Source organism: Oryza brachyantha, chromosome 2 (genome assembly GCF_000231095.2).
Source record: "Oryza brachyantha chromosome 2, ObraRS2, whole genome shotgun sequence".
Classification (NCBI taxonomy): domain Eukaryota; kingdom Viridiplantae; phylum Streptophyta; class Magnoliopsida; order Poales; family Poaceae; genus Oryza; species Oryza brachyantha.
The window spans coordinates 15,868,363-15,996,275 of NC_023164.2; the positions used below are offsets into that span (position 1 = coordinate 15,868,363).

The 127,913-nt window shown below is 40.5% G+C and overlaps 16 protein-coding genes, 1 long non-coding RNA gene, 1 other non-coding gene and 3 pseudogenes across 23 annotated transcripts; 10 read left to right on the forward strand and 11 right to left on the reverse strand.

Annotated features, from left to right (window-relative positions):
* Window positions 1-1,332: 1,332 nt before the first annotated feature.
* On the reverse strand, window positions 1,333-10,060 carry LOC102718800 (chloride channel protein CLC-c-like). 2 transcript variants are annotated; one of them, XM_015833980.2, is made up of 8 exons: window positions 9,914-10,060; window positions 6,288-6,612; window positions 5,557-5,757; window positions 4,908-5,085; window positions 4,029-4,291; window positions 3,392-3,661; window positions 2,150-3,281; window positions 1,333-1,776 (listed from the first exon to the last, which is right to left on the reverse strand). In XM_015833980.2, exons 2-8 carry the CDS (start codon window positions 6,542-6,544, stop codon window positions 1,663-1,665), a joined length of 2,415 nt encoding a protein of 804 aa, XP_015689466.1. In that variant the 5' UTR covers window positions 6,545-6,612; window positions 9,914-10,060; the 3' UTR covers window positions 1,333-1,662. The 2 variants fall into 2 exon arrangements, with proteins under 2 accessions (XP_015689466.1, XP_006647383.1); XM_006647320.3 differs by having other exon boundaries at window positions 6,288-6,642.
* A 2,897-nt stretch (window positions 10,061-12,957) lies between these two features.
* Window positions 12,958-14,757, reverse strand: LOC102700779 (APO protein 3, mitochondrial). The gene has a single exon (XM_040520996.1). The coding sequence runs from the start codon at window positions 14,629-14,631 to the stop codon at window positions 13,240-13,242; it is 1,392 nt and encodes a 463-aa protein (XP_040376930.1). The 5' UTR covers window positions 14,632-14,757; the 3' UTR covers window positions 12,958-13,239.
* A 297-nt stretch (window positions 14,758-15,054) lies between these two features.
* Window positions 15,055-15,136, reverse strand: TRNAS-AGA. Its single transcript has one exon. It is a non-coding gene; the product is annotated as a tRNA-Ser (tRNA).
* Window positions 15,137-15,164: 28 nt separating this feature from the next.
* LOC102719078 (molybdopterin synthase sulfur carrier subunit) lies at window positions 15,165-16,160 on the forward strand. Its single transcript, XM_015833655.2, has 2 exons — window positions 15,165-15,299; window positions 15,409-16,160. Exons 1-2 carry the CDS (start codon window positions 15,281-15,283, stop codon window positions 15,705-15,707), a joined length of 318 nt encoding a protein of 105 aa, XP_015689141.1. The 5' UTR covers window positions 15,165-15,280; the 3' UTR covers window positions 15,708-16,160.
* A 377-nt stretch (window positions 16,161-16,537) lies between these two features.
* Window positions 16,538-20,839, forward strand: LOC102719356 (annotated as a pseudogene).
* A 422-nt stretch (window positions 20,840-21,261) lies between these two features.
* LOC102701060 lies at window positions 21,262-23,846 on the reverse strand. Its single transcript, XM_015833983.2, has 2 exons — window positions 22,726-23,846; window positions 21,262-21,462 (listed from the first exon to the last, which is right to left on the reverse strand). Exons 1-2 carry the CDS (start codon window positions 23,803-23,805, stop codon window positions 21,337-21,339), a joined length of 1,206 nt encoding a protein of 401 aa, XP_015689469.1. The 5' UTR covers window positions 23,806-23,846; the 3' UTR covers window positions 21,262-21,336.
* Window positions 23,847-25,630: 1,784 nt separating this feature from the next.
* LOC102719646 (protein WVD2-like 7) lies at window positions 25,631-30,553 on the reverse strand. 3 transcript variants are annotated; one of them, XM_015833519.2, is made up of 10 exons: window positions 30,406-30,553; window positions 29,455-29,650; window positions 28,459-29,205; window positions 27,451-27,978; window positions 27,096-27,154; window positions 26,921-27,004; window positions 26,758-26,836; window positions 26,560-26,661; window positions 26,175-26,260; window positions 25,631-25,966 (listed from the first exon to the last, which is right to left on the reverse strand). In XM_015833519.2, exons 2-10 carry the CDS (start codon window positions 29,530-29,532, stop codon window positions 25,942-25,944), a joined length of 1,788 nt encoding a protein of 595 aa, XP_015689005.1. In that variant the 5' UTR covers window positions 29,533-29,650; window positions 30,406-30,553; the 3' UTR covers window positions 25,631-25,941. The 3 variants fall into 3 exon arrangements, with proteins under 3 accessions (XP_015689005.1, XP_015689006.1, XP_006647385.1); XM_015833520.2 differs by lacking the exon at window positions 30,406-30,553 and adding an exon at window positions 30,072-30,196 and having other exon boundaries at window positions 26,560-26,643; XM_006647322.3 differs by lacking the exon at window positions 30,406-30,553 and adding an exon at window positions 30,072-30,196.
* Window positions 30,554-32,669: 2,116 nt separating this feature from the next.
* LOC121053514 (ethylene-responsive transcription factor ERF024-like) lies at window positions 32,670-33,182 on the reverse strand. The gene has a single exon (XM_040520619.1). It carries the CDS (start codon window positions 33,180-33,182, stop codon window positions 32,670-32,672), a length of 513 nt encoding a protein of 170 aa, XP_040376553.1.
* Window positions 33,183-42,646: 9,464 nt separating this feature from the next.
* On the forward strand, window positions 42,647-45,959 carry LOC102701335 (probable serine/threonine-protein kinase At1g54610). The gene is made up of 6 exons (XM_015833996.2): window positions 42,647-44,002; window positions 44,096-44,323; window positions 44,439-44,539; window positions 44,630-44,735; window positions 44,847-45,263; window positions 45,351-45,959. The coding sequence occupies exons 1-6, from the start codon at window positions 42,905-42,907 to the stop codon at window positions 45,528-45,530; spliced, it is 2,130 nt and encodes a 709-aa protein (XP_015689482.2). The 5' UTR covers window positions 42,647-42,904; the 3' UTR covers window positions 45,531-45,959.
* Window positions 45,946-48,556, reverse strand: LOC102719927 (putative 12-oxophytodienoate reductase 8). Of its 2 annotated transcripts, XM_015833995.2 has the most exons (5): window positions 48,429-48,556; window positions 47,816-48,087; window positions 47,413-47,421; window positions 47,145-47,318; window positions 45,946-46,936 (listed from the first exon to the last, which is right to left on the reverse strand). In XM_015833995.2, exons 1-5 carry the CDS (start codon window positions 48,485-48,487, stop codon window positions 46,344-46,346), a joined length of 1,107 nt encoding a protein of 368 aa, XP_015689481.1. In that variant the 5' UTR covers window positions 48,488-48,556; the 3' UTR covers window positions 45,946-46,343. The 2 variants fall into 2 exon arrangements, with proteins under 2 accessions (XP_015689481.1, XP_006647386.2); XM_006647323.3 differs by lacking the exon at window positions 47,413-47,421.
* A 680-nt stretch (window positions 48,557-49,236) lies between these two features.
* On the forward strand, window positions 49,237-52,700 carry LOC102701614 (annotated as a pseudogene).
* Window positions 52,701-53,848: 1,148 nt separating this feature from the next.
* Window positions 53,849-55,264, reverse strand: LOC102720207 (COX assembly mitochondrial protein 2 homolog). Its single transcript, XM_006647324.3, has 4 exons — window positions 55,138-55,264; window positions 54,551-54,621; window positions 54,329-54,433; window positions 53,849-54,213 (listed from the first exon to the last, which is right to left on the reverse strand). The coding sequence occupies exons 2-4, from the start codon at window positions 54,593-54,595 to the stop codon at window positions 54,115-54,117; spliced, it is 249 nt and encodes an 82-aa protein (XP_006647387.1). The 5' UTR covers window positions 54,596-54,621; window positions 55,138-55,264; the 3' UTR covers window positions 53,849-54,114.
* Window positions 55,265-62,606: 7,342 nt separating this feature from the next.
* LOC102701893 (monooxygenase 1-like) lies at window positions 62,607-69,892 on the forward strand. Its single transcript, XM_040520620.1, has 5 exons — window positions 62,607-62,637; window positions 62,723-62,903; window positions 63,005-63,055; window positions 63,557-63,722; window positions 68,914-69,892. The coding sequence occupies exons 1-5, from the start codon at window positions 62,607-62,609 to the stop codon at window positions 69,712-69,714; spliced, it is 1,230 nt and encodes a 409-aa protein (XP_040376554.1). The 3' UTR covers window positions 69,715-69,892.
* On the forward strand, window positions 63,986-64,899 carry LOC121053616. The gene is made up of 3 exons (XR_005811167.1): window positions 63,986-64,077; window positions 64,371-64,646; window positions 64,798-64,899. It is a non-coding gene; the product is annotated as an uncharacterized LOC121053616 (long non-coding RNA).
* A 4,078-nt stretch (window positions 69,893-73,970) lies between the features above and the next one.
* Window positions 73,971-75,110, reverse strand: LOC102702167 (E3 ubiquitin-protein ligase EL5-like). The gene has a single exon (XM_040521362.1). The coding sequence runs from the start codon at window positions 75,108-75,110 to the stop codon at window positions 74,175-74,177; it is 936 nt and encodes a 311-aa protein (XP_040377296.1). The 3' UTR covers window positions 73,971-74,174.
* Window positions 75,111-80,024: 4,914 nt separating this feature from the next.
* LOC107303389 lies at window positions 80,025-82,719 on the forward strand (annotated as a pseudogene).
* Window positions 82,720-84,010: 1,291 nt separating this feature from the next.
* On the forward strand, window positions 84,011-88,249 carry LOC102702729 (DNA repair protein XRCC3 homolog). Its single transcript, XM_015833644.2, has 2 exons — window positions 84,011-84,894; window positions 88,161-88,249. Exons 1-2 carry the CDS (start codon window positions 84,032-84,034, stop codon window positions 88,168-88,170), a joined length of 873 nt encoding a protein of 290 aa, XP_015689130.2. The 5' UTR covers window positions 84,011-84,031; the 3' UTR covers window positions 88,171-88,249.
* On the forward strand, window positions 88,188-88,601 carry LOC121053515 (zinc finger protein 2-like). Its single transcript, XM_040520621.1, has one exon. The coding sequence runs from the start codon at window positions 88,188-88,190 to the stop codon at window positions 88,599-88,601; it is 414 nt and encodes a 137-aa protein (XP_040376555.1).
* A 10,084-nt stretch (window positions 88,602-98,685) lies between these two features.
* On the forward strand, window positions 98,686-103,994 carry LOC102720488 (calmodulin-binding protein 60 D-like). 2 transcript variants are annotated; one of them, XM_040520695.1, is made up of 9 exons: window positions 98,686-98,868; window positions 98,963-99,165; window positions 100,209-100,284; window positions 100,389-100,447; window positions 100,581-101,074; window positions 101,162-101,322; window positions 101,405-101,608; window positions 102,233-102,464; window positions 103,121-103,994. In XM_040520695.1, exons 2-9 carry the CDS (start codon window positions 99,035-99,037, stop codon window positions 103,729-103,731), a joined length of 1,968 nt encoding a protein of 655 aa, XP_040376629.1. In that variant the 5' UTR covers window positions 98,686-98,868; window positions 98,963-99,034; the 3' UTR covers window positions 103,732-103,994. The 2 variants fall into 2 exon arrangements, with proteins under 2 accessions (XP_040376629.1, XP_040376630.1); XM_040520696.1 differs by having other exon boundaries at window positions 103,124-103,994.
* Window positions 103,995-104,550: 556 nt separating this feature from the next.
* LOC102720951 (ankyrin repeat protein SKIP35-like) lies at window positions 104,551-108,757 on the reverse strand. The gene is made up of 4 exons (XM_006647327.3): window positions 108,502-108,757; window positions 107,406-107,894; window positions 106,883-107,318; window positions 104,551-105,758 (listed from the first exon to the last, which is right to left on the reverse strand). The coding sequence occupies exons 2-4, from the start codon at window positions 107,816-107,818 to the stop codon at window positions 104,967-104,969; spliced, it is 1,641 nt and encodes a 546-aa protein (XP_006647390.1). The 5' UTR covers window positions 107,819-107,894; window positions 108,502-108,757; the 3' UTR covers window positions 104,551-104,966.
* Window positions 108,758-113,474: 4,717 nt separating this feature from the next.
* On the reverse strand, window positions 113,475-120,056 carry LOC102703011 (MLO-like protein 1). The gene is made up of 14 exons (XM_006648688.2): window positions 119,907-120,056; window positions 119,751-119,808; window positions 119,388-119,605; window positions 116,680-116,796; window positions 116,553-116,604; window positions 116,374-116,465; window positions 115,896-115,970; window positions 115,710-115,798; window positions 115,553-115,602; window positions 115,315-115,355; window positions 114,884-115,093; window positions 114,445-114,512; window positions 114,150-114,210; window positions 113,475-113,874 (listed from the first exon to the last, which is right to left on the reverse strand). Exons 1-14 carry the CDS (start codon window positions 120,054-120,056, stop codon window positions 113,665-113,667), a joined length of 1,491 nt encoding a protein of 496 aa, XP_006648751.1. The 3' UTR covers window positions 113,475-113,664.
* Window positions 120,057-127,913: the final 7,857 nt, after the last annotated feature.

The following is a 127,913-nucleotide window of genomic DNA, read 5'->3' on the forward strand; positions in this document are numbered from 1 at the left end:
GCAAAGGCTGCGTTTTTTGCGCTAAGGCCACCTCCAATGATATCTATAAGGTATCTATAAGATATACTATACAATTTTTTAATAAAAAAAAGATAAAGCTATCTCTTCATCAAGAGATAGTCTCTTGCACATATTTTAATATCAAGTGAGAATGAATTGTAGGGTCATTGAAGAAGTTGTCTTTTAGAATGTTTAGAGATAGTATGCTATCTCTATTATTGGAGGTGGCATAAAAACCGTGTAGATTATTCATCGTCTGTTGCACGCATGCTTTTCAGACTAATAAACAGTAAGCTTCAGTGTAAAAGTTGATAATTTTTTATTTCTAGAGTAGATTTTTAACTTTATATTGGTTAATTCTATTGTTTATGCTATAAAATGACTATCTAAAAATTAAATATTTTTTTCATCTATCGTCTTTATGTAACAAAACAACCCAACCAAAGTAGTATATGCAGTAAAAGCATTTTTGCAGACATGGAAAAAAATGAGTTAGCTAGCTAGCCTGTGCAGCAAAGTGTTTTGTCTGGAAGTTTTTTTTTTCTTTTTGGGAGCAGTGAGAAACTGCATAAGCAAAGACCACATGCTGGAATCTTCAGGGACAGAATCATTGCATTGTGAATATCACTGCTGGTTGTTGGAGGGCAGGTACCACTGTCTCTGTAGAACCATTTGTTTGCATACGTGGGCAGCATCTTGGGGACATCCTAGCTGTAAACAAAGAGTTTGGAGGCTTCATTTTTGCCTCCGTGTCCGTGTATTTCTAGTAGTACATGAGTATTATTGCATAGCTACAGTTTCGTATTATAAGATTATTCTGTCGTATCTAATTTTATATGATACTCATATAAAACATATTAACCGATCTATTAATAAATCAAGATTGAACCAAAACATCTTATAATATGAAACAAATGCAACGTTTGCTTTTTAACGGACATCACACATCAATAGAACGTTAATATATGTTTCTTTTTTTTTTAGCAAAAGTATGTTAGTATGTCCTTGCCAGATGGCACCTGGAACCCTGACGAAAGGCTGGAAAGTACTCTTGGCAAATCATAGCAATACAGAACAACATGCTTATGATGAGAATGTCCATAGGACACAGGAGAAAGGCACCTACCTAATTAGTGTGGAGGATGTTTTACTTACATTCCCACCTGCCTAGGTTAACAAAACTGGAGTATATTAGGTGTAATTTTCTTAAAGGTAGAAAAACATAATGCTAAGACAAATTGATACCTACATTTTTTAAAAGGAGAAAAAATATTTATGAGTTAACAAAAGGATGGAACTTAGGTAAGACTGTCAGCTACATAAAATTTTGGTTTGATTTCACTAAAAATATGAGTTAAACATATAAACTGTCAAATATGCTTCAGTACAAGTTTACAGAAATAATAATAATAATACATGCTTTCCAAAATTTGGTGTTCTGAATGTTTGCTCTACATTTACAGAGCGTTTCCAGTCAGACTCAAAACATGCAACTGAACCAAATACGCTGTAAGAGATGATATGCTACAAAAATCCACCCAATTGATGTACAGATAATGAGCTCTCTGCCAACACATTCCAGGCAAGATTTTGTAAATTACATACCATGAACACTTCCTATACTCTTTTTACATGAATGAGCGGTGGCGAAACGCTTCGCAATCAGCCTCCCATCGACGTTGAGTGGAACTTGTGAGGATTGAGATTTGGGAACAGCCCATGGATATGCTCCTCCACAAAATCATGCCTTGTCAGAATTCCGACAATGGGAGGCCTCTGCAGTCAACAGGAAAGGAAAAGATATTGCATTATTCTCATACAAGTAATGATTTTTTCAAGAGTAAACTGGAATTATATAAGGTCCCTTAACAAGGCATTTTATGCGTGCATTGGAGAACAGTATATATGAGAGTGATTGTTTGATCTTGGCATGTATTGGAGGATAATGACATAGAGCATGACTTTAAATGCCATCTAAATACAAAATTTCACAGTGCAAGATCACGGTTATGGGTATGTAAATCTAAGAACAGAAATAAGCTACGCAAGATCAAGAACTCTAATCAATTGTAACTATTTCTAAATCTTTACTGTTAGTTCTCATGTATGTGCATTCCATGCGTGACTTAATGAGTGTGAGTGTGCTTACATCTGGTGTCTTTGGCACAACCAAAAGGTGCCTCAATCCGAGTGCACGGAATAGGATTGCAGCTTTTGCAAGTGACATTGTCTCAACCACCGTATAAGGTGAAGTGTTTGTAACTGGATGGAGATCAACATACATTTCCATCTCCTCATCAGTGAAGTCCAGGTCCTGAATTGTCAAACCTTTCCCTGACCCAGGCTTGGCAAAGTCAAAGGCACCGAATCTTTGAAGGACAAAGCTACCACTAGTTTTCACCTGGTCTTTCATGAACATCTTGCTTTTCAACAGAACCAACAGATGAGACCTGGTCACAAGTCCCACCAATTCAGGTGCTTCTGTTAGAGGTGGTTCATCAACCACTGGAAATCCATTGTGGCCTGTGATCTTCAGTGCATGAACAATGTTTGCAACCTTCTCAACACCTGAAAATGTAATTAGTGGGCCAGACACAACATCACCAGCAACCAAGTGTCTCATGTATGGTTCAGCATGAGCCTCCATGTATGGCAAGCCTTTCATTACCACTATCTGATCATAAACACCTTTATTAAAAATATCCGCTATAGTCTTTGATATGAGAAGGACAAGCATTACCAGAGGGAGCATGGGCAGGTCATTGGTGAGCTCTAGAAGGATAACACATACTGACACAGTCATCCTCATTGTTCCACCAAGAAAGGATGCTGAACCAAGAAGAGCAAAAAGACCAGGATCAAGGTTGGATATGGGTCCAAGAAGTGTCCCCACAATGCGACCATATGTTGCTCCAGCAAGAATAACAGGGATAAAGAGACCAGATGGGACGGCAATGCCGTAAGTCACAATCCCAAGGCAGTACACAGCAGTGAAAAAGATGAAGAGGGTAGACATGTGGAACTCAGACTCAGTTCCATTACTGAATAGATTGCGGATGGCATCATCATTTGTGTTGAAAAAGAGTGATGCAAGATCATTGTAATGCCCTGGTGGACACTGAAAGTTCTTAAAGTTGCCAGATCGACCAATGGTGGGGCATTGCTCAGCAGCATCCACAGGGCATGGAGTGCATGCAGCAAGCCAAGGGAGACCATAGGAGCACATTGATGTGATGATTGATATTGCTATAGTGAGAAGGATCTTGAATGGAGCACCTCTCCTGCAGGAATATGAACAATGCAGATGATGTCACATCTTAATAAACAACACAAGCAGAAAAGACTATACAAAAAGGTTTATACCAATTTACAACTCTTACTTAGCACTTACTCATTTATGATACTGTAAACACGGAGAAGCTTGTCCAAGAGAAAATTAAAAAGGCCTCCAAAGATGCCACCAATTATCCCAAGGATAATTATTGCTATTAGATCTGGAGTGCTATAGGTTGCAACAGTTGAACTGAGATCAAACATAATTAATCCACCTTTCCCAAAGAGACCACATTTTCCACTACGACAGAATTCAATCAGTGATCTCAACACGACAGCAACAACAGCTGTTGTAAAGAACGCCCTCCACAAAAGAGCACTTCGCCACCTATTAAACAAGTTATGGAAAACTAACCATTTATTTCCATGTCAGAATAGAAAGTTTCAACGAAATGCAAATTAATTGTTGATACATATGGAGCTATCAATACTTTTAGAGTTTAAATATATCGATTCAACCATTATGTTGGCATGTCTAAGTACCGATTCTTGTCAAAAATCGAAACACACTTAACATCAATATTACACACAAAAGAGGCACACTGAATCTGATTGCTACAGATTACTATTGTTGCAATTTTGTAAAAAACCAATAATCATTTCTTTCCAGAAAAAGGAATGACAAATAAGCCAAACAGAGAATGCTTGATCCAAAAGAAAAAAAAAAGGATAAATTCCAAGGAAAGAACTGCTACCATGATGCTGCTTCCTCAAGTGCAAATAGCACACCACCAACAGGAGCACGAAAGGCAGCCGCCACTCCGGCAGCAGATCCACATGTAATTAGATCTCGCCTATCCCTATCATTCTTAAAATATCTTAGCCAATTACATGTAAGACGGTACTTGCGGGACCCTCCCTGACCAAGCAGGTTGGCAATACATGCCCCAGTATGTACCATAGGACCTTCTTTTCCAAGTACAAATCCAGCTGAAACTCCAAGTATTGAACCAAATATCTACAAAATAGTAGACAATAAGAACAAGAGATTATACAACAATCTTTAACCCACAATCGTACTCCTAGAATGTGCAGTAAATTATCATTGCAGAAGAAACCAAGGTGAACAGGTTCATAATACTTCCAGCGATAAAATCCACTATGAGTTTTCCAAACAGAAATTCAACCTAATAGTTTTCATAAAGGCATTCAATGGAAACTACTAGGTTTCTATCAGTACAAAAAAATTAAGGAAAAAACAGCCATACCACTTTCTAATCTTTGTTGCAGTTACTAGTAAAAATAGTACAAATCAGTAAACCAGAAAAGTGAAATTTGTGTTTTAGTAGTAAAATACCATTGGATATTTCAATTACATCTAGTCTCCTCTTTTCATCATCTTTAGTGCAAGTTTACTATCCACAATCCCACCAGACACACCAGAAAAGTGGAAGGTAGAATCAGTTGGTGTTATGGAGAAAATTCTTGGTAATATGATATGGAAAATAGATAGTGATCCACGATCCTATTCCACAAACTAATTCAGAAAAAGGCACATAGTGTAAACAACTAAATACTAATCTAAAAGTTGGAAAGTAAAACACTTGACTGTGGATCTGATTCTAAGACCTTACCTTCACAAAGAGTGTACTGGGAGCCAAAATTGAGTGTGCATCAACTCCATTAAGATATGCTTTAACTTCAGGAATACCAGACCCAGCAGCAGCAGGAGCAATGTAAGCGCATATTGCTGCCGCCGAAGCTGCTAAGATTAAATTACAACCTCCATAAACAAAAAACGCGGTCAAATACCTGCACTGGAAGAAAGCCACTATTGATTACTTCAAATAATACCACAGTTGTAAGCTAATGAATATCTCTTATCTCTATTGGTTACTTCAATTATTGAAAAGGTTGATGCAATTGACTGAAATCAATAAAAAGCTTCCATTATCTAAAAAAATTGATTAGTTCAATCATTCAACACGTGCAATACATTAAATCACTGCTAGCAATCATATGCTTCACAGTATCACATATCACAAGCATTTCTACTATATTGACTCACTAGCTGCAGCTTGCACCAAAGACCCTGGTATTTTTGTAAGTGATAGCAGGATCACTGCCTATTGCAACAAACAAACTTAAAAATATGCTTTCCATATCTTGGCAATACTACCGAGCATAACTACAAACAATGTGTAAGAGTGTAATGAGTGACACATTGTACAGCTGACACAAGTTATAAATTAGTTATCCCATCAAATACAAAAGGAACCTCACCTTTCCTTTAGCATAAGATTACCCGTGAGCAACAATTTGAATCCAGCAATGTTTTCAACTGCAAGATTGTTCAAGAAACCAACAAGTCCGGTCAACAGGCCTATAAGAAGCACCAGGGTCCACTTCAGAATAACGTACTGAAATATCTGTGTCTTCTTTCTTGATCTCCAATCTTGCTTGAAAAGGTCATTTTCAACAACTCTGAAACATAAAAATATATGAAGGATGCAACAGATTGAACTAAACTGTCCAACAAAAATGCATGATACTTGCATTCATCAGGGAATACAGGCTCAAGACCTCTTTGGATCAAATTCTAGTTGCTATCCACCTAAATTAAATCTATACCATTTTGCTCCTAGATGTCCTAGATTTTTCCTTGCATTTATGTGCATAATTACATCTACACATGTCCTTTATTTATGCAATCAACCATCAGTAAAGATCTCCAAAAGGCCATCTAATCAACTTGCGTATGAATAAAATGATTATTTAAGTTTCTTTTAGATAATGATATTTCAGGTTCTTGGTTCACTGCTAGTAGTAAATTTCAATATCAAACAATGTCTAGATCAATATGGTAATTTTAGCTTCCTTTGCCAATTTCAATATATCAAACTACCGAAAAAAAAATCACCCATAATATAAACCCCAAAAAAAATTCTTTTTTTTTTTGCAGGAGAAGAAGAGAGGGTTGGAGCGGAGAGCGGGAGGGCGCGAAGAAGGCGTACTCGTAGTCGAGGCTCTCGATGGGGCAGACATTGGCGCCGACGATGGCGATCTGGGAGGTGGTGTTCATGGTGCGCTTCCGCAGCAGCGGCTCGCGCGCGCTCCCGCCGCCGCCGCCGTTGTTGCTGTAGCGGAGCAGCGCCTCCGACGACGAGACGTTCTGCCGCCACGGGCCCCCTCCGCCGTCCGTGCTCTCGATGTCGTAGTTGTGGCTCCCCTCCCGCTCCGGCGGACGGCGCGGCGAGTGGTGGCCGTCCATTCCGCCGCCGGCGTCTCGGTCAGAGCCCTTCCGCCCTCGCTTGCTTTGCTTTGCTTCGCTTCTCTTCTCTGCAATGTACAGGTAGAAAGAATCCAAGACTGAGTCAAAAAAAAGTTATTGACTGTGTTATTTCAGAAGAAATGATAATAATTGATCGGGTTAACTATATTTTTTTAATAAGTGTATTTCTTTTATGCTGTCTGTGTATCCAACCGGAAATATGCCATCATTTTTTAAATTGATAACATAGCCCGTTACAAATTAGCCTTCTAAATAACCAATCTAAGCTCCTCCGAAAATTACGACACGACTCACGTTACTGCAACTACTAGCTACGTGTCCTTTCATAATTAGGTTAATTATCCTATTTAATCTTTCACCAATAATGTTTTATGTTTAGCATGTGGATCTATATATTTTCTCGTCTGAATCAATAACAATCCATCACAACAAAAAAAAAAAACAATTGTTCAAGTAAACATTAGGCCAGATGTAGAGCATAGATCTGGCAATGGAAGTACAAGCATCTCATTCCGGTGGGCCCACTCCACTCGTTCTATGGGTCCCAGCAGCCACGTAGCATTTGATTATTAGGGAGCTGATTGGCACAGCCACTTGAATTATCATCCATTAGCTAGTGGGATTATCAATCATTAGCTCCGCTCAATCATTGTTGTGAATTGCTAACATCTGCCTATCCGAACCTTTTTCATGTGTTTGCTCCCTTTGTATTTTATTAATTCTTCTAAAATCATGTCTGAAAGGAAATATCCATTATGATTTATGACCGAATTGTCAGTGAATATGTGTACATTGTCAAATGCTCCTGGTAAAGAAAATGACCTGCATGTTTTGCTGAATTTTTTTTGACATTTAAAATGTGTTTAAACAATATCAGGATCATGTACAAGCATTTAACTAGTGTCCCAGGACATGTAGGCACCAAACCTCCAATGAGTTTATACGTGCTTATTACTCATAAGCATGACATTTTGTCAGAAATGATGTGTATCTTTTGCAATATTCTGAATCTTTAAAACAAAATTTTCTCCGAAACCGTATTCGAAATATGAATCGGTTGTTGATGTGGAAATACTGAAAGCTTACCCCCATTTTAAAGTAAGATATATACTTCTGTGTTTATTTTTAGGTCATTGTTTTGAACGATTCAAAAAACATACTCCATCCGTCCATAAATATTTAACGCCGCTAATTTTTTATATACTTTTGATCATTCGTCTTATTTAAATTTTTTTGTCAAATATGTATATATATATATATATATATATATGCATAGAAGTATATTTAACAATAAATAAAATGATATAAAAATAATTAATAATTATGTAATTTTTTTAATAAGACGAATAGTCGAACATATATAAAAAAGTCAATGGCGTGAGACATTTAGGAACGGACGTAGTACTTATCTACTTGATACCAATTCCACATCTAAACATTAGATCATCTCTTGATCTAATTAACTGCTCCCAATTAACAACAAAATTTCAATGCTGGCTAACAGAATGCATGGTGGGGGACCAATTAGAATCTTGTTCATCATATAAAATTGGGGTAGACATGTCAAGTGCCCAGAGGGTCATCATGGGGAGATAACGTGTACGCCCAATCATCCATGAAATAATACAATAATACAAACATCCAAACCAGAAATATGAATATGACTCGATCAAATTTGTTTGGTCGTTCTACCAATGTCTGTCACATTAGGATATCATGGAATCCCAAGCTGGTTTAGAGATTTTAAAAAAAGGATATCAGGACAATAATAGAGTTGCAATGAAACAAGGGGCTCGTTCGCAGGAGAGAATGGCAAGCAGTCTAATCAGTTCATGCAAACCAAGAAAAACCATTAGTATATGATTAATTAAGTTTTAGGTATTTAAAAAATAGATTAATAAGATTTTTAAAACAACTTTCGTATAAACTATTTTAGCAAAAAAATATACCGTTTAGTACTTCGGAAAGCGTGCGTGCGGAAAAAGAGATGAAAATTATACTCAACGGTGTCTCAAGAACGAGCCCAAGGTTGATTTAGGATGTGGACAAATTAAGGACTGAGCTAGTTGGCCCAGGGTAAGTTGATTAATTTGAAACAATTAAGATGATTGGATTGTCAAGGTTTCTTGGGTTATTTTGGTCGTTTACCAACCATATAAAATGTGTATTAATATATGTTCGAAATGGATTTTGAAGTGTCAATTCTATGTGTGCGGACCATTCTTATCTTCAGCATATATTTCATTTTCACACTAAAAATGAAATGGTAAGGGAGGATGTATGATAGATATCATTGTCAGTTCACCGTATAGGTTGATGGGTATCATGGCATCATGTGTGGTTTCAATTAAGGGGCTGTCTATTCTATACACAGTCTGATGCCAAATAATGATTTGCATATCTGAAAAAACATAACCATAAGACATGAATAATTTTTATGGTTAGGTGCAGTTCATAGAACGATAAAAAGGACATGTTTGAGCAAGGACGCTCTTCGAAAAGGTTTTATTTAGTCATTGCAATTAACATGACCATCTTTTCATATATGCTTATGGTAAAGTGTAAAATTTCTACATTAAATTTAGAGTTAATTTTATGATATTCTAATCGTAGTTTATTTTTTAACATTCTTTTAGATCGATAAGAACACATATAAAAAAATATTTATAAATTATTTTTCGTTTGCTAACGTGTCATTTGACGATCACCCCTAACCATCTCGGCAGATTTATATAACCCTCGGAATATAAGGTACTGTTACCTAACTATCAATCAGTCTTGGCAAGAATTGTTTGTTATGCTTAGAAATGATTTTATTCCCTTCTTCCAGTAGACGAAGGAAGTGGGCCACACGGCAAGATGGTCACAGCCAATGGCGCGCGAACACGTCGGATCGATCCCGCATGGCTTTTCCTATTCCACCATCCATAGCCATGATCCAGCCGCCCAAATGGAGATGAACGGTGGAAGTCAACATACCAAGGTGGAGTTGACCAACAGAACTATACAATTACCTAATATGCTGATAATCTAAAGCATAGCTGACTAAGCTCATGAGCATAAGCACCATGAGAGGAGAACAAAAGATCAGAGACAAACTGCGATTAAAACACTTCAAAAAATTCGCCTTCAAAAGCATCAATTTTGCAGCCACACAAACTCTGCAGAAGAACACATGTGGCTGCAATGGCGATCGATCAAGAACTGGTGGTATGATTTCGTTCAAGAGTGAAAAGACAGTAGATGATAGATGAGAGACATGGCTAGCTAGCTTTCAAATCTGCTTCTGAATGCAATTAAGTCTACATATGGAATTGCAGGGACCATGGAAGAGAATTGAGTGATTACCTAGAAAATCTGAGCCGTGATCGAGCTCATTATCAGGCCTCTAATGAACTTGCCGAGATTCAGATCAGGAAGAGCTGATCCTTCCCCTTCTGCTGTCTCTCTGAAACTCTTATCTCTCCCTCTCAACTCTGAAAATTTTGTTAGCCTTTTTCCGGTCTCTCTGTCTGGGTGCTAGCCACTGCTTATATATATACCTGCACTTCTAAGTGACAGGTGAGGGAGAAAAAAAAAGAGGCATGTACTTAAGTTGCGCAGGTGAGAGAAGTTTTCGAAGAAAATACCACTACCTCATGTTATTGACTTTTGAATAGACGTTTAATCATTCGACTCATTAAAAAAATATATGTATATATTTTATAGAGACTTCGCCCTTGTTTTTGGATTTTTTTTATGTATGACTTATATTTTGTATGTTTATATTAAACTTTTAGATTTCACAAACAGTCAAATGTTAACTCTAAATATCAATGCCATATCTCATATATGTCTTTCAATGCACTACTAAATGGGAGAGCCGGATGGAAAAGTAACTCAATAAGACAAGCCGGGCATGAGTGAGTGAGAAGAACTGTAGATACAACTTAGCTTCACTCCATCGATTTGGACTTGCCATACTCTTCGCCCATCCAGTATTCTATTAGCACAAGCAGTTGCGTGGTCGATTGATTTCTTGGATGGATTCATCTTACCCCACTGGATTTAGTTGTGTACTTTTTTTTTTCGATTACAAGGAAAAAATGTGTGTGGTTTCATATGATGTGTTCAGTTTGTAAAATAGTTTTATAATTTGAAGTATTAAATGTGGTCTAATTACAAAATAAATTTTAGATTCCGCCTGAAAACCACAAGACGAATCTTTTGAGTCTAATTAATCCATCATTAGCACCTGTTGGTTACTATAGCACTTATGACTAATCACGTCCTAATTAGGCTCAAAAGATTCGTCTCACGATTTCTCTCATAATTGTGCAATTAGTTTTTATTTTTATCTATATTTAATGTTTCATTTAAGTGTCCAACGATTCGATATGATGTTTTTGAGAAAAAATTTTGGAATTATGAGTGTGTATGTGATATGGTGGCTCTAGGGTTCTAGTTCTACAGAAAAATTAATGTAGAGCATATTCGGTTCAGTGAAATTTCACGGAAAATTCAAAGGAGCTAATTTATTTTCTACAAAAAAGATCCTATACAATTCATGTGTTCCAAAAAAAACCCATAATATTTTGTCGTGATACATGTTCAGTGCGAGTCATACGGGCATATGGCTCCAATGATTCAAGTGGACAACCCTGATAGTGCCAAGGCTATATATAGTATTTCTTGTCTATTAATCAACTGGTTAGGCATTAATTCTTCAAATCAAGATGCTAACTATGCATGTGATCCTTATTCTTTAATATAAATAAAATAAATAAATAAAAATGGTACTGGTGGTTGCTACCTACGGCGCTCGCGCGCACTGTTACGAATCACGCGACCTGGGGTGGTTGTTGGAAACCAAGAATGATGAGTCGAGCTAATTAGACAGCGATGTGGGTAACACGCGCACAAACTAACACCCAATTAAGCTGGTCAAGTGGCTAAGGCATGTGCTATTTACTATATATATATATTATATATATAATCCACCAGAGCAAAGTCCTATATTAATTTTCATAGGAAAATGTACACATTGTCCTATACTAATTTTCATATGAAAACAGTTGTTTTCCATGATTAATTAGGTTTTTCTTCGTGCGGTGTGCATCTGGTGTGTTAGGATAAAATGCCCAATCCAATGACCATAATCCTTGAACTTTCTTTTGAGTTACCTCCGTATTAGATGTAAGAATTTCTAAATTGTTAAGCAAATATTGAAATTAAAAGAAAAAATATACATTACCTCTTGAAATGAGGAATAAATATAGTAGGAAAGTTGGTGGGGGATAAAATAAGAAGAATTTTGAATAAAAGTAATTAATGGGAAAAATTTATAAATAGTATTAAAAATAGTTATATTTTGGTGAGAGATTCAAATCTTAGAAGTGTTTATATTTTGAAACAGGAGGTGTAAGAGAAATAATATATATTAAAAATTATATTATTGAAAAGCTTGTGTATTACCAATTTGACATGTAGATGAGTTGAATTGCATGCATCCGTTGGTTCTTGTAAGGTGAGTTTTTAAATTGAAAAGGCTTTAAATATCAAGTTTTATCAAATGATTCTCATAAACTATATCTCAACAGCTAAGGTTAGTATTGCATCAACTTGTTTTGAAATATGAAGCTGTCTGTGCTCCCCGCTTCAATGTGCAACACGTTGCATTTTGACTGATCCATGGCCAACAAAAAGGCGTCGGCGAGATCCAAATGAAAACTGGTTGATACATAATCACCCCATTTTTCCTTTTTTTTTGCTTGTGTTTATAAGCTAAAATTTAAATCGTTAATTTTAAATTTAAAGCTGATTTCTTGGTTTTTCACCGAAATTTATTTCCTAGCTTTGGCTTTTAGATTGCTAAGAATACACATATAAAATTTTTAGTTATAAATTATTTTTCGTTTGTAAATATGCCGGTGGTTTTTTTTCCAAACTCTTGCACTGCTGGCTCAAGACTTCAATTAAGACGAGCATCATTTTAGTTCTGCTTGCTTCTGCCATTCAAACTTATTTCATGCTATTGATATGTAGGTTCTCTATTGGTTGCTGAGTGTAAGAGGCGTTTGTTGTTATATTTTGAAGTTCCTCAAATGTATTCACATCCCTGATTTTACATGGATCACCAACATTTTGAAGGATTTGGAAGGTTTATCTGGATATTGGAAAACAGAAGGCTACAAAATGGGAATAGTGCTCTCAGACAAATATGCATCACTGCAAGCTTAATTTAGATTCATTTTTTATGATTTTTTTATTGTAGCTTATCTTTCAGTCTCGCTGAGAATGGAAATGGGCTTAATTTTAGATTCAATTTTTATGATTTTTCTATTGTAGTTTATCTTTCAGTCTTTGACTTTCGAATTGCTGAGAATGGAAATGTAAAAGTTTTACCTGATTGCTTTGTTTATTTTTACTTATTTTTAAGCCAGTCTCCAATATTGTAAAATATCTTATTGCCCCTTTTAGCAGCTCCAACCAGAGTAAAAGACCTTTGAAAGATAATTTGCGTGCTCCAGCAACTTAAAAAAAACATTATTGGCCCCTTCCAAAATATTCCATAATTTGAAAGAATGCATCTTTTTTCTGCCGTTGCAGTGAAGATCTCCTCAGGTTGCAGCAAAAGTTGCAGCCCGGTCAGGTGCTCCCAAGCGGGAGCTGGGCACCCGGCACGGCGTCGTCCTCTAGGCGACGAGGTCGTGCTCGTCGCGCGCCGGCGGCACGACGTCGAGCCGCATCATGCTCCTGTACTCCGCCGGCACGGCCGCGCCGGCGCGCACGCACAGCTCCACCACGGCGGGCGCCTTGCCGTAGTACCTCTTCAGCTCGTTGGCGAGCGGGTCGCCGTTGCCGTCGCCGTCGTGGCCGGCGGGGGCGTGCCAGACGTAGTTGGGCCGGACCAGGTCGTCGACGGTGGCCTCCTGCCACGCGTGCTGGCCGTCCCGCTGCTGGTGCTTGCTGCCCTTGCACATCCGCACCTTGTGCCCCTTGGGCCCGACCTGCACCTCCGGGCAGTAGCCGCACGTCACCACGCCGTACTTGCGCATCAGCCTCGCCGCGCCGCCGCGCATGTCCAGCCACGCCTGCAACGTCCGGCCCGCCAGCTCGCCCACCGTCGTCGCCTCCTCCTCTTCCTCCGTCTGGGTAGCTTCATCGCCGGCGGGGGGAGCACTCGTTGCCGCTGCTTGAGACGGCAGCGAGGACGAACACGACGGCGACGACGGTGCAGGGGAGTCGGCGGCGTCTTCTTCGTCGTCCGGCTCAAAGTCGACGATTCTCCCTTCGATGGAGTATACCGGCCGTGTCCGCCGCTTGGTCGGGTAGCGGTCGATGTCGACGCCGGCCTGGATGCAGAGCTCGAGGATCGCCGGGAGCCTCGGGACGTCGTACTTCTCCTTGTGCGACACCCTGGGCTTGCCGACGCGGTCGAACAGGTGGTAGCAGTAGGGGAAGCCGACGACGTCCCGCACCGTCCCCGGCCGCCACACGTGCAGCGCGTTCCTCGCGGCGCTGCCGGCTCCATCGCACGTCCGGATCTCGTGCCCGGCGCCGCCGACGTGCACCTCCGGGCAGAACCTGCACCGCCTCACGGGGACGGCCGCGTCGCCGCCCTCGACGAGCCTTGTGAGCCCGCGGAGGAGGCTCTCCCACGCGCCGTGCACCTGGTGCGCGACGCCGACGAAGTGCGGGACGAGGAGGCCGTTCTCCGGCGGCTGCTCCAGCACGCGGCACGGGTTCTCCCGCCGCGCCCGCCGCTCCTCCTTGGCCCGCCGGATGAGGACCTTCATCGGCGTCACGTACGGCTTCCGCTCCCACTTCCTCCCAGGCCGCGGCACGTCGGCGTACGGGAACTCCTCCCCTTCCTTCTCCTGGCCGCCGCCGCGGCCGCCGTGCAGCAGTCTCGACCATGATCCCATCAGGGGCAGCGGCTTCTCCATCGCCGCTGCTCCCGCGGACACGACTCGACAAGGCAGAAGTCCCGACGGCGGCATTTCGTCGATCACCTTATGTGCGACCCTCCGTGACAAGGGGAAGAGAGCCGAGAGACCACAGAGGGCAGGCGATCTTGGATCCATAAGCGGCGGCGAGGTGTAGCGGTTCAACGGCAGACTCAGTCGCCGGCGTTTGTTGCAGACGATCTGCGGATAGCCGGTGGCTGTGGCGGCGCTCTAGCTCATTGTCTCCCCGTCGCGGAAGGGAGTAGTATTTTCCGACAGGGTTTGCTATTTCAGTCAGCAACTTCCTTTTGGTATGGGCCAAGTTTATCAGCAGGTATGGGCCGAAATTGCCATCGCAACATGGGCCAAAATTGCCATCGCCATATGGGCCAAATTTATGGGGGTCCAAACTTACGATAAACTATTTTCTCATAATGAAAAATAAAAAATAAAATATATGGCTATTTACAAAATTGTAATTTTTATAATTTTTTAAATAATGCAAATGGTCAAACATTACCGCATTCACATCTGATGTGAAAACAATAAAATAAAATGAAACGTGGTCGGCAGGATTCGAACCTGCGCGGGCAAAGCCCACATGATTTCTAGTCATGCCCGATAACCACTCCGGCACGACCACCCCTTCGTTTTTCTGTTTTCTCACCTAATTATAAATAAGTACTCAGTTTAGTGAGATTTGGTTCCACCCACTTCACAAACGAAACCGGTGATCCGCTCGGCGGAGAACGGAGCAGACCGCCATCAGCTCTTCCTTCCTCCGGCGATGGCGCAGGATCCCAAAGGCACGCCCGCGGCGACGGAGAGCTTGCTACCCTACCCTACCCTCGCTTGCTTCACCGCTTGATTTCCTGACCCTCCTTCCCTTTTCTTTTCCCCCCTCGCTTTGTTCAGAGGCTTCTGCTTCCGCCGAGAACCCCACGGCGGCGGCGGCGGCGGCGGAGAAGGTCGCGGTGAAGGTGCTCTTCTTCGCCCGCGCGCGGGACCTGGCGGGCGTGGCGGAGGGCTCGCTGGAGGTGCCGGCGGGGAGCACCGCGGGGGATTGCCTCGCCCGGCTGCTGGCCGACTTCCCCAAGCTGGAGGAGATCCGCCGCTCCATGGTGCTCGCGCTCAACGAGGAGTACGCGGCCGAGGACGCCTCCGTCGGCGACGGCGACGAGCTCGCCGTCATCCCGCCCATCAGCGGCGGCTGAATCTTTTCCCCCAGTCGAGGAAGAAAGGCCAACATTAGAGAACGGTTCTTTCTTGCTTTCCTCTTTTTCTTCCCTGTTTCCTGATACAATTCCTGATACAATACGCAAGATGAATAAATAAACAACGCTTGTTTGTTTCCGTGGTGACAAATTTGATGGCATAATTGCTGTTCAATCATGTTGATGAATCACATTAATATTTAAGTGGATTGGGGTGTGTTAACTAACTAGCAGTGATAAAGATAAGTGAGATGAAATCACTTTCATGGAACAAAAACGATTCGAACTTCAGTAAATGAGGCCGCGATAAATCGTGCGACTTGTGGACGAGCCTACAGGTACGTGGTAAAAAATGGACCCCATTAAGCATCTGAAAGAACAGATTATGTGAATTGTTGAAAGATCAAATCAATATGCATGTTTAATTTAGTGGAGGAATAAATTCTTTTTGCTAGTTATTTGTTGCCAATGCCTCAGCAGTGCTAGTTTCTTATTAACCACATAAGAGCAATGGAGGGGACGAATCTCGTTAAATTCGCTATATGAGTTGTGTGTGTTGTTGTGCAGACCCTATTTTTTTAGCTGATAGATCAGTTCGTAGTAATTTCGTCCTCCATCTTTTCACTTATGCTTATGCTTATAAGCCAAAATTTAAATTTTAAAACTTAAATTTGGAGTTGATTTGGGGGTTTTTTCTATCATTTACTTATAAACGCTAAGAACACGTATATAAATTTTTATCCATAAATAATTTTTTAATCACAAAAAGATGAGGGTGTTTATCTTTTACGTGATTTTCACTTCTGGATAGTACGCACTGAGAACAACTATAAAGACAAAATACCCATCCGCGTTTGGTGTGATCTGTTGACAATGGAGAGTTGATGACTTGACTTTGACAATTCTTCCACTGTGCACCATCCTAGAATTTCCTGTCTTCCTCGTTTGCTTCTTATTTACTCAAACCTAACCTCTGGTTTCCTCATCTGCATCTTTCTTGAGCATGCCATGTTTAGTTCTGCTTTTGGTGCGATGGACTCTGTCATCAGCAAGCTCACCGGCTTGCTGACCTTTGAATACAAGTTGCCCAACAAAGTGAAAGAGGACATTATTTCCATGAAATCCGAGCTAGAAAGCATGCGTGCTTTCCTAAAGAAGATGTCTGAAGTTGAGGATGAACTTGATGAGCAGGTGAAGTGCTGGAGGATGGAGGTCCGGGAACTGTCCTATGACATAGAAGACTACATCAACAAGTTTGTGGTCCGCCTCAAAGATGAGCCCAGATGTGAGCTGCATGGCATCACAAGCTTCATAGATCAAGTAGGGAAAGTGATTGCATCAATCAGGAACCGCCACCAAATTGCCAAGGAGATACAAGGCATAAGAGCCTGTGTTGGGGAGGCTAGCAGGAGGCATAAGAGATACAAGGTCGATGATACTCTCTGCAAACCTACCAAGGTGACCTTTGATCCTTGCTTGCCTGCTTTGTACAAAGATGCATCTGATCTTGTAGGCATTGACGGGCCAAAAGATGAGCTCATAAGGTGGCTAACAGAGGGTGTGAGTGGCCCAGAACAGCAATTGAAGGTGGTTCCCATTGTTGGATCTGGTGGATTGGGCAAGACAACTTTGCTAACCAGGTGTACCACAATCTTGAGGGGATATTTCAGAGTAAAGCTTTTGTTACTGTTTCTCAAAAGCCTGACATAATGAAGATTTTAAGAGAGATGCTTTCTGGAATTGGGTACAATGGTCTGGAAGTTGCATGGGATGAGGGTAAACTCATTCATGAAGTCCGAAAACACCTTAGGTTTGTCAGGTATGTATGTCAATTCTAGTTTTATTCAAAACTCAAGTTAACAAAATAGTTAAAGCCCTCAAAATGACGTTGGCCTGTAATATATGGTTGCAAAGATAGCATATGCCAAAAAAGGCTCAAAACTGGATACTGAACTTTCAATCTTAGTTTGTTCCTTCATACAATATAATTCATCTTACCGTCATAATTGGGTGTGTCAGACTGGATACTGAACTTTCACTCGGAGGTTCAAAATCTTGATAATAACTTAAAAATGATTAGTTTTTCGTTATCTTATCTCAGATCTCTTATGTGGCTTAAATAAAATTTAGTTTGACCCTTCAAATAGTTTGGATGTGTTGTTGTTCTTGGTTGTTACTGTCTAACACTCTTATTGATTCTGCCGCTTAGATATTTTTTATAACCTTTGTTACTATATTGCCTCTGCAATGGCAAAAATTTCAACCTTGACAATGTCTTGTATGGCAGGTACTTTGTTGTTCTTGATGATATATGGAGTATTTCTGCGTGGGAAATATTGAGGTGTGCTTTACCTGAAAATAATCGTGGTAGCAGGATAGTAATTACCACACGCATTATTGACATAGCCAAAGCATGTTGTGCACCACATCATTGTGATATCTATCATCTTAAACCTCTTGATAATGCCACCTCTAGAAGGTTATTTTTTAAAAGGATAGGTGGTTCTGAGGATAGTTTGCCAAGTCATGTAAAAGGGGTAGCTGAGAAGATTTTGAAAAAATGCGGTGGCATGCCATTAGCAATAATTAGTGTAGCTTCTTTGTTGGCTACTAAAGAACAGACAAAGGAACAGTGGGAAAATGTAAAGATCTCTCTGGAATCTGGACTAGACAAGCACACTGGTTTTGAAGGAATGAACTGGATATTATCACTTAGTTACAGGCATCTCCCGCAACACCTAAAGACTTGCATGCTGTACTTGTGTATGTTTCCAGAAGACTACATTATTTCAAAGGATATGTTGGTGCAGCAATGGATAGCTGAAGGATTTGTTTGTCCTGAACATGGAAGGAGCTTAGAAGAAGTAGGGTATAATTACTTTAGCGAGCTCATTAACAGAAGCATGACCCAGCCAGTAGATATTGAGTACAATGGTGAAGTAATGTCTTGTCGAGTCCATGACATGATCCGTAGTCTCATAATATCGAAGTCAAATCAAGAAAATTTTGTTAACATATTTACCACATCAAAGGTTGCATCTGTCATGACTTCAGGGAAGATTCGTCGGTTGTCTGTTCAGTACATTGATGAAGAATGTGTAATGATGCCAATGCTGCCAACTCTATCACATGCCCGCTCATTTAGTATTTTCGGGCATTGTAATAAAATGCCTTCTCTCACAGAGTTCAAAGTTTTGCGTGTGTTGGAAATGGACGATTGCTGGAAATTGGAGAACTATCATCTTAGGGATATAGGGAGGCTGTCTCAGTTGAAATACTTGGGACTTAGAAGAACACCTATCAGTGAACTCCCTGAACAGATTGGGGAACTAAAATATTTGGAGACATTAGACTTGAGGTTAAGCCATTTAACAGAATTACCGGCAACTATTGTTCGACTTCAACGGTTGGTACACCTGTTCTTTGATTCTAACATCAAATTGCCAGATGGAATTGGAGAGATGCAATCTTTGCAACAACTGTCATCTTTTGATGTTTGTCGGAGTTCAATTGCCTCGCTTCAAGAGCTTGGTAGTCTATCCAATCTAAGGGTACTAGTGATGGCTTGGAGATCCTTTGGTATGATTGGTAATGTCAGAAGCTACAACGACAATCTGATTTCATCTCTTGGCAGGTTGGGAACATGCAGCCTCCAGTCTGTATACATTCAAGGTTACAACAGTTCTCTGCAAGATTTCTCTTTGGATTCATGGTGCCCTACTCCATCTCTGCTGCAAAAGTTTGTTGCCAGCAAGTGTCTCAGTGTGATTCCAAACTGGGTAGGCTCACTTATTAACCTTTCTTACGTGCACGTCGATGTTCTTCGAGCGGTAAAAAGAGATCTTGATATCCTTGGTGAGCTACCCAACCTGCTCTTCCTGAGGCTAGGCTCAGGAACAGCTCCCCAAGAAAATCTCATCATCCACAGCCAGTGTTTCAGATGCCTAAAAGAGTTTAGGTTCATGTGTTTGCTCTCAGAGGGACTGGAATTTCAAGCGAGAGCTATGCCAAGACTGGAAAGGCTCTGCTTTCAGTTTGTAGCATGGGAAATAGCTTCTGCAACTGGCTGTTTTGATTTTGGTATCCAGCACCTGTTGTCCCTCAAGGAAGCAGTGCTCAAGATCGACTGTTTTGCTGCTTGGGCTGGAGAAGGAGATGCTGCAGAGGCTGCGATAAGGAATTCAGCAAGAGCGCTACCGAATAATCCCTCGCTGAACATCGAGAGATTTAGTGCCAGTGATGGTGACATGGAGGAGGATCTCGGTTTTGTTGTTCTTGGGCGACGGATGCAGCAAAGGATGGCACCCCAAGCAGAGACATAATCGGAATGGCATATGTATGAGAGGAAAGGTAAGATTTTTAGCCTTAATTTGAAGTATTAAGATGAAGGGCAATTATTCATTTGCAGTTTTTTCGCAAATATCTCTCCTGTTGATCTTGTTCATCTTTGTTTAGGATTTTATGAACCTACGACTACGATACCTATCAGTGTTAACTTTGTACTCCCCACTCTGGTCAAATATATTTGACATTTAAGAGAAGAATCGGTTAAACCTTTAAAATTCCAACAATCAATTTACAAAATCCAGTAGTACTTTTCAAGGCACATGGACGTAAATCATTTCTTCTCTTTTAAATCAAGTATTTGAGAAATTATTAATGGTCTAAAAATTTGGCTGAACACCATGCTTTTATGTCAAATATTTTTGGCTGGAGAGAGTGCTTGTCAGGTGAAAGTAGCTGCTAGAGGTGGCACTGATCCAAAGTTGCCCTAGTGATTCTAGTTTTTAAGTGACAACAAATTAAAAAATGATGACGATATTTGAAGTCTAATTATAAATGAAATGTCTTTGTATGTGATGCATTTGTCTAAACCTATATGTTTTCTGCAGCCATGAATCATGGATGTACTCGGCGTCTCGTTGCAAAAGCTGCCGTTTCCATTCCACCGTCACAGGGCCTTTGCATCGGCCACTCCTGCACTGCCTCTGTATCCTGTTTCCAGACCCATCGAAGCACAACCCCATGTACTGATGGCACAGGAATGTACACCTGCAGGCAGCAGGCCAAAGAGTAAAAAAGAACATGAATATATGACAAACGTTTGCAATGCTCTGTTCTTGTTGTCGCCCCTAGGTTACATAGCTCATCAAGCTTGAAGAAATATCATGCAGTAGGCAGAATACAGAGGTGAGCATAACTCCTCTTACATTCACGGGGACAAACGGTCATCACATCAGTAGAACCATAGAACCACTTCAGCTGTAAGATGCATGAAATTTGACGACTTTAGCTTTCACTGGATTTGATAGTGGAGTATTCATAAACACGTACAGAGCAACAGACATACGCTTCTGTGCTACACTGACACTTCAGAACTTTAACCTAACAAGCTAAAGGGGAAAAAAATCGGGGGAAACAAAATAAACTGGATGTGGTATGGCAGCTCAGAAATCAAAAGGAACATCTACTACGTCAGGCATCAGCAACATTGGCGCCCCCCGACGAGAAAAATATCGTTGTCATGCCAATTCAGATGCTCTTAATCTTACTAGTGTTCCTCATGCAGATCTGCTGCTTGCTCGTGCAACACGTTATCTTCTTTTTATGGAAGTTTCTATAGGACAGTTCATCTTTCTTGAACCATTGACCATGGGAACACAGCACCGGAAGTAGTCCTCAGCATAGGTATACGTCTTGCCACAAAGAAGGCTTCGTTGAGACGAGCTGTACGATCTGCAAACTGGGAGGTTTTCTGTATTGTTTGCCACCAATAAACAGCAAACATGATTAGACACCTTGAGGCCCAAAGGGGAAAAAAAGAAACATATCAAAATATATAAATCTTCACAAAGTAATGGTGTTAACGCAAACATTGGCATTGATTGCTTGATTGCGAATGTGTACTGATACTCTCATTGGTTAGTGGTTGAGAAAAAAATGCAGTGCACAGCTGAACAAACACCCCTTAGCTGAGAGCTATTTCGTTGTTTTAGTATCATTGCTTTGTGATATTAATTGTGCCTTTGCCATCTCTCCAGAAAGGAGAGACATATCATTTTGACAAGGACCAAAAGTGGTGCTATTAATCTTCTGATATCTCCACAATAACAGGGATGGGTTCATGCATGCATGTGTTTTATGGGCCAGTGGATAGCTGATATTTATCTCCCTTTAATTTTCCATGTGCAAGAATTCTGTGTGCCTATGCTGATTGATAGCAAAGAGTAATTCCACTCTTTGTCCTGACATGGCATAAAACCCCTATGACTAAACATAGTCCTAATTCAACCCCGTCTAATTGCATAACACAGTACAAGTTTTAGCTAGTCATTATCAAATGGTGGCTAGTTTGCGTGTTTGTTTAGAGTACTATAAGGGCTCTGAAGGCAACTTGTACTGAAAAAAGTCATGCAAGCATGAGTAAACCAAAACTGCCTGTTGTGGAACAAAAAAAAAATACTTTTCTTTTTTTAACTCCAACACTTTAAACGGAACAGAAGGGAGTTTAAAGGGGATATTAGGTGACAAACCATGTCCAAATAATCATCAGGTCTTAAACCATGTCAACATAATCAATTAATGGCGATCAAGTGAGATCATACCTACATAATCCATCTAGATTCTAAGAAGAAAAAAGGATCAGGCAGTAGATTGCATTTGACAAAAGAGCTCAGAATATGTTGGAGCCATATATTTACAAATATAAAAAAAGCATAATCCCTTTTGAATTTCAGCTGTCGTGTTTTATGTGATTTGATGGCACACATAAAACTGCACTTATGTGTAAACAGTAACTGAAAACATTTCAAATTAAGAGCATGAGATTGTTTGAGACACAGGTCACAGCGTGAATTATTCCAATTCATATCAACTTAACAACTGGAAGTATTAATCTAGTGCAAGCATTCATCAAAAATGGTGAAACCATAGCAGCTATCAAGTGTATTAATCTAGTGCAGGCATTTATCCATAGAATAGTAATATCAATTACTAGCAAAGAGCTGACTTTGCTAACCTTATCATCAAATGCAATCTTAATATGCGGAAGTCCCCGGGCTTTGCGCCTCATCCTGTACATCCTCCTCCCAAGCACAAATATCCCCAGCAATGCGGCGGCAATGGAGAAGGACCAAACTGGCTTCACCTTCCAAGCACAACATTGCAGCAACCTAAACGGCAGCCTCCACCACACGACTACCTGCTTGTCTCCTTCACCGACACCTGGGGCTTGAGCCGGAGGCAAATAACCATCCTTCGCCTCGCCGTCGGGTTCACCGCAACCGGAAGCGGCATTACCACTGTTTCCTTGCACTGGCTCCTCTTCGACAGTCCCCATTGCATCACCTACTTCAGCAGCTTCAGGAAGTGAGCTTCGTCCATCCAGGGATTGAACCAGCGGCAAGGATCCATCCTTCGCCAACCCTTTCGGTTCACCGCAACTGGATTGAACCGGCTCCTCTTGTAGAGTCTCCATTGCACCATCAATTCCAAGAGTTTCAGGAGGTGAGCTTCCTCCCGCCGCAGTAACGCCTCCATCTCCCAGCTGCACATCAGAATCCTCCAGTGACTCGAATTGCGATAAATATGCACCCACGGTTGCGTCAGAATCCAAATTCTCCTCTCCAGGAGCAAACTCAAGCTCGCCGCGACTGCGCGTGGCACCATCCTCCTCCTCCTCCTCAACCTCCGCTTCATCCCGCATCTCCTCTCCGCTCAAGGCCGCTTCGCATGGGACAGCGGCGCCCAGGGCCGAGCCTACTCCGGCGGCCCCATCATCCCCGCCAAATGGCAACGGCTCGCTCCAATCCTCCTCGAAGAGATCCAATCTCCCTGCCGAAAGCGAACCCAATCCATCCAACAAACCAACCCCTTCGCCGTCAGACAAGGGCCCCGACCACTCGCGCCCTCCCTCGCCGCCGGGGAACCCAGCGTCAGGGGAGGGGCCGAGGGCGAAGTGGTCATGGAGCACGCCCCCGCCCCCGCCGCCAGCGCCTTCGCCCGAGACGATCACCACGAAGTCCCCCTCGTCGCCCACGTGGCCGGAGGCGGCGGAGAGAACCTCCCAGTCGCTGATCTCCGAGGCGGCGTCCTCCATGGCCGTCGCGGCTCTCTCCCCCTCCCCTCTCCTCTCCTCTCCTCAGCGGTGGAGTCTTAAAAAAGCAAAAAGAAAAAAGAAGAGGAAGAGGAAGAGGAAGGCGAGGTGGGGCCCGCGGGGATGGGAGTCCGGGCGGGGCCCACTTCGCAGTGACCGGAAGGGGGAAAGCGCGAGGCGAACACGTGGCCGGGGCGGCGGATAACGAGCGGAGGGGAGGGGGGCTCTGCTACGCGACACGTCTCGTGGGTACGCGGTGTCACTGACGAGTGGGGTCCGGATGGTTCACCGCTTGCGTGGGCCCCACTGTCAGTGCGGACGTGGAGGCCGGAGTGCGCGGCGAACCCGATTTTTTTTCCCGGGCAAAAAAATCTAGGAGAGGTAGGTAAAGTAGGCTCCAGGGTTCGGGGAGAGGCGCGCTGCTGCCTGACAAGTGGGGCCCACACTGTCAGTCAGTCTCGAACCAGTTCTTTTTTTTTTGGTATGAATGTGGAGGACTTGCATAGTAGTACTCTCAAAATTTCAATGTAAAAAGGTCTCCACGTTAAACGAAATTCTAACCAAATCGGTGTTAGAAAATTCATAATTTGGAGAGGATTGGCCACTTTCGTCCACGCCACGCTTTGGGTTGTTCTTCCCACGCACACAGAGACACAGATCGATCGTATTTTCTGGCGTCTCGCTTTCGGTGCAGAAGAACAGCTCAATCATTTCGTCCGAGAAGAATAATTTAAGGCTATGTTTAGTTTTTTTCAAAAAACATCACATCGAATTTTTAGACATCTAAATGAATCATTAAATATGCATGAACGTTAAAACTAATTACACAGTTATGCAGGAAATCATGAAACGAATCTTTTAAACCTAATTAGGACGTGATTAGCCATACGTGCTACAGTAACAATATGTACTAATGACGGATTAATTAGACTCAAAACGATTCGTCTCGCGTATTTCAGGTGAAATCTAAAATTTGTTTTATAATTAGAGTATGTTTAATATTTTAAATGGGTGTCTAAAAATGATTTAATGTTTTTCAAACTAAACAAGACCTAAAACAAAAAGCCGACAGACAGCGGAGAAATCAGATTGCGATATGCGCTACTCCCTTGACCCAAAATATAATATTTTTTATCACTAACATGATACTCCTTCTGTCCCAAAAAAAGAAATTCTTTGGTTTTCATGTCGTTTGATCATTCATCTTATTTGAAAAATTTTCAAAACATTAAAAAAATAGTCACACGTAAAATACTATTCACAATTTATCATCTAATAAAAATAAAAATATTAATCGTATTTTTTTAAATAAGACAAAGAGGCAAACATTATAGGTAAAAAAAGTAAAAGATTGATTTATTTTGGGACGGAAGAAGTAATATTTATAGAATAAGTTATTTTAAAGAAAAAAATAGTTGCATATACTGATAGTTACCCCATCCATCCGTAAAATGTTTGACGCTGTTGACTTTTTCATATATGTCTGACTATTCATCTTATTCAAAAAAATTACATAATTATTAATTATTTTCATAACATTTTATTTATTGTTATATATACTTTTATGTATATATATAGCTTTATATATTTTTAAAAAAATAAATAGTTAAACGTACATAAAAAAATCAACGACATCAAATATTTAGGGACGGAGCAAGTAGTAAATTTAGTACCATCATTCTTACATGATTTATTTTTTTATTTTTTATTATTTGTTGTCAAATAAAAAATAATTGATTTAGATCTATTCTAAAAATGTTTACGGCTGTAGTGGTTTAAAGTGCAATAACCCCCCCCCCCCCCCCCCCCTCTTGCTGTTAATTGAATTTTGAAGGTTGTTTATAGTGACACAAGTCACCAAATCGACCAAATATATAGCAAGTTAGCAACTATGTCCAGGAAAAAAAGAAAAAAAAACTACTACAGTTCTCCTAGATGATGAAACTGACACAGCAGTGGCTGTGCCGAGTTCGATGGCTAAACCTGCTACCAAACCTGAGTTTGGGTGCAGTAGCCTTAGCCAGGCAGAACGGCCGTGTCAAAAGTCCAGAAGTGCCGCGCCGAAACTGATCCAGGAAAATCATCAGCTTCCGCAGTTTCTGCACCGAGCTGATTGTTCCGATAGGGTCGTCGTCGTCGTCATCGCCATCGTGGTCTCTCCTGTCTGCGAAATCAGACCATGAAGAACCGTCATTCCGTTAGGATTGTGGGGAACAAGATAACATCAGGCATCAGTGGATAAAATATGGCATTGGGGTCACAAGGGTATAGATCGAAGTTCATGGGGACTTCTGTGGGACGATCAATTGTACATAAACTGAGTGAATAGAACATTTGAACATATTTTAATGATTTGTAAATTGGGCATATACCTTGGGTTGCTCTTACTCATCGATGGACCACATGTCAGATTGTTCCTTGTGCTAGATGACAGGCTACTAGTCCGTAATGGGATTACCTGCACAAGATGAGTGCAGCAAACTTGATTACTTTTCAGCTGCATAAGTAAGTCTGTAGTAGCATTTTATAGTCAAAAAGAGCATCCATGTTCAACTAGATATAAATATAATGCGAGTAAAACAAGTAGCAGACTAGCAGGCTAGCAGCCATCCCATGTATATGGAGCTTGGAGGCACACTGAGCAACGGTCATCTAAAGAAATAGAAAATTTGCTGATCCTTGCCTGCTACTGACAATATGAGTTTTTTGAAGTCAGAACAGGGAATTATCCTATTATAAGATTCCAAAGAATCGGACCTTTCTCTTTTGCTCATTGCAGCTTGCAACGCACTTTGACTGCACATTTGTTCCTCCAGCAGGATGGCTTCCACTGATTGACTTCTGCATAATTTCAGTATGCTGTCCACATTATAACATCAAAAGTTATGTGCTTAACCACCCTGAAATTTGGAAATGATGTGCTGAATATATGAACTGTCATGGTACCAATTTTACCTTGGCCACAACATTCTTCACATTTGAGATCTTTGGAGCCTTCACAGTTTTGTACGGAAGAATGCCCACAGAGCTACTTCTGCACAACAGAACAATACAGTTTATAAGAACCATATATTTTCACAGCAGATCAAGCAATTTATAACAGGAGAGAGATATAGACCTTGCGCTTGAGGGTGAAGACATGCGCGCATATCCTCTGTTCAGCTTACTTTCATCCCATTTTGACGGTGTGCTAAGCTGTTTCCTGACCATCAGATCAAACAAGTACAAGAGTTTCAACAACATTCTTCCTAGACTTACACTATATGTTGAACAAACACAAAATAATTAAATACCTTTTATTCTGTGGTCCGTTATTTATACAGCTAACACCTGCTGATCTTTTCAATGTGACCTGCCAAATGTAATTAATCTATTACAAGTAATTTTTTTTCAAATATTTGAATTGTGGATATTGAACCTTCAAATATATTAGCTTCCTGACACTTTAGAAAAAAATGAATGTAATGGTCCCTTGATGGAAGCAATTTTAAACGATTTGATAGAAAGCAAAGGACTGAAGTTGTATTTGTCAAAAAAGCGTTGTAACAGTTTGGACAGACAATTCAAAATCCTCAATTTGGTAAAAAAAATCCTAAAACATGCATGTGGTAATAGCCAAAATAAGAATAATTTGAAGGGAAAACCTACCTGAGATGTACGGAAGGTATTTGTATTTTGAGATGAATTGGGCACCACCGAGTGTTTAGGACGACTAGCAGCAAACTTCTCAGTAGTACTAGCATTGCTGAGAGCAATATGAGAGACATATGATCCTTTGTTGACAAAAACTGCACGAGAAAGGGTAGATCTACCATGTGGTTCTCTAAGAGAACTATGAGAAGCCTGTGGAGCTGATTTAGAATATGTGCAAACCCTATCAGCATTCTGACACAAAGCAGATCTGGAAGAGGTTGCAACTCTGTCACCATTTTGATATGTAGAAGATCTACATGAGGTAATAGAAGATCTAGAAGATGTCACAGCTCTATCAATGTGCTGATGAAAAGCTGATCTCGAAGATGCTGCAGCTCTATCAGCATTCATCCTATCAGATAGAGCACGCAATTTCATCTCGACTCTTTTGTGGAATGGGTCCCTCAAATCTTGAGAGTTCTTGTTTTTTGAATTTCTTCTTGAATCAATCCTTGGGATGTGGATCAAAGAAGTTGATGGTTCCTGCGATAATGCAACATGGACAAATACGGTTAAATCAGATTCGGAAGTTAAGTTTCAGGTAACATCTAAACCAATCAACATAGAGGGTAAATCTATGCTATTAAAATTTTCTTTTCTACATCTAGGAAGTGGTTTTGCTCATTCACATATTTGAGGTCATACAGAGTAATGTATATTCTCGAAGTTGTGCCCCCTCCAAAGTGATTTGGATTTTGGAAGGCTATATATTTGAAGTAGATGAACTAAAAATCCATGAACATTATATTTGATGCATGAAATTTCTTATGCGATGGAAAACTTTTCAATATGAACCTTGTGATGAAGTATGTGTTACAGTATTTTGGTTCTTTAGATTTTGCATGCCTCCTTAACGGGAAGCAAGTAAATAGCATCATTTTTCTAATCTATCTTGTTAATGATTCACCATCAACGGACATACAGCTCCATCAAAAGGATGATTCTAAATCATTATTCCATTACCTTGGATATCTTTGTTGATCTATTAGTGATTACATTGTTCTTTCTTGATTCCTTCTTCTCAAGATCAATTTTCAGACATCCTGATTGCAGACTTGCTATTGGCAAGACAATCCTTGAAACAGCAACATTTTCTCCATTATCATTTGATGCAACATGCTTTGGTGCAAGAACCTTTCTCTCCAGAAGTTCACAGTTGAGCACATCTTTGGTATTTGTGTGTGTAGCGCACGGGAAATCTCCATCAGCATGTTGCTTTTGATCAGAGACAGAGCCCTCCTCCTGCCGAGTGTTTTGCAATCCTGTTATCTGAGAAAACAAAGGGTTAAATGTCAAGTACCCTAGCCCATGAGGGTCTTGGCATTTCTTTCCATCTGATGAGCTCACTCCAGTGGATGGTTCAAAACTAGAGCTTGGAGCGCCAACAACTGGATCTTCAGAACAATCTGAAGGTAATTTAGGCTCCTGGATGTTATGGCCACCAGCATCATAGTGATCGGTCCCCTCTTCCGATGTGGCTTCAGTCTGACAGATAGCTTCCTGAGCCTTCAAAAGTCTGGCTCTTTTGTAATATTCTTCAAAGAATGCCTTCTTCTGTGCAACTAAACCAGGCATTGTGAGGTTGCTTAGCTCCTCTTGGCGTCTGTTATGGTCGAATACTGATCTTTTTTCCCATGACAAGGAGTCTGCAGCAAATCTACCAAATGATACTGAGCCATGATCAAGTACCATTTTCTGAACTGAAGCATCCTGAACACCAACCAAATCACGCGTAACGATAACTCAGGATCACGTAAACAATGGGTGATTTTTACTATAACATCACACAACAATAGAAATTACTACTAAAAACAAAATCCACAATCTAGCCTTGTAAAAACAATAAACCACAAAAATGTGATCTAAGCAGTGGCTCGCACTGCACCATGTCATGCTTGTGTGTAGTGGCTTTTCATTTGATAATAGTAATTAGAGTTCGTAAAATTGAGCAGAACATACTTCCTGTGTGTGGTGGTCGTTGTAAGGCACATCCGAGTATGACCACCCACTGAATCTATGCCCAACCTCTGCAGCCATTTCTTCCCCTTCTTGCTTAATTTAAACAGTATGATTTCCGTTCTTGTTTGTCACCTGGCTAACCTCAGCAGAACAAGAATCCACAGACAAATTACACCACCAGGCCTATCCAATATATCTGCAGAGATTGCTAAACCCAAAACATGAGCACAATCTCATGGTTACACACAAACCACAAGAAAAACATTTGAAAAACATAGCAGAACCAAACATTATATATGTCTATATGAAACCAATCCAAGAAACGGCCGATTGCAGAGGGCAACAGGGGGGAGGATTTCAACAACAAAAAATTGATTTCAACACCTAAAACCCTGCGATTTTGCTTGTTAGCTCATTGATTTTTCCCCCGTAAACACACGGAAATGAAAAGCAAAAAAAGAAACGGAGATCTTTGCATTGAAGGGTGAAACAGCACCCTAATATAACAAAAAGTTCAAATCAACGCCACCAAACCATCAATACAGCAACCGACGAAGAACACAGCCAAAAACCAAGGAAAGAAAGGATGAACTCTCGCAAGCAAACATGAGCCGCACCTCGCGACGAACACTCACGAAGCCAAAGCCATCAAACCGCGGGTTACCACACAAACAAGAACCCCCAGAAGCGCGCCCCCGCAACAACGCGGCATGGCGAGCAAGCCACAGCGCCTAGCCAAGAGCCAAGAACACCACAAGAGAGGAACCAGCTACCAACCCGCTCCCAAATCCCACCCGCTGTACCTCGTCCCGCCCCCGCACCAAACGAAGCCGCCATCAAGAACCGGAGGCGTACCACTACTACGTACTATAGCAGGGACGACAGATCAAGAAGTTGGAACCGGGGCGTACTGGAACCGATCGATTTCATCGACGCCGAGGCCTCACCTACCGCAGCACGGGAAGAATCTGGTCGGAGCGGGGGCGGAGGCGGAGGCGGAGGAGTGAATGCGGCGGCGTTGGCGAAATCGCGAGCTCCAACGGCCGGGATGAGAGAGGGGGAGGAGGGAGAAGTGAATGCGAGCGCGAGCCGCGACGCGAGAGAGAAGGAAGGAAATGAAAAAAAAATAAAAATAATATAAATTTGGGTGTGAATCGAAGCGGCTGGGCGGAGCGAGGAGGAAACGTTCGAATTAAAGGTGGCAGGCTGACGTGTCCTCCTCGCCCCTCTCCTCTCTCTTTGCCTGCGGAGATGTGTTTGTGTTTGTGTTGTGTGGGCCTCTTCTTCTTGTTGGGCTCTCCGTTTGGCGAGGTTTAGGAATTTGGTTTTTGAATTCTTTCGGTTTTTGTTTTGTATGTTCGAGGACTGCTTCGGTTTTTGATGTGGTGTCTGTCGGTTTTCGTGGGGTTGGGTTTTCGAGTTGGGATGTCGTGTGTTTGGGTTGGGTCTTCCAACTGGAGTTTGGAGTTTGGATTTGAAATTCGGTCTTCGAATGCATTGCGTTATGTCTTGAGAGGGCGTATATTCTCATAACAAGTATAATAGCAGACTATAAGCCGGCTAAATGATGATGGAATGAGAGAAAGGAAAAGTAAGCTATAAAGAGCAAGCACAATAGCAGGCTATAAGTCGGCTATAAATATATTTTAAAGAGATAAGAGATGAGATACAAGAGTAGTGGGCTACTAATTTATAATCGACTATAGCACAAACGCAGTGTGTATATGATATGTGGGACCATGTATTAGGTAACTATGGTATAAATTGACTATTAGATTGACTATAAATAAATTGGAGTTAGTAGTTGGCTATATTATTGAACTTGTTCTAAGCTTATAACCAGCTTGGGCACAAGACCCAAAAAACTCTGTGAGAGAGACATGTGGGTCATATATTAATGATGAAAAACTAATTGTTACACGAGTGAGGTCAGAGAAGACTACAAAGAGTCTTATAGCTAGCTTGTTAGCTATATTATTAGCCTGGTTCTCAAGGGCAATCGTAGACCCTGTACTGTTCTTTTCATAATTGCAGTTGTACTGCTGCAAACTCAATAAGAGTAATATATTTGGTTTTTTAATGAAAAAACCAAATGGTATATTTACAAATAAAAAATATTTTTTAAATTAAACCTTTATATACATATTTTTGCGATCTAAAAGACAAGGTTGTACAAACATTGATAAAAACCTTAAAATTCACGTAGATATGCCCCGCCCCACGTGTCCGTCCACACATCAAACTTTTCGTCACAGATAACTCACACCTATATCTTTTCGCTTCTGTTTATATTTATAAACTAAAATTTAAATTTTTAACCTTAAATTTAAAGTTAATTTTGGTTTTTTTATCGAAGTTTATTTTTCAACTTTGGCTTTTGGATCATTAGGAATACATGTATAAAAAATTTACTCACAAATTATTTTTTATTTATAAATATGTCGTTTAATCACACCTCGGAATTAATCAGCACAAAAGATAAAATCCCGCATTTGGATAGATGATAAAATACAGATTAAACACCGACTACGATCCAACCGTTATTAATTCCAAGCTTTATTACATGTTCAAAAGTACCGTGTGTGTCTCAGAATATTATAAAGTAGCTTAGTTTGAACTAATAAGATGGAGGTAATACCTTCTGATGATTCAACGAACACTCTAGCTACAAACAAATCCATACTTAAGGCCACATAAAAAAAAAGCTCAAAACTCAAACAATAGATATCATATATATGATTTATGTCATACCTTGATTGGAGGCGCTAAATATTTCTGATATTTTCATTGCTCCTCTCCTTTTTATATATTATATTTCTCTCCATTTCAAGATAGCAGCATTCTTCACATGAAAATTGCACATTCGTTCGTCTAAACGAGATTACATTGAAACCACAGCAAACTTAATTAAGATCAGTACTGATCTTGATCCAAAGTTTTAGGGATGAACATGCAAAGCAGGACAGGCCATTTGATATCAATTTAATCAACATAGCAGCATCTATATTAGGGGCGCCACAGAATATACTAAGATGTCATATTACTAGCTTTATTATGCCTTCATCAAACTAATTACCCACCAAGAAAAAAAAATAAAACTAAAGACTAATACTATCAGAGGTAGACTAACGTAACGAAACGCCACGTGGACGTGTAGAATATATATTAGGTTATTAATTAATCAGCCGTCTAATTAAGCTTAGAAACTTAATTAATCAGCATCCGTCCCAGAGGGAGCCGTGGGCCCAGCTCTGGGAGCCGTCGGCCGCGTCACCGCCGTCTGGGCCCCACTTTGGTGGGTCCAGCAGCATGGCCTCCGCCATCTCGGCCCACAGCCTCGGCGACTCCAGCTCGTCGAACTCGCCGTCGCCGCCGCCGCTCCCAAGCTCCAGCCGCCCCGGCGCCGCGGAGGCGGAGGCGGCGACCAGCGCCGGCTCGCGTCGCACGCGCTCGGCCGCCTCCGCCGCGGCGGCGCGGATGTCGACGGGGTCGGCGGTCGCCGGCTGGGGCAGCCACCCGACGGAGCCCGGGAAGTTGAGCTGCGCGTCCCGCCCGCGCAGCCGCAGCGCCGCCACGTCGTGCGCCACCGCCGCCATCTCCGCCGAGTCGAAGCTCCCCAGCCAGATGCGCACCTTCGTCCCGGGCTGCCGGATCTCCGACACCCACTTGCCCCACTTCCGCCGCCTCACCCCCCTGTACTGCGGCCCACCGCCGCCGCCGCCCGCCATGCCCGGAGCTGCTGCTGCTTGCTGCTGCTCCATGGACCAGCTAGCCAGCTGCTAATCCCTATGTAAATGCATGCATGGTGCAATGCAATGCAATGCGGATCATGAGATGATCTTGGAGTGCTTATATAGGCAATGGGTGACGAGAAACTGTAGCTAATAGAGTCGCTGTGCATGGAAGTGACAGATGATCATTAGCTAATCAGTTATCTGGAGATGATTAACGATGATAAAACAGCATGAAATGCAAACATATACACCACACACATATCGCTATTCAACAATTTTATATTACTCGATAAAATATCAAAATGTACCATTTTTTCTACGTAAATTTTAATATCTTAGATACATATCTTAGATACCGAGATACCAAATTTTACATTAAAAATTTAGTATATCTTTATGCTTACTCAATTTTATATGTGATCAATATATGTGATGGATTGTCTTGACTGTTTGGCACTAGCAAGCAAGCTGGATGCATGCTGTAGAAGCAAACTGACTAGCTGAGGGAGAGAGACGATATGACATTACACTGCTGCTAATGTAATTAAATTAGGATGTGATTGATGATCACTCGTCACACGTGGTGACGTAAGAGCTTTATGATTGACAACTTGCTTAGGTCCTAATTTTTTTTTTCCAAAAACATCGCATTGAATTTTTGAACACCTAAATAAAGTATTAAATATAAATGAACTAAAAAAACTAATTGCACAGTTATGAAAGAAATCTTGAGACGAATCTTTTGAGCCTAATTAATCCATAATTAGCCATAAGTGCTACAGTCACCAACATTTGCTAATGATGGATTAATTAGGCTCAAAAGATTCGTCTCAAGATTTCTAGGCTAGCCGTGAAATTCGTTTTTTCATTCGTGTCCGAAAACCCCTTCTGGCATTCAGTCAAACGTTCGATGTGATATTTTTGCCAAAAAATTTTGGCAACTAAACACCCTCTGAGTCCTTTTGGATGCAGTTTTGCATTGAGTCCGTGTGGAAGAAGCAGTGGAGGAGACAGTGATGCATCGTGGAAGCAGCTCGGACCGGCTACTCTCGTTCCAAAATTAAACGTTTGTAAGTTGTTTAGTAAATATTGAGGTTAAGATAAAATATTCTAAATTCTGAAGTGCTTATATTTCCTGGCTAAATACTTGATTGGCTAAAATTTTATGGATTTCCATGCATCCAAATCAGCCAAAAATATTTGCATATTTAAGACACGTACAAAGATATTTATTAGCTAACTTTAAGCAAATTTGGTAATATAAAAGAAAGAGAGGAAAGAAAAGAGAAAAATCGTTGTTATGCATAACAGCGACCTAGAGTTGACTTTTAGCATTTATTAAAGAAAACTTTGTTGCATGTATTAAAACGAAAAGTAGTATAATAAAAATATTTTGTTACATTAATAAAGAAACCGTACCTGACTCTAACTCTATACGTATCATCATTATTGCTGACATGAATCAAATTTGTCAACCAAATAAGAGTTAATAGTAGGCTCTATCTTTAGATCAGAGGGAACAGTATTTTAGGATAACAACAAGTCGACAACTAGGTACCTTCTAATGTTCAGGTAGGAAAAATCAAGGTCAGTCAAGCAGGTAAAAATCATGGATCGAGTTAAGCATCGGCATACCTGTCTCCCGGTATGACAGCATGACACGCGTCCACTTGAAGCCGTACAAGGGCGGACCATGGCCATGAGAGGTCCCTCGCCTATTACCCATCACCTGCCGTACACATGTTCCAAAGATTTTAACTTTAGAAATGGACATCAAACAAACCTAGTTTTCTGAATATGAAAGAAGGAAAGAAAGGGAAACTAGAAGTATTTTCTCTCTCTTTGTAAGTATTCAGGGTCATTCGTGGTAGAGTATTTCATTAACTTGTGTTTAAATAAAATTAGAGTCATACTTTAGGTAGCACAAGGTACTATTGCTGCACTTTTTTTTATGACACGTAGGATCTATATAATGGAAAAAAAAATCTTGTCATAAGAGTAGCCATGAGCCAAACAATCATTAACTTGCCTAACCTGAGGTGTGGACGTGTGGTAACCTTAGATAAATTGTGGAAGCCATCCAAACATCCCCCTTTCCCTCTCATTTTTGCATATGGTCGATATTAAGATCGATGCAATTTGTCTTGCAAGATGGATTCTTTTTCTTCATACTCACACGTATTATATATATTAGTTTCTTATTAGTCCATCTCCGGTGCATTCTACTGATCATATTATACTAACAATAGAATTAATCTGAGTCATTTATTAAAAATGATAATTTAGTGCTTTGTTAATTAATTGATTAGTAGTATTTTGTAATTTAGATATTTTTTGTCAATCAAAAAATGTATTACGTATGTGTATTATGAATGGGAGGTTGGATGCCTGGATGCATTGCAGAGTAGATCGTTTCTGCATCATTGGTCGTGGTGGCATTTGATTCGTCTGTGTGTGTATACGTGGAAATATCTTAGGTTATTTAGGATTAAAAAAAGAATGATATTATCCTTTTAAATTTCTAATATACCAATATAATTGGTAGTATAATTTAATCATACATAATCATTCCATAAAACTAAATCAACGATATCGATTAAATTTTATTGTCGATAGAATACAGAGATGACCCATATTTCATGGGCATCCCTAGCTTAGCCAGGAGGCCTGAAGTCGGTACGTCGAAACTATAAATGTCAGGGTGCATATGACACCGAATGTAGGTGAGCAGTGCAGCAATCATATGAGCAGAATGCAGTTTTCAGCTTCGATCGAGAGCGAGCGATCTGCAGACGGCAGGCATGTGTTTGCCGACGACGAGATGTGATGCGCACACTGTGCTCCGCGGGAAAACGGCGGACGTGGTTGCCTCTTGCATCGATCAGATCCAGCTGAGAAATTAAAAAAATAATATCAGCAGCAGGGAGGGCGTCGATCCAAGAACGGTACGGTCACTTTCTTTTCTTGATGCATCAACCGATGAACACGCTTACACTCCCATCTCTCCACATGTGGAGAAGAAAGAAAGGGAAGAAAAATATGTCAGAGAATCACGTACATGGTTAGAACTATTTTATTCTAAATAAATTTTATTAGCTTATACTACTGCGAATGTATCCGTTGATTAGTTGAGATAGAAGACAGAGAATCACACGCGTGCCGTCAGCCGAGGACTCATTGGGCATAGAGGACGAGACAGGGCCCCGGGGTCCTGAGCCCGGGGGTTGGGTTGTATCCCAGGGTTTTGAGGCTAGGACGGATCTCGAGGCCATGGCGTGTCCTGAGCCTGGGGCCAAGGCAAGTCCTAGGGTCCTAGGGCGTGTGAGCGAGGGAGAAGGTTGGCGTGGCCGAGTGGTTCCAAACTACTCAAAGGCTATCCCTAGTGATTAGGAAGGCATGACTAATGGGTGTGCTAATCGCACATGGATCTGATCATTACGGGGCAACACTTGACGAGTCAATGACTCATTCTCTCCTCACGCAAACTCCTTTGTTTTTTGTCTCGTACAAATATGCTTCAAAGCTTTCACGAAAAGGTACCCAATTCTCTATTCTTGTGCTACCATTCTTATTCTCCTCGGTTCTAACACTTGCACGCATAGGTACACGGGACGAGCAGGCCTCCGAAACTCGATCCGCCGGCGTACTTGTATAGGTAGGCGGACGATCAAGTTTTTGGGAGTGTCTTAGGGAGACTGCTCCGACTTTATCTCGGTGCTCCGCGATTGCTTCGACTTCGTCTCAGGGCTCAAGTTCCTTTTGGCGCTCAGCGCTGCTTGCAAATGCTCCATCTCAGTCTTCGTCGCCCTCGTCTTCATGACACCATGTCCTCCGATGGCGGTATTGGCAGCGACCTAGCTTAGCAGAGGCAACGACAACGGTGCGGTGGCAGCAGCGATAACGTTAGTAGCGGCAGAGGGAATGGCAACGGTAACGGAGGAGACGTGATCAACAACAATGCCTCACCGAGGTAGAGAACACATTCTCAGGGTATAAATTCCCTGCTACTTATGTGCTAAACATGTTTATAGTATATGCTTTTACAGTAATTAGCATGTTCATATTTAACACGATCTCAAGATCATTCTTAGTAGATGTCATGACTAGTATTTTATTTCTTTGAATTGAGATACGTTGATTAACGACCATATTTCCAACACATGGATCTGATCAGGATCTTGTTCGGTTGTTGATGATGATGATGATGATGCAGGTATTACTATTGCACGAACATGTATGTGTAATTTTGTATCCTGATTGATACTTGGTTGGTTGGTAAAGCTTCTTAACGAAGTTATATACATACCTCAGAAAAATGCATCACCGATCCTTAAAATTATACTTAACTAGATACTATTTTAGTCAATAAACCTGAAAAATACAATTTTTAGACCCTCTCCAAACTTGCTAAATGTATCAGCAAAGGTAACACGTGAACGCTGACGTGGTACAACGCGGCAAGCTAGCTCAAGGTTGCGGCAGGGGGTAAGCTGAGCTCACCCTTCCTCGTCGCTAGCAATCCACCTGCTAGCAACGCAAAATACTCCCTCGTTCGCTAAATATTTCACGTAATTGATTTTTTTATACATGTTTGACTATTCGTCTTATTTAAAAAATTTACATAATTATTAATTATTTTTATATCATTTTATTTATTGTTAAATATATTTTTATGCATATATATAGCTTTACATATTTGACAAATTTTTTTAGATAAAACGAATAGTCAAACGTTTATAAAAATGTTAACGGCGTCAAACATTTAGTGACGGAGAGAGTAATCATTTGACCTTTCTACCTGTCTACATGGGGTAATTGTTTAGGTCTTTTTATAGAAAAACCAAAGAACATATATTTACAATAATGTGTGAATAAAAAAAATTATACACATATTTTTAGCGATCTAAAAAATAATGCTGGAAAATAAGTTTTGACGAAAAAATATCTAAAATTAACTCGGAATTTAAGGTTAATAATTCAAATTTTGACATATAAACATAAAAAAAAAGAAAAAGAAAAAGATAGTAAACGATGATCGGCCAAAACTGTGTGTCGGCTGGAGCATACAGCGGCCGGCGCAGCAGGCTAACTAGCTAGCCAGCGACTACATTGGCATGGCCTCTGGATTTTTGTGGTCAGTAGCAGCACACACAGCGCCAGCTTCCTCTATGCGAGAATAGAAGGCCACGCCGCTGCATTGGCCATGCCGGACACACAGGTTAATCGCAGCTCGAGACTATTTAACCTAACTTCTGCGCGGCGGAGATGGATTCTAAAACCTTTCGAGGATATTCCATGGTTTTATATGTTATTTAAATAGTTATAAAAAACTAAAAGAATTAAATGATAGATTAAGATGTAATAGACTACTCCACAAACTTAGATATCTATATTTGACACTGTAAGTTGTAATAAAAAGAACGAGTTAAGCTCCGATTAATATACGAACATTCAGAGTTATATTTTTCTTGTAACTTATGGATATCAAATTTAATCAGGCATACTTGTGCAGTGATACATCAAACACTAATCAATCTCATCAAAGTTTTTAGTTTTTTCATATTCAGATGACATAAAAAATGATGAGGATATGCGCGGTGTGCATACCCTGCAGCTAGGTAGCTCGTGCGATTGTGCCTATGGCTGCGTTCGAACGTGGGTGTTGGGTCAGCCTATTAGCCCGCACGGAAAACGATAAACATAATTAGTATATGATTAATTAAGTATTACTTATTAAAAATTTGAAAAATAAATTTATTTGATTTTTAAAAAAAATTTCTATATAGAAAATTTTTGCACGGAATACATCTATATTATAATTTCTATATGTGAGTTAGATATCCAAATAAAGCATTAAATATAAATAAAAAAAACTAATTACACAGTTAGGGGAAAATCATGAGATAAATATTTTGAGCATAATTAGTCCATGATTAGCCATAATCGCTATAGTAACTCACATGTACTAATGACAAATTAATTAGACTCAAAAGATTGTCTCGCGTTTCTAGGTGAGCTATGAAATTTGTTTTTTTTATTTATATCCGAAAACCCCTTCCGAACTTATGACAGTAAAAAAATTTCCTTTTCACGGGCTATACGGGGCCATAGCTGGACAAGATGAGGCAACTCAAACCAACCAAAATGCATGCATCCTCGGTCAGACACTGCACGCACATGCATGTACGCTGCACCGCACAGCTCGCCTCGCCTCGCCCGCTCGGAAGCGACAGGTGAATTTAGCAAGAAGAATATCGATCCAATCAGGAGAGACGAATGCACGGATCTAGCGGAGCGGAGAAAAGGGGGGCGAGATGTAGGCGGCGTCCGGCCGTCGTACGAGCGGCTTTGAGCTGTCGTCGTTTCCGCGGTTCGCGCGGCCCCGCCCGCTCCGGAGGCAATCATTTGCGCTAGCTAGCTGCAGCGACGGGGAGAGGGAGCCGGCCGGTCGCCGGTGTACGTGCGGCCACCGAAGCTGGACGCGATCGATCGCTTTAATTTGCATGCGCATCTGGACCCGGCCCTCAATCAGGTCGCCATCCATCGATAGATTTGCTGCTGCTGCTAGGATCGATCGATTGGATAGGATCTGTGCAGGCAGCTGGTCGAGGCCGCCGGGGGGATGATTCGCCGTACTTGCTCCATCTCCATTGACCGGATATCGATGGATGGATGGATGGATCAACAAACAACAAGGGGATTGGAGCTAATTAAGCCTTCTTTCTCTCTCTGTCTCTCCATGAAGGCCGGCCCCGGGCTCAGGCTGTTGTGCCGACACCTGAGGGGACGGCGGCAGCGACAGTAAGTCGATCGCCAGCAGTACGCCTGGTTGTAGTTAACTGATTATTAATTCCTTCCGGCACTTCTAGGAAAGCTGCAGCGCTGTAGGCATGGATGTTGCGAGCTACTGCTCCATCAGTCATAAAACAAGTCTCTTCTTTTTTAAGTATTTGGATATAATTTTTGACTCTTTTATCTTATTTGAATTTTTTTCGATTAATATATATTGTTATTATACGATAAATCATGACTAATACTTTACGTGTGACTAATTTTTTTAAGTTATATATATATATATATATATTCGCTTCGTCCCAAATTTAGTTACCTAGCTTCATATGCCATCAAGCATGTTTTAGTTTAGACTAGAAAGGTCGCGCGGCCTTGCCGCAACTACAAATTGAACGGTTTAGATTTGTAGAGATTGCAACCATAAATACATAGTTAATGGTGCTATGGATCTTTTATGAAATCATTTAAAACTAAGCTTGATGTATTTTAGAGTGTATGGTGCCAAAATAAAACTTATATCATTTATTTAGCTATTTATTGGAATTTAGGAAATTGAGGCATAAAAATTGAAATAGTAGTCAACATTAATGTTTTGCAAGATTATTTTGTAATTTGGTAGAAATATAGAGGTTGTTTTACTAAATAATCGCATGTTTTGGTCTGTCTAACACGTTGGCAGGGCGCTTTGTAGATATGCCAAATAATCTATATGTACAATGTAATATCGTAAGTGTTAATACTGCGCGTAATTGTAGATATGCCAATTTAGTTATTTAGTCATTGGAAACACGCATGTGTTTTTAGTGCTTCAATATATGCAATTTAATATTGGATGTATTTCCGTGTGCACTATTTTTTTACCTGTATTAGTTTATAAATGTTAAATTATTTAGAAATTATATTTTCAAAAAAATAAAACAAATACTATCTTTGCAGCTAGCGCAGGTGTGGAATATTTTTAGGGCCTTAGATTGTTCGATCGCTTGTTTTGTGCCTAGGAGAGCTAGCGTTCATTGCGCTGGCAGAGCGTAGTCCCGAGCCATCGATTGTGCCACGTGGACGCGTTGTCCGGCCGAGATTTGCGAAGGTTTTGTGTCTACATGGTCATATGTGTCTATGATGTGGTTAAAATATCCTCTTCTCTCTCCCTTCCTTTCCAAGGTAGGGCTTACTCTTCTCATCCCTCCTAACTCTCTTTTACTCTCATCAAACTCCTCCTTCGAGGAGGTTCGCTAGATGCCTGACACGAGGACTTCCACTTTAGAAAACTTTTATGTATTGATTACTTCAAAGGAAAAAAATCTTTACAAGACAAATACATATAGTAAAAGATGAAATTATTGTGAAACGTAGACATTATATCTCAATAGTCACTTAGCATGATATCATTGAGTTGACCGTCACCGTTGCCCTTTCACGAGTCACGTCTTGGGAGGGTAATAGGCCCAACATTTTAGCTTATAAATTTTAAAGGCTCGAGTGTAACACGGAATAAGGTAAAATTTTATAAATTATACGCTAAAGGTGTATAAGGATTGGCAGAAAAGAATCATGATTCTTGGTCTATTGCCACCCGTGCGCCTGCTCATTCATGGCAGGCTTTGGTTGATCTCGGGCAGGCACATCAAGAGCAACCCACTAGAGCATCATGTTAGGTAGGGCCAGTTTGGGCCTTTTGGACTTGATCTTGTTTATGTCGACATTACTGGTCTTCTGGGCCTGACATATCAGAATGTCTAAAGTCGGCCCATGAGCCGGCACGTGTACGACACAACCCGATAATCTTATTTTCCATTCTAGGTGATGGGCAGCCTGTCTTCTTACTATTTACTATTTAGAAAAAGACTAAAGAACGGTATTCTGTTCGGACATAATTGTTAAATAACTTTGCTAATGATTTTGTCTTATGCACCTACCCGTTTTTCAATTATTCAGTCCAACGGGATATCGTGCTCTAGCCGCGCTTTTTACTATTTCATTGAAAATAAGAATTAAACACCCTCATTGGCAGCATGTCTTCTTACGATTTATTTTATTGAAGATAAGAATTAAACACCCTCATTGGCACTAGTATTAGTGTACTACCTTGCGTCCTTTCCAGGTCGGTACAAAGGTGCAGACGACATCGCTACATTTTTTTTGCAATCTCATGCAAAATGTCAATCTTGTTTTTTTTTGCGTGTGTTCCAGAACACCATAGATCAAATGTTTTGTTTTCTCGCTATCACAACTAAATTCATAATGTGCGACAAAAAAAAACTAAATTCATAATGCATTTATTTATTTAACTATTTTCACAGGTCAAGAGAATCTCATACCTTCAGGACAGGGTGGTCAAATCATCCCCGGTTCTCCGCATGAGGCGCAGCGTCGACGTGTCGGCGACAGGTCCAGCGTGGCAGCCGTCCGTACGTGCGCGCACGTCGTGGGGTGGGGGTGGGGCCCACGAGTCAGTGTGCACTCGTGCGCGCCACTACTCCACGCACGCACCCTGCCCCCGCCCACCGACCGGTGGGCCCGTCCAGCCAACGGCCGGCCCAGCGCGAAGTGCGCGCGCCAAAAGAGAGTCGAGCCGCGCGCCCCCGCCCCACCGCCTTCGTCTCTTCTCCTCCCGTTGCTCGCCTGCGCGCGCGCGCGCGCATCCCCGACCGGGCCGCCATTAACACCGCGCCCGCGCGCCAACCACCCCTCCCCGACGCGGCCCGGCGGTTGCTGCAGCCTCCGCCGCGCGCGTCCAGTTTCCCTGCCCGCCGGAAGCCGCCCCCCGCCATGCCCCTCTGCTTCTTCTTCTTCTTCCTCCTCCGGCGGCAGGATACATAGCCTCTCCTCTCGCGCGTTCTTTGGGGTCTCTCTGATCCTGCATTGAATTGCTGTTGGTCGTCGCTGCGTTGCGTTGCGGCGCGGCGGAGGGAGGAGGGCTCCGGATGGGCGGCCTTTGCTCCAAGGAGAGCGTCGCCGAGGAGCTCACGGCGGCGCCGGCGCCGGCGCCGCCGCAGGCGGCGGCGGTGGCCACCGTGGGGCGGCTGCAGAAGGCGCCGAGCCAGTCGCTGAAGCAGCTCATCACACTGACCGCCAAGGAGGACGCCGCGGTGGTCGCGCCGGTGGTGCACGCCGTCATCACCAGGGCGGAGTCCAACGCCAGGGCCAAGGCGAAGCCGGCGGCGGCGGAGGATCCGCCGGTCGTCGTGATCGCGTCGCTGAACAAGTCGTACAGCTCCGCGGGGGCGCCCACGCACTACCGGCGGCCGACCGTGGACGCGGACCCCGGCGCGAACCAGGCGGTGCCCGGCGGCTTGCCGCAGGGGTTCTCCGGCGAGCACGTGATCGCCGGGTGGCCGTCGTGGCTGACCAACGTGGCCGGCGAGGTGGTGCAGGGGTGGCTCCCCCGGCGCGCCGACACGTTTGAGCGGCTGGACAAGATCGGGCAGGGCACGTACAGCAACGTGTACAAGGCGCGCGACCTGGAGAGCGGCAAGATCGTGGCGCTCAAGCGGGTGCGCTTCGTCAACATGGACCCGGAGAGCGTCCGGTTCATGGCGCGGGAGATCCACGTCCTCCGCCGCCTCGACCACCCGAACGTCGTCCGCCTCGAGGGCATCGTCACCTCCCGCCTCTCCCACAGCCTCTACCTCGTCTTCGAGTACATGGACCACGACCTCGCCGGCCTCGCCGCCACGCCGGGGCTGCGCTTCACGGAGCCGCAGGTGAAGTGCTTCATGGCGCAGATCCTCGCGGGCCTCCGCCACTGCCACGACCGCGGCGTGCTGCACCGGGACATCAAGGGCGCCAACCTGCTCATCGACGGCGCCGGCGTGCTCAAGATCGCCGACTTCGGCCTCGCCACCTTCTTCGACCCGGCCAGGCCGCAGCCGCTCACCAGCCGCGTCGTCACGCTCTGGTACCGCCCGCCGGAGCTCCTGCTCGGCGCCACCGACTACGGCGTCGCCGTCGACCTGTGGAGCACCGGCTGCATCCTCGCCGAGCTGCTCGCCGGCAAACCCATCTTGCCCGGCCAAACCGAGGTGAACAAACCTCAGCGCAACCCTGCAGCTCTCACCGTTATTCCCCCCCTCGACCGTCATCTGATTGCTCCCTGTTCGCCATTGTCGACGCAGATCGAGCAGCTGCACAAGATCTTCAAGCTGTGCGGGTCGCCGTCGGAGGAGTACTGGGCGAAGGCGAAACTGCCGGACGTGACACTGTTCAAGCCGCAGCGGCCGTACCGGCGGAAGATCGCCGAGACGTTCAGGGACTTCTCGCCGCCGGCGCTCGACCTCCTCGACACGCTGCTCGCCATCGAGCCGTCCCACCGGGGCACCGCCGCCGCCGCCCTCGATAGCGACGTAAGCGTCCTCTTCCTTCTCCCTCTCCCTCTCCCTCCAGCCACCTCGCATCTCTCAACAATGGCGGGCAGCCTCACACTGACACGCCGTGTGCTCTCCTGCTGCTGCTGCTCAGTTCTTCAGGACCAAGCCGCTGGCGTGTGACCCGGCGAGGTTGCCCAAGCTCCCGCCGAGCAAGGAGTACGACGCCAAGCTCCGGGGCAAGGAGGCCACCAGGTATACCACGCCGTCGAGCTCGCCTGAAATGGCGGCCACCTCTGCCCGTCGGTCAGTTGGCTAACATGATCTCCATCGGTTGCTCGTCAGGCAAAACACGGCGGCCATCGGAGGCCAGGGCTCTATGTCCGTCAAGCCCGGGAGGAACGAGTCCAAGGCGGCGCCGGCGCAGGACGCCATTGGAGGGGATCACCAGGTACCTTTCCTTTCTCACTCGTCCGAGCTCATCGTCTCGATCGGCGTCGCCGGCGGCGGCAAGCAAGAAAATTTATCTGTTTTCCATGGCTTTTGGCTCGGGTTCGTCCAGAGGAGGCAGGCGGCTCGCGTCGTCAACCCGAAGAGCGCCAGCCACCACTACAGCTCGCTGGAGGACAGCGTGCCGGGGTTCCGCATGGAGCCGTCGGCCGGGCCGCCGGCGACGATGCAGTCCGGCGGGTTCGGGTCGACGTGGTACAGGAAGGACGCCGCCGACCCACGCGCCCCGTCACGCACGGTCAGCTCCTCCGTCAGGGTGTCCAACGCTGCCGCCGGCGCGCCCCACCTCATCTCCCAGCGGTCGTACGCCCAGTCCCGCGGCACCGACCTCCACCCGAGCACGTCGGCGGCGAGGCACGCCAACTCCCGGTACAACCGCCTCGACGTCGCCGAGCCCGCCAACGCGCTCGACCGACCGGGCACCACCTCCGCCCACCAGAAGGACCTCTCCGCCGCCGCTCCGGCCACCGTGAGTAACCATCAAATATTCAAATTCTTGCTGCCGCTTCACGCAATCCTCGCTGACGTTGGCCGTGATGAACTCTGCCGCCATTAGGGTTTCGGAGGGAGGAACAGGAGGATCCATTACTCCGGCCCGCTGGTGCCTCCCGGCGGCAACATGGAGGACATGCTCCGGGAGCACGAGCGGCAGATCCAGCAGGCAGTGCGCAAGGCGCGCGTCGACAAGGAGAGGACCAACAGCAGCAGCAGCAGTAACAACAGGCAGCACTACTGATGAGCACTGACCTCTGATGGGAGGAAGAAGACGACCTGGTGGCCATCTTCCATGGCCATTTCAGACCACAGCCTGTCTGTCTGTTGGTGCTGGTTGCTATGCAGGGAGATCTCCATCTCCATGGATGGAGGAGAGCATGAGATAAGAGGTGAAGATCTCTCTCTAGTCTCTAATGGAGGTGAAGAAGACAGGTAGACAACGACGACGAAGGCGCGGCGCGGAGCTCGGGGTATATATCTGCCATTGAAGAGCTGGGCTTTGTTGATCCATGAGTACAAATAGCACTCTTAGAGAGGGTTCTGGGAAGCCTGATGGGGATGAACAAGCGCTGTAAAAACCGGATTGTAAAAGGCCAAAAGAGAAAAATGTGTATACCTGATGATCAAAAGTGATGCAACAGAGACTCCGATGACCTAGTTTGAAAACCAAGCAAGGGTTCCATTCATGGATGACAACATCGATCCTTTTTAGCCTCCATACTCGATGTTTTTTTTTTCCAGAAAATGCAACAAAATGAGGTAGCATAACAACAAATTGTTCAGAAGCTGAAGCAGACGAGGAAAGGTAAGCAATCAAGAAGAAAGAATAAGATGCACAAAAGTGACGCATGGCATGAGCTATGTAGCCTAACAGTAATGCTTAAACTCAAGCTAAGAAACAACATACACAAGTCTCAAACTATATATCAGTTAGTAGCAATTGAGCATATCCTACCTACTCTTGCTAAATCAACTTAATTTGATTGTGATTCCGAGTTAAGAGTTCTGAAGAGTGAGGTTGCAGATTTCATTCTTAAATAAATTGATGTAATAGTCACAGAGAAGGAATGAGAAAAGGGTAATCGGTGTACCCGACAACTGGATCAGAAGTGTAGAACGTCGATCTGTCATATTTGTTCAGAGGCGCATTCAGCTCGAACCGCTTAGGTAAATCCGGGTTTGCCAAAAACCACTTGCCATACGCTACCAGGTCTGTGTAACCCTGAGAAACTGCTCTGTTGCCTTCTTCTCTGTTGTATCCTCCGGCGACGATGAAAGTGCCACTAAATGCCTTCCTGAAGTGCCATAGCTTGTAAGGGATTTGTACCCTGCCATCCACTTTGACAACCTCAGGTTCAGCCATGCTGCAGTAGAGAACACCCAACTTGTTCATGGCTTGGACCATGTAGATGCCAAGTGCATCTGGGTCCGAGTCCCAACAGTCTAGGCAATTCGAGTATGGTGAGAGACGGACACCGACTCTGTCTGATCCGATCTCATCGATGGCTGCTTGGATTACCTCTAGAGCAAAGCGACAACGATTCTCTATGCTTCCGCCATACTTGTCAGATCGGTCGTTGACACTGTCTTTCATGAACTGTTCGATTAGGTACCCAAATGCACAGTGTATTTCTACTCCGTCAAAGCCTAAATATTATGAAAGTAACAAAATCAAAATTTCTATGTCGGATAGACTAGTGAAGTTTTACAGAAGGGAAAATACTGTCGATCTGAATGCAAATTTTAACTCCAAATTCTTACAATGTACAACTATGACTATGAAGGTAAAAATGCTACGGTATAGCCGATCAATATTGTGAAGGGTTATATGAAGATATGTAGATTATGGAAGTACCTGTTTCAATGCAATTCCTAGCAGCAAGCTGAAAATCACTGACAATTTGGGGGATCTCATCTTCTCTGAGCCTCCTTGGGGCAGAGAATTCCTCAATGGTTCCATCTTTGAGAACTGTAGGTGCAATCTTCTTCCCTGTACAAGAAATTGGTGCTTGTCCATTGGGCTGATAATCTGCAATGAATAACAGATGTTGCTATCAGAGGAACCAAGAATCACACAGAATGTATTTCATTTGACATTTTGCCTTCAGAGAAACATTACATACCTTGATAATCTAAACTCAGAAATAAACACGGCGCCATGTCAGTTGAGTTTTTTGAAACGGAGGGCATCAATTTTAAAGAAACCAGAGTCCAGTCATGCTTGATACGTGATGCCTAGGGCTTAGGTTAAGCTTAACATCATGATCCACATCTAGTTGAACAGTTGACACATTTTTACATGCCAATCTACTTATCCAACGGTTAATCCTATAAGATGAAGTGCCAAATTTTTTTTAATGGATTAAAATCAAGCAGGCTCAGAAAAGTTCAGTGAACTGATCTGTATGAACTTTACCATCCAGGCAATAACCCACAAACTTAAAGAGTGAAATTGATCAAGCATGGAGCATGCATAACATTCTCAATACATCTAAACTTGTAGGAAGACAACGCCTTAGATGATACCATTGGTAGAAGCCCTCCCTACATGCCAGATCTGGCAGAAGAAAACACCACCCTTCTGATGCACAGCATCCACAACCGTCCTCCAAGCTTCCACCTGCTCCTTCGTCCATACACCCGGTGTGTTCGGATACCCTTGAGCAGTCTCCGAGACCCCGGTGGCTTCAGCAATCAGAAGGCCGCCTTCCGTAGCCCTCTGTGAGTAGTACAGTGCAACATGTTCTCGAGGAATGCTGTTGTAGCACCTCGATCTGGTCAGCGGCGCATGGACAACCCTAAGATCAAGAGGGAAAAAAAAAAACACTCAGAAAGCTCTTGTTATTCTACCTAGCTGCAAACCCAGAGGCTAGCTAGCTACAAACACCAAGATTCCCCCAGGCAGCCATCCTTGCAGGCTCTGAGGCAATCCATCAAACACCTTGCGGGCACTAAACCTTTGTTGCTGAAACCGCAGAGTAGCAGCCAGAAACTACCTTACCAACCAAGAATTCTTACCTAGATAATCAATCGATCGATTAAACTATCCAGTTCTATGGCAGTAAGAAATCCTCGCAAGCAAGTAATTGGCACTACAAAGTACAAACCAAAGGTGATCCATGAGCAGCACGTCGCATACCTGTGGGCGAGGTGGAACCTCCCCATGGTGTAAGGGGTCAGGAGGGGAGGTGTTTCCATGGCTACGCTCGCCTACGACCTGATGCTGATGCCGCTGTTCTACTTCTAAGCGCAGAGTAGTGATCAGCAGGAGAGAGATTAGAGAAGCACAAAGCAGACGAGGGAGGAAAAAAAAGGGTCATTTTTGTTTTGTACAGAGTTAAAACTTTTTAAATTAATGTAATAACATCAAATTAGTTTAATTAAATTTATCTTTTGTATTTTCATAGTTTATCTATTTTGTGTGGAAAATATTGGTATATGTTTTCTATAGATTCGGTTAAACTTATTGAGTTTTAAGTGAGAATAAACCCAAAAAGACTTACTACTATTAGTATTCTTAACAAATGATCGAAATTATATAATACAGAATGGAGTTAGAGTATTTTAATGTTAATGCCTCTATTGCAAAATAAGATCATTTTTGCCTACTTTTGATTCTACCAAACATATTTTGTAGGTAAGCAATCATTATATAGAGTTCGTGAAATTAGATAATAAATATATTAGATTAGATAAGGAAAAACATAACTATACTATGATTTGATAAAATAAAGGCTATTCTAACCATTCTACTTTTGGTTTTGTATATATGAAATAGATAAAAAAAATAATGTTATTTTAGGACGGAGTGATATGGATTTAGGGCCACATTCTTCTCTGGACCGGGCTGAAAAATTAGCCCGCTAAATTTGTGGCATTTTGCCCATTCTGAGGCCCTCTTTCTCCGTCGCTGCGCCGCGCGTCTTGCTTTGCGGTCACCGGGCGACGCCGTCGGCCGCCATCTCGCTCCCCCCACGGCGGCCGCCTTGGCTTGCGCGGTCCGCTCCTCACGGCCGCCCTAGGTCCGCGCCGCCGCGGACCCCGGAGCAGTTTCGGTTCCTACTGCCCGGTGGATCTTTCTTTGTTTCTTTATTAGTTGGTCTTGAGTTCAATCTGTTGTTAAACATGAACCTGAAATGTATTTGTGTCTTTGCAAAATACAGCTATCTGTTTACCTGCGTTTAGCAGTAGTGAAGTTGATGGGGGAAAAAAAAAAGACAAGACGGAATTTTCAGTTGCCCAAATGCTATGTGGTGTTTTCACTAGCTGGGAAATAGGTTCTGGGCTGATCTTACTGTACTTACTGACTGGTCTCCCACTTGTAAACCTTGCAGATACATTGGTTGGTGAAGCCAGTGTTTACTGCTGCTTAGGTGAAACTCTTTGTTGGAGATGACAGAGACTCATGAGGAAGCTATGCAATTTGGGGAAGAGGAGGAGGAAGATATAGTATGTATTGCTTGACCTGCATGATTGTCTGTATTCTAATGTACAGCCAAATGCTCCATATGTCATCTCTGTGAGTTGGTCCTCCAAATCAGTGGCTTAATTTTTCTCTGAATGTTAGATTTTTACTGGTATAATGTAGTAGCCAGAAGTCCAGAAGTAGCTCTAAAAATTTCTTTGCAGCAGGACGGCCAACATTCATAGAAAGCCTGCTTGAGATTTGCTCAAATCATGAAGGTCTATATGCACATAGATAGAGATGTAGTAGCGATCTCTGTGCTGATTATCTAGGCAAGCTCTTGCCATTACCCTTTAAAATCACCTAATAGAATTTAAAAAAGGGACAAAGATTTATATGTTTCATTTATTTTGAGCATAGGAACTATACTTATCTCAGTAGGTTGACTTGTGTTAAGTGTATAGGTATTAAGGGCAATATAGTTCTTTCCCATCTATTGTATACGCATATAAATGCCCATTGGGCCTTTCTCAATACATGGTTGAATCCCCATTTTTTGACAGCTTGAACGTGTGTGCCTGTTTCTTGTTTATTAAATTGATACTAAGTTTCTACATGTTATTCATTACCTCTTTTGTATATATTTGCGAGTACTTATTCTAACTTATATATCTGTTTGATTCCCTGCGATATTCTACCTCTGTCCCTAAATGTTTGACGTCATTGACTTTTTTATATGTGTTTGACTACTCATCTTATTCAAATTTTTTTGTCAAATATGTAAAGCTATATATATGCATAAAAATATATTTAACAGTACATAAAATAATATAAAAATAATTAATAATTATGTAAATTTTTAAATAAAGCAAACGGTCAAACGTGTATAAAAAAATCAACGGCGTCAAACATTTAGGGACAGAGGGAGTATATACTTTGCACTTTGGTGCCATGATTTATGGCCGTGCAAATAACAAAGTTAAGTTTGTATTCCCCACATGTTTTGATCACCGCGGCATTGGCTGATACCTATTTCAAAATGTTTATTCAGTGCCTTTTACCTATACGTAACACTACTAAGTTAAATGTCATGTACTCATGTTCTCCAGGGTTTGGATACATTGAGTCCTACCCTGATATTAGGGGACTTGGATCATCCGCCTTCGAGGGGTGAAGGCACGGCCGTGCAGTCAACCAATCATCACCGTTCGGCAAAAATGGATGGCTCACATGCATGCTTGTGTATATAGAGTATAGAATGGCTGAATGGGCCATTCTATCAGAGCAAATGGAAGAAGCCTTGGCCCAGGAAATGTTAGCTTATAAAGCATTTGCTCTGCTAAATCTGAAAGCCTCCAATTAATCAGTGCTAAACTGCTAATTCAACCGATTAAAAATACATATAATCTCACCAAAATAAAATGCAATACAACTCATGAGTTTTAAATAACATGTTTCATTACACAGTAGAGTGCCAAATCACATCACAGGGCAAAAGAAATTATGACTAGAGCATAGGATTGACAAGAGCAAAAGCATTGCCATAGCTAAAATGTGTCTTTTGTGCCAAGCTCATTTGTATTTGGCCTTGTAAAAGTGTAAAGTTGAACCAGAGTTAAAAATATCTTGTTAACATTGCAGTCACTAAATATATACATTTAGCTTATTATTTTTTATTACCATCAACAGTTTAGTGAAGGTATTTATGAACCCATATTGTCCAAAATCACTGATGTTGGTCCTAGAACTGCTCTCTTCTACAGCTTGTGCCTGCAGTCCAGCATTCTGTAATTCAGGCGCCAAAACAGAGTAAAGATGCCATTTTCCCCTCCACGCCGGAATTGCCGTGCTCATTTTCGTGCCATAATGCAGCAGCGCTAGCTGGGCCTCATTTGCTATTGTTGGATCAGCCCACTAAGGTTTTACTGCACAGATTGATGGACTGTACACACACGCACGTGAGCCGCCGATTTTTTGCTGGACGGTGATGATTGGTTGACTGCACGACCGTGCCTTCACCCCTCAAAGGCAGACGATCCAAATCCTATATTAGGTGATGGCCTGAAGATGGTGAGTAATATTAATATTATGCTTGCTTTTAAAGATGTGCACATGTAAAAGGGACATTGTCTATCCTATGTGTGTTTATCTTCTTGAACTTATTAGCTTAGGTTCATTTTTATTGATTGGCTTCTTGTTTGGTCATGACCCTGAGATGTAGAATATGGACTTGTTGGTGCTGATTGAGATCTTTTCTGCACTAGATACATTACAGCCATACTCTGCTACTCCGTTATCAAATTCTTAGCGAGTATGCACTAAGGTATCATGGTTCAAGTTTTATCTAATATTATATCGAAAAATATTTCAATACCCCCACCTTAAATTCTTTTAACACGATCATAAGTTAGAACACATGTTTGGCTTTTGTTCTTGGGAAACTGTCTACGGAATACCATCAGAAAACTAATTCATCACTGCACTTTATATGTCTTAAAGTTCTGAGAGGACAACCCGTACATATGACACATTCGAATTCCATACGTTACTTTGGTAACTTTAGTGTCAACAATGAAGGCAATTACACACTAAATGCTTCACTGAAGACTTAACCTCTTAGGTCTGTTCAGCAGGTTTGATTATTATTTTTTATTTTCTCTTTGGTAACTTTGACTTCTTAATAAAACAGTTTGAAGATTAACTGTCTTTACTTTGGGCTTCAAATTACAATCATGTTTGCTTATTGAAACACTACTAAATGGCTAAACCTCGCTGAGAGAGCTGTATGCTAATGCTTGTGTAATGACAGATTGGAGAATACCAAGAGACCATCGGCACATGCTATTTATTCTCAGAATCTAGTAAATTCTTCATTTCAAACCATTACGTCTATTTTTACTTTCTGTAAGTAAATGGTCCTTTTAGATGCCATTCACTAGTTTAGTATATGGATCTGGTACCCTGTGAAAATGCTCGTGCTGACATGCTGTTTCCTGAAGATCTTAGATGGTGGTTTTATATGAGATGACCCTACATTTACCTCAAGTCCTAAACCTGCATTCTTGAATCCTTTAAAGGGACATGAGCCATGCTCTTTGTAGGATAAAGATCACCCTTCTTTCACCTAATGCAAATTCTAAGCTAATCGTTCAATGCCTTGATCCCTCGTTTCTTATCGGATGCTCCAACAAAACCCATTCACGGTGAGAATGAGATGGCTGGCTTTTTTACCGTACTTGAAAAATACATTAAGATACTAAGAATTTTAGTATAATTTTTTTATTACCTAAAGGTATCATACATTTTACACTAAAATGTATGGTAGCTTGATGTGTTTGTTCAAGGACGATAAAAAAGCTCTGAGATAGCCCCTTGTGGAGAAAATAAGGACAAGCAAGGCATCAGCAGTGGTAAGGAAGTACCGTCCAAGGAGGCGAAGCATCTCGCAAGCGTTGAGAGGATCCTCAAGTTTCGTTCTGTCAATGTGGATCACGAGCAGCATTGAGCATATGGGGACAATAACAAGGAAATTTGGAGACAAAACTTAGCTGTTTCTTTTTCCTTGTTAACTTACACGGTAATTTGATCCACATAAATATAAGGAAGATGATAGTTTCTATTATGGTCACCTTACTATGGTCGTCTAGCTTGGTTTACACTTTTTTTTTGTTTTTGATAATATAAGTAAGTTGATCTAGCCAGTTTAAGAGTGAGATTCATCGAGCATGGCACATGCATAACATTCTCGATACATCTAAAGTATGAACAGTTAATGCATCGATTTTGGAGTTCTGAAACAGTTTTGATCAGCAGCTATCATTAGCAGCAGCATTTCCAAGAGAGGAAGAGGCATACAATGGAAATTTTTTATTAAATAAACTTTTTAGCGAGTAATCTTATTACTAAATTATTAGGCAATTTTTTTAAAACTGAATCTTTTAGTCACGCTAGTGTTGGTGGCGTAGCTGGCGTGACTGTCTTGTCACGCTATTGTCGGTGGCGTGGCAAGACAATGACGTGGCAAGCTGTTTCACTACGCTAATGTTGGTGGTGTGGCCAAAAGATTTATATGGTGCATTTCCCAGAGGTTTAGTAATAAATATTTTTATTAAAAAGGTTTAAAAAATAAAAAAATTCCACACAATGACACCACAGCAGAAATGTGCTCACATTGGATTCATGTGTTATCTTAACAACACACAAGCAAAGAACAGTACTACTTATATCTGTTTGCAAATTGCAACTCTCCATCCAGTACAGAACTTCAATTCTACAGAAACATCCATGAACAAATAGAGCAACATAGCCCCCGAGTCAACAAAGAATTCAGCAGCTATCAAGCGTCGATCATTATATGCCAATTGGGCCGATTGTTCTTCAGGTCCTTTTGTCACGGACAAGAAGCAACTACGTTAAGAGATCATCCCTGGTTTGTCTCTGCGATCTCCCTCTTGTAGGCAAGCAGCTGTTCTTTAAATTTCTTGCTTTCCTCGAAGTTTGCCTTCCTCTTCAAGGCTTTCTGGAATTCACAAGTCCAGCAAAGCAGAATTCAGAAGAAGAGATTTTTCCTAAGAAATTCATGACCCTGTCATATGGATGAGCAAAAGAGCGCAAGCAGAGATAAGCTATCTAACCTCTTGTCGGAAACAGCGATCTAGCTTGATTTTAAGGTCTGTACACTCTCCGAAGAACTTCTTCACAGGGTGGTCCAAATGGCACTTTTGGAACTCTTCGATAATCTGGAAGAGCAAATTCTACCATAAGATTTGGCTAACATAAAGCAACATCAGTCAGCAACCAGATACATGCCCAGATGCAAATCTATTCAGCAAGGTGAAGAGAAAATTACGAGGTACCTCGGCGCACATAGGATGCCTGTGTAATGTTAGAGGGGGATGCATTTCCAGAGATCGATAGACAACCCAAACTGGAAAAAAAAATGGTCAAATGCGTTAGAGGCGAAATGTCCCATAATTCTCAAAATTGATTGGACCTCTAATCAAGTCAAAATCACAGGCACGCGTCTCAAAACGAAATTTTGCCAGTTCTAGTTGGTCAGAGACTATTTGCAATACAGCTTTGCAGTTTAAAATGTCAATCTATCGCAGTGAGCCGTCTCATTAAACATCTGCCGATCGAATTCTTCCCAACAAGTCGACAACTTATACTTCAGCAGAACAGCGTAGATCTCTCTACATGATTCGACTTGCTAAAAACTCTCCTTTTGATTTTAGCAGTGAATCGGTGATCACTGAAGCAACAGGAAATTATTTGTCACAGTACAAAGATCCAGACCCCCCCCCCCCCAAATCAAACCCTGCTCAAGAACGACCAAATTGCCCTGGACAAGTCAGGCCAAAGCGAACGTGTACGGTTCACAATCGCGCGCTTCAAAGGAGCCGGGTTCCAGAGAGAGAGAAGGAGAGGGAGTAGAGGGAAGAACCTGGGAGTCCACTTCGCCGGTGGGAGGCGGCGGCCGGCGGCGATGGCCGTGGGCAGGAGGCGGTAGGGGCGGAGCGGGAGAGCGGAGAGGAGCTCCGTGTGGTGGGCCTTCTTTCGGCCCTGTTGGGCGACGGTGCTCCGGTTTTCGGTTAAACCGTCGGTCCGGTTGGTTTTTTTACTACTGTCTGAACCGGTGTTTTTGTCCACCTTGTCACCGACTCAGATTCAGGGCTTCTTCCAATCATATAAATTTTACAGAAATTTTAAAGAAAACAATTTAATTTCTCTATTTTTTCTCTAAAAATCTTTCAAACCGAAGATGTCCTTAGCCAGCCCCAATGCATCTACCAATGTCACAGAGAAAAGAAAAAAACTTTAAAATGTAATCTACTAATACGTATGTTAAAAAAAATTATGCATCTAATGTTTGGTCATCCATCTTATTAAAAAATTATTAAAATATTCAAAATAATTAGTCATACGTAAAATACTATTGTTTTCTTATCTAATAACAATAAAAGTGTTAAGCGCAAAATAATTTTAAATAGGACGAAGAGTCAAACATTATATTCAAAACCTAAAAAATAAATTTATTTTGGGAGGAAAAGAGTATCAAATCAACCTTCTATTGATCTTCTTCTCCTCTTCTCTTGATGTATCTGTCCTTGTCGAAATGGTAGTGGAATAACGATGAAAGCCTCCCAATTATGAACCACAAAATGACTTTTTAACGTGTCAGTTCACTATCATATCTGATCTTAGTATCTCACGATGATAGGCTCCCGCTGGGTCTATTAGCAATGGGTTCAGGGGTGTTTAGATAGGGCTAAAAAGTCATATTGGATGTTTGGACACTTATTATAAATATTAAATGTAGATTAACTATAAAACTAATTACAGAAATGAGAGCTAATTTACATGACAAATTTTAAGGCTAATTAATCCATAATTAAAGCATATTTACTATAGCATCACATAGGCTAATTATGGATTAATTAGGCTTAATATATTCGTCTCGCGAATTAGTTTAAGATTATAGATGAGTTTATTACTAATCTACATTTACTATTTATAATAATAAGTATCCAACCATTCGATATAAAAGTTCTAAAGTTTCTTCCCTCGTCCCAAAGAGAGCGTGAGCTTGAGTAGCCATAGAGTTTCCATGAGGCACTATGTGCAGTCCATGACCCCGACGACTCTCCTGAATCTACTGGCAACCGAGTGTAATAATGGTGGGAGAACAAGATGTTGATTTAGGTGGTGTTTAGATTTAGAAAATTTTTGAGAGAAATGTCACGTTAAATGTTTGACCGGATGTTGGAAGGGGTTTTTGGACATGAATGAAAAAATGAATTTCATGGCTAGCCTAGGAATCGCGAGACAAATCTTTTGAGCCTAATTAATCCGTCATTAGCACATATTGGTTACTGTAGCACTTATGGCTAATCATAGGCTAATTAGGCTCAAAAGATTCGTCTCAAGATTTCTTTTATAACTGTGTAACTTTTAGCACATGTTGGTTACTGTAGTCTAATTACAAAATAAATTTCAGATTCCGCTTGGAAACCGCGAGACGAATCTTTTGAGTCTAATTAATCTATCATTACCCCATGTTGGTTACTGTAGCACCTATAGCTAATCACGTCCTAATTAGGCTTAAAGATTTGTCTCACGATTTCCCCTATAACAATGTAATTAGTTTTAATTTTTATGTAATATTTTATTTAGGTGTCCTAAGATTTTTTAGAATGGCCTAACTAAAACGATAGCCTGGAAGTCAGACAGCAACAGTGCAGTAACGTACAAAGTCACTGTAGTCGATTAAATAAACCAGTACCTACAGATAGTATCATTGACCATGTAACACTTCCATCCATTCCCAACGCTGGAACGGTAAAGCCTTTATACTTTGTATTAATCCCACCGTCCTAAATAATTGACACCGTTAAATTTTTATGCATGTTTATCATTCGTCTTACTCAAAAAAGTTTATAAAATATATAAAGTTATATATATGCATAGAAGTATACTTAACGATAAATAAAATAATATAAAAATAGTTAGTAATTATGTTTTTTTTAATAAAACGAATGGTCCCATGTGTATAAAAAGTCAACGACGTCAAACATTTAGGACGGGTGTAGTATTTGTTAGTAGCTAAAATGTAATTTATTAATAAATTTTACATACATATAGTTAGTGATTCAAAAAGTATACAGTGAAAATTAAAACAGGATTGTAAATAAAATCAACTTAAGTATTGAAATTTAAATTTTGGTTCGTAAGTATATCTTTAATATAAAAACACAGCTATCCATCTTCCTCTCCTATCACGTGTAGCGCGCTCTCAAGTCTCACCTCGTGAAATTAGAAAGAAAAAAAAATCAACGGATCCCGTCACCCTCTCTCGTGTTGCACGATTACCACTCTGCCGATCCACAGAATCCAAAAAAATCAACCACTTCTTCCACCTGATAAATAAAAAAATAATTACTTCCACCACGCGCAATGTACCGTTTTCTAAGAAAAATAGAATAAATAAAAAGCTTTTGTTTTCTACTCAATCTATTTATTAAGTTTGTTTCCAGTGGATTTATAAAATAATCAATAAATATATTATAACTCAATGTTATATTATGAAGAGTAACTTACTCTTAAGTGAAAAGACGGGTCACACGGCCATTAGTTCTCGAACTTAGGGGTGATTGTTTTTTTTAAAAAAGTCAAATGCATATTTTACAAATAAAAAATATTTTATGAATAAAACTTTTATATACATATTCTTAATGAAAGTCTAGGAAATAAGTTTTAGTAAAAAAAACCCCAAAATAAACTCTAAATTTAAAGTTAAAAATTTAAATTTTAGGTTATAAGCATATACAAGAGCAGAAAGATAAGCGCATGAACCAATAGTCACCGTCGAAGGATCCCAATCTGAAGGGTTATGTGCCTGTGGGGCTATGGGCTATGGATGACAACTATTTGATTGCCTAATTGTTGTTTAATCAAATGGATATTTGAGGGCTTCATTTTTGGATAACTATATTTAAATAATGATATAACTAGAAAATAGTATTACATTTGTCTCATAATATTAAGACCTGTTAGTATTGATTAAATTTATATAGATGTTAGTATATAGTTTTTTACTCTCCTTGAGAAAATATCTTAAGGTACCACACTTTTTAGTGTGAACTTTTTTATCATCCTTGAAAAGTATCTCAAGATACTAAGAATTTTAGTATAAATTTTTAGTAGCTCAAGATACAATGTATCTCAAGGTACCACAACTTTTACACTAAAAATATGATACTTGAGATACTTTTTACCAAAAATTTATACTTAAATCCTTGGTACCTTGAGATACTTTACAAGAATGGTAAAAAATCCCTAATATATATATAAACAATATGCATTAATCAATATTTGAATTTATGCATAGCAAAAATCAAAATATCTTATATATTAAACGGATGGAGTAACGTCAATTCAATATTATGAAAGATTTTGCTATAACAAATTAGTTATGTTATTCAGTACATATACCCAAAACCCATGACCCAGGCAACATATATTCAATTTTTTCCCTTGATTTTATAGGTTTATAAAACAATGTTAGTTTTTCAATATTTGTTGATTTTGTGGAAATAGTACAGAGCCGTACAGTCGTGCCTCTATCAATTGCCCAATATGTCCTCAATATTACCTCATCGCACAAAAGAGTAGGGGAAAAAAAAGTAGGGAAATGGACATGTTGACATACTCCGTATGATAAAAAATAGTCAACAGCCGTATCATCAAAATATTTATTATTTAGGATAAATTTTAGTTAAATTTCTAAAATTTTGATAATCATAATTTTTGAATACTTAGTCAAGTATAATACAAGCGATACTACACATATATTCTTTTTAAAAAGTATTATATCATAAACCTATTAGATTTATAATTTTATTACAACACAAAATTATGTGTTAACATTTCAAAATTTCGATAAAATCTTGTTCTAAACGATATTTTTTTTACCAAAGTGAGCAATAAACAGATAAACGAAAAAAAAAATCCCCTCGCAGGGAGCCACGGACACACTTGGTTGACAGATTGATCATGGAACTCGCTGGGGATCTAGCTGCCGGACTTGCTCATGCGCTACCACCACACGGTCTCACTCTCACCAAATACATTTTGTCTAGAAATTTGCTCAGGTCCAATAAAAAAGTATCTATAATAAATATTTCTCATCATTGAATATAGCGGAGCAGAATGGATATAGTTAGATCGAACTATCAGAAACAATTTTAGTCACACAAATGGATTTTTTTGACATGTTTTTAAACTCCTATGTACGTGTATATTACTTGCACCGTGGCGCCAAACCGCATTCATCGTCCGTAAGTACATTACCATCTAGTACTCGATCCCCGTCCATGAAAATCAACTTTGCCACGCCAAATGAGGATGCCAATTCAAACGAGGACATAGGTGGTGTTTGAAATAACTGAGGCTTTAGCTTAAAGGATTATCTTATTTTCTTTCTCTTATAACTATTTGAGGTATAAATAATAACTAAATTAAGTAGTAAAAGGTAAAAAAATATTTTAGAAAGACCGGTGAGAAACTTTATAAAAACATGGCATTAAACGTAATGTTTAGAAGTTTAAGAAGCATGTCAAAAAAATCCATAATGCAAAGAAAGTTGCCCACGTGATTATGATGGACGACCGACAAGGCAAGTTGCTGGAGGTTGAGAACCGAGCGTTACTCGGGTGGCTAGCTGCGCGCGCAGGTGTACGAGCGCGTCGTGAGTACCCTCGTAAAAAAAAAAAGGGTTGCTGGAGGTTACATGCGCCCGTGGATTTCACATGCTCCACATCTCGAACGAATGGGCGTGGCTTGTGCATCGGTGGTTGTCGCGTGGAGTGAACTGTCCACTCCATTTATTTAATTCTGATGCACCCTGGGTTGAGCCAAAACAAATTGTCTATTTGAATATTTGAAAACTAGCTAGTACGCTTTAGGTTTAGGAGCATGATGTTCTTGTGAAAAAAAACCGACGTGAATTGTGCAGCACTGGCGTTTACGTACATAATTGGAAGCAACTACTCGTGTGAAAATTACTCTTTAATTGGATGTTAGGTCATTATACAGTACAAATAGGGATAAAATTATCTTTTTTTTTCCAATGGTTAACATGTGGGTACTAGCAGGAAGTCGACGACATTGGCGTTTTGTAGACAATCGCGTGCACGATGGCATTTTCTAAAACTTGTGTTTATCGATAGCAAGCTATTTATAAGTTGATTTATCCAAGAATTCGTGGCTTGCAAATTATAGTCTTATAAGCCAAAGTTTAAATTTTTAACCTTTAATTTAAAGTTGATTTTAGGGTTATATATTTTTATCGAAGTTTATATTTTAACATTGACTTTTATATCGCTAAGCATAAGTATATAAAATTTTTATTTACAAATTATTTTTTATTTTTAAATATTTCATTTGGTTTTTTCATAACATGTGAGTGAAACATTTTTAACCGAGTGATGAAACACCTAAAACGTGTTATATCGAATGATAAAACGAGCTAAACATCTTTTAACAACACGGTGCAACACCGTGGACGTTTTGTAAAATCCGAGCCATTCTATGCCTCTACTCCAAATTCACTCTAACAGTGTGAAAACTGGTAAATGAAAAGCATGCTAAGAGACAGGAGTCTTATCCTTTTGCTTATACTATGTTTATAAATAAAATTTTAAATTTTAAATATTAAATTTGGAATTGATTTTGTGTTTCTAGTCATACCTTATTTTTAGTTTTGACTTTTAAATCGCTAAGAATACATATATAAAAAAATATTCACAAATTACTTTCAGCTGCAAATATACTGTTTAGTTTTTTCCAAGAAAAAAAAAAAAACACCCTACATGGGCAGCAAATCGGGGAAATAAATTGGGTAAACCCTAGGTCCAAATTATCACTTGAATACCCCACGATAGATAAACGATACGTGGTATAACATAATATTACACGGACAACCGGCAATATGCTTGAAAACTAAATTTAATTTAGAGAGTAAATTTAGGAGACAAGAACAACACGCAAAAAAAAAAAGACCGCGCGCGATTGATCGAGCTTAGCTAGCGTGTGCCAAACAAAGATAATAATACTAATGCGGTCGATCTCCACGGCTCCACCCCGCGAGATCGACGAGATGTGCACGCTACACGCCGCAACGTGACGTGGTCGATCGATCGTCGCACGCAGCTCGACACATGATTCAGGCCTTGTTTACGGGAGTTTAGTTGGCAAAAATTTTTGTTGAAAGGATCATATTAAACGTTTGATCGGATGTTAGAGGTGGTTTTGGACACGAATGAAAAAACAAATTTCAGAATTCGACTAGAAACTGCGAGACGAATCTTTTGAGCCTAATTAGTATATGTTGGTTACTGTAGCACTTATGACTAATCATGAACTAATTATGCTCAAAAGATTCGTCTCAAGATTTCTTCCGTAACTATGCAATTAGTTTTTTGATTCATCTATGTTTAATACTTTATTTATGTGTCCGAAAATTCGATGTGATGTTTTTGAAAAAAAATTAGAAACTAAACAAGGCCTTAGTTCATAAAATTTTTTTCTAAAAACATCACATCAAATCTTTGGACACCTAAATGAAGCATTAAACATAGATAAATCAAAAAACTAATTGTACAGTTATGGAAGAAATCTTGAGACGAATTCTTTGAGCCTAATTAGAAAGTGGTTAGCCATAAGTGCTACAGTAACCAACATGTGCTAATAGCGGATTAATTAGGCTCAAAAAATTCGTCTCGCGGTTTCCAACCGGAATCTAAAATTTGTTTTGTAATTAGACTACGTTTAATACTTCAAATATATATCCGAAAATTTGATGTGATGTTTTTGCAAAAAAAAAAATTTCAACCTAAACACCCCCTCACATGAAGCTCTGCTCTTGCTGATCGATCGCGCGCGCCGCCCCGTCCCGTACGCACGTCCATCCGTTTCTCCAACGTCAACGTCTAGATCGAGGTCACCGACGTCCCTCTCCTTATGCTTATAAGACTATTTAAATTTTGAATTTAAAATTTATAGTTTATTTTAGGAATTTTTTATCGTATTTTACTTGCTAAAAATAACGTGTATAAATTTTGTATTAATAAATTTTATTTTTTTTAAAACGTAGCCAGCCTTGGGCGGTGATACATCGAAAGGAGTCAGAAATATTTACAAAAGCTTAATAAGGAGAAACAAAAACAGAGCCTTGCTCGGCTCTCTGTTCCTACGCCAGGAAACAAACTCGGCAAAAGAGGGATGGCCGTGTGTCGACCACTCGTATTTTGGATCAACCATAGTTTAACTAAATGAGCTAAATTTTATTTTATAGTAAAATTCAGTTTATTTTATTAAACTAAAGATATCGCTAAAGTACCCACGGGTAGATGCATGTCTATCCTCACAGAAGGAGAAGCACACTGTCTGTTTTGCGCCGCACCGCGCCCACAGCCAGATTCTTTTTTTTTTTTTGAGTAACACCAGATCTCATCTTGAATCATTGTCAGCATCTGCTGATGGCCCTGGGATTCTTCCTCGAAGAAAAGGGATGGGGAGCCTGGTGGTGGAGAGGGCGGAGTCGCTGCGCGTCGGCGGCGTGGCGCTGAACCTCCACGCCAACGGGTGGCGCGCCCTCGAGGAGCTCGGCGTCGCCGACGACCTCAGGCGCACCGCCACCCTCATCACCTCGTACGTATGCTACCGTGTCTACCGTTACTAACTGTTTCGATCACATCCATATATAATCCATCTTGGTCTCGTTTTCTTGCCTGATGAGTTCCCTTTTTCAGGTCTCGCATCGTGCGACGGCGACACAACCAGACCAGCGTGTCGTCTGCCAGGTCACCCCCACACATGTACTGCTCCGTCCGCCCCCCCGCCCCCCACACACACCACCTACCCTAACGTTTTTTTAAGTGTCCTGAGCGTTTTACGTCCATTTCTGGAAAAAATTAAAAAAATTATCATATAATAACAATAAAAAATTAATCATAAAATAATTAAATACGACGAATAGTCAGTATTCTAAGCTAAAAAAATGACTTATTTTAGGACAGAGGTATGTACACTAACACACAAAAAATGGAAAAACTTTTACACCCATGTCTTTTTACCTTTTTATGTATAAGTCAAAACTTAAATTTAAAACTAATTTTGAAATTTTTCATCCTAGTTTATTTTTAATCTTTATTTAGATCACTGAAAAAACATATATAAAATTTTTATTTATAAATTATTTTTTATTTATAATATATCGTTTAGCTTTTTTTTCACGAGAAACCAAACCAGGGCCTTCTTGTCCTCTTGTTAATTACAATGGATATGTGCTTTGTTACACGCAGGAAGGAGAACCGGTGCCTGAGAAGGAAGGACGTGGTGGAGGCACTGGCGAAGAACGTGACTGCCGGGACGATCCGCTACGGCTGCCAAGTCGTGGCCATCCACCAGGATCCCGCCACCAACGGCGCCCTTCTCACCACTGCCGATGGCAAAACCATCAAGGCCAAGGTCCACGCACCCCCACCCCGCCCATATGTTAAAATACACTCATCATCAGGCCTGCCGTTGGGTATCCTTACCCGTTCCCCATACCCACATCCACGTCAAACGGGTAGGGTATGGGTCAAATTTTCTTTACCCATTAAAAATACAGAGGGTATGGGTATACCCACAAACTAAAAGGGTATGGAGATATTTTTGCCCGCTATGCCCCATCATACCCGTCCCTAACCATGTCTTCGACAGCAGCGGCGAACTAGTGATGGCTTCGGCGGCGGCGGCTTTGGCGGTGGTGGAGAGTGAGGCAGCGGCACAATGCCATCCCCGTCGGTGATCCTGGGTGTTGAGGAGCAACAGTGACAAGGTATTACTTGATCTACTCCTTTGATTTCTGGAATCTTTCCCCTTCTCAAACCCTAGTAACAATCAATAGAGAAAAACCAAATCTTTCCTGTGCTCTCAGCTATGGCATGATTCTAGTTCCAGATTTATGCTTGTGGTGGAGATTGATCGAATCTTTGATTTGATAATCCTTTATTTCTGGTTTGCTCTTGTGGATGGGGGACAAGATAGTGAGAAAATAAAAAGATCTAGGATAGACGTTGCCATCTAATCCTTTTGTTTTGCTATAATAATTTTTTTCTTTTATTCTGTCAGATACAGACTATTAATTGGTGAGCGCTTCTATTATTGGTTCAATGCAAGACTTTAGCTATGACCATGCTGTAAATGAAAGTTCTAGTAAGTGGAAAGACCTAATATACTTGTACATCCTGTCACTTCATTACTCTCATCAATTCACCTAAGTTTAGGTGGCATGAGAGATTTTGCTGTCATGAGCTCAAGTGACACATGTGAGATTCAAAGCTCAGGTGGTAATCAAGATTTACAGAGTTTTCAGAATGAATCATCTGAAGAGCAAACCAATGATGGGTAATATTTCTTTTTCACATACTTGGAATTAATTCTTCGTGTTATTTTCATCATTCATGCTAAAATAACTTAAAATATTTATAGCTTTGAAATAGAGTATCAATTTTATTGTAGAATATACTGATACTATACCTTTGATTCAATTCGATAGAGTTGATGGAATAATTGAGCTAGGTCGATATGCACAAAGTCATCATGCTACTAAAAAGTTAAGATCGAGAGTTTGGAAAGACTTTAAAATAGCACTAGTGGAGGGTTGTGCTAAGGCAGTTTGTATACATTGTAATTCACAGTTAGTCACTGGTAATAAAAATGGAACAAGTCATTTGAGTTATCATATACGTGTTTGTCCGGAGCTTCAAAAATCAAAGAAAAAGAAGACCGGTACTCCAAAGGCAACACTTCCTGTTTTTGACCAGCAAAGAAGTCGTGAGGATTTTGTTCGAATGGTAGTGTGCCACAATTACTCATTCTGCATGTGTGAGCACTATTACACAAGACAGTTCGTTTATAACCTACAACCTCAATTTAAGTTAATGCATAGAACTGTTGTGAAAGAGGATGTCATTAGGTTATATAAGGAGGAAAGGGGTAAGCTATATGAAATATTGGATAAAAATCTGAGTCGAATCAGCATAACGTCTGATATGTGGACATCAACAGAAATGACTGCCTATATGAGCATGACAGCTCATTACATTGATGCTGATTGGAAGCTGCATAAAAAGATAATTGGGCTTGTGCATGTAAAAACCCCACACACAGGTGTTGCCATTGCTAAAGCAATTATGACTAGGTTGTATGAATGGAATTTGGATAGGAAACTCTTTAGCTTTGTTTTGGACAATTGCTCAGTAAATGATGTTGTGGTGCGGGAAGTACTTGCTGTCCTAGTACCTAAGAAAGCATTGCACTTGAATGGTGATTTCTTTCACATTCGATGTGCTGCACACATATTAAACTTAATAGTTCAGGATGGTATAAAAGTCATTGCTCCTATTATGGTTAATCTTCGAGAGACAATAAATTATATCAACAAATCTACATCAAGGTTAGAAAAGTTTGAATTGATTGCCCAACAAGTCAGTGCTCCAGCCCTATCTTTAGAAACTGATTGTCCAACTAGATGGAACTCCACTTTTGACATGCTTGAGACAGCCATTAAGTTTCGTGAAGCTTTTGTTCGACTGAAAGAATGTGATAGTTCTTACAAGTTTTGCCCATCAGATGAGGATTGGATACATGTTGCCAAAGTAACAGATTGCTTGAGAGTCTTTTATGAAGCAACCCTGAGAGCTTCTGGCTCAAAATTTCCTATGGCGAGTCTTTACTTCAATGATTTCTGTGGAATTTATATTTTTCTGCAAGAGTGGAAGTTGAGTAATGATGCCTTTATTGCTGCAATGGCTGTGCCAATGGCTGAGAAATTTGAGAAGTATTGGGAGACTTGTAACAAGTTGTTATCCATAGCAACTATTCTTGATCCTCGTTACAAGTTAAAGTCTATTGAGTACTACTATGGACTACTTTATCCTTTTGAAAAAGAAGTGAAGGTTGAACGTATTAGGAAATGTTTTAGTGACTTATTTGATGAATATTCAAAGCAACCAACACAATCCTCATCGGTTGTTGGCACTTCAAGAAACTTTCAGGAGAGTAGTTTGCAACCGTCCTCGGTGAGCTTATTTTCCACCAGATTAGGATTAGAAAAGTTTAGTCAAGAGAGCAACTCAAATCAGCAGAAAAGATCAGAGTTCGATGTCTATCTGGACGACCCTCCTCACCCTGGAATAAGTGATACTGATTTTGACATCTTAAATTGGTGGAAATTGCATGGTACAAAATATCCGATTATTTCTCAAATGGCCCGTGATATCTTGAGTGTTCCTATGTCAACGGTAGCTTTTGAATCATGCTTCAGCTTGGCTAAGCAAACACTTGATGACAAGAGATGTAGCCTACTCCCTCAAACACTTGAAGCTGTGATTTGTACACAGGATTGGCTAAGGAGTTATATACCAGGTAGATATCACAAATATTATAGTGCAATACTGTTGCAATTTTGATAAACTTGCTAACTATGGATATTTCTTACCTATGGATAACCCACACCTAATTATTACCCACGAATCCAATAAAAATAACGATACATGATCAATATCAATATGACTTATAAATTTAACGGTAACACATAAGCATAAATAGAAATTTCACCACATAACCAATAGTGAATAAACTAGCAGTGCATCACCATAACATTACACATAATTGATGCCAGGCCTAGTTTTGATGGGTCTAATTGGGTAATTGATCTCAAGGGTATAATTTATTTTTATTTATTTTTAATGGGTACCCATTGGGTAATGAGTATGGATACGACCTACTCATACCCAAACTCAATAACTCATCGGATATAAAAATTTCTCATTAAAATATCCATGGATACAAATTCTAACCCATTATCCACTGTAATGGAATAAATACCCATCGGGTTTCGGGTAAGGAGTCTCCGTTGCCACCTTTTAGGGTTTAGGGCCCCTTTGAATCACAGGAATGAAAAACAGAGGAATAGGAAAAATATAGAGTTCTGACAGGAATGTAAGTGTAAAACAGAGGATTGCAAAACACAAGAGAAAAACATAGGAATAACCGTTTGATTGGACCGCAGGAAAAACACAGGAATTTGAGGAGAGATAAAGACTCAAATTATTTTTTCCATGAGGTTCTACCTCTTGTTAAATTTCCTCTAAAATTGTATGAAAAAAGCATTCCATAGGAATTTTATAGGATTTTATAGGGCTTGTATTCTTTTGATTCAAAGAAATTTGTAGGAAAAATTCCTATGAATTTCCGTTGAATCAAAGGGCCTTAGGGTTTAGTTATGAAAGAGCCCTACGACCGGTTGTCACATGCCTTGTGAATGATTCCATATACTCCCTCCGTTCAAAAAGAAGCAATTCTTTGGTTTTCGTGTCCAACGTGTAACCATCTGTTTATTTGATTTTAAAAAAATTAAAAAATTAGTCACGCGTAAAGTGCTATACGTGTTTTATCATCTAATAAAAATAAAAATGTTAATCGTAATTTTTTTAAATAAGATGAAGAGTCATCGTATTGTATGTAAAAACTGAAAAATTGATTTATTTTAGCACGGAGTGAGTATATGAGGGGGTGTTTAGATGGCAAATTCTTTTGGGAGGAGATCACATCGAACGTTTGACCGGATGTCGGAAAGAGTTTTCGAACACGAATGAAAAAACGAATTTCACAGCTCGGCTGGAAACCGCGAGACGAATTTTTTAGCCTAATTAAACCATCATTAGCACATGTTGGTTACTGTAGCACTTATGGCTAATCATGGACTAATTAGGCTCAAAAGATTCGTCTCAAGATTTCTTCCATAACTGTACAATTAGTTTTTTGATTTATCTATGTTTAGTACTCTATTTAAATGTCCAAAAATTCGATGTGATGTTTTTGGGAAAATTTTTGGGAACTAAGGCCTGTTTAGTTCCAAAAACTTTTTCCAAAAACATCACATCGAATCTTTAAATACCTAAATAAAACATTAAATATATATATGAACATTAAAACTAATTACACAGTTATGAAAGAAATCGTGAAATGAATCTTTTAAGCCTAATTAGTACATGATTAGCCATAAGTGCTACAGTAACCAATATGTGCTAATGATGGATTAATTAGTCTTAAAAAATTTGTCTCGCAGTTTCCAGCCGCGTATCGACGTGACATCTCACCTAAAAATTTTTGGGATCTAAGGAGTTGTTTAGATGGGGCTAAACTTTTTAGCCTCATGTCACATCGGATGTTTAGACACTAATTTGAAGTATTAAACATAGACTAATAAAAAAACTAATTTTATAAATGAGTGCTAATCCGCTAGACGAATTTTTTAAGCCTAATTAATCCATAATTAGAGAATGTTTACTGTAGCATTGCGTAGGCTAATTATGGATTAATTAGGCTCATTAGATTCGTCTCGCAAATTAGTCCAAGATTATACATGGGTTTTATTTATATACTACGTTTACTAGCGTCTAAACATTCGATGGGACAAGAGACTAAAAATAAGTCCATTGTCCAAGCACCACCTAAGCGCACCCTAAATAAGACCTAAACATTAATAAACATTAATAGTAATCGATCGATATGATGTGATGTGATTTTAGATAGCCGATCGATATGATGTGATGTGATGATGTGATTTTATAATAACCGATCGATATGATGTCATGTGATTTGACAGGTGGTGGTTGGTTGTGATGGGTGGAACTCGGTGGTGGTCAGGCACGTGGGGCTCGCCGCGCCGTCGCAGTACGCTCGGTTCATCGTCCTCGGCTTCGCCAGCTACCCGGAGGGCCACCCGTTCGGTCCGGAGTTCATGCAGGTGATCAGGGACGACTTCACCGTCGGGGTGGTGCCCGTCGACGGCAATCTTGTTCATTTCTTCGCGAGCAGGGCTGCCAGGGGGGACACGTGCGCCGGCGCCGGCGCCGACGACGTGAAGAGCGAGGAGGCCGCGGCGAGGGCGTACGTGCTGGAGAAGGTGGAGGAGTTCCCGGCCGGCGGCGAGGTGGCCGAGATGGTGTCGCGGCGGCGGTTCGACCCGGCGACGAGCTGGACGCTCACCAAGGTGTGGTACCGGCCGCCGTGGCAGGTGGCGCTCGGCAGGTTCCGGCGCGGCGCGGTGACCGTGGCCGGCGACGCGATGCACGCCATGGGCCCGTTCATCGGCCAGGGCGGCGCCGCGGCGCTGGAGGACGCCGTCGTGCTCGCCCGCTCGCTGTCGTCGCGGGCCGCGTGGCTCGGCGGTGGCGACCACAAGCAGCAGCCGCACGACGACGACGACGACGACGTGGGCGCGGCGATAGATGGGTACGTCGCGGAGAGGCGGCTGAGGCTGACGAAGCTGTCCCTGCACAGCTTCGCCATCGGGACGTTGCTGACGACGAGGTCGCTCGTGGTGAAGCTCCTGTGCGTCGCCGTCCAGGCGCTCCTCGGCGGCGACTCGCGCCCGGATGAGAACTACGACTGCGGCCGCCTCTAGGATCTACCGGTTAATTGCTCACATAAAACACACACACACGAGAAGAAATGTACACACTAGCATCTATAAACACATTGTTTAGCCATCATCTACTGCTTAATTAAAACGTCGTTCATCCACATTTGTCATGTAAAACATAGCTTCAAATAAATATTAAAAAAATCAAGTGACTTCTTTGTATTTAAGAAAACCATTTCTTTTCTACTTAAGACATACGCAGACCATCATCAGTTGTTCGGATTTTTTTTCCCTCTATGCGACTATACAATACATCTTCAACCGTATAAATACGTTGGAATGCACGGATATATTTATAAACATGCAAAGCTACGTGCTCCGATCATCATACCTTTGTATACGAACTTAGCATAGCTAAAATGGTTAGGTTAGTTTGGTACAACCTATTCACCTCAGCTCTGTCTTCGAAGATGCTTATTTATATAGGGCACATGCCAATCACATTTCTCAATGGTTTAGAGCCTGGATCATCTTGTAGCGTGCGGTGTGCTCTACACATATACTAATACATGCTATTTTGGATAATTAAGTGAGCCCTCTTTTGCCTAAATTTGATTATTTTTTTTTCTAATGACAAATATTAAAGACGAGAGGGAGTACGAACTAGAAAAACTTGGGGATTAAGTCTACGTTGCCTCCCTCAACTCTTGCTCGTGGTTGAATTGCATCCCTCAACCGCAAAAACCAGGTATAATGCCTCCCTCATCTTCAAAAACCGGTACGAATTGTATCCTTCGATGGTTTGAGAGATGGTTTCATCTAACGTGGTAGTTTTGACCATACTGATAGGCTGAATTAGCTTCTAGACCCTACCTGTCAGCTACTTCTTCCTCACCTTTCCTCCTTCTCTCTTTCTTGAAGTGGCATGGCGAGCTGGACACGAGGAGGGTGGCGCTTGGCGAGTTGGAGCTGATAAAGGTGGTACCCCTAGATCAGTTAGGAATGCTGACGACGCCGCCTAAGCTCCCTATCCTCTATGTGGTCTACTTCCTCTTTCCCGCTAACGCCTCCACCGATCTCCGGTGTACTTAGGGTGGCGGATCTCCAAAGGACGATAACTATGTCCATCAAGCGGAGATGGCAAACCGGTGATAAGCCACGAGGACTCACCGTAGATAATGAAGAAGCAGGAGCGGAGGGCGACCGCCGGGCGTCGGCGGTGATGGGCCGCGCGAAGTAGCCGACTAGCCGAAAGCCAATGCGCTGAGGAACCGCCGCGCAAAGGAGCAGGTGGTCGCCTCGTCGGGGGCGTGCAGCCGGCAGGCCACCGACGGCGCCAGGCCGCACGACAGCACGATTGCACGAAGCAGCCGAGGCCCGAGGAGAGACGCCGAGCAGCAAGCAGGTCGTCGGCCGTGAGCATGAGGGCGTCGCCCGGCCTGGCCGCGGCGGCACGTCGGCCGCGTCGGGCGGGTCGTGGTGGGAGGCTGGGAGTGGGCGAGGCCGGTGAGCGGCGTCAGTGCGGTGCGGTTTGGTCTCCGGGCTAGTGCACTTCATCGCCTGCTGCCTGCACTAGTGCAGTTCACAGTTCACACAGTCACACAGAGACAGGGCGGCGCGGGACTTTATCCTCTACCGTGCTATCTTTTTTTTTATGATCTCTTTAATTTCCCTCTTTAGTTCTTGGTTGTGAATATTGGTTTTCGTTTGAACTTCTACATAGGATTAATAAACTCAGAAACCGTTGGACAAAACCTCCACCGAAACCATCCAGGGAGTCGCTTTGAAATGGTTTTGGGAGTTTGGGGATGGTTTATATCCGGTTTTGGAGTCGAAGGATGTGATTCAACCAGTGACATGAATTGAGGGAGTCATAATATACTTATTCCAAAACTTGGCCACGTCGCACAGTATGTCCGTGGGCCCAGCGTTCTGCCAAGAGAGGCCCAAATAAATAGCCGTGGAAATCAGCCCGTTGATGCGCGTAAATTCAGCCTGTTAATTCGTATAAAACTCAGCCGGTTGGCACGTGTAATTCTGGCCCGTCAGTAAGAGTAATTTTGGCCCATATGGCCATATTGATTTTGGCCCATAAGTTCAAGCAATTTCAGCCCGGAAATGTGCATATATTTGGCCCAATATGTTTGTAGTTTTGCCCATAGGAATAAGTTCATTAAAGGTCCCTCAACTTAACGTCGAGTCTACCTAAGTTCTCTTAACCGTAAAACCAGAAATGTGTACCCCTAAACTCATATAAACCGTTCACAAAAGGTCCCTCGGCAGTATCGACTCAACGTTTAACCGGTTTTACTAACGTGGCATACGGTGGGTCCCACATGTCAGATATTTTTCTCTTTTCTTTTTCTCCTGCCCTTTTCTTTCCTCTCTCTCTTCTTCCTCTCCTCTCTCTCTCGGGCTGGGGCGTGCGTGGCAACTGGCTGGAGGACGGAGCGCCGAGCGCGTCCACGGCCTGCGTGGGCTTGTAGCGGTGGGGGCGTGGCTTGCAACAGAACCATGCAGGAGAGGTGGCGGCCAAGGCGGGCAGGAGGTGCGCTGCCGGCGCAGGCTTGTGGTGGCCGAGGCAGACCAGAGGGCAAAATTTCAAGCATTTCTGTCAGCCAAAGCATGCATGGTGTTGAGCTTTGCATTGTCAAAGTTAGCAGCAGGTCACATGATACAGTGCATGCTCTCCCTCTCCCGCAGGCAACTCCATCAATACAGAATTGAAGATAGATTGATTAGTTAACTCATCTTTTGAAGGTGAATATGATTTATGAGTACTAGTTAGTTAATCAAGTTGGTCAGTCGATGGCTCTGAAGATCTGGAGTGTCCGAAGACACTCCATTTGCTGCATGTATCAAGCAGGATAATGCACTTGGGCCTCTTCGGTTTTCTGCACTTGGCTATGTCGGGTCTCCGTGGGAACTGAACTAAATCCGTAAATCGGAGCGCGGGAGCCAGCCGAACTGCGCGGGGGTGGAACTAGCTGGGCCGACGGCAACGGCAGCCGCAAGTCGCTGCCCGCGCTCCGTCCTCCGGCCTCCCTTGGCGGCAGCAAGCCCTCGTCGGCCGCCGCCTGCGCTCTGCGTCTCTAGCCTGCCTCAGCCATCGGACGTCGTCGCACGAAGGTGCCGGCTCCAACCAAGCATGCGACGCATCCAGCGATTCTAGCCTCGTCGGCCGCCACCACCCCCGCGCGCGCGGTTCCGTCGCGTGTCCGCGCTCCAGCTGTAGCCCGGCTTGCCTTGACCGTCGCTCGCCGCCGTCGCAAGCCCGTGCAGGCCGCCAGCCATGCTCTGCCCTCCAGCGCGCGCCATGGCCCGATAGAGAGGAGAGGAGAAGAGAGAGAGAGGAGAGCTCGGTAGAAAAGAAATGACGGAAAAAGAAAAGAGAGAAAAAAAAGGAAAAACCCTTGACATGTGGGACCTACTATATGTCATGTCAGCAAAACCAGGCAAGAATTGAGTCAATACTGCCGAGGGACCTTTTGTGAACGGTTTATACAAGTTTAAGAGTACGCATTTCTGGTTTTATGGTTAAAGGACCTTAGAGAGATTCGACGTTAAGTTGAGGGACCCTCGGTGGACTTATCCTTTGCCCATACAAGCGCGTCGAAATTGAGCCCATACATGCGCGTGAATTTAGCCTGTGATTGCGCTCTTCTTACGACCCATCGAACAGTCACATCGGCCCATACATGCGTATAATTTCAGCCCGTAAATGCGCGTCGTTTCAGCCTAGGAATGCGTGTCAATTTTGGCTGAAGCTATGGGACAAAGGCCATGTTCCGGAATGGGGTGGGATGGTTAGTTATCCGATATGAAAAATGTAGTAATAAATTAGTATATAATTAATTAATTATTAAAAATATTAATATATATTAATATGATTTTTTTTAAATAATTTTTTTATAAAATATAAAAAATATACCGTTTAACAGTTCGGAAAGCGTGCGCGTGAAAGACGATGGTGGTTAGATAACTTAGCCGAGCGCAGCCAAAGTGGTGTTTGAGATAACCGACAAAAGATTGAATTATTATCCAGTTTTCGTGATCCCTATTTAAGGATATATATGATTGAATTAACAACTACGAGTACAAAGTGAAAATCGCATCTTACAAAAGTTCAGATGGGTAAGTTTTATGTCGAAATTTTTACACAAAACGACTGTTTAGAAGCCTGGGAGGCGTGCTGCAAAAATTTGAAATACCCCGTTGAATTCGAAGAGGGCCCTGAGTTTTATCCTAGTTCTCACAGATGCAGAATGGCTTAAAATTCATAATATTTGGGTGTCAAAAACATGAAAATCATGGAGCATTCGGAGATGGGAATGTTCCCGTTCTCATTTCCATACATATATGCAGACAATGAATATAATGTACATGTCCAGCTGCTATATATTCAACTGATCTTTCAAAGACCTTCAACATAAATGTTCCGAATCTTAAATGAATTTTTGATATATTTTCTAATATATTATGAAAATAAAAAAATGTCCGAATTAATGACAATTCCGGACGTACACGGCGGCGGCGGTGGTTCTTGCACCGGTCTCGTCGGCCTCCGGTAGTGGCAGTGTCGGCGTTGCCGAGTCGACGGCGCCGTCGACTCGTACGGCGGTGGAATTACAGGATGATGTCGACCCCGCCGCCGCCCCTTGCCGCCCGAAGCTCCACAGCCTCTTCAGTGACCTCAGCCGTGCCAAGCCTGGGGACCTCGCCGCCGCGTTTCGCGGGGTCGAAGCCGCCGGCTCTGGGTCTGGGACCTCGATGACCAGCACGGCTGTGGCCCCGGCCGATGGAGAGGTGCTGTCCTCCGGTGTCATGGTGACTGCGCCCTGGTGCTGGTCGGACAAGCCGAGGAGGAAACTCGCGGGTAGGTTCACGGTGTAGTTGGCCGGTGGCTCCGGCGGGACGGGAGGAAGAGGTGGCCGCAGCGGCGGCGGCGGCGACGGCACGACGGTGAGGCGGCAGAGCGGGCAGGTGGAGTGGGATTCCAGCCACACGTCGACGCACTCGGCGTGGAAGCCGTGGCCGCACCGGGGAAGGAACCTGGCCTCCTCGCCGTCCTCGAGCTCGGCGAGGCACACCGCGCACTCCACGCCATCCTCCCCCTTCGCCGCCGCCGGCGGCTGCGCGCGGTACACCGTGACCGGCAGCGACCGCAGCACCTCCGGGTCGACCCCGCCGCCGCCGCTCCCAGCCACCGGTCCACCAGGCCGCCTCCGCCGCCGCCCACTCGTCGACACGGCGCGGCGCCGGTCGTCGCAGTAGCACTGGAGCAAGACGAACGCGAGCGTGAACGCCGCGAAGACGAGCAGCACGGTCGCCACCGTCACGATTCCGCCGACCGTCATGGCCGCCTGCCCTGCAGGCGGCACGGCCGCCGCCGCCGCCGCCGACGACGACGAACCGCCTTGCTCCACGCCCCGCACCATTCGATCTCCGTCACATGCGTGTGGGTGCACTCGATCGAGCTCGCCTACATATATATATATATATACAGATCGAGAGAGTGAGATGATACGTGGTGCCATGCGAGCGCGGGAAGAGGCTCAATTTCCTGGAAGGGTGTAGGGGACGCCGCGCGAGCTTTGGCGCCAAGTTTTGTGCGCTTGACATTTTGTCTTCGTCTTCCGCCGTGTTAATTTCTACCCACTGGCTACTACGTTACGTTGTCGAGGACATAGTTCCAAAAAAAAAAACTAAACGGTAGGATATTTTGAAAAACATTGTATATGTATATAATTCAAATAGATTTATTTTTAATATTTATAATAGGGTAATACTCATTCCGATTTTTAATGTTTGGCGCTATTGATTTTTAAAAATATCTGTCCATTACTATTACTCATTTTTTCTAAATATGGTAAAATATAAATCAAGCTAGATTTTTTTATTGAATGCTAAAATAAATTGCAACCAAATAAATAATTACCTAATATTATTAAATAAGACAAAATAAATTAAAAAAACAACAATGTTAAATATTAAAAAAATATAACGTACTTACTTAAGCATAAGATAAGAGAAGTACTTCTCACATATACATACTTAATTAAGCATGTGAGAAACTACTACTCTTACCGGCTGATCATCTCCATCCGCAGTAGTAGCGAACATTAACAAGAAGCAATCAACATCAGCTGTTGATGGAAGCAAAAGTGTTCTTGAGTAGAGAACTTTGAATTGGTATCGGTGACGGTGAGGTCTTGGATCAACGGATGGATGCTTGGATGAGGGGAAACAAAATTCTAGCCAGTTTTTCAGTCCTTTTTTTCTCTTGGACCGATTGGGACCGGAGGACCGCGGGTTAACGACCAAAACAAGCGGCTGCGGGCATATGCTTAACCGTTAACAGCTCCAAATTTACTCTTCCGATCAAAAATATTTACCGTTTAAAATACTATTGATCAAACTTCTAAAATTCTGATAAATATTTTTTATTAAATATTTTCTAAAACACAACAAATGTATGATATTGTGGCAGTATATTTAAACTAAACATTTAAGAATTATCTATGATTAAAGTTTTAAAGGTTTGATCAAATTTGGTTCCAAATGACACAATTTTTTCGGTAATTAAGACGACGGCGACGGTCGGCGTAAACACGCACGAGGAAGCCATGCGTGAGGCCGGCGAGGCAGGCAGGCAAGCACGCCCTGGCTTCCCAGCTCCCAGTCTGCACGCTGTGCTGAGTGTTGACATGGACATTCAGTAAGGCCAAATTAATTTACACACAATTAAACACCGTGTTACTGAACTTCAGATATGTCTTTTTTTCTAGTACCAAGGATAAATACAAATATACTTGCTCCATTCTCAAACATCTGTCACTATTGATCAGAATTGTTTCAGCGCTGACAACTAATAACTTTTAAGCTATTTCATTAGATTATTGAGATTATTTTCTCGAGCAATTTTATCGTCCTCGAGTAGGTAATGAGAGGTACCTCTCAAGGACCGTAAATTTGCTCTATTTTCTCATCACTAAAAATATGTTTTCTCACGAAAAAACACTTTCTGCGTTTTATATTGGAGATGATTTGGTTATGTCTAAATTTATCTTATTGTTTACATATATGTCTAGACTAATTATCGTTTATATAAACATAGACAATACTGAAAAATCTTATCTTCTGAAACTGAGATAGGCCCGGTTTCTTTCAGCTTAAGATTATTATAATCTAGATTATTGAGTCAGATTACTATAAGCTAGATTGTTATAATCTGTAGTAGAATAAGATGTGAGTTGTTTATTTCTTAGATTATTAGAGCTTAGATTATTGGAATTGTAAGTCTAAAGAGGGAGTGGGTGGCATGTTGGGTAATTTTTCATCCAATAATCTAGAAAAAGCTCACCTAAACGAGCTTATCAGATTATAATAAGTTGAGCTCTAAATTATAGTAAGCTACTTTAATAAATTGTATGTTTCTTTCAGCTTACTCTCAATAATCTGGATTATAATAATCCTAAACTGAAAGAAACCGGGCCTTAGACTTGCAAACCCAATAATCTAAGCTCTAATAATCAAGTAAAGAAACAACTTATAGTTTATTCTAGTACAAATTATAACAATCTAGTTTATAGTACTCCGACTCAATAATCTAGATTATAACAATTTTAAGTTGAAAGAAACATGACCATAGTATGTTTGACCATTTGTACATTCTAACCTATTTTATTAAATTTATTTTTAAAAATATTTAATCTATCCATAATCAACCGGATAATCCCCGCAAATAATCCAACGAGTAATCTACCTCAACTAGGGGCCTTATATGGTTATTAGACTACCTAGATGAAAGTAAGCTTCGTACCTATATCTACTTTAATTTTTTTATATTTAAAAAAGTTAGTACTTCTATCCAGGTTTAAATATTAAACCCTTCGTTTCATAACGCAAGATGTTTAAATTTTTTTGCTAGTAATGTTTAACCGTTTGTCTTATTCAAAAATTATGAAAATATCATTTATTTTGCTTGTGACTTACTGCCTCCGTTTCATAATGTAAGATGTTTAATATTTTTGGTTGCAACGTTTGACCATTTATCTTATTCAAAAAATAACAAGTCATGCTTAAAGTTCACAAGCAAAATACATAATATTTCCACAATTTTTTTGAATAAGACACCTGAATAAACATTGCAAGGAATAAAGTCAAACATTTTATATTATGAAACGAAGAGAGTACTTTATTATCAAAAGAACTTTAAATGCGACTTGTCATTTATATTTGTACTAAATTTTTAAATAAGACGAATAATCGAACGTTGTAACCAAAAAAGTCAAATATTGGAGGTAGTGGTTTCACTACCACGCAAAAAAGATGTACCATTTTGGTATACGCTTAGCACAGCAAACAAAACCAGACAGAATCCGTAAAACTACGGGGTGATAGGAAAAATTCCAACGACACATTCGTAAACGAAAAAAATTATGAATAAAATAATTATGTAAGTGTTCTTACCGATTTAAAAGCAAATGCTAGAAAATAATATACAGTGATAACTTAAAATCAACTTTTAAATTTAAATTTTGACTTATGAAGAAAAAAAAAGATGGCCGGTCTTAATACGTACTTACGTATATCCAAATCATGGCATGGCTCCGGTTCATGTAATGGCGGGCTAAAAAAATGCACCAAGATGCTACACAGCTTTAATTTGCCTCTCCATCAAGTAATAAGCAGACTCCGAATTGCTGAGAAATACATTAATTGAGAATTTTGGGTGAAGTCCAGTCTTCTTGGACAAGTCATTGAAATATCGGATGGTGACAATCCTGATTTCTTGTCCTGACAGTTCACTTTCTATTTTTTTCTTAAAAAAAAAGAGAGGAAAATAGCAGAAGAAAATTCAACAATACCGGACATGTCACTGTTGTCATCTGTCGAGTTGAATCTGTGTTAGTATGCTACAACCATGTACTCCCCCATCATTTTAGGTTTATCCTAAAACAAATCTTTTTAAAATTGATTAAGTTTTTTAAAGAATAGAAATATTTTTAACCCCCAAAAAATATACTATAAAAATATATTTGAATGGTGAATTCAGTGAGACTAATTTTGCGTTGAGTAAGTTACTACATTTTCTTAAAAACATAATCAAACTTAAACATATTTAACTGAGACAAACCCAAAATAACCAATTATATGAAGCACAGTGAGTAGAAAATTTCTTGTTCCCTCGCTTGAATTGACTCCTTTTAACACTCATTTTCTTTCTTTTTTTTAGAGAAGAGTATTTTTACCCGGCCTCTATATCCACTCGGTATGCAGCCATTTTTCTATTTCAGAAACTCGGGGAACTTAGCCTAAGTAGGGGATCTAGCCCCTCAAATGCCCAATCTGAAATTCATGCTCCTATAGAGATTTGAACCAGGACCTTAGGTGTTACTCAGGTTATAACCAGTAACCACTAGGCTACATGTTCTTATCTTTGATTATAGTTCTTTCTCACAACCACCTTGGCGGCTCACGATCTCATGATTGATTTGGTGTCACCATCATGTTGGACTTATATACGACTCGTGCACCGTTTGTTTACAGTTAAATATACTATCGTATTTATCTATTAACTCAGGGTCTGTTTGGTTGGGAGGATTTACCTGGATAGGACATGGCCACCGCTTTTTGTAGGATGTTTGGTTCAAGGAAGGATTTGGCCACCACCCAAGGAATATTCCCAGTAGATGCTGGATATCCAGCTCCGGGCAAATTTGGCGGACACAGCCGCTCGGGAGAAGACAAATCACGTGCGCTCACCTCTAGTCATTTTTTCTCCCCTCTTTCTCACGTTCTCACCTGCTCACCTCGTCACCAAGGCCAAACCCTAGCTAGAACCTGGGAGGCCGGCGGCGGTCTCCGGGCGGTGGCGGGCGGAGGTTGGAGGGCGCAGGGGGCGGTGTCCAGGGGCGACGCCGTGGCTTACAGAGGGCGGCGCAGGGGGTGGCGTCCAGGGGGCGGCGCGGGAAGGGCGGCGTCCAGGGGCGGCGCCGCAGCTTGCAGAGAGCGGCGCAGGGGGTGGCGTCCAGGGGGTGGCGCGGCTTGGGCTGCTTCCCGGGGCGGCGCGGCTTCCAGAGGGCGACGACCAGGGGCGGCGCTGAGAGGGCGCAGCGAGGGTCTTGGCATCCAGGGGCGGTGCGGGGAGGGCGCATGGGCATCTCGGCGGCTGGCTGCTGCTACTGCTAATTGTTTGCATTGAAGAACTGTTGCTGCTGCTCTTGAACAACTAGAAGAGTAGATCTGAGGTATGAACTTGCTTTTTTTTGCGCTGATGGATAGATATGTTTACATGCTATTTTCTTGTGAGGTTGACAATTGATATATTGCATTTGTCTCTATGCATGTATATATGTATAAAAACATGGCAATGTAGATGCACAACAAAACAAGGTTGCTGATTTATGCAGCTACATCATATATGTTATTTTCAATGATGACTATGGTTACTGAGTCTAGAAAAAGGAAAAGAAAAAGGGTTGCAAGGAGAGAAGGGATTACATATGGCCCAATAGATGAAAGGGATAGAAAGAGATTTGATTTTTGTAACGACAAGATTTGGAAAAATGACATAATTTGTGTGAACATGCTTAGACTTGGGAGAGCACCTTTCTTTCGTTTTTGTAAACTACTAAGGAGTCGTGCCTTGCTTGTCGATACTATACACATGTCTGTGGAAGAACAAGTTGTTATTTTCTTACATACAATTGGGCACAATGTTAGAAATAGAGTTGTTGGTGGCTTATTTGAAAGGTCCGGTGAAACTATTAGCCGATATTTCCATCTAGTTCTTCATGCTGTTGGCGAGCTAAGAAAGGAACTAATAAGGCCACCCTCAATGGGCACCCCCTTAAAAATTGTTGGAAACCCAAGGTGGGATCCTTATTTGAAGGTATGATACATATTTTGTCATACATCATTATTTGTATGCGTAATATTGTATAGTCCTTGAAGTACCATTTTACCATTGACCAAATAGGATTGTATTGGAGCCATTGATGGAACACACATACGCGCATCCGTTTCTAAAGATGTGGAGCCTTCTTTTCGTGGTAGGAAGGATCATGCCACTCAAAATGTAATGGCAGCTATAGATTTTGATCTTAAGTTCACGTATGTGTTGGCTGGTTGGGAGGGGACAACACATGATGCTGTTGTTTTACGAGATGCTATTGAGCGTACAGATGGCCTTCGTGTCCCACAAGGTAATAGGTGTCCAACTTATTCATAAAATATTACATATAAAGACACATTTCACCAACTTGTCCCTTATATGTTAGGAAAATTCTATCTAGTTGATGCGGGATATGGAGCAAAACCTGGATTCTTACCCCCTTTTCGAGGTGTGAGGTATCACTTGAATGAGTGGGGGACCAATCCTGTACAAAATGAGAAGGAGCTGTTCAACCTAAGGCACTCATCTCTTCGGGTAACTGTTGAGCACGCATTTGGTTCATTGAAGAGAAGATGGAAAATTCTTGATGATGCAACTCCATTTTTCCCTTTTCCAACTCAAGTAGACATTGTGGTGGCTTGTTGTATTATTCACAATTGGATCATAGAAGACGGTGGTGACGAACTAATTATCCCGGAGGATCAATGGACACCCAACTATGATTATGCTAGAACAAGAAGTGGTCAAGCTACTGAACATGCATATATGGTTCAGTTTAGGCAAGATACCGCTAACCACATGTGGCAACAACGTCAAGCCTACCATGGAGATTAATTATGAACCTCACTGCTTGTCCTATGTGTACTCTTATTCAGTACCAATGGGTACCTATGTTGTATTTTAGATCTCTTGTAACAGTTGTGTTCTTTTATTCGGGTGACATGCATGTTGAATTGTATTACTACTATGTGATTTTAAGACACAATGCTTGCTGGAATTTATTGTTGTTGGTTAAAATATGGGCTGCAATAAAATGTTTATGGCCACATGCTTGCTGAAATTGTTTGCATATTGTAATTATACTTGTTTGCATGTTGTAATCAAATTATATTTGGATATACGTTGGCTGAAATTAACCAAACGTGATAATTTTTTTCTTTACATGATAGGAAATGGAAGGAAGTGGACAAGTCGAGAAGAGTGGATATGTTACATGGACGTCTTCAATGTCCACTCACATGCTTGAATTCCTATAGGGTGTTGTAGCTAATGGCAACAAAACATCCTCGGGATTCAAGCAAGTCCATTTGAAGGCTTGTGCTAGATCTTTGAATGAACACTTTGGTATTCATTTGAGTGCTGATCAGATTACTAATCATATTAGGACTTGGAAGAGAAAGTATGGGAAGATAATGAAATTAAAAAACTTAAGTGGTGCTCTTTGGGATGATGACACTCACACTATAAATCTTGACCATAAGCATTATGCAGACCACATCAAGGTATGAAACAAATTTTCTCCTCAAAATTGTTTCTATTATGTTACATATGGTAGTTGTTTAACTATAAGTCTGCTCCTTATAACTTTATTTGAAGGTTCACAAGTCTGATGCTGAATATTTAAACAAACCAATTGAACATTATGGAAAGATGCTTGTCATATTTGGAAATAGCTTGGCTATAGGAAAATATGCGAAAGGTTCAAGTGATCCTCTAGCCACTGAGCCAATTCCAATTGATGATGATTTAGATGTTAATGGTCGTGAGAATGTAGCAGCAACAAAAAACTCAGCTGGTGTTGCTGCCCAAATGAGGAGAACGGTGCTTCATCTTCAGCAGCACCTAAACCGAAGAAAGCCAAGATTTCCTCTTCTACTCAAGAGGTGGATGGCATTATAGCTGCTTTTAGAGCTGTTGGTGAGAGGCTTGCAGGAGCTATAGAGAAGGCTGGAAAAGGTAACAATGAGCTACCAGAAAATTTGTTTGAGAGTGTTCATGACATTCCAGGTTTTGAAGAGGCTCATCTTGCTCACTACCATGCACATTTGGTTGACAATCCTTCAACTGCAAGAGTATTTGTTACACTTCCCTTTACTCACAAGGTTACTTGGGTTGCTAAATATATTGCCACCACATTTCATGAATGAATGGTTGTGTGTAGTGGAAGTTAGTGAGAGACTTATGCTAGCCACTTTTTGTATGGAGACAGACTTATGCTAGCCACTTTTTGTATAGAGACTTCCTTCAATTATGTCTTGTAACCATTAATATAAGATTATGATGTTTTCTTTTACACTTAAACATTGGCTGATGAATGAAATGGTGTTTTCTTCGGTACCCACTGTATTTGGCACAAGGATGTGGTCGTGAGTTTGTGTCCGGATCATGCGAAAGTGTACGCTTATTTGCTTAGATTGTACGTGTGCTGAAGAGGAGAAAAATCCGGTTAACAGTTTGTGCAGTTCATTGCATTTTCAGTGACCAGACGTTTACTGTATAGCTGTTTTCTGTAGGTTGTTTGGAATTTTTTCCATCCAACGTGAGGAGAATAGTATAGAAAAAAACTATCAAGTGGGGTTCGATGGCAGTGAGGCTTTGCAGCTTCAATACACAAAGAGCTTCTATGTTACGATTATGTTTGGTACAGAGATATTCCTGAATATTTTCGATATGTATTTGTTGTCATGTTGCTCAGCCTCTAGTGAGTTTAGAGGGTATTCTCACCAAAAGGTGGCCATACCAACCATCCATCTATCCAAATAAAAAACTGGACCACCATATCCACCTATATCCCTCCAACCAAACAAAATATTGTCTAATCTCATCCACCCAACCAAACAAAAAACTGGATGGCCATATCACTCAGGACATGATGGTCATATCCCATCGCACCTTGACCACCAACTAAACGCATCCTCAATGAACAAATATTCAGTTAGGTTACATGTGACGGAAATAATTGATTGCAATCTGGAATTAGGCCCATAAACAATTCTACACTAGAAAATTGTCCGTGCGTTGAAAATACTTAAAAAAAGTTCTAACCATAGTATCATACATATTACATCTACTCAAATAGACGATATATTTATAACCACAATAAGTTTATTTTTCTGCTTAGTTGGTTTTGTCTGAGATCTCTTAACCCTAAAACCAGAAATGTATACTTCTAAACCCACACAAACCGGTTAAAGAAGGTCCCATGGCAGTATCGACTCTATTTTTACTTAGTTTTGCTGACAGGGCATACCGTGGCCCCACATGTGAAGTGAAGGGACCTTCAGTGAACTTTTTCCTCTCTAGCTATGTACTGTTACTACATCCTAAATGGCCCAGGCTGCTTTCCCTTTTCATCTTTACTGGGCCTCTTGGTCCAGCAATTTATTGTCCAGCGCGGCGTTGCCGCGCTAGTAGTGATACAAAAAGGGGAACCCAAAACCCTCGGCGAGCTCGCCGGCGATGCGGCCGGCGGCGCCGGCCAGGCATCCGTCCGCCTCGTCCTCCTCTTACAGACAGCAAGAGCCGCGCGCGGAGAACCCCCTCCTCCTCCTCCCCTCCTCCCGCGCCGCCAAGCTCTCCCTCGGCTGCCCCGTCCTCGACCGCCTCCTCTCCGGCGGCCTCCCCGCCGCCTCCGTCATCGAGATCGCCGGCGAGTCCGCCTCCGGGAAGACCCAGCTCTGCCTCCAGCTCGCGCTCCTCGCGCCCCTTTCCCCGCTGTCCGCCTCCTGCCTCTTCCTCCACTCCGACCTCCCGTTCCCCCTCCGCCGCCTCCGCGGCCTCGCCCCCAAATCCCGCCCCGACCTCCTCGACCACGTCCTCGTCGCGGCGGCCCACTCCCCTTCCGACCTCATCTCCCTCCTCTCCCGCGCGCAGCGCCTGCTCGACCACCCTGGCGGCTCCCCGCGCCGCCTCCCCGTCCGCCTCATCCTCATCGACTCCATCGCCTCCCTTTTCCGCGCCGACTTCGACGCCTCACCCGCCGACCTCAAGCGCCGGTCCGCGCTGTTCTTCCGGATATCCGCGAAACTGAAGGAGCTGGCGCACAGGCACCAGTGCGTGGTGGTGGTAACCAACCAGGTGGTGGACGTGGTGGAGGGGGAGGCCGGGAACACGGTGGCGTGGTCGTCGGGGCGGCGGGTGAGCCCCGCACTGGGGCTCGCCTGGGCCAACTGCGTCAACACTAGGCTGTTCCTGACACGGGATGCGGATGGCAGCGTCAACACTCGGCGGATGAAGGTGGCATTTGCACCACACCTGCCGGAGAGGGCCTGCGAGTTTGTGATACGGAGAGACGGCGTGTTCGGTGTCGAGCCGTCAGAAAGGTAGGAGTTCTTGCCCTCGACACTCTTGGTGTTCATGTGGTGGTCATGACCTGTTGGATGAAATGTGCATGTGGGTGATTGGATTGACATGACGATCCGAAAAGATCTGGCATTTACTTGAATTATGTAATGGCTGGAAAGGCATGTAAATTAACCTCGTTGCAATACAGTTTCCAAGTAGTTAAAGGCACTCTTGCGCGGGAAAAATATGTTGGCTAACTCTGGAGGTCTGGAAACAGACTGGTTTATTGTCGAGGGTACTGGTTATGTACAGCTGAAAAAATAATGTTTTCTGTGTAATTTGTCAAAGTTAACCTTAGAATTTGATAATGAGCAAGTTGATGTTTCTGAAGGTTGTTATTGTTGATACAGTACATTTTGAATCAGCAACCTTAAACTTCAACTTAACAAGTTGGTGCTTATTATGCCATTGAGAGTAACACACCATCAGAATTCAGAAGTTTCGAACTGTCTTTCATTTGAGACATTAGTTGCTTGCAGTTATTACACTGTCATGGGTGATATGCTAGTGCATTCTGGGAATAAAAAGTCTACATGTCTAGCATGTAAAGGTGAAAATATGAGATATTGTGTTAGGAGTATAACAAAGAATCAAAGAAAACAGTAGTTCTAGATTCTGAATGAGTATTGCTTCGGTACTATGAGTGCTCCTTTTATAAAAATACTGATATTTCAACACAAACATCCAATTTCTGTTGTTCTAAGATACAATATGTAAACGTTATCAGGGGTCCTCTTTTGCATTGTGAAAAATAAAATCAGTACATAAAATATATTTTGACAAGTTTAGCTGTGAGTTGGCTAATTGAGCAAAAATACACAACCTGCACATATGAATTGAAGTGACCCTATTGACTAAATTAAAGCGTGTTGCAGTCTTGCAGCTACAGTTTAACAGATAAATAACAGAGGCTTCAATATTGTTTTAAAAAGAATATCGACACCTCTACCCTATGAAGGTCAAAACTCAAAAGTATTTAGGGGTTTAACATTCTAGTGATTATAAATGCTCAATGTTTTTTTTGCAATTTCAATGGTAGAAATAATTCTATTGATTCCTTGAATTCCTTGAAGTCACAAATTTAACAAATAGAGAGTGGTCATGGAGACATGGAGTGGCACTGACTCTGTATCTGCAGTAGCTTGCTCTTTCTCAGTTTTTCTTATCATATTAAGCAGAAATCCTGGAAACTTTCATATCTTTAAAAAGGAAACTCCGCCTCCTTACTTTTTGAATTTAAGGATAGGAGGGTTGGATAACAACTGGGAGAGGGGCCAGGAAAAAATGGAGAAATGGAGAGTTAGGATGTGAAAAATATGAGGGTTAGGATTAATTGACCCCTTGTATTCCAATCCTTTTCCTAGCCTCCTATCCAAAATCCAAAAACATCCTGACAAGGAGGAAATCGAAGCAGTGTGTTCGCTGTATGATTATATGTAAGATGGTAAATGTTGCTGATGTGAAATATAAAGAAGGATAAAGATTACTAAAATAAGCTTTAGCGCTATCTTGCTTTATTTAAAGATCAACTACAGACTAAAAACTAGGTTATGTTCACAATTATTCAAATTATGGTAGGAAAATATAATCATAATCGTACTAAGTTTCATCATTTAGTTTCTGTTTTTGGATCTGTTATTTAACAGTAGGAATTTGATGCATTTCAATCTCTATGATCACATAATCACATATCTGCTCAGTGTGATGCAAAAATTTGAACTTCGCGAATTTCTCCTGTATCCTTGACTTGACGACTGACGTGCCCTTTGTCACGATGGTGAGCTATAAATCTCTTCTCAGTGTGACATGTTAGCAGAGCGCTTGGGCCTAGTGAAACAATTTAGTTATTTACCATGATTAAGGGGTAAAAAAGTTTAAAGCAAAAGCAAAAGATGATCCATTTATTGGCATACAAAATAGTATTCCTGATCAAACTGGATGTTTCACTTGCCAGTTTATTGAATACAAATGATATTTTTTGGCATTGTCTTACGATTGTGCCAATATGCCTTGCATTGGTATTGTGATAACTATAGCATTAGTATTGCATCATACAGTCTGCTTTGTTCTGAGAAACTTCATTTGTGTCTGACAGTTGGTTATTGTCTAATTCTTTATCCACATATGGATATTTACCTTCTCTTTTGCCTAGATCAGATTGGCCAAATTTTCTCCCTATAATAAATCCCTTGATCTGAACTGGTGAAATGTCCTCTTCAAACAGTCCATTTGGCAATTCAGTGGACCACTACCTCCTGTGATCATAACTCAAGGCTCCAGTGTCACTGCGTACCATGAAAGGAACCAACTGTCCTTTACTTCTCTTGGATTCTCTCAGGAGCCATTTCCAAAGCTGCACTGATGAACACATATTTGTTGATGGATAGTTTACTTCATGTACTATGTGTCGGGTTGGATTGTCGTACATGAAGACTTGGAAGAAGTTTATGTAGCAATGTTGATTTTTTTGCATCTAATTTCTTCTTTGTTTCTTCTTGAATATCTTATACTCCGGTTTACAAAGAGCTGTAACCTCCCTATCCCAGAAATTAATAACATAAACCTTTCATCTATTAATAGATTTCTAATCATGTTGTGTGTTGTGAACATGATGTGCTATATTTCTAAAGCAAAGTATGCTAGAACAGTTTGCTTACCCGATTGTTGTAACTCTTGGAAAATAATACTAGTATAAGATGAATCCTAACAGTCAATTCACAAAACTGGATAGTTCATCGTCACCATGGAAAAACCGAAAAATTGTATTAGCATGTCTTAGTCAGATTAGGCATAACAAGGTTGTAACAGCCTAACAGGTGCATATGGGGACCATATACTTTATTCACATTTGGGCTTCTTAGATTTAAATCTGCTCTAGTGGGACATCGTTCATGTTTAGCCTGTAAAGATTTACTGGTACAATGCCAGGTTAACCCTGTGTTTAATTTGGCTCTGTGTCCTTGTCCCCTCTCTTCATTACAAACACAGTACCATGCACAACACATCAAACAGTCCAGATGTGAAAGCTCATGGAAGTGTCTGCAGAACGGACTAGAAAGGCTCAAAGTAACCAACATGAGCAATGCTTGTCATACATATCTAGAAACATAATTGCAACTATGTTAGGTAAGTTCCCTGCAAGACACACATCTCCTGAAGTCCTTATATCCAGATGAGTCCAGCGAGAAACAACCACTTGCTAGTCTCCTCCCATCCTCTGATTATTTGTTCATACCATTTGTAGGTGCAGCTGAAATTCATGGATGAGCAGATGGACAACGAGGAGCTCAACCTAAGTTTGTCGCTCCAGCCATCATATCCTTCAAGGTTTCGGGCAGAGTTTTTGTGTTGCTATTGCCCTAAGAGGTTCTGGAGCTCTCAGGCGTTAGGTGGCCACCAGAATGCACACAAGCTCCAGCGTAACCTTGCAAAGAGGAATCGAGAAGCTTTTCTAGCAATAAGCCAAAGGAAGGGTGCAAATGCTGGAATAGAGGATGGAAGCTCTGCTGAGTCTGCATGCAAAATTTCAGGTGGAAAGAAGCATCATGAAGAGGTCTGGCAGGCACTGCAAGGATCAAGTGGTTCATCATCATCATCTGGTACAGTGATGCACAAAGATATCAAACAGGATGTACAAGATGAAGATCTATCAAATGGGATGGTAGATCTGTCCTTGAAGTTATGATATGTTTTTTTCTTATTTGCATCATCATCTAAATTTTTGTGGCCTACTGTTATGTGTGCCATCACCTGAATTGTTTGGGATCATCCTGTGTGATGGATATCTTTACAGATCCAGTAGCTCCATATAACAGGAGGCAGAAAGTATCACCGATTTGGTCTTTGGTTAGAAAAGTTGGCCTTTCCTTTGTTCCATGCTTGCAGATACATTTAGAATAAACTATCCCAACCTGTATGCTGTATATGTGCAGAACATTTGAGTTAATGCCATTGTATTCTCAGTTATTTGTTTATGAACTTGTTTGAATCTCTGATTAACACGCTGAAATAATCAATGAAATTTATGTGCATGTTCCTAGTTGCAGGGACTACTGACTTGCAGCTTGCCTACAATCTGGCTGTTCATGAAGGGGTTCTGCTGATTCCAGGCTCCAAACTCCAAAGGCAAGGTATCGTTTTTTGTGAGAGCACATTGAAGACCTGCAATCGTATTGCCGTTGCATGGCTTCTTAAGGTCTTATGATGACTTATTCATGTCTCAATTTTGACTTGGAAACTCCTACTGTGCGCTGCTGTCTTTTTTTCCCTAAAAACCATCAAACATTTCTTCAGTCATTTTAATTCACTTTTATGATCTGGGAAAACCTATAACGATTTGGTTTAGTACAGTTTATTGTCTGGTGCATATTCTTCTTGGGCAGGCACCATTATTTCTTCTTTACCAGACCAGGTAGGCCTTTTGCTGTCACCCCTGTTTCTTTATCACCAGAAAAATGATGCACATGTTAACAGCCGAATTTTTGCAGTTCTTGAGTGCAACACTGGAGTGCTCAGATGATTGTTGCATCCTTTGCAGTCAGATCAATTGAAAGTTGCCCATCTTCTGTATGTGGTCCCAAAGTTGTTCTGACATGAAATTTCTCACATATTATGAGTATCAGAACATGCAAGCCTACATAGATTGAAACTGCACGACCTGTGGCTTCTTAGCTTCTTGCACAATAAGATGCTCCTATCCTTCTATACACTTTCAGGTAAGTTGTGCTTGCACATGAAACTACTACTAGTACCACATGATTCTATCCAGATTCACTTTCGGAGTAACTATTTTTGCTACATGGGCTTGAAGATTTGTGGCATGTGCCACCTAATTTGAACATAAATGGAGGTCAGTAAAATTGCAGACTTTCTATCTATTGAACAAGTTGCCGCATAGTATGTTGGCACGACTGGAAGCACTGAAAATCTATTATATATATAAAGTAGACTGCGGCTAAAATTTCTTATATAATATCAAATATAGTTTCATATTATATTATGAAATATAAATATTAAAGTGGTAATATAGTTTTAAACTCGGACATAATTTAGATTAGACTTTTATATTTGATGCTCCACGTAAATTAAAACGGTGGCTCCTTTTATATTATCTTAATATCATAATAAATAATACTACGATAGATTAAAGTTGTATATGGCATCATCTTCCCTCCGTCTTATTTAATCACATATCTTTCATATATATTACTTATTTGTGATTTCTATAGCTTATTTCAAATAACATAACGTTCACTTATAAAATACATTAAATATTTTAGGCATATGAGATTTTTTTAGTTTAATCTTGCACGGGATCCTCCTAGGGATCGGACGGCAACAACGCCGATTAGAAAAAAACATGATTTTTTTCTCTTTTCTTGTCTGATTTGGAAAAAATATTATCTTTTCTTTTTTATCTCTTATTATCCTTCGACTACTCGATCCCGAAAAAATTATTTTTTTTTCCTTTTCTTGGGACGGCAGCAGCGCTGACCGCCGATTAAAAAAACTGATTTTTTCCTTTCCTTTTTCGATTCAAAAAAAATTATCTTATCTTTTCTTTAATCTCTTATTTAAAAACCTGATTTTTTTTCAAAAATCAATTTTTATCCAAAAAATCACATTCCTTTTTTCCTAAAAATATCTTTTTTTATCTCTTATTTTCCTTCGGTGTCTCGATAAAAAACCTGATTTTTTTCCTTTTCTTGTCCGATCCAAATATCATTATCTTTTCTTTTTTTATTCAAAAAATACAAAAATTCACATTCTTTTTTTATCCAAAAAATCACCTTTTTCCTAAAAAGACTCCTTGTCTGATCCGGATTTAAAAAACCCAATCTGATCCAGATTTCAAAAAAATTCATGTTCTTGTTTATCCAAAAAAATCACGTTCTTTTTTCTCTAAAAAACTCCTCTTTTTTTTTATCTAATTTCCATTTGATTAAACATGGTGGCTTTTTTTCCCAATCTATTATATATACAAAGTAATAGAAAAAGAGCGTCACCACGTTTACTGTTACGAGCTAGAAAATACAACATTAATCGAAGTAAAATAAGAGAAGAAAAGAAGGAGTTTTGTAGGAGAAAAAAGAACGTGATTTTTTGGATAAAAAGAATGTGATTTTTTTGATAAAAAAGAACGTGGATTTTTTTGGAATCATGATCGGATTGGATATTTTTTAATCTGTATCAGACAAAGAGTTTTTTAAGGAAAAATGTGATTTTTGGATAAAAAAGAACGTGATTTTTTTGTATTTTTTGGAATCAAAAAAAAGAAAAGAAATATTTTTTGGATCAGACAAGAAAGGGAAAAAAACAGGTTTTTTTTATCAAGTAGCTGAAGGAAAATAAGAGATAAAAAGAAAGATGGTTTTTTAGGAGAAAAAAGAATGTGATTTTTTGGATAAAAATTGATTTTTGAAAAATTCAGGTTTCTTTTGGATCGAGCCGTCGAAGGAAAATAAGAGATAAAAAAAAGATAATATCTTTTTAGAATTGGACGGAAAATCAATTTTTTGAACCAACGTTGCTGCCGTCCAAGAAAAGAAAAAAAATCATTTTTTTTGGATCGAGCGGTCATAGGAAAATAAGAGATAAAGAAAGAAAAGATAATATTCTTTCGAATTGGACAAGGAAGGGAAAAAATCAGGTTTTTCTAATCGGCGTTGCTGCCGTGCGATCTCTACAAGGATATCGTGCAAGATTAAATTAAAAAAATTCTTATATGCCTAAAAATATTTAATGTATTTTATAAGTGATTTGAAACAAGTTAGGTACAATCACAAATACGTGGTTGAAAAAGACAGAGGGAAAAAAGATATTATGCTATAAATTTTATACAATTTTGATCTTTTATAGCATTATTCTTAGATCTATTATGATATTAAGATAATATAAAAGGAGCCACAGTTTTAATTTGCGTGGAGCATCAAATATAAAAGTTTGATCTAGGTCTGAGTTTACAATATAATATAAAACTATTTTTAATATTATATAAGAAATTTCATAAAGAAGTTGACCGTGTAGGCTGTGTGTGGGCCACGATGCTAGTTGTGATTAAACTATCCGGAAATTCTGAATGGCTTCTCAACATGCTAATTCAGCATAGCGTTTTCCTAGCTAGACTACTACATTGCTTTCAGAATTTTTATAGTACTAGCTAGATGATGCATGTGCTTTGTAAAGGATAAAATATATTATGTTATTCCTATAATAAATAGAAAAATATTTTTTATTAAATATATGTCTGTGCTTTTTATATAGAAATATCCATATCAATTTAATTTTACGTGGATATCCATATACATTTGATTAATTTTTAATATTACGAAGTTAAGAAGGTAAATTGTAAAAATACAATGGGAGAAGACGTGGTGGCAGAGGCTTTTATAGCAGTAAAGAAACACGCTTATATATATATATATATATATATATATATATATACACACACACTAGCAAGATGCCCGTGCGTTGCAACGGACTTAAATAAAACGTGAAAACTTGTAAAAATACTCGATTGACCGATGCTTCTTTTAAGATTATAAGCTGACCGTAAGGTCCATATATGATTTTGTATTTGAGCTTAATTTTTTCTAATACAAAAAAGGGATAATTCTAAATATAGCGATAAAAATGAGCGGAACCATTATTACTATTTTACTTTAATGAATTCAACTATTTAATGTCAACTTCAATGTGACGTTAAAAAAGTTAGAAAACTAAAGTTTAGAAATTTCATCCCTATCCAAATATTTGCAGCGGATGTTAAAATATTAGTGATATCGATTTAACGATAATTCTATTTATTTAGAAATATTGATTAAATGATAATCTCGATTCCGGCAATCCCATGCATGCGTGACTTACCTAAAGGCCCAGTGATGTTTACCTCCTTGTGGTGGACGGCAGTCGTGTGTTAATTCTGTGCTTGTTTGTTTCTGTAATGTGCAATAATTTGATAATTGTCTTACTGATTTCTGAACAATTTATAAATGTTAGAACTTTCGATCGAACTCTTGATCACCGGTGTAAAAGCAGACGACGCGCGGCGACAGCGGACGTCGTACAGAATCGGATACGGTACGATGTGCAGAAGCGGGCCGATGGCCTGACGGCGAGCGAGCGCCACGCGTAGCCTGGCGCGAGCGTAGAAGAGGCCCATAGCGGACGACAAGCGAGACGCGTGGCCTGGCACGGAAGCGGGCCGACGGACTGACGGCGATCGCGTGCGAGTAGGCTGAGTGCAGAATCGGCCCATGGCACAGACGGACGAAAAACCGGCAGAATCGTTACCGATATATATATATATATATATATAAAATAAGCTATTCTATGCCCCTCCCTTCACAAGGCCCAAACCCACCTCCCACCGCTTTTCAAGGGCCTAAAAACTCTCTTCTAGCCTGGTCAAACCTCTTTTCCGCCGGTTAAACACATCCTTTAACCTTTCTCCCCACCTCACCTTTGTCCAGTCTCGTCTATCTGAAAAGCGCAGTAACACGGAGACAAAAATATAGTAACATGCCCTATAAAATACAGTAACAAAATACCGTGACGGATCTAGTTTTTTAAATCATAATTTTTTAACCACTATAGTGAAAACGGTTTTAAAAAATAATATAAGACACATGAGATATTGCTTTCTAAAGATTGAAAATATAACATTTTAGCTCTCTCACATGTATTAGTTGTATTATAGCAATAGTATGCAGTCACACCTTGTATTACTGCACTTCGATCATAATGTTACTATATTTATATCGTGACGTTACTGTAATTGTGCAGTAACAACGCACATGTTGCTGCACTTATATCATAATTATGCAGTAACAATACACATATTTTATAGTAACATGACGTTATAGCGTTACTGCAGCTATTATCATAGCATTAGTGTATACTAATATAAATCCTATAGATATTTATTAAGATTTCAAACTTTAAACAACTTTATCTCTCACCTCATATATTATTTTTAAAAAACGTTTGTACCATGTTGTTAGGAAAAAGTGCTTAAAAAAATTAGATCCCTCATGGGAATGTTTCGACGTTGTTACTGCGAAATATTTGTCGTGTTATTGTATTTTTGCATTCATGTTACTGCAGAATTCCTGTGAGACGAATGGTGGCTTAGATAAACATGAGGGGAAGCCCAGGAAAGGTCGACCCACGGAAAAACTCTTTGACCAACCTTTAATTGAGATGTGGATGATTTTTGACATAGGAAAAGAGGGGTGGGAGGTGAGATGGACCTTAAGAGACCTTAAAAGGGAGGCGTGTAGAATAGCTTATGCTAAGAGGTGCGCGTATTACTCTAATGGATTGATATATATATATATATATATATATATATATATATATATATATATATATATATATATATAGGATTGATATATATATATATATATATATATATTGGTGCTTTGAATTTTATGGTCTTAAGTGGTCTATGGTCCAAATGCAAGAAACGAGCTTTCGCTCCTGCTGATCTTCCCAACTGATTTTCTCTTGTCACCTTCCGCACGAATAGGTGGTACGGTTTGTCTGCTTTATGGGTTGTGCTTATCAACTTATGTGTTAAAGGTAAAGCATGTCTCTCGCAAGTCGCAACTGACAGTGTCATGTCTCGTGTGTAGTTTGAACTCTGAATCTGTCACTTGGCTGTTGCGGCTGAACTTGTGGCAATCACTGCATGAGTAAGGCTATGTTATGGAGGAAGGATGATAGGTTATCTGGTACCTATTAACGGTATAAATGATGGTATTAACTGTTATAAAGTTGAAAAATCTGTTTTAGAAAGATGAGGTGATAAATCTCTATGTTGATTTATTTTACAAAATATGTACCATTTAGTACTTTAGAAAGCGTGTGTGAAAAACTGAAAATAGTCCATGTAAAAGAACACAAACTTAGTTGTGTTCTTTGTCCGATGAAAGATAAAAAATTCTATGATTTTTTATAGTTATATAGTATAAACAATAAATTAACTAATATATAATTAAAAATTTACTCAAGAAAGGTGAGAGGGTGAACTTCTGTGTATAAGTTTGGGACAATTTCATTCCTACCCCTGTTTTGATGTCTAATGCTGATTTTGCCCTTGCTTTTTTGTTTTTATTCCCCCCTTATTTTTTTAATTGAAGTCATAGTTTTTATTTCCCCCCTTGTTGATAAAAAAGCATGGATAAAAATAAAAATTCTGAGTAAGGCTAAAAATATACTTTGATCATTTAACACTATTGCTGTTGGCCATCCAAAAGAGGGACAGATTATGGCTTCAGTTTAAAAAACAAGGAAAAAATGAAAACCGTAAAAAAACATAGGCAAAATCAATACTAGACAATCAAAATAGGGATAAGAATGAAATTTTCACCATAAACTTTTTTTTTATAAAAATGCACTGTTTAACGGTTTGAAAACATGTGTGTAAAAGTCGAGAAATAATATGGTTAAAAAACAAAAACCAAGTAATGTATATCTGCGCATTACTGCTGCTATATCATTTCTTTTGCACCAATCTCTACAAAATTTAATGATAATTATACACTGCTCAGGATTTGCCCGGGGCTAATCATTTTTATCCTGGTTTTGGAGCACATTTTCTTTCTGAATTTGTGCAAACTACCAACCAGAACCATTTGTGGATTTGCAGTGACTGCATGGCATAAATTGCTAAGCAAACATGCACTCTATCTTACCAATAGACATCCAGCCGTTGGCATGGTTGCTCTCTCTTTAGCTGATTTGCCTGCCCTCTTTTGGAGTGCCACTTTACCCTGCCTGTTCACCGGGTGCGGTTGCTTACTTGCTTGGGCCAACAAATCCATATGTCAACTTGCCGAGCATGTCAGTCCATCAGGCCCAACCTTTATAGAAAGCTCAAAAGGCGGAAGTAATCCATATGTCAAAGCATGGCGATTCCTTTTTAGGTACTGCACATATCATATTGTACTAACCAACCTTTTTGTGTCCTTCCCTGTGATACCAACGCACTTATCAATTGGTCGACTCGAAATTTACACTTTATCGGTTTTAACATATAATCATTTCTAGAGTTTTTTTTACAAAGATTAGGGTGAGCGGGCAAAATTAAATAACAAGTGATTGTGTGGTTACGATGAGTAGTATGTGGAGAACTTGTTTGAGATTGGGGTATATAGAGAAGTAGCTATATTTTGCAACAAAATTTAAACACTAGATGTAATTATAACTTGGGATGGTCATAGTGTTATGGAATCGCTAAATAATATATGGCAAAGACCATTAAAAAATATATATTACAAACTCTTAACCTCCAGGTCGGTTGCACAATATGTGCCCCCTAATGCCTTTTCTAGCTCTAGTGAACTCTAGCGAGTAGATAAGGTTAAATAACCCGTGTTTAAACGATGTCCATGGTAGCTACGGTATAGAGATGGATGGTGGTGTTATGTATTAGAAATTGGTTATATTACCTAAATATTATGTATTTTTTCTAGCATTGTGGACATTAAGTTGTCTACTTCGAAACGGTTACTGCTCCGAACTTGTAAATGTGGAAATTTTTGCAAACGCTTTATACATATATATTTTTTAAATACATTATTTAAAAATCTTTTATTTATAATAAATAATTTATTTTTGTTATACCCTCAAAGGGTGTGTTTGGTTTGAGGACGAGATGGGATGCGTCAAGCTCATCCCTATTTTTCTTGTGTTTTGCATCCCTATTTTTCTTGTGTTTTGGGTTGGGATGACTCAATTATCTATTTGATTTGAGAGATATGATGAACTTTGTTTTTTTGGGTAGAAGGGACAAGGGAGTGATGGGATGGGCAATGCTTATATAAACCGTTAGTTCATGTGTTTGGTTGCAAATAGAGCTAGAGAAATCAATGGATATGTGCATGGAGTGATGCCTGCTATGCATAGTTGCAAGTAGCCAACGATATAGCAGACGACAATGACAATGTGGCCGTAATGACAATGTGGCCGTGGGTATCATTGGATGTTCAGTGAAGAGCTTGGAGAACATGACAGTTGATGGCAACTAACCCTTCCCGTATCTCATATGGTCCTGCAACTGGTGATAGATGACATGAATCTGGATGGCGGAGGAGCTCTGGGCACATGGCGGAGGACACCCACAACCATGCCTTATTCTCCCATGTTAGTCTATGTCTTGCCCCTTCTCTCCATCTTCTCCCTCTACTTTTGATGTCATTGCATGGATCTAGACAACACCGTTAGGAGGCACCAGTATGAGTAGTCATGGTGGAGCAGAAGACGCAACAAAGGAGGTGTGGACACGCGTGTGGGCAGTTGACGTTGTGATTTTGGTGAACAAGCTACACCCGAATCTGGGAGGAATACTTTCCGCCTAAAACTAACCCATCCTATACCAAACAACCTCAACAATGGATTGGGTCTGTTTCAAACTGATCCAACCCTAGAACCAAACACATCAAAAATGCTATCGCAAATCATCCATATATTTATCAATTCATCCATATACTTTCCCCCAACATGCTATAAACTTGTTTCCAATATTTCAACCAGCTAAACTTTCACCATATTGTCACTCAGGGATAAAAAAACCCAATCTTAGAGCGTCTCCAAGAGATGTCTAAAATTGATCCCTAAAATTGAATTTAGGGAATTAAGCTAGAAAACATATCTTCAACAGGTTACCAAATACATTCCTGATATTTACACATGTCTAAAATTAGCTCATTTGTGTCCTAAATTTAGGACAGGAATATGTGTTCCTAATACATGTTATTTATTTTTAGAGTTATGTTGGAGTAATGTGTAATTTTTATGCCCAATAATTTTTTAGAGGAACCCAATACAAATTTTTAAAAAGTAAAATATTAGTATTCTCTTAGAGATGCTCTTATGATCCTATCTATCATGTGCCACATCTATATACCAATCCCAATATGTCAATCAAAACATCAAAGTTTTCTTAAATAACGCATTTTCCCTGTTGTCAAACATGCCCAAAAGTGAGACAAGTCAGCAACGAATATTTTGATAACTATTTAATAATAAATAGTATAAATGATAAAATTAAGTGCCACAAAATTAAAAATCCATTTAAGAAAGATGAGATAATAAAATTATATATATATATTAAAATACACACAACTTAGCAATTGCAAACCGTGCGCGCAAAAAGAACAGAAAAAACTAATAGTATCTCAACACACGCCCCCTCGCTTTCACCTCCTTTTACAAACCGGTCCACCCCCACCAATCGCAAACAAATCAGGCCGACGTGGAGCGCTCATCCCCACCGCCCGCAGAAGATCCCGTCCCCCCCACCCCACTGCCACCTTGACTAGCTACAGTCTCCGCTGCCACCGCCCCCTCCTCCCCTCCTCACCCAAGTCACCAACCACTCCGCTCCTCCTCCTCCTCCTCCTGGCCCCACCTGTCATCCACGCCAGCCGTCCCCAATGACAGGTGGACCAACCCAGATCCATGGCCCACCGGTCAGTCAAGTGGGTCGAGACGAGCGGCAGTGCGCGACGCGGAGCGAGAGAGAGAGGAAGAAAAATATCCCATCATATGGCCAGAGAGCCTTTTGCCGCCCCGTAGCCGCCATCGCCGCACGCCATCTCGACTCGTCTACCCCGCGCAGCCCCACCCCACTGACAGTGGGACCCACACGCGTGGGCTCACCTGTCGGTGGGCTGGTGGGCCATGGGCGTCAGTGGGTGGGGGTCGGTGGCGGGTGGGGTGCGCGAAGCGCCGGCGAGTAAACAAAAAACAAGCAAGAGGGAGGGAGGAGTCGTAAACAAAGGCGAGCCGAGCGAGCGAGCCGCTGCAGCACCAGGCGCGGGGAGGCGGAGGCGGAGGCGCGACCGCACGCACGTACTCGCGTCGATCGCCGCGCAGATCTCGGCGGCGGCGGCGTCGTGTCCGGCTCCGGTCGGCTGCCGGCTCGCCGGAGTCGCGAGCTCGCTCCGGTTCGGTGACGCGTCGCTCTTTTTTTTTTTGTGTGTGGTGTTCGTTTTTTTTGGGGGGGATTTATTATTATTTTAACCTGGATTTGTGGCGCAGATCTGAGGAGGAGCGGCGGCGGCGGGAGGAGGAGGAGGAGACGGAGGGAGTGTGGGTTAGGGTTTAGGGGCGATGCAGCGGCAGGGGAGGAGCCTGCAGAGGTCGGGCTCGAAGCGTGTGCTCGATCCCACCGGTAGTGGCGGCGGCGGCGGTGGCGACGACGACCATGCGGCCAAGCGGCCTCGCGTGCCGGCGCTTGCAAGGTGCGTGCCCCTGCGTGGTTGTTCAGTGATCCGGTAGTAGTAGTAGTAGCTTCTGCGGGTAGTTGAGTAGGGTTTCCGATTTGGTGCGTTAGGCTGTGTCGGGGCTATGATAGGGAGGGAATTTGGGATGCTTGACTTTGCTTCGTCTCGACTGAGCTGACTACGGTTGGAATGTTAATGCTGCTGTGAAGCTTCCCACCATTTCAAACCTCAAATAAGGCGCTTGAATTTAGCTTAACCGTTTCATTAGCTCAGCTGGTTAAGAGTGGAGTTGGAACTGGGGCTCAAAGATGATTCTCTGGGAGCTAACAAAAGTGTGTCAGAGACTCAAGACTCAAGAGTGCTCAGAGAGGATAATAGTGGTCCATACATTATGCTTCTGTTGGGTGGGACTTGGGGTTTGAATGCCCATTTTATGCCACTGACCCAACTGACAGAAAAAACTTTCAGCTACCTGAATCGTGGCATTTTCTGATTTCATTGGTGTACGTATAAGTTCCATATGCATTAAGGCGCTTTAACCTAACTTCTTTTACAACTGAATCTAAGCACGTTATGAGGCAATAAATATAATTGTTGCTGAAATCAAGAGAACATAGATGTAGTCATGGGTTATTCTATTATAGTGGCAATAATGAACTACCCTTTTGTTGCACTGAGCCATGTTGAAGTTCAGTACTACAGTATCAGTATCTCTCATATTGCTGCCATGATCTATTGTTGATCTGTCCTAATTCATTTGTTTGTTATGCTGAATAAAAACTTCAAAATTGTGAAATCTTCATATGGTAGGGAGTGTGGCAGGCTGCCACAATTACCACACCAAATATTCCACGGTTAACGATCAATGCTCTGTTGAATTAAAGGGCAATGATCTAGCACCCATGTAGAATGCTAAAAGAATAGAAATAATGAGTGCTGAGTGGATAGGATTTCTAAAAAAATATAATACATACCCTAAATTTTGTTGTCTATATACTTGAAATTGCAAAAATATGTCTGTATCTTACAATGTTGCTCACTTAACAAAAGACATTTTGCAGTGTCATTGTGGAAGCTCTCAAGGTGGACAGTTTACAGAAGCTTTGTTCATCACTAGAGCCAATTCTTCGTAGAGTTGTGAGTGAAAGAACTTATTGAATTGGATGTTGCACATTTATTTTCTTGCAGATATTATATACTTATAGAATGTTTCTTTGTAAATCAATTATTTTCTGGGATAGGTAAGTGAAGAGGTAGAGCGTGCTCTAGCCAAGTTGGGTCCTGCTAGAATTCAAGGAAGGTACAATCTCATTAACTTGTTTGTTGTGGTGATGCTTTTTGGATGTGTGCCTGCAAATTTAAGGTTTTTCTACAGATCTGGTTTGAGCATATTGAAAAACTTATTACAATGATAGAATACCTATTGAAAACAGGTCCTCTCCCAAAAGAATTGAAGGACCCGATGGGAGAAATCTTCAGCTTAAATTTACAACTAGGTTATCTCTACCCCTATTTACCGGTGGAAAAGTAGAAGGTGAGCAGGGAGCAGCAATACATGTTGTGCTGCTAGATGCAAACACCGGGGTTGCTGTTACTTCAGGACCTGAATCATGTGCAAAACTGGATGTTCTTGTGCTTGAGGGTGACTTCAACAAGGAGGAAGAAGAAGATTGGACAGAAGAGGAGTTTGAAGGTCACATTGTCAAGGAGCGTGAAGGGAAGAGACCTCTTTTGACAGGTGACCTTCAGGTTACCCTTAAAGAAGGTGTTGGAACCATAGGGGAGCTTATTTTTACTGACAACTCCAGCTGGATAAGAAGCAGAAAATTCCGGCTTGGGCTGAGGGTTGCCCCTGGGTCTTTTGAAGGTATTCGTGTTAGGGAGGCGAAGACAGAAGCTTTTACTGTTAAGGATCACAGAGGGGAATGTATGTGTGCAATGCATTTCTGATTTACTCATACTTCTAGATGAGTTAAATACCAGTTGTTAATCATATTGCTATCGTATTTTGTAGTGTACAAAAAGCACTATCCACCTGCCCTAAAGGACGATGTTTGGAGATTAGAAAAGATTGGCAAGGATGGTGCATTCCACAAGAAGTTAAATGCAAGTGCGATCTATACGGTTGAGGATTTTCTCCAGCTTCTTGTTAAGGATCAGCAGAGGTTACGGAGTGTAAGTTCTATAATTGCTGTTAATAGATTGTAACTAATGTAATTTAGTTTATGATCCAATACCTCTTCTTTTTTTTATTCAGATTCTTGGTAGTGGAATGTCAAATAAGATGTGGGAAAGCCTTGTTGAGCATGCAAAGACTTGTGTCTTAAGTGGGAAGCATTATGTATATTATGCTATTGACTCAAGAAGTGTTGGCGCGATATTCAATAACATCTATGAGTTCACTGGTTTGATTGCTGACGACCAGTTCATTTCAGCTGAAAATCTCACTGACAATCAGAAGGTTGGTATCTATTTTTTCTCTTTCTACTTCTAAAGATAAAAAAAAAGAAGTATCTTATAAATCTATAATTTGTAGCGTTGTAAAGCTGATTTTTGGCCTATGGGAGCATGCTGCTACAGGACACTGCAAACCTATGTTGATTCTCTGTAGACACTAATGTATAACATGCAAGAGCCTGTACCCTGCTCTTTCACCTTGCATTCAGTGGTATAACATACATAAATCTGTGGTGCTCTCTAAGGCCGCGATCTTCTATTGGGTTAGCTAACCCAGATTCTTCGTTTTCCGCGCACGCGCTTCCTGAACTGCTTAAGTATGTATTTTTTGCAAAAAGTTTTTACAGAAAAATTGTTTTAAAAATCATATTAATCCATTTTCAAGTTTATAGTTAATAATTAATTAATCATATAGTAATCCGCCGCTACGTTTTACGCGTGGGTTAGTAACCCGGTTGCTGAACGCAGCCTAACTAGCTTTTGGTATCCCACTTCAATGGCTGCCACTATAGAAGACTAGGATAGCTTATGTAATTTGTTATACACTAAGTGCATCTCTTAATGGAGATTATCTTTTACATACTGATCTTTTTCCTTTTATTTGAAATCTTGCTGAACTCGATTGCAGATCTATGCTGATGGATTGGTTAAGAAAGCATACGAGGATTGGATGCATGTTGTAGAATATGATGGCAAGGCACTCCTCAGCTTCAAGCAGAAAAAGAAATCTGTCACAACAAGAAGTGACACTGCTGCAGCGGCAACAAACAACCCTGCTTCCTATGGTTCCCCCAGTACGCAGAAACAATTATCACAGCCAGCAAAAGCTGGGCAAACTTCCACAGGAACTACAAGTGAAGGTAATGTGATATTGAGTTGAAAATCCTGGTACACCTATGCATGCTAACAATTTTATGGTGGTCTCTACTGTTACTATGTTTCATGTTCCTGTTTTTGTTTTAACCGCTCTCTTTCTTTGGATTGCTGGGCTCTGTTTTATCTTATCTAATGTGAGCCAAGTGATTTCTGTTTGTCTTCTCATACATGTGCTCACCGAGACACTGACCCATCACTGGAATGTAATGCTGCTGTAGTTCTCTCCTACTTAAATTGATCTATATAGGATTACTTGTCTTCTCTTGTGACAATTCTTGTCTTCAATTGTCCTAATCACTAGTTCACTCCAATCTGCCCAGACAAAATAGCAAGAAGTGTAGAAAGTGGCCTATGTATTGAATTATGACAAACACAAACAGAGTAGGCCCATTGAGAACGCTAAAACTGTGACGTGGAAAACTGTAGTAATTGGATGGTGTGCTTATGCTTGACTATAAACTGCTTTAACAACCATTCTAATACTTTAGTTTTACCTATTGGAAGTCAGCCATTGTTGGCTGGAATTGATGTATGCATTTGGATTTTGGATACACGATGTTTATCATGTCAGATTATTTGCGAAGAATATTATTGCCGCTGCTAATACATTGTGTTAATGATTTCCTTTTGATCTGTTCAGCAGATGGATCTACAATCTCATACAATGGAAATCAAGCAGGACATTACACAGCCAATTCTCAAAGCATACCTGCAAATGTCACTACACAATATGAACGGAGTTCACTGACACCTGAAAGCCAGCTCAATGGTTCTGCTCTGCAGAATCAAGCTTCTAGGGGTTCCAATATGTTGGCATTGGGGCCACCACAGCAACATCAGCAGCAAAATTTTGAATTCTCAGCACTTGGTGGTCAGTCCATGCAGCCCACTGGCATGAACCCTTTTGATGACTGGTCGCAACCGCAGGAGAACCGAAGTGGGGTTGATGACTACCTGATGGAGGAGATCAGGATGCGGAGCCACGAGATATTGGAGAACGAGGAGATGCAACAGATGTTGCGGATTTTGAGCATGGGTGGCGCATCAACCAACCTGACGGAAGACGGCTTCTCGTTTCCTAACTACATGCCATCAACTCCCCCCAATTTCAACTATGCGGATGACCGTGCCCGTCCATCTGGGAGAGCTGTTGTTGGGTGGCTCAAAATCAAGGCAGCTATGCGCTGGGGCATCTTTGTCAGGAAGAAAGCGGCTGAGAGAAGAGCTCAGCTTGTTGAGCTCGAGGACTAGCAAAAATCCTGACTGCTGGTCTAACAAAGCTCCACTGGTGTTGCTGTTGTTTTTAAGGATCTGAAAATGGGCTTAGCAGCTCCTGTTTGGAGGACGCTTGAGGCCCTGGGCTCTTAATTATGGACACGGATTCTCCTTTACTCGTTTTTGTATAGTTGTTCCATATCATTGTTTGTTTAGTGTGATGCTTAGTTAAATTCTGTACGAACCTTAACTAGAACTGTGTACATTTAATTGCTTAATAATTCACACAAGCATTCGACGCGCCATTAGGTTGTATTTTAGTTTTGAACTTCCAACTTTTCCGGTAAGAGAGCAGCATTTTTTGTTATTATGGAAACACATTAATGGAGTTTATAGTTGATACATCCTAGCTATAAAAATTATTACGTCAGATTTGTGTTTAGGTGGAGAGAAGAAAAAAGGAAAAAAAAAGACTACAGATTTGTAGCAAATATTAGTCGGAGCAATTTAGCTTATAACCAATAGTTAACTCTAAATTATGTATGGCCACATAAATTCATACATGTGTAAATATATAGTGGCCCAACAACATCAGCAACGGGCTTATAACTAGTGGTTGATTCTCCTATTAAATTGCTCTGATAAGATACTGTATGAACATGTGTATGGTGGGCCACTATATTTATACGTGTATAACAGGTGAGCACCATCGTAGACTATCAGATTGGTTCAATAAACATTTGTATTAAACTTGCTCTTGTAGCGCTTCAAATAGTGCAATATTCTCCTTCCAATCCAAAAACGTGTGATCTCAATAAACCCATTAGTAGTAACCCGAGAAGGAAAAGGACTACGGAAGAAAAACAGAGAGCATGACCGTACTTCTCCCTCTAATAAGTGTGTCAGGCAACAATTCCTTCAGGTGAATGCGATATGTTGCGCATGCCCGTGCATTACAGCAAGAAAAAAAAGGGTGTGCCATACAGTTGCGAAATGACACTACTTTCATATGCAACTGCAAACATATCATATTGTATGGTGCAGTTATGGTGACAACGCTATCAAGATCCAAGACAATTATTTGATTCCAAGCATTCTATGGCTTCTCAGTTCTCATCACAGCTACAGAAAGCTCTGTACACACTGGAGATCAAACTCTCTTCTATCTCCCCCTCCCTCTATCTGACACAGAAGTGACACAGTGAAAGCTCATTTGGCTCCATTCTTCTGTGTCAACTTGGGTTCTTGGTAGTTCCAAAAGGCTCTCAAGCTCAAATTACGAATGATGGGAGGTAATGCTCCAAAACTGCCAGGAGATCTTTCCCATTGTTCTCCATGTTGGCTGGAAATGGAATACCGAGTCGACCAACTGCCTCGACCAGCTCTCCCCTCAGTCTCTGTGGCAGCAACTGCCCGCTTGCAGCCGCACATGCCCGGTACAGTGGCAGGTACGTGATAGCAAGCGTAATGGGCTCTGGGAGGTCATGCAGGAGGATTGGAGACGCCCCTCTTCTCAGAACCCTAGTGATATTCACAAAATGGTCTTCCCCAGCCTCTACTCCTTCCGCAAACGCGGCCTGAGACCACTGCTCTTTCAGAAATGCAACCAGGTCTTGGGGAACATCCATGTCACTCGTGGTCGCGATGCTGTCTGCAGCTGCATACGTAGAAGCAGCATCATTCAGAAAGTTTGAACGGAGAAGGAAGGCAACACCTTCAAAAGATCCCCTGCCCTGTCCCCTTGCAGCTTTGAGAATCTGTGTGCTAAGGGCTTCGAGAACATGCCGGGGGATATGCGCAAGCAAGTAGGAGGCGACTGCAAAGTGGCCACAAGATGCAGCAGTTGTTACAGCAAGGCACATCTCAATGTCTGGAACGCCTCGGTTGACAAACCATTGGGCAACTTGCAAGCAACCACGCTCAGAAGCTTTTACAAGGGGACAAAGGAAAGATGTCGCATGCCCTTCATCAACTAAGCATTCCATTGTTTCAAATTTGCAGTAGTGAGAAGCATAGACTAGAGCAAGATCAACATCCACAGCCAAGCTGTTTTGATGAGCAATCTGCAAAAGGTAGGAAAAAGTTACATAATTGCATATTATGGTTCCTGATATCCACTTTTCATAATAAGGTCATGCATGAAAAATACTTCACTTCTTTAGAAATTCTTATTCATTTTTTTAGATAATGATTGTTTAAGGATAACTTTTTATCCGGCTTTTACATCCAACCGGATGTATGCAACATTTTTAATGGGAACTTAGCCCCTTAGACAACCTAATCTGAAATTCGATTTGCTCCTATGGAGATTTGAATTCATCACCTTGGGATGCTACTCAGGTCACTGCAACCAATAGACTACATGTTCTTTCGCAAAAAAAAAAATCTTATTCATACATGCCAAGGACTACAATAAGGTATAATAAGGCAGTGAGAAAGAATGATCATTCTGCAATTAATATAATCAGCACAGAAGAGCAAAGAACAGCACAACCACAGTACTAGCTTTTCTGATAAAAAAGGGAGATGTCAAGATACTACACTAATTGGATAATCTAGGAAGTGCACAATATAACATATTTGTTCATTATCACAGCCAGCTCCGAAAACCACTAAAGTCATGCCAAAAGTTGACCCAATTTGATTGCTTATTCTTATGGAATATCTCTATGTGCAAGCAGAAAATCAAGGGAGGAAATCAACAAGAAGATACCCATGTTAATGATAGTATCTTGGGGGTAGAGTACATGAGAGAGAAGAGTCCATGATAGTTTAACAAAACCGACAGCACTAGCATAACAGGGGAAAGCATTGCATTAGTAGCAATATATGAGTTGTAACAGCACTTATTATCTGGCAACATTTCACAGACTTGGGGACTTCCCAATGACATAAATAATAACTGACCTAATATTCTGAATTGCAATTTGAAGGGTGGCACTATAATACACTATAATAACAGTGCACAGTGCAGTAGTTTGAATGCTAGGCATCCATTTCCCTCCATAAGGAGATCAGAATTAGAAAACACTAGTGCATAGATGGATATATTGGTCACACTTTCAGGCCAAGGGCTTCTAGAATAAAAAAAATAAATACCATTGATGTGCTCATTTACCACAATATGAAACAGCACAGTTTTTAAGTCTTTAAGATAACCAGAAACAATGCGAGCAATTGCAATTACCTTCAGCAGAATGCGTACAAGTTCAGTACTTCCAAAACGTGACGCTTCTAGGAAACACTGATTTACATTCTCAGCACCTCCTTCCACAAGCAACGACAAAAGTCCCTTTATGGCAACTGCTGAACTCCCAGAAGACCAGCCAGGTTCAAATAAAGTTGAAAACAGTGTAAGCGGGAAGCAGGCCGCATCGAATGCCTCAGTAAAAATCTTGCCACTGAGATTGTCACCAGCTATGTCCAAGAAGGTTTTAAACGCTGATAGATGGAACTGTACCTCTTGGTGAGTGCTGCAGTTTGCTCTGTAACACTCTGTATCTTCAGAACAACGATGCAGATGAATGCACTGCAATGCCCATTCTATAAACTTCTGCACTTTGGCACCAGCCTCAATTTGTAAACGGTCACCACCAGGACAATCTTGTAGACGGTCATGTAATCTAAATTTGAAGACCAAAAGAAATGATATCACTAATAATGATAAACGGATGATTGTGGAAGAAAAAGTAATTTGCATATGTGGTTACCTCTGAGCTATGATTTCCTTGCTATCACCTAAAGTGAGCGCCTTGCTTTGGCATGCGACGACACAAGATGCGAGCAGTGACGTCCTGAGGATTGCCCTAGCAAAATCCTTTGCCCCTGATTCCACAATCTTACCAATCAGATGGTTGAGACCTTTAAGGTCCTGCTCCGTCCGCAAGAACCAAATGGCATCGAGAGCAACAGACAAACCATAATCCAGCATTAACTGGTGGTCTGCTAGAGCAACAAGGCTTTCAGCAAGGTCCCACTGCCGAGAGAACAGCACCAACTGCAGTGAATGCCCGAAATCGATCTGTCCATGCTCATCTGTCCTCCGGTTTGCCATGCAGCCATTTGATTCTTGAACAGGGCCACTGCCATGAACATGGCTGGCACTACATTCATGGTCATCCATTTTCTAAACTGCTTCTCTCAGCCACAATCCAATCATGCCATTCTATTTTGTCCTAGCAAGAAGTTACGGATATCCCCTAAAGATAAAGAAAACAATACTAAATTTAAGAAACAATCGCTTAATTCAAGATAGTAAATAGCATACTAAAAGGATCCACAATTTAGGGGTTACTGACCATTACGTAACCATAAAACTACTAAATTTATAGACTGGCAAGAAATAATAGTATAGAGCTACGCATAAATCAGAATCCAACTAACACGCAGTTGGTATGAGCAGCCATATAAGATCAAATTTCTCATTTAGCTTGACAAAAGGATGATATGGATAGTGATGAGAATCAAAAGACAGTCACTCAATATCCTTACAGTTATGAAATCTTCAAATTTACACATCCAATAATAGAAATGAGTTCAATGAAAATCAACTCGCAACTAGGAACCCATCTTTTTAGCTCGAAAATTCTATGGGTTCCAATTCGGAAACACTACCTTTATATTTATTACCCGAGTTTTTTTTATGAATTTAATAACGAACTACCTACATGCAGATCGAAGATCCTATTAATTTCAATACGGGACACTAAATTTAATCGAAATTTCTTTGAATAAAATGTTCAAACCTAAAGGCTTCCAGACGATTTTGAAGGGTAAAAAAAAAAAGAGAAGAAGCAGGCTAAGCACCTCAGATCAGGATCCTTCACCTTGGTGCCCCCCCCCCTCTCTCTAAAACCGCGCCCCCGGCGCTCTCCGCGACGGGTGGAGGCGCCGGTGCCGGCGCGGCGCGATCCGAACCAGCGGTCCGGCAGCAGCACCGGAGGAGGAGGGAGAGCGGCGGGGGGGGGGGGGGTGAATAGATTCCGGTCCGGCGACCGCGGCCGCGGGCGTGGAGTCGGGCAGGCCACCCCCCGACGAGGCCGAGGAAGGGATTTGGCCCGGATTTGGGAGGAGCACGGGGGCAGCGGCGGGCGCACGTGCGGCGGGCGAGCGGAGGAAGACGACGACGACGACGAGACGATCTCCCGCGCGCGAGGCGGATCCGACGGTCCTGGTGGGCCTCTCCACGGGGATCGGGCGGCCGCCAAGCTGCCCGCAGAAACGCTGGGCGGAAGACAGCGACGGCACAGTAGATTTCTGATGCAGACGGAGACGGGCGGGGACACCAGGCGAACGCTCGCTCGTTAATCCGCACGAACAGTCTCTCTCTGGTCTCTATATATATTTTATGATTTACTTTCTTTGTATTTTTTATACGATGGTGTGGAGTTTTGCGTTTGTTCAATCGTTTTATTTAAAAGTTCTACTACTTTCGTTTCATAACGTAAGTTATTTGACTTTTTTAGCTGCAACGTTTGACCATTCGTCTTATTCAAAAATTTAGTGCAAATATAAAAAATGATAAATCGTGCTTAAAGTTCTTTTGACAATAAAGTAAGTCACAAGTAAAATAAATCATATTTTTATAATTTTTTAAATAAGACAAATGATCAAATATTGCAAGTAAAAAAATCAAACATCTTATATTATGAAACGGAGCCAGTATTATGTAAAATTATAAGTCATAGTTAAGTTTCTATAATAATAGATCAATTTGTACCAAAGTAATTAATGATTATATAATTTTTTAATAAAATGAATGATCTAACATAAAAAAAAGTCAGTGACGGTCATATAAAAAACACGGAGAGAGTATGTTTTTATATGTAAAGTTTTATCTTTATTTCATGTACAGATAATTTATACGGAGAAACAAATTTGTAGCATATAAAGTGCATAGAACAAAACATCTACATATAAATTATAATCTTTAAAAAATTGAAAAGTTTTGCGCAATATATATATATATATATATATATATATAGTGTTTGTGGGATTAACGGGCGCACGAATAATGTTCGTCAATTAGTCTTTTGGTCACCAGAGAAACATTGTCATCTCTTTTCATGTCTTGTGACGTACCAACGTGCAGTGCTATCGCCAGAAATTAGATGGATTATACCAAAACGCATAGTTGGGAGTTGTCTAAAATTTGATCATATCGCCGCTGTTATGCTTGTTAATTGTGATCAGCACGATGACTTGTAGAACAGTAGAAGATTGATGGAGGGTTAGCTAAGATGACCGGTAATATATACTCCCTCTGTCCCAAAAAAATCAATTCTCTGGTTTTCGTGCGTTTGACTGTACGTCTTATTTGAAAAAATTTTAGGAAATTAGAAAAAAATTAGTCATATGTAAAGCACTATTCATGATTTATCATCTAATAAAAACAAAAATATTAATCGTAAAAAAATTGAATAAGACGAAGAGTTAAAAATTGTATGTGAAAAGTGAAAAATTGGTTTATTTTAGGAGTATATGATTGCATCTAGTTAATTATAGTTGATATAGCTTTATGTATGAGGTTTTTGGTGTTGTCCCGTTCGTATTTGTGGGCCATAGTGTTCTGGCTCCGTCGCTAATTAGGTATACTAAAGTATTGATCTATGTAACTAGCAAAATGACAGTGTGTTGGCTCGAAAAAAATGTGATAATTGAGAAAAAAAAAGATAGCGTGGTACTGGATGGCTAGATACGATTAGCACTGGGCATCCGGAAACCCAAAATTCCGGGTAGGGTTTTTGGGGTTTTTTAAATTTTGGGTTTGAAATCAATATCCAAAATTAGTGAAAATAAATTGTAAGATCCGATATTTTGGGTGCCTGTAAAATCGGGTTTTGGGTTACCCGCTTTAACCCGAACAATGCTTATCATATTGGAAATATATATTCTGAATGTTTTTTGTCAAAAAGAAAAACAGTTAGTTAGTGTCATTCTCCTAAAAAACAATATCGATTCTATACTATTTTAGATGTAAAGCTGTGTAGATTGTCTCAAGTTACACATTAAAGTAAGAAATTGTGAATTGTACATAACTTGTTGTCTTTCTTCTGGGCTGCATGAGTGTGAGCAGGTGGTTTCACCTTTTGGGCTGGGCTCAAAACCGAAGAAAGCAAGAAAATGTTGCTTATATTTCGGGTTAGTCCGGTATTTCAGGCATCGGAGATACAAACCCAATTGACCCAAAATAAATTTGAGTTTTCAGACTTGTAACTCGCAAAAAGGGCATTGGGTTTCGATTCTTTCGGGTTCGGATCGGTTTTTGGGTTTTGTGCCCGGTGTTAGATACGATCTAAAACTGGAAAGGGAAATATACAAATTTTTTTGAGGAAAAATGTTGTAGGAAAGGTTGCTAAAATTTACATATTTACATCAACAAATAATTACAAAGCGCACGGTTTATTCTATATTATGGCATCACTTTCTCCAATTTCTCTTATCTGACTTCCTGTATATGTGGCTATTAAAAGCAACGGTTCCTATTATTTCCATGTCACCTGCATATCAGCTGCTCATCAGGAGAGTTAAAGAGTAGTGATGCTGTGACGCTCGCAAGTCGTCGGTCGTTGCATCTCGATGAAGACGTCGCAAAGCTTGATGATGGCGGTGGAAGGGAACGTGTGGGTGGGGGAAGTATGGATGGAAAAGAAATGGGAAGAGCGGTTGAGAGATAACAGGAAGGGCTTGATCCTAATTATAATCTAGTGGCAGCGGCTTTAGCCATGGATAGTGTGGAAGGATTCGTTTTTTTAAGATAATGGAATAATATTCCAGCCTTTGCTCAATAAGCTACGGTTAATTATTACAGAGTTTGTGCAGGAACGAATTCTGCACACACCGGCACAATGTAAAGAAAATATAAATTAAAAGATACCAACACAAGATAAAAGAACCCTTAATTACTGAATTCTATTAAGAATCTTCATCCCAAGTTAATAAAAAGGTGTATAATCGTTGGCTCAAGTTTACGATATGCATCATTTATTAGTTTGATATCATCATCATGCCTTTGTAGTCCTGAAACCAATATGTTGCCCTGAAAAGTACATACAAATAAGATTCTGATGGTGCCTTATCAAAAATCATATCATTTATACTAAGCCAAAGAACCAAACATATAGCGGAAGCCCTTGCAAGAATAATTTTGTTGACTTTTTTATTAACACCCACCAACCAATTCCCAAACATATGGGAGACACCGTGTGATGGGTATAATCCAAGTGATACTAGGAAAATATCCAATCTTGTACTAGAATACTTGGAACCTAAATCAATTTAATTTGTAGCAAAATAAACTTTGGTCTAACAATTCATTATATTAGTGAAACGTCTAGTCTTAATTAAAATTCTCAAGTTAACTCATTGTTTAGACCTATGCACGTTGTTGGTGATCTAGGGACTAGGATTCCTTGTGTCATAGGCATGGGCAGCCTGGCGCAGTGGCGCCACATCACCTATTCCCTTAGCTTAGAGTACCATAGTGGCTTTGCCAAGAGAGTCACACCCACACTTTCTCCTTTTGATCTCTTCAAATACAACTTCATTATCGGCTAGACTTTCTCATTTTCACCTATCTTGACTAAACACACTAACGACTCTTAAAAAATTTGTCATTAACAATCCTCCCGGGCTTTGAAAGAAGTGAGGTTGAAGGTTTGGAGCCTAGGTCCCGAGAAGGACACCCTTGAGCTCCAACCGAGGAACTGTCTAGGCTCGTTTTGAACTAGCGAATCCGAGAATGTTGCCAACGAGCACCTATGCCCCACATAGCACCGTAGGGGAGTGCTCGAGGGCTGGATGGCTACGACCCACGTTTAATACGTTGAGGCATGGCATGCCACCCCCTCGTCCTTTACGTGCCTTCTCAAAAAAAGACGGCTTGACATATCCCTTCTCATCAAGGTGCGTGGCGCAGAAGGCAAGGTAGGTCATGACACCCATCGATCGGAGACCTGTGTGGAGTTCTAACACTCTGTTTAGTCCCGTCACCTCTTGTCCACTCCGCCCAAACATGAAGGGTGGTGCCATGGGATAGTAATGATGGTCAATTCACAATACATCGACCCATTCCTCATGCGAGCAAGCAACACCCAAGGCAGGTGGAAGGCATTCATGCTCCCGCGTTCTACTTCAGGGGGGCCACAACATCACATGAAGCTGGCGATTGGAGGGGCGTATAACCTATGACGTGCATCTTTGCACCAATCCCTTTGGTTTGGTCACTGTGGAGCCACCCAGGGAAGGCATAGATCATGGAAGGGAGAAGGCGGAACAAGCTAAGTAAAACACAATTAACTAGATAATAGTAGAATATAACATAGGAGTAGGGTATTACATCTCTTTGTGGCCCGAACTTGTCCAAATTCCTTGTGTCAAGCTTTTTCCAATTGCAAGGCAGCTCTAGGTTTTTGCTGCCATTGACCAAACCCAAAGGAGTTCTCATCGGATCCCCACTACTAGTGTTCATCCATCGATAGATGTGATTCCACGCTTTGTCGTGGATGATATCCATCTTTGGTTGGTGATTGATTGGAATGGTTTATCTCTAAGGTTAATACCTGCACCTCCTTTATATGTTCTTAAAATATACATCTAAATTTCTAGCATCCTTTTACCGGGAAACTATATACCATTTAATTCTATTTAGAGATGTTGCACAAATTTAGAATTTATGATATATACCATGTTGTTTGTTAGAACCATTTTGAACTCATCATTGGCCTATGGTATTATAATATGGTTTACCAATTCATCTACAATATTTATGAGTTGTTTCCAAGTTACAAGTCATTTTACATAGGTACTATTATTTATAATACACAATGAAATAAAATACATGTATAAGCAAAATCCTTTACAAACATCATGAAAACTAATGTAGGAATGCTGACACACTTTTCATAATTCCCACTAAAGAAATTAAAACAGCCAACAAAAATGTTAGTATTGGCATGGTCATCTACACACTTAGATTAGCCTCGCAGTCCCTTGCTGAACTGCCCTTGTTGGTGGGCTTGTCATTTGAACTGCACCACCATTTGATTCATCAACCGGTGAGTCACCAACATTTTGTGTTCTTGCTCCTCCTCTTGCATTATTTCTAGCTTTTTGAGCCCAATTGGCAAGCCCTTCGGCCACATTCTCATCAAATATTACTTTTTTGAATGAAGTTCCCATCTTCATGAATTAGGACAAAAGAAATTTAGCATCATGGAACACTAGAAAAATAGTTAAATAAGTACTATGCAAAGGATATGCTGCCATCAATATGTGAGAGCATCACAATTTTACAAATGACAGATCTATTTTATTGCTTTAGTTTATCAAGTGTTTGTTTACCAAGTTTAGTCTGGTTCAAGAGAAACAATTACTTTCTAGAAAAAATGAGTTTAACAATATACGAATTGAATAATCTAATCCTATTATCAAAATATGCCTATCAATAAACTCACATGAGAAACAATAGCGTAGAGAGGGAGGGAGCTATAGCCGCACAGAAGTTGGCTGACGACACTGAAAGCATAGAAACAATTGTGAGTTTTTGAAGTGAGAAAACTAATCATTTTAGATAAAAAGAACCAAATATATATGGTAATGAGTTTCATCTATACCAGCAATATGCCACTCTTTTGAGGATTACATGTGGGCATCGGCCCACCGATCAACAAGGCATCGATGGCATATTACAAATATTTCGATGAAACTCAACATTTTACATCTAACTGGGATAGTTACATATATTTTTACCTGATGACAAGTCGAGCAATTACATATCCTTTATTCCCCATAATGCATGAATTGAATCCATATGTAACCTGGATATGTTGACATATTTTTAGATTTCATTTCACCTCACCTCAAGCACTTAACAAAACATATTAAACTAAATAAATGTAGGGTTCATAATTGATAAATCAAACATGAAGCAAATGTCATCTGATTGTTTTCAATAAGTTAAAATTTGAAATATTGAACAAGTGCGAGACCACAATTATTTAGATTGTATTAGACATGGAATTAGCTAGCATACTGTGTTTTTAATCATGCAAATAGCAATAATGAAGATTTTTACGAAAGCAATGGGCCACCAAGGATATGTTTTACGTCTGGAATTCAGGTGCTAATACATTTCCCTAAAACTTTGAGCCATTTGATTTGGTTACGAATTAATTCATGTTGTTCTTACCAGCAACCAAAAGAAAAATGCAATTTCAAATGCATTTTGGAACAAGACAATGTGGATCAACAAGAGGACTAATTTTGGTCGGTGGAACCAAAATAATTCATCTGATGGAGATACTACGAGCTCTCCTTCAATTGCTGTATGTTTTTCAGCAACCTGATGGGCTAGTTCAGTAATGATGTGCTCCAATTTAGTCCCAACCACAAGTAGCATCTGCAAACAAAATACTAAAATTCAGTATTTATTTTTGTTGCAGAATAACAGTCTTGTAATCCAGTGAAATCATCTATAGACCTATTAACAATATTTATACTGAAAACAGAAAAGCAACATAATTTATAAGAATGATTGCATTTCATCCATGGATAACATGAAGGTTAATGTGTCGATGAAATGTAATTTCTATCAAAAAAGAGATATGATCTTGTACTTACAACAAATGGGACTGCTGATATCCAGATGTAGACATACCATCCTACAACCATATTAGCAAAATAATGTTGTCAGTTTTTCACACGGTCCATATGCATGAATCATAAATATCGAGAAAATTACATATAGAAGCTTGACATGTGTTTTTCACAAATGTAATACATCGCTGGTGTGGGCTTTAATAAAATTAAAGAAGATGATCAAGTCTGAAAAATTATAAATTTTGTGTAGAAATCATACCTTGAACATTGAGTAACAAAAATATTATTAACATAGCCCAAAGGTACCAACTGCATTTAATTAGCATATATTGATTAGTTTCTACACAAATTCTATCAAAAGATTACATGTAACTATACATGTGTGCAAGCTAAATCTTTAGGAACTAGTTACTTACCTAATACCTACAACTTTCTTGAAATCAGCCTCCAGTGCTCTAATCATGTATTTGTAAAAGTTGAATTTAGGATTTCCCCTGCAATGTTTCTGTGTAAAGAAAAAAACAACATAAGACTGTTTGCCTTGGAAACTTACTGGATACCCCCCCCCCCCCCCAATTTTCAAAATTAAAAGTTCAGATTACCATGATGAAGCCAAGCCGCATGGTTATGTAGTCCTCCTCGGTGACAGATCCATAGAATTGTTTGAAGAATGAGCGCTGTGATGGAAAATAAATTAGTTTGTTGTCTATCACAATTCACAATTATACAGACTCACCCATCTCAAAATATAGCTACCTATAGGATTAAAATTTATCTTAAAATGCAACTACTAATCCATCTACCTCCTGCTTTCAACCAATCACATTTCCCCATTTAATTGCTTCAGCTAATTTCTCATCTCAACCAATCAAAACCATTTCCCACCTCAACCTTAATCCCTCCAAGAAAAAGGCATAAGTCCCGAAATTTTGAGAGGGAGGGAGTATCAAACTATTTCTAAAATCTAGTTCTATGCCTTTAAATGTAGTTTTTGAGCATTGTATGATAATGCTTCATACACCAATATTTAATATTATATACTGAGTTGTCCATTAGTATTCACATTCAAGTAGTTCTTACCAGCCAACCAAATGTTTTCCACCTTTTGCCATGTCCTCTAAAATGATCTTTGATAAATTGGAATTCTTGCACATGTTTGATCATTTGGGGGCCTGAAAATTTTATTCCAATAATCCATCAATAAGCAAATAAAATGAATGATCTTCACTTGCAGGTTGGAGAATGCTCTGTCATCGTACCGTTTTCATTGCTTGTTTGGATCTTGCTCTCCCAATGTTGCCATTTTCTTGTCTAGATGATTGTGGACAAAATGTTTAGCAAAAGCATGATACATTTTAACAAAATATATATTTTGATTCCCAGTACCTGTGCAATTCCAAGAAGAACTGTAACAGCACTTAGGACCACATGAGAGACCGCTAAGACGAAGATAAATATGTGTAATTGGTGAATAGCTTGAACTGAAAGTATTGGAACCAAACCCTGTGTATAATGGCCATTATGAGTTTCGGCAAGAAGGAAGATGAATAATTGAATATGCCAAATAGATAAAAGAAGACATGCTCGACAAATGCAACATTATAGCTGCTATGACAAGATCAGTATTAGCGTGTTGATACGGTGTGGTTTACTTTCATTTTGTACCGCACGAAGTCTATTTTAAGAGCAGCAACAAAAAAAGCATGAGACCAATCAAAATATTAACACAATATATGATGAAAAAGAAAAAGACAAATGACATATTTACAAATAAAAAATAATTTATAAATAAAAATTTTATATACATGTTCTTAGCGATATAAAAACAAAGAATAAAGTATTTGAGATATAGATGCATACGGTTAGAGATAACAGAGTCTAACAGAAACTCTAGAGATAAAGATAAAATCCTAGAGAGATACGATAGAATATTTATCTTATATTCCAAGTTTCTATCTCCTATGTACGCTATAAATACACTTATGAGAGTCAGTGCAATATACAACAGATACGACGTATCATAAATTTCTCTTCTCTTCAATATTTTTCGCATGGTATCGGAGCCTATATCCTATCCTAGTACCAGTCGTTGATTTAAGTCAACGTCGGCATGCCGACGAGCCCATCCAACCGATCAGCAAGCACGTAGCTGAGCCTTCAGCCGACGGACAAGATTGTTCCGACCTACGGTTCAACGGCAAGACGGCTAGGACGACGAGTCGACGACCATGTCCATGCGTCATCCGTATTCAACGCAATACAGTGCATGCATGCATCTATTGTTTTTTTCAATCTTTCAATTAGCTATCTAACTCCAGAGATTATTTATAGATTAGATTTTCTCTAATAATTAGTATTAGATCAATTTTTTTAGTCACTATATATCATCTATAGATTAGATTAGTTTCTTCTAGCTACGAAATTCCTCAAATTCTAATGGCAGAAGCAGAGGTGCGGCGACATCGATCAACCAACAAACAAGCACTACATCAAGTGGTCGACGTCTTCATCCAGTCTCCACGTCCGTCATCAACATGCATTAAAGTAACACCACCGATGGTCTACATCAATATGGGAACAACATGATGTCACTTTGTTCACAACGATAGACATTCATCTCGCGTCCTCTGACAGGAATCTCTGCAAGACACTATCCATCAGAGATGCAATTGAAGTAACACCGTCGATGGTCTACATTAACATGGGAACAACATGACGCAGCTTCGTTCACAACGATGGACATTCATCTCGCGTCCTCTGACGGGAATCTCTGCAAGACGCTTCATCGATGTCGGCATCAACCGTGTCATCTACGACGGGCAAAGACTGTATCAACCTAGCATCACTACGATGGTGACCTCATACACGACATACGGAGTACAACAAAAAATTAATGACCCGACGTCAACAACGTTCTCTGACATTTACAAGATGACCCAAGGGCATCCTCTGACATATGCAAAGACGCTTCCAATGACATACTCTGACATATGCAAGATACCTTATCTATGATCGTAGCTCTGTCTTTATTTTTTTCGCCATCGGCTATATGCGGCTATATCAACTACTATGTCTACATCGACCACGGCTACCACATGATTAACTATCTCGACAGACATTACAACAAATCATCGTCGACAACTCCACCAAAAACGTCCGTGTCATCGCTATCATCCATGACACTCCTGCTATGACTGTGGGAGGGAATAGAGGAGAGAGATAAGAGACGACACAGAAAGGACGCAATCACCAAGGTGGAGGACCGAGACGACACGGAAGGAGACGTAGTCATCGAAGTGGAAGATTATCCATCAGAGATGTAATTGATGATGGAGAAACAAAGAAGAAAAGATGGTGAAACACAAGATTTCAAATCCAGTCGCAATCGTTCGTTTTGCTACCGTTACGACTGGGGAATGTTAGAGATATAGATACATACGGTTAGAGATAACAGAGTCCAACAGAAACTCTAGAGATAAAGATAAAATCATAAAGAGATACGATAGAATATTTATCTTGTGCTCCAAGTTTCTATCTCCTATGTACGCTATAAATACATCCATGAGGGTCAGTACAATATACAACAGATACAACAGATCATAAATTTCTCTCATCTTTAATATTTTTCACATGAAGAACAAGCTACGACAAAAAAACTTAAAATCATCTCAAATTTAAGGTTGAAAATTCAAATTTTAGCTTATAAGCATAATCAGAAGAAAAAAAAAAAGGCCTTGATACGCTGTATAGATACAATCCCCTCATCTACCGTTTTCCCGGTTCTTCATGACAATTTGTTTGAATAGACTTAAACCCCAAGCAGACACAAGTTTAACGATTCACTGATTAATTTTTGGGAAATTTTATGGTTACTGCAAAAATATCTCGAGATATTAAATTTCAGTATAAAATTTTGGTATCTCAGGATACCTGCTTAAAGACAACATTTTTTTCCGTTAGAAACTACAGTTAAAAATGCTCTTAATTTTTGCCATGGACAGTTTCGAGTTAGTTAATCTGTGGCATTTCTTGGAAACCGGCGTGATGAGAGTCAAACAAAGCCAAGAACATTAAATAGCAGTAGCACTTAATACCTTTTTCTCGCAGTAGTCAGACTTGGCTGCTCCGGCGAGGAGCCTCCTGGCGCCGCCCAGCACGCCGGCGAAGTGCGCGGTGGCCTTGGCCGGCGAGGTGCCGAAGTCCAGCTTGCACGGCTGCAGGTGGCGCATGACGCCCTCCTTCACGCATATCTTCTGCGTCGCGCCCTGGAACACGGTGAGCAGCAGCGAGATGAACCCCAGCAGCATCAGCTCTGCATGCAGAAGCCAACACATCTCCAGTCAATTCTCATCTCCGATCAATACACTTGCTCGCAATCTCGCCGAGTTCTTGGCGATCTTTTCCATTTTGCTTCTTTCTTTGATCAGAGGAATCAACGGAGAGACGAATTGGTTAACCTTCTTTGACCTTGAGGAGGCCCTCGTAGAGCGGCTTCTTGCGGCTGTTCTTCAACCTCTGTCACCAAACCAAGAGAGGTCAGCTCAGGTCGCCATGGCGGCATTAGCTCGAACGCACCATGTGCATGAGAGAGACAGGGGGACACGCGCGCGCACCTTTCCCAGCCGGTGCAGCAGGCGCTCGAAGAGCAACGAGATGATGACGATGACGGAGCAGACGGCGGCGACGATCCACGTCGGCGTGTGCTCCAGCGTGATCTCCGGCGCGTCGCCGCCCCCCGCCTTGGCTCCCCCTCCTCCGGCCATCGCCGCAAAACGAACCTTCCCCACCCCAAGCCCCCTCTCACCCTCCTTGAGCTCCTTCTCCTCCTTCCCGCGAGAATGCCAAACTCAAAAAGGCTCCCAAGTTAAACGACGCGAACCCCCAGGTTGGTGCGCGCCAATTCTTATAGCCGCGTCAGAGATTGATTGGCCAGCAGGCGTGGCGCGTTCGAGGAAGAAGAAGAGAGGAAAAAAAAAAAACTAGGCTCCATGGCGATGGCGATGGGGGGAAGAGAGCTTGGGCTCTGCTTGGAATGGTGCAACTGGGTCAACTAACTTGATGTGTCCACCACCAACCCGTTCAAAATGGGGGAAATTGTTTGCCAAACTCTAGCAAATGATCGGTCGTTAAATGCTCATTTCAGATTTTATTAGGCGACGTCGATGATTTTTTATACACGTTTGATCATTAGTCTTATTTAAAAATTTAGATAATATAAAATACACTTTTTCAATTTTATTAAATAAAGTCAGTGACTTTTTATATATGTTTGGACGTTTGGTCAACCGTCTTATTCAAAAAATTTATATGATATATAAAAATATAATTTATAATTAAAATATACCAAGTAATAATCCAACCATAATAAAATATACGATAATTATGTAATTTTTTTTAATAATACGAATAGCCAAACTTATATTCAAAAGTCAATGATATTATTTAGTATTAAAATACGAAAGGTAACATATAAGTAATTATGTCTTTTTTCTAAAAAGTTCGCCAAGATTTGTACATCATATGTATACTATTTAAATTCTTAAAATTTAAATCAACCATACGTGGAGATTTTTTTAAAAAAAACAAAAAGACAGAAACAATAGTTACGTCCGAGATTATTATTTTTGTTTCTCTAATAACGCACGCGCGCAAACCCACTATGAGCACCTCCGAAGACTGGTCGGCAAATCTAGACAAACCCCGAAGTGCCCGCCGATAGAATTCTGAAAAATTCGCTCCAACGAAGAGTCGAATCCAGGACCTCAAGTGATACTAAGACATTATATAAGTACAGGCCCTTTCGCTTTGGTGGAGGGATTTCTGTCACTACATATACTCTATATTATCATTTTTTATAACCATTTACATTATATTGAGATAAAAAGAAGGGTACATGAGGGGATATCACGTCAAGAGATTAGCGCCTATTTTCACATTGTTTGCTAGCCCTAATAACAACTATTTTCCCCTTAAGATAGCCAGTGGATTTTTCATCGAAGTTTTGCGTGAAGTAATATTTTTAAAGAAAAATTATATTTGATATACAAACTCACGATCATATTTTGTAGATACATTTGTCTACTATCTTTCTCTGTTAATTTTCACACTATAACTATATCAACCAATATCCATTGTTATAACGTAGACCCATCATAATTCTATGGCAATGGCACACTATCTTTTTTCAAATTAATATGGTAAATTATGGTTTCTAGAGCAGATGTGGTGGCTCTTTTTTAGAGTCTCTCTTAATAATAACAAGGGAACATCCCGTGCGCTGTGCGCACCAACTGAAATATCTAGCTCAAAAGCAGAAAGATTCATTTGTGTGATAATAAATCTAGACACATATATAAAACATATACTACTTCCCTCCCTCCCTAAATGTTTGACGCCGTTGACTTTTTTATACGCGTTTGACTATTTGTCTTATTTAAAAAAAATGTCAAATATGTAAAGCTATATATATATGTATAAAGATATATTTAACAATACATGAAATGATATAAAAATAATTAATAATTAAGTAATTTTTTTAATAAGACGAAGGATCAAACATGTATATCAACGACGTCAAATATTTAGGGATAGATGGAGTATATAGATACATGGATGAATTTAGTCAAAACCAAAAAATTTTATAGTTTGAAACGGGAGAAGTATTTAAGTAATAGGTATCATTATCTTGGGCACTAAAAGACTTCAAATTTTACTGCATGCACTTGTTAACTACAACACGATAGGAGACAAGTTGCAGATAGAGATACAAGTGTACAGGAAAGAAGCTTATCTGCCTACTGTGGCTGTTGTCCTATTTGATCAGCGTAGCGTGAGCTGACTGCACACCATGACACACGGCACGTACACTAAGCCGGCAGTGCAGCCATCGAAAATGAAACATAAATATTTAATAAAAAAATATAAGAACGCTATCATAATTTTATAAAATTGGAGATATATTATTCTGACCCACATATCATTGACTCATGTGGGTCTCATATGTCATTGATATACTAATGACATATTTCTATCTTTTTAAAATTATAATGACACGTTTGCAAATTTTCTTAAATTTAATGCCGCCGAGAGGGATTTGAACCATTCACTAAAAAATAAAAACTATTTCGTCCTATCACACAAATGTGACAAATTAGCTCCAGATAGGTACAGTAAACACAAGTTGCCTTTTTCTATGATAGATAAATATTAAGAGAAAATTTACAAAAGTATTTGAATGTATCATATTTTTAGTATGAAATTTATGTGTAAGTAACTAAATTTTACACTAGAAAAGATAATATCTCTCAACATCTTTTTTAAGAATGGTAAAATTGTCCGTGCATTAAAATGTATGTGTATATTCCTTGAAAAAAATAATGTAGTTTTCAGTATATGAAAATATAGGAGTAGTCGAGTTTATCGTAATTGATCACCGACGTCCTATTACTCTAGCGTAATATTTCTTACGTTTAATTAAAGGACAATTTACCATTCCTAAGAAGATACTATATTTTTAACATAAAACTTCGATGACCGGAGGTATTAGATTCATATACATAAAAACATTTAAAAAAAGTTATACTAACAATTTTGTATCTAGAAATATTTTCTCAAGTACCATAAATTTCCCTTGCTTAAAATATTTAATAAGATACAAATTTGTGTGTACAATATATTAACTTTAAAAAGTTCAAAAACATTTTTATAACTAGAGAAAGGTACTGCCCGTGTACTACGACATGTGGTATAATGCAATTTGATCTACTGGTCGAGACTCAAAAGAGCCCGGAAGACACACATGTGTATATATGTGTTTGTATGTGTGTATATATATCAGAATATTTTTAAAAGAATCTTTAAAAAGAACTAATTCACATAAAATTAGTGCGAAATTCATGTATCCCGAAAACTCCCTTTCGAAGAATAACGGTAGGCGATATGTGCTGGAGTCACATTCCCATGGGTACCTCTCGTGCAGTAATTAGCTCAACTCAACAAGGTCAGTACAATTACAGTTTGTCAGTTAGGTCACAAACCACTTACAAATTAATTTTCTTGTTTCGATGCATCTGACTATCAATTAATTGCAGTACAAACACACGTTTTTGGCACCTAATTTGAATTTAAATAAATTAAACACCCAACCTAGTGGACATAAAATTTGACTCGATCCACGACCGCGTCAGATGCAAAGTGGGGCAGACTGGCAGAGGATCCCCAAACGAAAAAGTAAACAAATTAAGAAGAAATTAAGAAGCATCTTGATGGCTTCGTACCGCGATTACTCCCTCTATTTTATAAAATATAAGATGTTTGATTTAATTTATTTGTAATGTTTGACTATTTGTCTTATTTAAAAATTATGAAAATATCGTTTATTTTGATTGTGGCTTACTTTATTATGAAAAGAACTTTACACATAACTTATCATTTTTTATATTTATACTAATTTTTTTAATAAGGCAAATGATTAAACGTTGCAATCAAACAAGCCAAACATCTTGTATTATGAAACGTAGTAACATGTAATATATTAATTGCAAAAAAAAAAAATTAAGAACGTGCGTCGCAATCGCTTCACGCAGCTAGCTAGCTAGCTTGCGTCATGTCCATCGTCGTTTTTGGCAAGCAGCTAAGGTTGTTTTTTTTCTAAAAAAAAAAGAAGTTAGGGTTGGTTAGAGTCTACGGTCCTTGCATGAATTATTACTCTAGTTTATCATTTAATTAACCTCTCCTTTTGTGATTATTATTTATAGTGTTGTAGATAATCCTTTTTTTAACTTCTTTTTTCTTATCTTCTTTTTCTTCCCATGCATGTGAGGATTCACAAGTCATCAGGATGACGAGGATTAATTAGCTTCACATGACAGCACAGGCAGCGATCTTAGCACAGGCAACTTAGGTTGTTTTTTTTTCTTTAACTGTAACTTGGCACGAAACAGCATGATAATTCAAGTTTCTACCGGGTTGATTTCGTCATAGTATCACATCAACCTCACAATGATCCACATATTACTACTAGATATTGCTGGAGGAAGAATTAAGAAGATATTATTAGGGTTTCAACGATTGACTGGATTAACAAAGTCTGTCAAGACTAAGCTAATGGAATGTATCATAATGCATGATCTCAATCCACGGACCTTCGTAATACTACTCGCTCTTCCCGATACTACTACCTCCCATAAAATTTGCACTAGGTTCCTATTGTTATATTTTATAACGAAGGTCTTGTTTAGATCTTTTAGCAAAATGGATCTAAACGGTAGGATAAAAAAATGATAATTTTGTTGGAGTTTGGATTAGCAAATTTCGTCCAAAAATACATAGGGACGTGGACCACCCCTCACTTTTTCATGCCTCTAAACACCGACTTAAAAAATACAATGCTAAAACTTTTGCCACCAAAACTTTTACCATTTATCATTCCAAATACCTCTAAACAGGGCCGAAGTAATATTATTATTATTATCGATTTTACATGAATTAAGTTTAAAATGAAAAAATCATTATGAAATATCCTAATCAGTTCACACCGTTTTCCAACCCCAACCAAATAATTAACACGCCCACTATTCCTGAAAATAATGCACACGCTGAACGGAAAAGAAAAATTGGGACTCAGGACGATATTTCGGTGGACTCATTCATCATGCAGCAGCTGGAGCATCCTTAACCGATAAGTAATCCTATAATGTAATCTCGCACGACAATTATCAAATCCTTTTTAGCATCATATATTTATTTATTTTTAGAGTTTTATAAAAGAGGTGTCCTTTGAGCAAATAAAGGCACCACTGAATGTACTTTGGACATTATATATAAAAATGGAAGAAAAAAAAGATACTCTTGTTTAATGGACATAGGGTAACTCGTTTCTGTATATGCCATCTTATAAAATATAAAGCATTTGCCGATGATAGATTGTGGAATCTCTCTTGATTGATGATCACATTTTATACACCGTTAAAAAACAAGTTTATGTCATAGCAATTTTACAAATTTAAAACTGGGACAGGTCCATTTTTTAGATTTAAATATTTTATTATCTACAAACATCTACCAACAAGATAACTGAGGGATAATATAGCACTACGGTTTTTTAGTTAAACTGATGAATGGATGATTATTGCGCACGCTTTATGAACATCTAAATAATACATTTTACATATGAATTTCTTAGAATAATTTTTAAAGATGAATTTCCAACTTTACAATAATTAATTAATTAATATCCTCAGAGAATTATCACATGTAATTCATTCGTCCATTCAGTATTAACGAATTAATACACGTGATCACAACTCAAGACCTTAATGAGAGGACGCAACACAGTACAAAATGATACAAGACCTTATGGTATTTATAGTAGTCTCTAGGGGTGATTTTCATATTCTCCATTTCATGAAGAAACTACTTTTTCAATGCAAATATTTAATTTATATTTAAATTTAGTGCTATCTCTTTCACATTATGTCTTGCAACCTCCATCTTTTTGCTCTTGTTTCTGATTATAAGCTAAAATTTAAATTTTTATCTTAAATTTGTATTTGATTTTAGATTTTTTTTATCCTAGATTTTTTTTCAGCCTTACCATTTATATTATTAAGAACATGTATATAAAAAATATTATTCACAAATTATTTTTTTTATGTTTGGTATTTCAAACAATCAGCCCTTTTGAAAGAAGTGTAGAACTATGTCTCATGCGAGACATAATTTTTTTCTATTTATTTATTTACTCACTCGTCACTCTATTTTTATCCTATCCAACTTGTTTAATTTTATATATGTAATGATAAATTTATAATCGTTGTACTGTAAATGCCTTCAACTGGCCAGCTTTAATTTCTGTCGGAAGACACTAAAGTCAAACAAGGTATTAAGCGGTATAGTGAACCCGGCCATATACATGCCTCGTCAACACTAACAACCTTTGTCCAGCCAGAGTTGCGGAGGTTAACAAAATGGAAGCAACATCTCGTATTACGGTATGTATGTATGTATGTATTATTATTATTATTATTATTATTATTATTATTATTATTATTATTATTTGGATCCCGTCTACATGTCAGTATCTATACTAGAGGATTTGAAGCCCTACATTGGTTGACCAAATGAACAATTAGTGCTGTGTGTCTTACCTAGTATAGTTATTTTGAACATCAAACTGTCCGCAATGCACATGTTTCATCGGTATGTTTTAAAACTATTAAGTTATAAAAGCTACTGGAAATTCTTGTAAAACTATTAAAGTTCCTAAAAATATAACTATATGAAATGCTATTTTATTAGAAATCTACCAATACCATTTTCTCATAAGATCACAATGTTTTTTACCAATTGCTTTTGAGATTTGACTGTTGTATTAGAAGACAACATGTATTTAAAAACAGAGGTAGAAGTAGTATTACGATTATAGGCTGCCTGCGCTTGGTCAGAGAACTAATATAAGCAGTCATCATTTATCACACCTTGATCCAATCAAGCAGCAGGTTTCAGACCTGAAAGTTTGCATTTCCCTTTATTAATCTAATCTCATCTTTTCGTCTCTACCATTCTACTTATACTTATAAACCAAAATTTGAATTGTCACATTTAAATTTAGAGTTGATTTTAAGGTTTTTTTTTATCGTAGTCTATATTTCAGCCTTTGCTTTTAGATTATTAAAAACACGATTATAGAAGTTTTATCTATAAATTAGTTCTCGTTCGCAAATATGATCAATTTTTTTCAGACAAAAGATAAATAAAAGATGAAGGCCTAATTAAATTGACCTTGAAACCCACAAGGATCGACTGATTCTAGTGTCGCTTTCTTTCTCTCTCTCTAGGGCTTCCTTAGTTTAGAGAGGTGTTGAAACGATCAGCATCAATCCAAACACTACCTGCTTCGTTAAGGCATTGAAGCGTCGTCGTCTTGGTCGATCAGTCATATATAGCCCAGGTGCTACTGGCGAAGAACACATCCGAGACAAAACACACACAAACACACCTATTTCCCCATGCACGTCATGAAGATTAATAATAATCCAGCAATCTACGCGTCATTATTGGAGGTGATTGTTTGAGTTTTTTTATAGAAAATAGCCAGACGATATATTTGTAAATAAAAAGTTATTTATCAATAAAACTTTTATATATGTATTCTTAATGGCCTAAAAGCAAAAATTAGAAAATAAACTTTGGTGAAAAACATTAAAATTAACTCTAAATTTAAAGTTAAAAATTTAAATTTTGACTTATAAAAATAAATAGAAATGAAAAGATGGGGTGGTTGTGTTACCCCTTACCACCCAGCCACTCCAGTTGTATGATAGTACTCAGTAATCTGTTGGCTTAATCCCTAACTGACGTAAACGCATGTTGTTAAAATCAATGTCTTTGCATGCATATATACATGTCATCTCCCCTGGTCAATGACAGGGCCTGGTTTGTTTAATTTTTCATAGGAAAAAGTATACTTCACCCTCTTCATTATCAGAATTGATCTACTTAGACCCGTTTCTTTTAGCTTGGAATTATTATAATCCATATTATTCAAAGTAAGCCAAAAGAAATAGACAACTTATTGAAGTAGCTTATATAATCTGTAGCCCAGCTTATTATAATCCAAT

What these genes read in the sequence shown, in the direction of transcription:
- LOC102700779 (XM_040520996.1), bottom strand. Translation starts at nt 14,631, where the DNA reads ATGGATCCAAGATCGCCTGCCCTCTGTGGTCTCTCGGCTCTCTTCCCC.
- LOC102718800 (XM_015833980.2), bottom strand. Translation starts at nt 6,544, where the DNA reads ATGGACGGCCACCACTCGCCGCGCCGTCCGCCGGAGCGGGAGGGGAGC. An exon ending in GTTTACAGTATCATAAATGA is followed by an intron (nt 3,282 to 3,391) that starts GTAAGTGCTAAG and finishes ATATTCCTGCAG; the next exon opens with GAGAGGTGCTCCATTCAAGA. An exon ending in TTGTGCCAAAGACACCAGAT is followed by an intron (nt 1,777 to 2,149) that starts GTAAGCACACTC and finishes TGTTGACTGCAG; the next exon opens with AGGCCTCCCATTGTCGGAAT.
- LOC102701060 (XM_015833983.2), bottom strand. Translation starts at nt 23,805, where the DNA reads ATGGAGGACGCCGCCTCGGAGATCAGCGACTGGGAGGTTCTCTCCGCC. An exon ending in AGATTGCATTTGATGATAAG is followed by an intron (nt 21,463 to 22,725) that starts GTTAGCAAAGTC and finishes CAAACAATACAG; the next exon opens with AAAACCTCCCAGTTTGCAGA.
- LOC102719646 (XM_015833519.2), bottom strand. Translation starts at nt 29,532, where the DNA reads ATGGCTGCAGAGGTTGGGCATAGATTCAGTGGGTGGTCATACTCGGAT. An exon ending in TGAAGAATGTTGTGGCCAAG is followed by an intron (nt 26,662 to 26,757) that starts GTAAAATTGGTA and finishes TAATGTGGACAG; the next exon opens with CATACTGAAATTATGCAGAA. An exon ending in GCAATGAGCAAAAGAGAAAG is followed by an intron (nt 26,261 to 26,559) that starts GTCCGATTCTTT and finishes CATCTTGTGCAG; the next exon opens with GTAATCCCATTACGGACTAG.
- LOC121053515 (XM_040520621.1), top strand. Translation starts at nt 88,188, where the DNA reads ATGGACAACGAGGAGCTCAACCTAAGTTTGTCGCTCCAGCCATCATAT.
- LOC102702167 (XM_040521362.1), bottom strand. Translation starts at nt 75,110, where the DNA reads ATGGTGCGGGGCGTGGAGCAAGGCGGTTCGTCGTCGTCGGCGGCGGCG.
- LOC121053514 (XM_040520619.1), bottom strand. Translation starts at nt 33,182, where the DNA reads ATGGCGGGCGGCGGCGGCGGTGGGCCGCAGTACAGGGGGGTGAGGCGG.
- LOC102720951 (XM_006647327.3), bottom strand. Translation starts at nt 107,818, where the DNA reads ATGGATGACCATGAATGTAGTGCCAGCCATGTTCATGGCAGTGGCCCT. An exon ending in AAGGAAATCATAGCTCAGAG is followed by an intron (nt 107,319 to 107,405) that starts GTAACCACATAT and finishes CTTCAAATTTAG; the next exon opens with ATTACATGACCGTCTACAAG. An exon ending in TTGTACGCATTCTGCTGAAG is followed by an intron (nt 105,759 to 106,882) that starts GTAATTGCAATT and finishes TACCTTTTGCAG; the next exon opens with ATTGCTCATCAAAACAGCTT.
- LOC102701335 (XM_015833996.2), top strand. Translation starts at nt 42,905, where the DNA reads ATGGGCGGCCTTTGCTCCAAGGAGAGCGTCGCCGAGGAGCTCACGGCG. An exon ending in CGGGGCAAGGAGGCCACCAG is followed by an intron (nt 44,540 to 44,629) that starts GTATACCACGCC and finishes GTTGCTCGTCAG; the next exon opens with GCAAAACACGGCGGCCATCG. An exon ending in CCATTGGAGGGGATCACCAG is followed by an intron (nt 44,736 to 44,846) that starts GTACCTTTCCTT and finishes GGGTTCGTCCAG; the next exon opens with AGGAGGCAGGCGGCTCGCGT.
- LOC102703011 (XM_006648688.2), bottom strand. Translation starts at nt 120,056, where the DNA reads ATGGCCGGAGGAGGGGGAGCCAAGGCGGGGGGCGGCGACGCGCCGGAG. An exon ending in CTGACTACTGCGAGAAAAAG is followed by an intron (nt 116,797 to 119,387) that starts GTATTAAGTGCT and finishes CATTATACACAG; the next exon opens with GGTTTGGTTCCAATACTTTC. An exon ending in GGAAAACATTTGGTTGGCTG is followed by an intron (nt 115,971 to 116,373) that starts GTAAGAACTACT and finishes TTTCCATCACAG; the next exon opens with CGCTCATTCTTCAAACAATT.
- LOC102720207 (XM_006647324.3), bottom strand. Translation starts at nt 54,595, where the DNA reads ATGCATCCCCCTCTAACATTACACAGGCATCCTATGTGCGCCGAG. An exon ending in GGCATCCTATGTGCGCCGAG is followed by an intron (nt 54,434 to 54,550) that starts GTACCTCGTAAT and finishes TTGCTCTTCCAG; the next exon opens with ATTATCGAAGAGTTCCAAAA. An exon ending in ATCGCTGTTTCCGACAAGAG is followed by an intron (nt 54,214 to 54,328) that starts GTTAGATAGCTT and finishes TGTGAATTCCAG; the next exon opens with AAAGCCTTGAAGAGGAAGGC.
- LOC102719927 (XM_015833995.2), bottom strand. Translation starts at nt 48,487, where the DNA reads ATGGAAACACCTCCCCTCCTGACCCCTTACACCATGGGGAGGTTCCAC. An exon ending in AGGTTCCACCTCGCCCACAG is followed by an intron (nt 48,088 to 48,428) that starts GTATGCGACGTG and finishes TCTTGATCTTAG; the next exon opens with GGTTGTCCATGCGCCGCTGA. An exon ending in TAGGAATTGCATTGAAACAG is followed by an intron (nt 46,937 to 47,144) that starts GTACTTCCATAA and finishes CATAATATTTAG; the next exon opens with GCTTTGACGGAGTAGAAATA.
- LOC102701893 (XM_040520620.1), top strand. Translation starts at nt 62,607, where the DNA reads ATGTCTATCCTCACAGAAGGAGAAGCACACT. An exon ending in ACCAGCGTGTCGTCTGCCAG is followed by an intron (nt 63,056 to 63,556) that starts GTCACCCCCACA and finishes TGTTACACGCAG; the next exon opens with GAAGGAGAACCGGTGCCTGA. An exon ending in GCAAAACCATCAAGGCCAAG is followed by an intron (nt 63,723 to 68,913) that starts GTCCACGCACCC and finishes GTGATTTGACAG; the next exon opens with GTGGTGGTTGGTTGTGATGG.
- LOC102702729 (XM_015833644.2), top strand. Translation starts at nt 84,032, where the DNA reads ATGCGGCCGGCGGCGCCGGCCAGGCATCCGTCCGCCTCGTCCTCCTCT.
- LOC102720488 (XM_040520695.1), top strand. Translation starts at nt 99,035, where the DNA reads ATGCAGCGGCAGGGGAGGAGCCTGCAGAGGTCGGGCTCGAAGCGTGTG. An exon ending in AGCCAATTCTTCGTAGAGTT is followed by an intron (nt 100,285 to 100,388) that starts GTGAGTGAAAGA and finishes TTTCTGGGATAG; the next exon opens with GTAAGTGAAGAGGTAGAGCG. An exon ending in ATCAGCAGAGGTTACGGAGT is followed by an intron (nt 101,323 to 101,404) that starts GTAAGTTCTATA and finishes TTTTTTATTCAG; the next exon opens with ATTCTTGGTAGTGGAATGTC.